This window comes from Mesoplodon mirus, assembly GCF_964341445.2.
Source record: "Mesoplodon mirus genome assembly, chromosome: 7".
Classification (NCBI taxonomy): domain Eukaryota; kingdom Metazoa; phylum Chordata; class Mammalia; order Artiodactyla; family Ziphiidae; genus Mesoplodon; species Mesoplodon mirus.
Genome location: NC_138983.1, coordinates 54,044,388 through 54,170,950, shown reverse-complemented (window position 1 = coordinate 54,170,950; position 126,563 = coordinate 54,044,388). Strand labels below are relative to the sequence as shown.

The following is a 126,563-nucleotide window of genomic DNA, read 5'->3' as shown; positions in this document are numbered from 1 at the left end:
GCAGGAAGCCAGGGGCACAAAGGGGAACATGCATGGCTTCCAATGAGTTGGGAAAATGGGGTTAGGTTTCGATTCAGATAGTTAATTTTTGTTTTCTGGGTCTGCATGGTCAATAAATTTTCAACGAGCAGTGATTCTGTTCCTCATCTTTCATTGCTTTATGGGACTTCAGGGAGTGAAAGCATAACATCCTGCTTTCCCATAAGTTCTCTGGCCGCTAGCCTGGCACCAATTAAAGACATGTCCATGCAATTAATCAAAACCAATTTGGAAGCTCTCCGGCACTGCTCCTCTGATGTGCTGCCTGCTCCACATACAGTAGTTCCTCAGCTGCAGCGATGGAGCCAGGCACATAGGAGCTTTTGATGAACTGGTTGTGCCAGCCCCAAGTGTTAACTATGTCATCTGACATGACTAATGAGGCTCCCAACTTGATCTGCGTGAGCGGAGCAGTCCTGCTGTCTGGAGGAGGCTCGGTTTCCAAAGCCAGCCTGGGAAGAGGCTGCAACGTGCAGGGTACACACTCCATCATGTCAGCTAGAGTCCTGGAGGCCTCTAGTGTTGGAGCTGAGAGTCGTCCATGGGGAGGGTGATGGAAACTGTTGGCCAGGCTCTGTGCTGGGCGCTGGTGGGAATGTGACCTGACTTAAACTTCTAGCTCAGCCTCCTCATTTTCTAGACATGGAAGCCAAGAGCCAGCAAAAGTGAGGTGCCTGCCAAAGGCCTAAGCTGTGGGGAGAGAAATAAAGGAGAAGGCATGGATCCTACCTTTGAGGAGCTAAACCCCTAGATGAACAAATAAACATGTGTGAGGATAACAAGTGGGGTCTGATGCAGGTACACCTCCTCAAGGGTTAAACTGTGGGTTTCCTTCCTTCATTCTGCAAACATTTATCAAGAGGAAGAGAGTCTGTGTTTTTGTCGCCTCTGCAATCCCAAGAGTGTGTGATTTGAAGTCAACAGGTCTGGGTCTGAGTCCCAGCTCTCCTTTGAGTTGATGTAATCTTGAGCAAATCACTTCATTTTTCTGAGCCTTGGGTTCCTCAGCTGTAACACTGGGACAAGCCAAATATTGCCTACCCAGCCTACATCCTACAGTCCCTGTGAGACCCAGCAGAGTTAATGGGTGTGAAAGTATAAGAGTCCCTGCACACGTTACTTATTATTCATATTACTACCCTCTCCAAGGACCCCTGGCTGAAATCTCTGCAATATGGATCCACAGATAGCTTTAACTCTCTTCCTCTTCCAGCCCCTTTCAAAATGCACAGGAAAGAAAGGGATATAAAACCAATTGATCATCTGCCTACAATCTCAACAGCTTTCCCAGAGAATCCATGACACAGGAAGACAAAGAACTCAGCCCTTGTAATTTAATGTCATTCCACACTTTGATTGAGCACCTACCATATACCAGGCATTGGCCACGCTGTGTGGGGAATCAGAGTTGGATAAGACATGCTCCTTGGCCACATTGAGAAGCTCGCCATTCAGTGGGAGAAACAGACATGGACACAATAACTATAACATACTGCAGAAAAATACAATTGCCATAGGAAAGATACAAATCAAGTTCTGTGTGAGTCAGAGGAGGGAATGATTCATTCCCCAAAAGGAGATTGGGAAAAGTTTCATCAAGGACGTGGTATTAAAGGATGAGCAGGAAGGAGATTGGGAAAAGTTTCATCAAGGACGTGGTATTAAAGGATGAGCAGGGTTTAGCTCTGTCAGAAGCACTGGAAAGGGAGCTCTAGACTGAAGGAACAGCGTGGGCAAGTGCATGGAATCATGAAAGGAATGGTGATCTAGAGGACAGAGTAAAACTGAGTGAGATAGGGAGTGTGAGCATGAACAAAAGAAGACTCGCTGGGCCCCAGCTCTGAAACCCAAGCATGGATGTTGCTATTTCACTGTTCTCTTTGCTGGCTGAGGTTACCTTGGCCTCTGTCCCTCAATCAGAGAGAATCCTGTACTGGCTCTCCCTCCAGCAAGGCCAAACTCAAGCCCCAGGTGGGAGAGCCAACAACAAAAATGAATGGGGAACAGCAACGACCATCAGATACAAAGTGGCCTAGACTGGGAAGCTCTGGTCACAACCATACATCCCTGGCCCAGATGAGACAGTCACATAGATTCAGCCATGACACAAACATGTGAAGCATGATGGCAAGGACCTGAGGCCTCTTGGCATGGGTCACACACTACATTTCTCTCCTTTCCTCCTTTGTTCAGAAGAAGCCAACTTCTTCTTTATGTGTGTTGCTGTCAGAATGGTTTTGGAAGGCCAGGAGCTGCAGCTGGGCTCAAGGCATGGCCATGGACCACCCCAGGGACTCATATTTTCTCCATGTTTCCATTTTTCATTGTAAATTGGTTTTTATGTTTTTTTTAAAATATTTATTTATTTATTTATTTATGGCTGCATTGGGTCCCGGTCGCTGTGCACGGGCTTTCTCTAGTTGTAGTGAGCGGGGGCTATTCTTCATTGCAGTGCACGGGCTTCTCATTGTGGTGGCTTCTCTTCTTGTGGAGCATGGGCTCTAGGCACGTGGGCTTCAGCAGCTGTGGCTCTCAGGCTCTAGAGCACAGGCTCAGTAGCCGTGGTGCACGGGCTCAGTAGTTGCGGTGCATGGGCCCAGCCGCTCCGCAGCATGTGTAACCCTCCCGGACCAGGGCTCAAACCCGCGTCCCCCGCATTAGCAGTCAGACTCCTAACCACTGCGCCACCAGGGAAGCCCCGTAAATTGGTTTTTTATTGTGCAAATACAGTGATAAGAACAGAAACCTCAAAAATAGGAGAAAGAGATAACCCATTCACACATTATCTGTTTCCATTTCTTTTTGCCCCTTCCTGCTGTTGACTGTGAGCACAATTTTGGGGGGCAGCTTTGATCATTGATACAATTACATATTCTTATTGCTCAGCTTTGTCAGCAATAAGAATATGTCATCATACAGCTTTTCCCATTTTGCTACTTGCTGCCAATCTCTGGTGTCCACACAGTCTTGGCCCTGTTACCCCAAGACTGAAGAAAGATGCCAGGGCCATGTAAAAAGGGATGCCCCATAGATAACGTGGTGGTTGTTGACACTTGCCATAACAGTGCAGAGGAAAGCACTGACTACTCTGCCATCACATAGACTTGGGTTGGAATCTACATCGAAGCTAGATAGCCCTGGGCAGATCTCTCCATTCCTTTGAGCTCAGGTCCTTGTCTGTAAAATCGGGTTGGTATTAGTACCACTCTCATAAGATTGCTATTGCTGTGAGGATTAAATGAGATACCAAAAGGCAAATGCCCCATAATGGTGGCTGCCCTGCCTGTGCCCTTGCTGGGACTGGCCTTGGGTCCACTCTGCTTCCACCCTTCTTCTCCTGCCCACATTGGAACTTCTCCTCTCCCGAGCCCAGCAGGCCTCCTGTGTGAGTTCACCTAAATTCTGACAAGCACTCCAGTTTGTGTATTTATTATTATTATTATTATTGTTTATTATTATTTTTTGGCTGTGTTGGGTCTTCGTTGCTGTGTGCGGGCTTTCTCTAGTTGCGGTGAGCGGGGGCTACTCTTCGTTGCGGTGCGCGGGCTTCTCACTGCAGTGTCTTCTCTTGTTGCGGAGCACGGGCTCTAGGCGTGTAGGCTCAGTAGTTGTGGCTCGCAGCCTCTAGAGCACAGGCTCAGTAGTTGTAGCGCACGGGCTTAGTTGCTCCGCGGCATGTGGGATCTTCCTGGACCAGGGCTCGAACCCGTATCCCTTGCATTGGCAGGCAGATTCTTAACCACTATGCCACCAGGGAAGCCCTGTATTTATTATTCATTGGATGAATGTGCCATCTTTTACTTAGGTATTCTCCTCTGATGGAAATGTTGGTTGTTTTCCAATTTTTTACTGTTTCCAATACTGATGTAATAAATATCTTAATGTATATTGCTTACTCCACCCTTTAAAAAAAGTATTCCTTAAGAACAATCCCCAGGAAAAGGATCACTAGAGGTTAGAAACATTTGAACAGCTTCTGGTATATATTTCCAAGTTGATTTTCCAGGTTTGTACCTGTTATTCCGCCACCAGCTCGAGAGAGAAGACCACTTGGACTACATTACAGGCTCTTGGATTCTGGCCACAAACTCTCGTTCCTGTTTATTTTTCACCATTTTCTTCCCCAACATCTTTCTTTCTTTCTCGCCTCCCAACTGCAGCCACACAGGACAACTCAATATCTTCCCTCCAAAATAATGCTTCCATGCTTTTATGCCTTTGTACTTCCTATTATTTCCCATCACCCTTGCCTGAGAATATCCTTCCCTTAACATACCCTCTCACCACAGAGCTCATCTTTTGTGGAACTGGGAACTTCTATACTATCTTTAAGACCCAGCTCAAATACCCCTTCTTTGTGAACTAGTTCCAATCCTCCTAAGTGGAGTTAGTCACTCTTGCCTTATGTGGTGACTGGAGGGACCCTTGGCATCCAAGTGCTCACCAAGAAACCGTCATCCTCTAATCCCAGCTTACACGCCCAAATCTGTGTGAGTCTCCTCCCTCTCTCCCTCTCTCCCTCTCTCACTCTTTGCACCAGGCAATTACAAAGTTATGCTAATTCATATCCTAATTATAATTTTGCATCCACTTATCTCTCTCATTGCCATCACCATTGACCATCACCTCTCATCAGAATTCCTGGAATAGTCTCCTAAAAGAAAAAAAAAGTAATATGTACATGGTTCAAAAGTCAGATTTTCTTTAAAGCCTATGATAGAAAACAGTAGATTCTTGTCTCATCTCTCCCCACACCAAGCCCTTCTCCTCAGAGACAACTAGACACTTTCAACTCTTCCAGCTGTTTCTTTTGGTATTTACTTCTGTTTTCCAAATAATATAGCTCTACTGTTATTTCTTGATTTTTAAGTTCAGACATTATATATTGACTTTGAACAATGGAAGATGTCTCTAACACCACTTCCCTGCCTATCTTCCAATATAATTATATCACAATTTTGGGTTACATCATTCTGTGGTATTTACACGTTATGACCAGGAGTACCATTAAACATATTTGTCATCTGAGATGCCAGCATTCCCTCCAGGACTGCTGTCTCTCGGGGGTGAGGTCTGAGCCTGCTGAGGGAAGACGGAACATTCAGGAATGGGGGTTGATAGGTGGGAGGGGGGGCAGGCTGGCCACTGGCTGGTAGCCAGGTGTCTCTGGATGGCTCCTATGCAGGGCTCCCTGGGCCCCGGTAGGTGTAACAAGCAGTGTTGAGTTAAGCCTTCTGGGGAAACCAAAGGCAGTGCCCAGGAGGGGCTGTAGGCTGCTGACTGACGCAGACACTTGACGGATCCAAAGAGATGCTGGCCTTTCCAGCAGGGTCTGGAGCCCCAGTCTGTGCCAGGTATTGTCTCTGTAGTTGTGGATCCTGAGAAGTTTCAAGGAGTTTTAAGATGGGGGGCAAGGGCAGCTGGAGCAGTGGCAGTGGGGTACTCAGGGAGCTTGGGGTAACTACTATTGATATTTACTAACCAGTATAGAAAAATGTCAAAACGTTAACAACTTATAAAGTCTAATATAAATAATACAGTTCTGTTGACCCTGATTACAGCTATGTAAATATTATTCATAGTCAAGCTGTGCAGGGCTGTGTGATAGCATTTCCATTTTTGCTAAGATTTTTCCTGGAGTTTTTCCAAGAGTTAATAATTGCCTTGTTTTCTTTTGCTTAGTTTCAATATACCCATCACTAATAAATCTTCTCCTAAACTCTTTGGTAGAACAATATGATTACCAAATCCATCAAGTAATTTCTCACTTTCAGCTATATCCCAGGCACTGTGCTAGGCACTGGGAACTCAACTGTGAACAAGAAAGACATGGTCCCTGCTTCATTGAGTTTAAGTCCAGCAAGGGATCAGATATAAGTAATTACAGTAATTTTAAGTGTCACAATGGGAGAAGTATGGGTTCCTCTTAGAACACATAGTAGAAATACCTCACCCAGCTAGAGAGATAGGAAAGATTTCAGACCTTAAGAATGGATGGAAACTATTCTTTTAGACAGTATATATTTACTGAGGGCCTCTTACATGCCAGCCACTGTTCTAAATGCTGAGAATACAGTACCAAACAAGACAGACAAAGCCCCTGCCTTCCTATAGCTTACATTCTAGTGAGAGGAGACATAGTAAACACAGAAGATAATTTTCAATTGAAACAAGGACTATAAAATAAACAGGATGACTTGATGGCTGGGGCAGGAGGTAGGGGAACTGAGGCTAGTTTAGACAGATTGGCAAGATCATGGAAAGTCTCTCTGAGGAGGTGACATCCGACCTAATACCTGAAGGATGAGAATAGCCAGCTATGTGAAGAGCAAGGGAGAGCATGTTCCAGGCAGAAGGAACAGTATATGCAAGATCTGAGGAGGAGCAATATCATAAGGTTTCAGGGCAGAACTGAAAGCAGTGCCATGTAGCTGGAACATAAAGGGCAGGGGGAAGTTGCTAGAGATAAGGGAATGGATGTGAGCTACAGGGTGGGATTCCTGGCGTCTCCTAATAATATTATTATTATTGATAAAACCCCTACTCTGCAGTTATTTGTCTGTTTGCTGTAAGATACATTTCCGCCCATCCTTTGCTCTCTTTAGTATTACAAGAAGTATAGGAACTCACAAATTACATTTTTTGTGAGTACCTTCCCTTGCCAGATGGAAGGTATTGGCAGGAGACTGAAAGTCATGAGGAAGGAAGAAGGCATCATTTTGTCCTGCTTTTTGGTGGTGCCCCCAGCAGCGACACCCCTAATAGATCAGTTACCTACTGTGGGCTGGCTTCTCCCAGGGTGGCGGCACCTTCTTCATGTCCCTTTTTCCTCTTCTAACCCTCCTAAGCCCTTTCTTCCTTGGTTTACTCCCATATGCTTAACAATTTCCTGTTTTAAATCCCTTTCTGCTTGTAATGATCTGGAGCAGTGCTGTCCCATAGAATGTTCTGTGATGATAGAAATGTCCTAATTGCGCTGACCAGTACAGTATCGACTAGGCATATGTAGCTACTTGAAATGCAGCTAGTGTGACTGAGGAACTAACTTTTTAATTACTTTTAATTTTAATAATTTAAATGTAAATAAAAACATGCAGTTAATGGCTACAGTACTGGACAGCACAGACCTAGAAGGATTTGTTTTTCTGACTGGAAAAACACTGGCTGATACAGTAGCTGATATGGAAAGTGGTTGGAAAACTGACCCTCAGAGATGGGACTCTGGGATTGTTATATGACCTGATTGGGCTTGAATTCAGCTATGAGGTCTTTGCCAGTGGAAAATGGGATACTGGTCAGGGAAGAACCCCAACCTCATGGAAGATGGCAAGCAGTAACAAGACTCCAAGCTGGCTTGCTACACTCCAGAGGTCCCCAAAGTAGACAAGTTCAGTGGATCAGAGAAAGACAGTGTATTTCACAGCACTGCAAAGAGCAGGAACAACAGCATGGTACAGCTGGTTTCCTTGCCCTCAATTCCCATGGGGCAATGCAATGGGCCCAGATGGCAGCTACACGTGCAATGGGGTTGCACTGTCACTGAGGAGCCCTGGACAAGGGCTCAGAACCTTTTACAACAAGCAATAAACAAGCCAGTCTCCTTCCCCAAGGGAGTGAGTGAATAGTTGTACAACAGTCATGCTGTGGTCACCTTGGTCTACTTAATTGCCTTTGAGACTAGTTACAGAAATGACCCAGGGTCCAAGCATGGTTAGGCCTTGCAGTTTGGCACACTCAATAAGGGTGTACAATGGGCTTCCCTGGTGGCGCAGTGGTTAAGAATCTGCCTGGCAATGCAGGGGTCACAGGTTCAAGCCCTGGTCCAGGAAGATCCCGCATGCTGCGGAGCAACTAAGCCCCGGCACCACAACTACTGAGCCTGCGCTCTATAGCCTGCGAGCCACAGCTACTGAGCCCGCAGGCCTAGAGCCCGTGCTCCGCAACAAGAGAAGCCAGTGCAATGAGAAGCCCGAGCACCGCAACGAAGAGTAGCCCTCGCTCGCCATAACTAGAGAAAGCCCGCGCACAGCAACGAAGACCCAACACAGCCAAAAATAAATAAATAAAAAACAAGGATGTAAGGGACCCTTGGGGCCCGTGGTGGACTGCCTCTTCCAGTAATTAGTAATCCATGACATGTAACAGCAAGAGTTAAACTATCACCAGTGAAATTTTTTAAAAAAATGAAAAAAAACTATCACCTGTGAATACCTGGGATGAAATGCCTATTCAAGGCCCGTCTTTGGGAGACCAAATTTCTGCTGAAATGACTATTGTGGTGGGAATTGTGACTACAAGGGTTTTGAGACAGGTTGGCTGCTTCTGACGGCGCCAGAAGGCTTATTGGAAGAAATTCACAAGCTCAGAGTTCTAAACTCTCAGTTCTAGGCACATTAAGAGAAATGGAGAGCTTCTACTATGGCTCTAAAATAATTTTTTTACCTATTACAGCTTCAGGACTAATATAATTGAAAATCAGACTCAAATTTTGATACTGTGGCTGCCCAATTATAATGTTAGTGAAGTCACAGGTTCCCTGAGTTTCTTTGATGAAAGTTAGGGCATGAATGAGAAGGAATGGAATCCTGAGACATGGAATGGAGACATTTGGTTTGATTCAGACAAATAGGAGAATCTAAAGTGCCTAAATCCTCCTGAGATCCAGAAAAATAAAAAAGCTATGGGTCTCTTTTCTATCTATCTAATTTCTTGGGTAAGTATGAGAAAGTGACCAAGTTTTTAAAAAAAATCAATCCTTACATATAGATATGTGTGTGTGTGTGTGTGTGCGTGTGTGTCATGAGAGAGAAAGAGAGGGAGAGCAGAGAGAGAGCACACGTGTGCATAAAGGCATCTGTACCCCCCCCAAGACCATTTAGGATCCCTGTGTTTGAAGATAGAATGTACAAACTCAAAGCTCTTTCCAAGTCAGAAGAATCTAGGTCTCCTCTCCTCAAATCACTTTCACTCCAGCCCTGCCTGTTAGCATAATAGAGGCAGGCAAGGTCCATGTGGAAACACAAAATTCCCAATCATAAATCTATCAGACTTAGAAGCATTCACAGCCTCTTGCCAAGTCTGATTTCAATCCTCCTCTTGAGGGCCTACATTTTCCCTCTCCCATTTGTTCTACGCTTTTATTGTTTATTTATTGAAATGCTCCACTTGCTGGAAGGCTCCCAAGGAAGTAAGTCATCATGCTATTTTTTTGCTGTTGGGATTCTGGGGGTGAAGAGGGAGGGAAGGTGAACGTGGTGCTATGTCGGGCTCCACACAACACCCATGGCAAGTTCATTGGAAACTGCAGAGCTCCCCTTCACTGATAAGACTTCAGTGCAGTGATAACACTTCAACGTGCTACTTATCAGAGGGTAGAGCAATGAATAAGTTGGGGAACCCTGCCCTCAACTAATGGTCTTACAATCTCGTGGTAAAGATTGAGAAGAAAAAGACAGTTACAAGTTATCAATCCAGGGAGATCAGTGCAATGATAGAAGTAAGTGCAAGGTGCTTCAGGATCACTTGAGTTGTGGGTAGGAGGTAGAGAAAGAGGGGGTGCTTTCCTGAACCTCATCCTGAAGGATGAGGAGGGGTTTTCCAGGCAAGCCTGAGAGTGGGGTCGGCATTGATCCCGGCAGAGGAAGTAGCATGTGCAAAGGCTTGGAGAGGAGAGGAGAGACAGTATGTCTGTTCAGGGACGGCAGGTCATCACAAGAGACCAGCGACCAGAATTTGAAGGGAAAGTGATGAAAGATGAGGCTGCACAGGTGAGCAGGGACACCTGTTCTGAAGGAGTTTTAGGTGTATGAGTGACACGGTCAGCTTTCTCTGTCAGAAATGTCATTCTGGAGAATGGCATGGGGGCAGAGAGACCAGTTAACAGGCTGCTGCATTACTCCAGGCCGCATCACTCAGAGAGATGTTGGAGGCTTGAAACAGGGTGGTGGTAGTGGGAAGAGAGAAGCATATAACGACCTCAGGGTTATTTAAAAGGTAGAATTGACAGACCTATTAGTATTACCTATTAGTACCTATTAGTACCTATTAGTAACCTATTAGACATGAAGAGTGAAAGAGAGGGAAGGATGGAGGGTGAGCCCAGGTTTATGGCCTGGCTAACTGGATGTACTCATAAGTGTGAACCAATGGAAGGTTCAAGCAAGTGCTCTCAGAACTCAGAGGCTAAAGAGACCGCTGTGGGGAAGGATGTGGAACATGTGGTTAGTGAGGGTCACTGCCTTCAAAGGAGCAGGGTAAGAGGGAAAGATGGGTCAGGGGAAGAGTATGGGGCTTTGGCATCAGAGATACATGGGTTCAAATCCCTGCTCTGCCATTAACTTGCTTTGAGATCCAGACTAAGTTCTTATTCTCTGAGCCTCAGTATCATCGTGTGTAAAAATTAGGCCAAGGCTAATTTCTACCTCTACTAGGAAAATTTAGTTTGTAAAATTATAAGCATTGGACTTGGGTTAATTATCACTGTCTTCTAGTGTATATGTGCACAAATTCACCTTCTGTAATCAATCAGCAAATAGTTATTGAGTACTTACAAGAACACAGGCACCATTTATTAAGCTTCACCCAATTTGACAAGCATTATGTATAGCTACCATCTAATTTAATCTTTACCATAACTCTAATGGATACTACATTATCATCCCCATTCTACAGATGAGGAAAATGATACTCAAAGAGAAATAAAGAGTTCTGCCTAAGGTCACACTGCTAGTAAGTGATAGAGCTGGGATGGGAATCTGGATCTGACAAAGCTATAGTCCTAAGTGCCGTGGAGAAGATGATTCTTGCCCATCAAGTTCCCCTCCTAAGCTGAGGACTCAAGGCCAAGAAGTGAGATCTACTCTTGGTGATAAATGGGTTGTTAGTCTTAGGCCATCAAACCCTTGAGTAGGGGAGGCCTCTAGTGCCCTCTAGGGGCAAGGGCACCAGCACAGTGGGTCACTTAGCAGGATCATTGTCTTACAGGGTCTCCTGACACAAAGGCATATGTAACTGTTCCTGAAGAATTAGGGCTGGCAAATTAACATGCACAATCACAACTATAGAACATTAAATTTGAACTGCTTCTAGTGCTCTAGTGAGGTCAATCCCAGGAAACTTTGTTGGAGATGTCAGCCTGCTGCCCAAGTCCTCTGGCAATAATTATGTACCACTACAATAAATAGCTACATTTATTAAGCACCTAAGACTTTACATATGCCATCTCATTTAATTTTATAATCATCCAAAAAACTAGAAACTTGGCACTCTAGGAGATATGTGACTTGAATAAGTTTGCACAGCTAATAAGAGTAAATAACAACAATAGCTAACATATATTTAATGCTTACCATGTGCCAGATTCCATGTGGTAACAGACACTGTTGGTTGTCTACATAACAACCATCCCTCTCCTTCTCTGCTCACAGAATCCTAGTTTGGTCCAGATATCCATCCCTAAGGAAAGGGGACTCTATCTCCAGTATGACTGGCCAAGCCAATCATGGTGATTTTTATCCCTTTTGTCAGTGATTGAATTAAAGGCAGGCTTGCGACCCAGCTCCAGCCAAAGATGTGAGAGGGGGCATCAGTGAGGAAGTAGCATATATAGACTTCGAGGAGAGAGACAGTGTGTTCTGTGATAACACCAGGGAAAGGTTTTCTTACTCTTAAAAAGAAAACCCAAAAGAGATAATCCTCTTCTACTTTTGCATATTGTAGTGTCAGGATGTGATGTCTGGAACTGTGGCAGTCATCTTATGTTCATGAGGAAGGCCAGCCTAGGAAAGCCTACAAGCTGAGGTTGGAAGAGCATAATGACGGAACAAATCTGAGTCCTTGAAGAATAAACCAATCCTGGAACTTCCCTACTTCTAGACTTCTTGTTTTGTGAGATAATAAATTTTCCTAATTGTTTCAGCAATTTTGAGTTTTTGTTACTTGCAGCTGAAGACGTTCTAGCTGATACACATGTACTTTATCCTTTGTCACCAAAAATCAATGAGGCTGATGTTATTGTCCCTATTTTACATATTAGAAAATGAAGGCTCAGAGAAGTTGGGTAATTTGTCCTTAGTCACAGAGATAGGAAATGGTAGAATAGTATCTGAACCTAGCTCTGCCTAACTCCAGAGCCAGAGTTCTTAACCACATCATTCTATGCAAGACAATGAAAACCCAACCTGATCTGGCTGGCTCCAAAGACCAGGATTGTTCCTCCACATTTCATTGTTTCCCAGTTTCTGGGATGAAATTCTCAGAAACTTGAACCCATGATGTGTGGTGCTTAAGATATGATGGCGTCCATTAGGAAGAGGAGGGGCAGCCACAGGATGCAAGGCAGGATGGTTGCAATTGAAAGGAACCCAGACACATGTATTGCTTTGGTCTGAGTCCCCCGTTACCAGCAGACTGGGCCTTTCCTGCCACTGTGGCTTGAGAACATCTGTTGTAAGGGATAGCCTGGCCTCCAATAAGACACAACTGGACTAACTCTAATGCTTTTGTATATAAAATTTCTCTCTTGCCCCAGGTTTAGTTCTACCTGGATGGACCTAACCACTTTCCAACTCCCCCAACAGGAAATTACCTTGCATCATCCCCTGGCAGTGAAGCCGGGATGTCACAAAGAGATTCTTATCATCAAATGCAGGATTAGACAAAATAACAGCTAAGGTCCATTCCTTTGCTGAAGAGTCTAGGGTTACCTGAGAGATACCAAGAAGCCTAGAAAAACATTTGGGGTCATCCTGAGAAAGTTCCAGCATGCCAGGGCAGATGACTTGGTTTGAATTTGGTAGGAAATGAGCCAATGAAGGCTTTTGATCAGAAACATAACATCCTCATGGGAATACCCTAGTGGTCCAGTGGTTAGGACTCCGTGCCCTCAGTGCCGAGGGCGAGGGTTCGATCCCTGGTCGGGGAACTAAGATCCCACAAGGCACGTTGCATGGCCAAACAAACAAACAAAACCACACACAAGCATGCTCAGCATTAGGCTTTAGTGTATGTTAATTCAGCAGGTACAAGCAGAATTGATGTGGGAAAAGATGGGGAATCGGGGGGATCAATTTGAAGATTTAAGGGATCCCTTCTCCCTTACCACCTAATGAAGGCACTCCTTTCCTACTAGCAGAGCCCAAGTGTCTTGCATACCATGGAAAGGCAGCTTCAATGGCCTGGGAAGAAACTCACACTTCGCTCTGAGGGTTCCCGCCCAGCTCAAGGCTCACACACGTCACGGTGCACTCAGCAGAGGTGCTGACAGAGCCAGAGGATGGGATCAGTTACACAGGGAGAGGAGGTAAGACTGCCAGAGCCAAGCTGCAGAGAATTATCACTGAAGACAGGAGGCCTCAAAGGAGCTCAAGGCAGCCTCTCAGCCAGCTGTGAGGAGCTCAGAGGAGGAGTTCCAGGCTCTGGGAAAGCTGGAGGCCTTAGATAGTACTTGGAAGTGCAGGGCCGTCAGTCCCAGAATGTGAGGACTAGGGGGGTTTCTGAAGGATCCAGTAACCCTTTTACTGAGAAGCTGGGCCAGTTCTGCATGATTACTGGGAGCAGCTTGGTCTTCTGGCCCTGGATCTGGAAGCAGGGGCTGCACAGCATTTCCTCCACGCTGTCACCAGCTGCAGAGAACCTCTGCCATTAGCTGCCTCTGGACCATGGACAAGCCCTTTTCTGAGCCCTCTCAATTTCTTCCTACTTGATTCATCACCTATTTGAGGCTCTGAAAGTCAGTGGTGGTTTCTCTTCGACAGGCTCTGGCTAGACATACACATGTCTCCTACACCTTCTTTAAGACTAGCACTCCTGGCACATTCCTTCTTGATGGCCTGTGAACATTGCAAAGTTTTATGAAAAGTAAGGCAGCCCCATGAAGTCATTGCTCCTTGTATAGCAAACCCTGCAGGTAACATAAATGAGTGAGGGACGTGGGTTTAAGAGAAAGTTGCAGTTCTCCAACAGATACACATTTCTTCACGTCCACAAAGAAACATGCTATTCCTCGTTTTGTTTTGTTTTGACTGCCTGCCTCTTGTGATCTAACCTCCATTTCCCCACTTTTCACAGACATGGGTACTAAGAAATATTTCTTCCCTTAAAGAAATACAAGAGTGCAAGTGTGATGATAAAAGGGTGTGGTGGAGACTTGCAAGTTATAAAACACCCCTGGCATCTAAGAAGGACAAACAATACTCAACTAACATGAGAATGAGAGCCTGGTGTGGCCAGATCTTCTGATTTTTCAACAGAAGCTGGAATCCAGGATTTTACGTGAAATCTCCAAATTTTAAAACATTGGCTCATTTCCCTCCACTTCCCAACTGTGTTTCCAAGCCTTTCCCACCACCAACCTGCCTGCAGCCCCCACCAGAACTTGATCTCTCCTGTCTTCACACCTCTGCAGTGCTGGTCTCAGTCTGCAATGCATGTCCTCCCTTTTCTCTGCCTGGAAATTTCTTAAGCAATTTCTTAAGACCCAGATCAAACTATACTTCCTTCTAACAGCTACCCTTCTCTTTGTAAGATTAGGTGCTCTTCATTCTCTCTCTGCTCCCACAGTACCCTGCACATACTTCAACCAGACCTCTTACTACACTGTCCTGGAATTGCTGGTTTCCTTGTCTTTTGTTCACCAGCCTGAGAACTCCTTGAGGGCAGGAACTTTTGTAGTCTTTGACCTGAGAATCTAGGGTTCGGAGGGTGAGAAATATGCCAAGAGAGTAGAAATAGTTTAATCAGAGGGGAAAACAAGATAGAGAGCCAAAGCCCTGAACATTTCAAGTAAAAGTCCAAGAGGTGATTGCAGGTAGTAAAGAGAAGACAAGCCCAGGAACCAGGAATCGGGATGATTAAAACAGGCTGGGAAGTGGAATGGTTTTAGAAGCTATGGATGAAGTAAGGGTATCTGGAGCCTGTTTTTACAGTGTGCTGAGAGCATGATAGGGACAGAGAAGGGTACACTTCCTTAATGTCTTTGTGCTGGACTCCACTATTAGCTTGATAGTCTGATGAGTTTCTCTTCTCCATTTCAAGGATTCATTCTCAGCAAGCATCTGTTGAGCATCTATTCTGTGCCAGGTTCTGTTAGGTACCATAACTATAGAGCAGAATCAGATATGATCCCCATGCTTGAGCTTGTGGTCTGGTGGAAGAAATGGATGCATAAATAGATAATGACAAGAAAATGAAGTAAATGCTACAACAGAGAGAAGCAGAGAGCTATGGTAGCACAGAGCAAGGGCTCCTGATCCATTAAGGTCCAGAAATGCAATTTACCTGAGAACATACAGCTAGGGAGGATTAGAACTCAGGTCCTGTTAGACTTAAAAGGACATTCTTTTTCCATTGTAGAAAATTGGGAAAAGACAGAAATGACTTTGTGATGATGGAGGCAATTTATGTGTCAGCTTGCTTAAGCTGCAACTGTATGATTCTAGGTTAAACTTGGTTTAAAAAGAATAGTTGCTTGAGATTTGGGAAGCAGAAGTGAATCAGCAGCCATTGCTCTCTGAAGTCATGGGTCTGACAGCAGACATGGAGGTGCTAGCAGGTTCCAGCTTGTCTTCACTCTCCTCCACTCCACATCCAGCTCCTCCCACTGCTGACCCATCATAGCTCCAAGCCCACCACCAGACACTTGGCTGCGCACCCACAGACTTCCCCCTTAGACTTCTCCAGCAGCTCCCCCAACACAGCCCCATTCTGCAGCTGGGTGTGCTTGGTTTCTTCTGGTTGGTGACTTCACTGGTCCCCGCCCCTCTCCACTTTCAGAGCTACATGGCCCCAGTTTCTCCCACAATTGTACAAGTTCCAATTCCTATAATAAATCCTTTATCCCATAATTCATAATAGTTCTGCTTCCTTAGGTGAACACTGACTGAAATACTGTGTTTTTTCCAAGGATGAAAATAATTGAGTGAATAGAAGAACAGACTAAGGTTAAAAGTCTATCTTTACCATTATCTCCATAAATCCAATGCCCCTGCACTTAGCAGTTCAGTAAATATTTGTTGAATTGGACTCAATTTTTAGGTTGCCTCCAGTTCACTGGTACAGATATCACTGCAAAGAATAGCTTCTGGGGAAGAGATTTTTAAATTTGTTTTGTTGCTTTTGCTTCTGTTTAATTCTTTTCCTAGGATCAATGCAAAGGTATGGAGTCCTTTATGGCTCAGGCCCTGAAGTTTTGACCCAGGACAGTATCTGATGTGTTGACTGTATGTGTTCATCTCCTGGGTTACAACAGATTTTCCTCTGGCTTCAATTTTCCTCTTTCTCCCTCACCTTCTATCCCTTGCGAAAAAGAAGAAAACCTCACTCTTGTGCATTTTCTCCAAAGAAAATATTTCACACTCTAATCAGATCAGCAAAAAAAAAAAAAAAAAAAAACCACCAACAACCATATATTGAGTTACGCTTATGGGAATGCTCCTCTGGCCGGGCTGAGTTGGAAGTGAGAGAACCAAAGACATCTGGAAGTGGAGGCTCTGCTCACTTGGGCTGGACGGACAGCAATCAACTCTGAACCACTTAATTGCAGGGGAATTTCCTCCTTGCTACTTAGACCGTTCAACGCTGGTTGAGAGAAGACATGTTACATGCTCACTTTGCCTCCTGGAAAGCTGGGTTAAATGTTGTTTCAATTAGATAACCATTTATGAAATGTCTGTCCTAAGCTAGTCCCTAATGTAGTTGCTGGAGATACTGCCCTTGAGGCATTTTCAGCCAAAGTGGGAGGGAAACACAATGAGTTACAGCACAAGTCAGTTTATACTAAGTGCTAGAAAACAGGCACAAACAAAGCACTACAGAACAGAGGAGGGAGCAGTTATTCTTGATGAGGGAGTTGGGGTTGGGGAGGGGGAAGAAGTCTAATGGAAACCTGAAGAATGTATAGGCAGAGGGAACTAACATTTTTAAAGAACTGAGCTGGGTTTCAGAGAGCTAACAGTTACTGATAATCTTTCCTGTGCTGGTCACTGACCCAGGCGCCGTGCATAAGTTATCACATTAAATCTTCCCCAAAGCCCATCTGGAGGAAACAGAGGCACAAGGACATAAGGTAACTTGTTCAAGAATTTGAATGAGGTAGAACTGGATTCAAACCCAAGTCTTTCTGACTTCCAAGAACATGCCCTGCTCCTATCTGTGCTTGGAGAATTATTTTCAAAAGACATTTTGAGATGGACTATAAAGAATAAGAGGGGGCTTCCCTGGTGGCACAGTGGTTGGGGGTCTGCCTGCCGATGCAGGGGACACGGGTTCGTGCCCCGGTCCAGGAGGATCCCGTGTGCCGCAGAGCGGCTGGGGCCGTGGGCCATGGCCACTGGGCCTGCGCATCCGGAGCCTGTGCTCCACAACGGGAGAGGCCGCAGCGGTGAGAGGCCCGAGTACCGAAAAAAAAAAAAAAAAAAAAAGAATAAGAAGAGGGGCTTCCCTGGTGGCGCCGTGGTTGAGAGTCCGCCTGCCGATGCAGGGGACATGGGTTCGTGCCCTGGTCCGGGAAGATCCCACATGCCACGGAGTGGCTGGGCCCATGAGCCATGACCGCTGAGCCTGCGCGTCCGGAGCCTGTGCTCCGCAATGGGAAAGGCCACAACAGTGAGAGGCCCGCCTACCGCAAAAAAAATAAATAAATAAGAAGGATTTTGATAGGCTTCAAAAGGCAAGCGGGTGGATGAAGGGACAGGGAAAAAGCATTCCAGGCAGAGGAAGAATGGAAGGAGAACAGCCCCAGGGCAGAGCATGAAAGTGTAAGGCCTGCCTGGGGAAACTTAGGCAGTCTGGGTGACTGTGGGAAGACATTGCCACATGCCCACACCACTGTCCTTTTGGGTTCAACACACCATTCAGTAATTCAGTCAACAGTGCTGGGGACTCAGAAGCCAAAAACCTCAGTCCTTGCTCTCAAGGAGTCTCCAATCTAATGAGAGTCTGGTGAGAAAACTGCTATCAGCACTGATTGCCTTGTACACTTCAGCTCAGGGTGCGTCTGTGTGTGTGTGGGTGTGTGTGTGTGCGCATGCGTGCGCACATGAGCACACTCACACAAGCGTTATTTGGACCATTTCCTTCCCACAATCATTTCTCAACACATATATTTCCCAGGCTCTCCATAAGCATGTGTTCCTTTATTATCTCTCTGCCTTTAACAAGGCTTGGATTTGAACTGCTGGCCTTGATGTGGTAAGTTTGGTTTTTTTTTTTCGTGTGATAAGTTTAAAGCCCATAGCATCTCAATAAATGCCCTTTCACCCATGAGAGACCTGACTTGGTCTTCCACTAGCTCACCTACAAAATAATGATCAATCCTAGGGTTACAGGAAAAAAACCTTCACTGGAACTGACAAGAAAGCAGACACTTTCTACCATTTCTCTGAAGACTTCACAAGTGCTCAACACTTTTTGAAAGAGACTATGGCTCCAAGGCTTTCATTCTGCTGGCTGGAGCAGAGTTTTAAAAAATGCATTTCATCTCTGGCAAATCACAGCAAATGTCATAAACAGCTGGAAGCTCTCTGAGGTGAAGACAAGTTGAATATTATGTTTGGATTTATAGCCCCCTCCCCCATGATAGCTGATTTCCATTTCCGACAGGGCTATTATTTCCATCTTCATGAAATATCTTGGATCTCACCTTGGATAATCACTGATTATAATCAGCTCCTCACCTGAGGCACCTTAGCACTTGGGTGAACCTGAATTTTTTTTTTTCAAAAATGAACTAGGGAAAACTTAATGTGTGAGATTATGTCTCTATTTTCATTTGCAATTCCCTTTGGCTTTCTAATGATCAAGTCATTAATCAATGTCAAATCACCGTCCAGAGCACAGACAATATTTTTGCCACTTGGGTTCCAACGAGGATTAAATGGCAATAACTTGTGTTATTAGGTCTGGTGCTCTCTTGTGAGGTACTGTGGTAATTATTTAGGGTACGGACAAGATTTCAGTGGCCACCTAAGGCTTTTAGCCAAGAGTGTACATCACAATCTTCTGAAATTTGATAGAGCTCCCCAAGTTGTTCTGACAGGTATTCCCAGTTGAGGACCACTAAGAATCCAACATCCCTCATTTCACTTGTGTCCTTTTATGCTTCCATGCCTTTGCTTCTCCTATTTTCTCTGCCGTGACACCCTTGATACCCTCTCCTTACTTCTCTGCCTGGTAAAATCCTGTTTCTTTGTGAGGCCCGGCTCAAATGCTACCTCTGCTAAGAAGCCTTCTGTGATGGAAACAATCCTTTTCTCCCTGATCCCATAGCACTCCTTAAATGCCTCTGTGAACGTTCTGTGTTACCACGTTCTCCTATGGTATATAGAGGTATCTGCATGTGTCTAACTTCCCCACTCAACTTTGAGCTCCAGGAGGATAACTGTTGTATCTTATTCATCTTCATAATTTCATGGCCTGACATTCATTGAATGAATAAGTGGATACCCAAAAGAAGTAAACATTGGCCCATTAAATTTAGCCAGATCTGGGCTTGCTTTGCATTTATTCACTAAGTTGTTTACAAAGAAAGAGTGCAAGGATGTGAAAGGGAAGGACCTAAAGGGCCATGATGTTAGTTTTTAATATTCTTTTAAGAACATCACTTTCCCAACAAACACGGTAACTGCTTTAATTTGAGTTAGTAATAGAAGGCTAGATATCAACTTGAACTTGAGGATGGGTTTTCAGAAAAGCAGACAACCTCACCAAAATCCAAATCTTAATTGATTGGTTCAATCTACCTCTCTGAGTCTCAGACACCTCTCCTGTAAAATGGGGGAGTTAAACTGAGTATCTCTGAGGTTTCTTCTAACTCTGAGGATCTATGACCTTAACCACAATCACTAGCCAACTGATGTGGCAGTTTGTTTATTCTGGCTCTACTTCATACTTAAGAGAAAGAAATATTCTTGGTAAGACACTAAGGAGTTTTACAAAACACATTAAATCATAACAGTAATATAAATACTAAAAGAAGACTTGGAAATACAGTGAAGGGAAAAGGATCATCCATGGTTCTACCACTCTAGTATGCTATTGTTTTGGCATGTTTTTCTTCCATTATTACTATTATTTTTTTGATGTTTACACGTACATGCTTTTACCACTTATCATAAGCATATTCCTTGATGTTAATTATTTGTAATTTTCATCTTAAATGACTACATACTGAAACAGATGTGTGGGGTATGTAAATACTCTCCTATTGTAAGACAATTAAGTTGTCAATTTTTTTAGATAGCATTGAAATTAAAATCTTTGTATATGTAAGTGTTCCCATATTTTGGATTATTCCCACAAATGGGAATCCTATATCTAAGGGTAGGAACATTTTTATGACTCTTATCACATTGCTATCATTTACTTTAGTAAGCATCTGTGATTTTGCTGTGCGGCATTCTTTAATTTTCCTCTGATTATAGTACCCTAACTTTCCTAAGGGAAACCAAGCCCACGCTCACACCCACTCCCTGTGCTTTGGGAATAACTGACTTTACCCACACCCTTCCTCCTTTCCCAGAGAGTAACATGTGGTTCAGGCCTGGCAAATCAGGGCATTACATTCCCCTGGCCACAGTTCAGGGATTGGCATGTGACTCAGATGGAGTCAACAGCAACAGAGCAAGAAGACTTTTGTTAAGACTGCTGGAAGAAATGACATGTACTCTTTTCTTCTGAGCCTATAAGCAGGGGGATCATATTAGCTTGGAACTGCTGGGAGCCAACACGTGTAGCCTGAGAATGAAGCCAACACAGTAGAAGACAGAGCTGAGGGATGGAGAGATACTAAGACTGGCCCTGTTAGAATCCTGGATTCAGTAATGCCTAAAGCCAGAACTACCCCAGCACTTACTTTTTTTTTTTTTTTTTTTTTTTTGCGGTACGCGGGCCTCTCACTGTTGTGGCCTCTCCCGTTGCGGAGCACAGGCTCCAGACGCGCAGGCTCAGCGGCCATGGCTCACAGACCCAGCCACTCCGCGGCATGTGGGATCTTCCCAGACGGGGGCACGAACCCGTGTCCCCTGCATCGGCAGGCGGACTCTCAACCACTGCGCCACCAGGGAAGCCCCCAGCACTTACTTTTCAGTGAACCAAAAATTTCCATTGTTCCTTAAATCATTTTACTCACTCACTCATTCACCCATCCAAATATTCATTCATCTATCATTTGTCTCATACACACACACACACACACACACACACACACACACGCGTGCGCGCGTCCCCTAACTGGCACAGATAGGTTTTTTTTCAATCCTTTTAACTTACGGCTTTTTTTTTTTTTTTAATTATTTTTTAGAGCAGTTTTATGTTCACAGCAAAATTGAGTGGAAAATTCTCATTTGCCTCCTATCCTCCCCCACTATCAACATCCCACACCAGAGTGGTACATTTGTTACAATCGATGAACCTACACATCGATTATGATATGATAATGACACATCATTATCACCCAAAGTCCACAGTTTACATTCGGGTTCACTCTTTGTGTTGTACATTCCACAGGCTTTGACAAATGTGTAACGGCTTGTATCTACCACTGTAGTGCCCTTTTACTTTTTATTGAGGTATAATCTACAGAAAGGACACAATTTACATGTGCACTTGGTAAACATGTACAGCTTACATGTACAGCTTGGTAACCGTTTACATGTGCATATCCATTTATATAATCCCTACCCAGATCAAGATATAGAACATTTATAGCACCCTGGTACACTCCTACAAGCTCCATTCAAGTAGTTGCTCCGCTAAAGGTATTTATTCTTCAGACTTCTGTAACTACAGATAATATTTTATTGCCTTTGAACTTTGTATCAATGGAATTTCACAGTATGACTGCAACCTCCTCGTCTCTGAACAGCCCAGGTCTGCTGTCCTGATGGGAAGAGACTTTCGGTTTTGTGGGGAAGGAACGAGTGTGTTTTGCATGTGAGAGGGATATGAATTGCTGTGGACAGAGGACATTTTCCAAAAATGGCCACAGCAACATTTCTGTTCCCACATGTTCTTTCAGAACTCTACCACTCTTCTATCTAGCAATGGAATCTATTTCCCTTCCCCTTGAACCCGGGTGGGCTTGACTGTTCCAATCAAGAGTATGGCAGAAATAACGCTATGACTTCCATAGCTTGATTATAAAGTAGATATAGTTTCCTTCTCTCCAGTCACTCACCCTTGGAATCTGGCCACATGTTGTAAGGAAGCCTAGGCCACATGGAGATGCCACATACAGATGTTCCTGTTGATAATCCCAGCAAAGATTCCAGGCAACAGCCAACATCAATTGCTAATCATATGAATGAATGAGCACTCAGATGATTCCAGCTCTTAGTCTTCAAGTTGCCCAGAGGAGTAGAGGTGAGCTGTTCCCACTAAACCCTACCCAAACTGGAGATTTGAGAGCAAAATAAATCGTTTAAGCCACAGCAATGATTTGTTATGCAACCATAGATAACTAGGACTCTGTAGTATCTGTGTGTTCTTGGGAAGTCTTCTGGTGATATCAGACTTTGGATAATTTCTTCTCTCTAGGCCTTGGTTTCCTCAGCTGTAAAATGGAACAATAATTACTACATCATGGGAATGTTGTGAGGTTTAAATGAGATAATACACACAAGGTGCTCTTTTTATAATGGGACTTAAACAAGTGCTACCTAATATTATTTCAACTTACTTCTGTCAAGTTGTTCTAGATTTACTGCTTTGTAGAAATTCCCTTTCATGGTATGTGTCACATACACACAAATATAAAACCTGATTTTGTATATACACACACAGGCACATCACAATACCGCAGTTTCTACATTGCTCTCTTGGAACACTTGTTCTGGGGGAAGCCAGCTACCATTTCATAAGGATGCTCAAGCCGCCTTATAAGGAGACCCATAGAGTGAGAAACAGACTTCTTGCCTCACTACCTTGTCAAACATGTGAGTGATCTACCTGGAAGCTGATCCTCTAGCTCTAGTCAGCCTTCAGATGACTGCAACCTTTTAGAGATCCCAAGCCAGAACCACCCTCCTAAGCCACTCCTGATTCCCATAGAAACTGCAAAAACTGTATGAAATTTTTAAAAAAATTATTGTTTTAAGTCACTAAGGTTTGGGATAACGTATTATGCACTAATAGTTAACTAATAGATCAATCATCATGAGGAGGGATGCAGGGAAGAAACTGATTCAAGGTTGAGGGCTGTTTCAGGGTCAATGTGGAAAGACAGAGATGGCTGAATGGACTTGAAAGTGTTGATGAGACGGAGTTTGCAATAAATCATCATGGAATCCAGGGTAGAAAGGGAAGAAAGCAAAACCAGATGAGGGAACAGATTTGGACCTGGGAGACTGTAAACTGCAGATTTCGCCGAAGCTGAAGAGCAGGTTTGGTGAGGGTAAAGGAGTAAGAATCTGCAAAAAAATAAAGTTTTGTTTTTTGAATGTGGAATACCTTGCTTACTGATTCAAAGGTGGAACAGGACTTCCCTGGTGGCGCAGTGGTTAAGAATCCACCTGCCAATGCAGGGGGCATTGGTTCGAGCCCTGGTCCAGGAAGATTCCACATGCTGTGAAGCAACTAAGCCCCTGCGTCACAACTACTAAGCCTGCCCTCTAGGGCCTGCGAGCCACAACTACTGAAGCCCACGCGCCTAGAGCCCGTGCTCTGCAACAAGAGAAGCTACTGAAATGAGAAGCCTGCGCAACGCAACCAAGAGCAGCCCCTGCCCACCACAACTAGAGAAAGCCCGCACATAGCAATGAAGACCCAATGCAGCCAAAATAAATATATTTAAAAAAAATCTTCTCCTTAAGATCCTTTCATCCCTAGAGTGATGGAATGAGGGTGAAATGGAGTTTGAATGGCTTAATGGTGAAAGCCTTAAAACAGGGGTAGTTGACCTTAATACAGATGTAGTGACAAGTTAGGAGAATGCCAGCCTTTATTTCTGGTTCAGGATATTGAAGATGGCGGGGAGAAGGAAGAACTCCATTTGAAAGGGCTTCAAGGGAAGCAGTGAACTTAAGGAAAACATTAGATTTTAGACTAGATTAAAAGGTGACAACAATGCTCTAGGAAAAGGTTAGACGTGTAAGGATGTTTCGTTGAATTAGCATGGGTTTGCTTACAAAACAGCTAGAACTTTATTCTGTTAGCATCTGGGAGCCTCCCAAGTTTTATGCAGGGGACTGACAAGTGCTTTGAAGTTCAGAAAACTCACCCTGACAGTAGTGGCAGTATGGTAGATGTACTGGCAAGGAATACAGAGAGGTTCCTTTGGAGAAAAAGTGTTGGTATAAAGGTCCATCTCACACAGGTGATGAGGCCTCATCATCAGCCTACTAAAACAATGGGGTCAGCTACCTAGGAAGCAGAGACTCTAGAATTGAATGGACAGTGGGGGAGAGTAAGGGACGCAGTGGACAAGGCAGTGGCCAGATCTTTTACCTTTCTGAACCTGTTCTAGATTGTTCCAAGCACTTCTAATCCTCTACCGAGCCTGGATATGTAATTGCCAGTTATCTCCAGTTTACTTTCCTTCTTTCTTTTCTGTCCCCCAAATCCACTTATTTTGATCTACTATTTGATATTCTACTTGTATATTTTAAAAAAATTTGGGGCTTGCTATTCCCCTTTAGTACACTTTCTGGCTATACCAGTGTGGTAATAAAACTTTCTGATGGTAAGAATCTAAGGGCAGTGTGACACAGTGGAAAGAGCAACAGCCTATAAGTCAAAAGGGCTGGTTCCCAGTCCCAATCCCGCCATGAAATTCTTGTATGACTTTGGTTAACTCATTTCTTCTTTGGACCTCAGTTTTTTTTAATTTAGAAAATGAATCTCTAAGGTCTTATCCATTTCAATTTGCCTACCTGTACAACACCATAGGAGCTATTTTCAGATATTTTCATGATAATGGTGAAATCCACCTTCTCCAACAGAGTACTACAAAATTAGAATGGTGGATGGTAGGCATCTTGAAGTTTGTTCCAAGAAACCTGCTTAATCTGCTTTGTGAATAGAGGAATAAAGTTTGAGATAGGTATTGTATTCCAATGCATTTTCCCAGACCAGAGGTAGAGGAGAGTGGTTCTCACTTTATTTACCATACATTTCCTGGAGTCAAAGTGCCTTCACTTGAATTCATGGCTCTGCTACTTACTAGCTTGTTACACTGGGCAAACTACTTGAAATCTCTGTGCCTTAGTTTCTTCATCCATAAAATGGGGGTAATAATATATCTCATAAGGCTATTGTGGAGATTAAACAAGTTTATTAGGTGTGTAACAGCACCTGGAACAGAGAAAGCCGTCGATAAGTATTAGCTATTATTCTTATGTGCTAGGCACAAGAATGTACAGACTCTTCTGCCTCCTTAAAGAGCTCACTGCCTGGTCAGAAATATTTTCAAACAAATGACCATAACTCAGTGTTCTGAGTTCTGTAACAAGATGTATAATAAGTGGTGTAGCAGCAGAGGCAAGAATGCCTGTCTCATCCTAGAGAGAAAGGAAGGGGCAGGACAATATTCTTGAGGGTAAAGTTTGAGTCTGATTCTTAAAGAAGAGAATTCAATGTTGGGAACATTTGGGAATATGGAGTAGTAACCGACAGCATGGGGAAGGCAGTTTCTTGCTGCAAAAGACAAATACGGTTCCAAGGAAAGGGAGGATGTGTGGTAGATCAGAGGTAGTTGACGCCAGAGCATCAGCAGTTGAAAGCTTGTTAGAAATATAGGTTCTTAGGCGCTACCCAGACCTACTCAATTAAAATTTGTATTTTAACAAGATACTCAGGTGATTCTTTGAACATTGAAATTTAAGAACCACTAGTCCAGAGCACACACTGGAGCCAAGCTGCTTAGGTTTAAATCCTGGCTTTACCATTTACTTATCATTATTATTATTATTATTATTATTATTTGGTTGTGCCACTGCAGCATGGGGGATCTTAGTTTCTCGACCAGGGATGGAACCCATGTCCCCTGCAGCGGAAGCGAGGAGTCTTAACCACTGGATCACCAGGGAAGTCCCACGATTTACTTATTTATTTATTTATTTAAACATTTTTATTGGAGTATAACCACCATTTACTTATAATGTGTAACTTTAGGCAAGCTATTTCACCTCCTTCCTATGCCTCAGTTTCCTCATTTGTAATTAGATAATAGTTTCTACCTCATAAAGTTGTTTTAAGGATGGAACAAATATTTTAAATGCTTAGAACAGTACTTGGCACCTACCAAGCCCAGGGATAAGCGGAAGGACTCTAAGATATTTGGGGGACTGCAAGAAGAGAATTCACCCAGATCTATAGGATTTGGGTGAATTCCAATCGAAGATCTGGAGTTATAAAGCCCAACTCCCTTCAATTGGGTGAGTTCTTGAATATCTGTGTTTTTCTCACTCCCAGTAGGTGGTAATCTTAATTATACCTGCCTCACTAAGATGCTCAAATCAAAAAATATATGTTCAACTACAAAATCTTCTATTAAAGTTTCATTTATCATCTTTCCAAGAGTTAAGTATCTGGCCAGAAAGCAGTGGTACCTCAATTCAGTAGGAAATAGATGGAAAAGAATGCATTGGAAGATCAGGGAGGGAATGGTGGGAAAGCCTGGAGACTGTTTGTCCCACTTCCTGACTTTCTGAAGGGGCAGACTTGGGTTTCAACAATAACAATTTTCCTGGGCCTCAGAGAGGATTTTTAGCTAATGGGCAAATAGTACACAAATGCCGTTATTTATTTTTTCTTCCTAACCTGACCTACGATGGAGATTCAAGAACATGAACAGTCTCACACGTTTGTATAGTGGTCCAAAATTTACAAATAACTTTTCTCTACTTTGTGTATCACAACATCCTTATAGGGTAATATTAACCTAACATTTTATAAGAAAACTTTGTTAATATCATAAAGCACATTAAAAACTCCTTTCCATTTGAGTATTTTTACCAGATCCGATGTCTCCCAAAGTACAAAATTTAAAAGGGAGAGCAGTCACAAAACTTGACTGGATCTTCAACAGTAGCAGATACTGGCTTCGATCTTATGGCCGCGATTATTTGTATATTGGGCCCCTTTTCTCATCCGTAAAACAGGGACAACAATACCCTCTTCACACAACTGTTCTGTGATTAAACACGAACAAAGGCTGAAGGGTGAACCTACCACGTCGCAGGGCCTCAAATAAACCCCTTCTCCTTCTTGCCTTTGACAGATATAGCACTATCATTCCCATTTCACACGCAGGGAAACCCAAAGTCGAGAACACTCGGGTTCCTCTTCTCTACTTGCAACTCCGCAACCCCCAGATCGGGTACGCGCAACTGCGATGTCTACTGTGTCAGGTGTCGTAGCGTGTATTCTCTCTCCTCGAGCTGCGTCTGGCGGGGCTGGAGGCCGCTGATAATTGCTCCCAAGACTCTTGAGGAATCCGATCCTAATCCTCAACGGCGCTTCGGGGACGAACGTGCTTTCCCACCGTCCCTCACCCCCCCCCCCTCCCAGAATAAAGATCGCAGAGAACCATCAGCTCCAGCTACCAACGCCATCTTGACCACTACGTGTGACGCCGCACGTAGCGGAGAGCGCAGCCCATTGGCTGGGAGACGGCAGGCGGAGGCGAGGCGCGCGAAGCCGGAGAGGAGGGTGTGGAGGACAAGCCAAGGAAACTACAATCCCAGCCTTCCTTGCGCGTGCACACCAAGAGCGAAAGAGGAGGGAGTTTGGGTTCGGACCACAACTCCCAGCACCCCTCGCGATGTCTCTCCTTTCCTTTCAAAACGTGTAGGAAAAGAGGGACAGAAGAATGGAGGCCTTCTGGTGTCCGTTCTCCGAAAGGCGGGAAAGGCGAACTACACCTCCCGACTGGCAGCGCGCGGCTGCGCCTGCGCCCTGATACCTGTCGCCATCTTGCCCCTTCTGAGGCACAGCAAACAAACCCAATTCCTGGTGTCCCCTAGTCTTGGCGGAGGAGCCTTTTAGATGAGCCCAGAAAGGCCGGGCAGGTGGGTGACTCTTAGACAGGGTGCTGGGAAGAACTGGCAGGATAGCCAGTCTGGAAGAGCGCCGGGCCAAGCATTCGGAGCCCGGCTTGGGGCGCCCAACCCCATCCTCCGTTGTCTCCTAACGGGATCGTGGGGCTCCCGAGGTGGGCTGAGGGGGGACTCTGGCAGGCCTGGTGCCGAAATTGCTCGGGTCCAGCTCTGGGGGCCTCCTGGTGAGTCTCGGTCGTCTGCCTGGCTGTCCGAGCGTCTACTCTTTCTCTCCGTTGTCCTCTCCGCTGAGGAGGGAGAGAGGCGCTGATGCCTGCCGGGGCCCCTGACTCCGGCTACTGGTCCTGAGAGGGCCTGGGTCGTGAGCTTGACATTGGGGTGAGCGCTGAGCGGCACCGGTGAGGAGGGTGGGCGGGCTGCTCTTGTTGTGGTGCTGCGAGAGAGTGCGTGTTTGGGGAGGGGGCGGGGCGGGCTTGCCTCCTTGACACTTGAGTGGGGGAAGGATTAGACAGGATTCCGGTTCTCGGAGCGGGCTCCGGCAACCTCTGCCCAGGTTTCCAGTGCGATGCGGCCCCGCAATGGGGTCCGCCGGCGGGGACGCGTCGGGATGCTGTGACGTGGTGCTTGATTCCGGCGGTCGCCGGCCGCCTCCAAGATCCTGTCGGGAGGCGGGGACTGGCTTGTGGAGGGAGCGGATTCCTTTGGCTCTGCCCCTTCTTCTTCCTCCCCACCCCTTTTCTTTATGTCATTCTGCCGGCTGGGGCGCGCACTCCAGTTCTCCTTGCTCTGGGTTGGTTCTTAGATGAGAGGACTATGGGAAGTAGGGGGAGGGGGGTCAACTTCAGGCGTGGAGTTGGAGTTAGCAGTCCCAGCTCTTGGAACGGGAGATAGCAGTTATTACGGGTCGATGCCTGACTTCTAGACGAGACACTGAGCTCGCTCATTCATACATTCACTCGCTCATTCATTCATTCATTCATTCATATTACTTGCTCTTCTCAGTCATTCATCTGTTTATTTAACAGATATTTGCAGCGGATCTGCTGTGTGCTAAGCAGGTATAGTGCAAGGGCCCAGCGCTGTTGTCTTTTTCTCTAGACCAGGGAATTCCCAGTACCAAGTTCCTGACATCTAAACTTTTGGTAAATGTTTTCTTGAGGACTGCTGGGTGTAAATTCATGTTTCATTGGTAAGACTCGAGGAGAAAGTACTATATTAAGTTCCATTAACCCACTTAACATCCTAGGAACTTTACTTATTTTATTTCATGTAGCTCATAGTGAGAAAGCCGGCAGAAGTCAAGTGACTTGCCCAGGTTACACAGGTAGTGGCACCTATTTATGAAATAATGTGTTAGCCACTAGGATAAGAACTTCACATACACTGTTATTTAATCCTCATAACAAGCTGAGTGATAAAATCTCTGTTTCACAGATGTGTAAAGTTTATGTTCAGATAGGCCAATTTACCCAGGATCACACAGCCAGTAAGTTGAAAGATTGAATTAGAACCTATATGTGTCCAATGCCTATGCTCTTTCCACTATGATAGGCTGGAATAGTAAGCTCACACATGGTTAAATTCTTCATTTGTCAGAAGTTGGAAAGCATGGAGGTGAAATAGGATTGTGAGATATTCTTACTGGTTTTGCTTCTTAGCGTGTGGATCTCCACGTGAGTGGGCTTTTGAATGTACTTTCGTAATTTGAGTTTTTGGTTTTTGTTTTGGTAGGGAAGACAAGCTCTTTGGGGCTACCAAAAAGAAGCAGCAATGCCTGTTGTGTGGCCAACACTTTTGGATCTCAGCAGGGATGAATGCAAAAGGATTCTTCGAAAATTGGGTATGATTTTCATTTTTGATGTTTCATGCCTCCGTATGATCCTTTTCCCTTTCTGTTTGGGTCGTGGCTGTTTGCATGGATATCATATTTCATGATGGTTAGAAATTCTTGAGGTATAGTTCTTGTCTTACTCTGTTATTTCCCTAGTGCTTTGTATAGTGCTTTGTACACAGTAGATGCATGAATCATATTAATAATAATAGCAGCTAAAAGTTCTTCAGGGCTACTGGGCTATTCTGAGTCCTTTACATTCAGCATCTCATTTAATCCTCATTCAAACCAAAAATATAGGTGTGTTTCTTCTTTTGTACCCATTTTACAGATGACAGACCTGAAGCTTAGAACCCGAAGTCATGCTGATAGTAAGTCATGGGGTCAGAATTTCAACCCAGGGAATAGGATTCCAGTCTCATGTTAACATACTTTTAACCTTCATGAATGTATGTGTGAATTACATACTGTTTCTGAATTCTAAGTTAATGTAAGCTATGCTGACTTTTCCAAATTATATTTTACTTTCAGTAATAAAACACCATTTATGCCTGTAATGAATTATTTAGTGCTTCTTTTCCTTTAGAGCAGCCTTTCTCAACTAACATTTAGGGAGAGAATTAAGCCCTAATACTAAGTTATCCATTGTATGTAATGAACTAACTTTTCTTCATGCATCTAGAATGGTATGTATTATCCTTGGGAAAATTGAGAAAAAAAGATTTACTCAAATCATTTTCTGTATTCTGTGGTTTACATGAGTATCCTTGGTTGAGAAATGCAGCCTTGGACTCTAAGGTCCAAGAAGGAACCTTTTTGTCTTATTTACCACTATAGTCTCAGGCCAGCACATAGTAGGGACTCAGTAAATGAAAAAATAATTTGAAAAAGAATATTAGATGTTTTGGCAGTGGATAGGAATTATTTAGATATCTATGACTTTGAAGGGGAAAGTGTGGACCTTGAATTCAGATAGACCTGGGGTCTTGGTCCTGTTACTAACGACCGACATGATCCAAGGACAAGTTGTTTAATCTCCCTAAATCTATTGACACTTTTGTAAATGAAGGACAATAATATCTGCCTCATAAGTTTATGTGGATTAAGTGTATATAAAAAGGGCCTGTCACAGTGCCTGACATCTGAGTATATAATGTTTTAAAGCAGTTGCTTTCAGACATTTATTTATTTGCAGGTGAATCTTTTCTTCAAAGGAAATCTTTGTTGGGAATTCCTATGCATAAATCTGAATCATAGCAAATCTGGCCCTGCCTGCTAATAACCTTTGCCCTTTTTATTTCCCCTTAGGCCACTATGAGGATTTCTATATTTTAAACTACTTCTTAGCATTGTATTTTAGCACCTCTAGAGAGGTTTTTTGTTTTGTTTTGGGGTGGGTTGGTTTTTTGGGGGGTCAGTTATTCCTTTTTTTTTTTTTAACCTTATATCCAAACTTTTAGTACTAATTCGAGGGTGATTTTCTACACACTTATATGCAATTGCTCTAACTTGCTAGCTACCAGTTATAAAGTTGGATTTTTATTTATTTCACAGCTGAAATAATTGCAGATCACAACTGAAGTTGATTGCATTAGAGTTTCTGGGCTTTTGGGACCTTGAATCAAGAGATTATGTTTGAATATAAAAATTGTAACCTTTAAGTGTAAATTTATCCTTAATTTTAGTCAGAGTTGTGTGGGTAATATTGCTGAAGAGCGGCTTCTATACAAAAGAAAACAGCCTTCCTAGAGGGTAACGTCATCTTCAATGACCCTTCTTTTGGGAGGTGAGCCTAGACAGTGATTTTCGGAAAGACTTCCTCCCCACCCGTTGGCTCATTATCATAACAGTGAAACCTTTGAATTGCTTTCAAACACTAGCTCTAGGTCCAAAGTTTAGAGAAGGTACTGTATTTAAAAATTAGTTTAAAATATTTTAAGAATTAGCTTTAAGGGGCTTCCTTGGTGGCGCAGTGGTTGAGAGTCCACCTGCCGATGCAGGGGACACGGGTTTGTGCCCGGTCCAGGAAGATCCCACATGCTGCGGAGCGACTGGGCCCGTGAGCCATGGCCGCTGAGCCTGCGCGTCCGGAACCTGTGCTCCGCAGCAGGAGAGGTCACAACAGTGAGAGGACCGCGTACCGCAAAAAAAAAAAAAAAAAAAAAGAATTAGCTTTAAAAAAATTCTTTTTAAAAATGTTATAAATTATTTTAACAGATGCTAAACATTACATTTTACTTAAATGTAGAGAAATTGGGATAGAGAATTTCTTTATGACACACTGAACATACCAGTGATAGATAAATGCTTCCTTCCCTCTATCCTGCCTCTCCCCTGCCCTATTTTTTTATGACCATTCCTGCACTGTAACTCTTACATGAGGCTTTATGAACTATAGTATAATTGAATGGCTGGTTTGTTTAAATGGAACGGGTTGAGGGCTTTATAAAAATAGTTTGGCAAATCTTCTGTTTTCTGTGTTTTTTCGTGTGTTATTTCGTTATACTTACGCGTCATTAGAGTTAACACTGTAATAGAATGGTACCAAAAATAATACCAGAAATTCAACTGAGTTTGATATTTGTCAGAATCTTAGGATTCTCATCAAATGAAATCCACAAATGTGAATGAGGTTGGGAAGCTAGTAAAAGTTCTTTACAATGAGTGAGTTTCTCATTGAATGAAGGGGGGAGGTATGCATTGGATTGTGTAGCTATGAGAACTGTGTTCTGAGTTAACAGTTTTGTGTGAGGTTGCCACCTCTTACTTTTTTTTTTTTTTTTTTTTTGCTGTACGCGGGCCTCTCACTGCTGTGGCCTCTCCTGCTGCAGAGCACAGGCCCCGGACGCGCAGGCTCAGCGGCCATGGCTCACGGGCCCAGCCGCTCCGCGGCATGTGGGATCCTCCGGGACCGGGGCCCGAACCCGCGTCCCCTGCATCGGCAGGCGGAGTCAACCACTGCGCCACCAGGGAAGCCCAACCACCTCTTACTTCTGTGCATGACTTTTTAGTTGGACTTGGAATGAGACTTGAGATGTCAAGAATTTTTGTCTTTCTTTAGTTAATTTCACTTTTTTTGAAATATTGTGAAATAGTGAAATTTTGATCACCATAAATTCGACAGGCCAAAAGTGAAGTTTTTCCTCAAACCACTTCCTCTCTCTGACCTCTCCATTTCTTTTTATGGTATTGCCATTCTACTAAATATCTTGGAAACTGAAAAACCTGATTCTTTTCCTTCTGCCATTCCTTCCACATTTAATCAATCACTGAGTTCTATCAAAAACTTTTTAGACTGGAAATGGTGGCTTTTCTTAGTCTGGCCCCAAACAGTTTTTCCTTTTTTTTTTTTTTTTTTGAGGTACGCGGGCCTCTCACTGTTGTGGCCTCTTCCGTCGCGGAGACAGGCTCCGGACGTGCAGGCTCAGTGGCCGTGGCTCACGGGCCCAGCTGCTCCGCGGCATGTGGGATCTTCCCGGACCGGGGCATGAACCCGTGTCCCCTGCATCGGCAGGCGGACTCTCAACCACTGCGCCACCAAGGAAGCCCAGTTTTTCCATTTTTATCCTTGTTGGATTTTAATCACCTTGAGGATAAGGACTTTGTTTTGTTCATATAAGGATTCTCCATGGTACCTTGTAGTAGTAGTGTTCAATTAGTAGTTTGGTTTGAATTAGCAACTAACCAAGTACGGACATATTTCCCTAGTGTAAAACTCTCAAAATAGCCTCTGACTATTACTGGAAGTTTAATGTCTCTGTGAAACATTATGTGCTCTTTTACTCTCTCTGTTCCTTTTGCACATTTGCATTTCACCCCCTGCCTGCCTAGAGCACAGTTCTCTTTCTGATTAAAACTTATGCTTCCAGACTAGATGATGTGTTTTTCTTCTGTGCCTTTATCACTGTATTGTAAATGTATCAGAATTGTCTGATGACTTGTTTCACTGTAGCTTTATTCTAGAGTTAACTTCTTAAGGGCAGGATTTAGCATACTATCTGGTATATATAATAGGACTCAATACTGATTTGTTGAATAAAATATTCCATAAATGGGGCATAAACATTTAGATATAGTGGTTTCTTAGTTATCCCCAGTGTCTTTCTGAACTCTACTTTAGGTTCTGATAAAAGGTGAAATATATGTTTCCTGGAACAAAGTATTTCCTTCACTACTCCAGAGAAGCAGAGTTTGTCCTTCCAGAGAGACCACATGAAACATCTACATAATATCCAGCCTAGATTGAACATGCAGGATGTTTACATATGGGATAATTCAGTTGGACCAGACATTTCTATTTAAGCTCACTCTTCTATATAAAGTCTTTTCTTTTGATAGAACTGTGAATAATATGAACTGAATGAGGCTACTGTTTTATTGTTGGTTTAGTACCTTGGATGCAGGTATGCATGCCTTAATTATTTGGCTAATATTCAGTATCTGTTGTATGTAAGGCATTGGCAAATACTGGTAGCAACTTGAATTGAGTAAGAAGATAACTGTAGTCTGGACACTTATTTCCCATCATTTTGTTTTGCTCAGGTATACTTGTCTCATAGTGTTAATAGTTTGAAACAACTATTTTATTATTTCTCATGATTCTATGGGTTTTTTGTCTTGCCTGAGCTCTCTCATGTGGCTCTATTCAGCTGGTAGCTTAGCTGGTTAATTGGGCTCAGCTGAGGTGGCTGGGCCTCTCTCTCCATGGGACCTTTCATCCTGGGCTTCTTCATAGCTTGGTGATCTCAAGCTTCCAAGAGGGCAAGGTCCTGTGTCCAAGGCTGCTATTTGCATCATGTATACTGATGTTCCATTGGCCAAAGTAAGTCACATGCCAAGCCCAGAGTCAGTGTGGGAGGGACTATTGGAAGGTAGTACACGAGGAAGTACACTGAGAGGCAGGCATGGTTCATTGGGAGCCATTGAGGGCTTTTTGGTTTTATATTTTAACCACTACTAGGGACTGACAGTTTCATTAAATAAGAGTTGCTGCTGTGGAAAGTTAGTGAAATGAAACTGTCTGGCATTAGGGTTCAGTGTATTATGTCCTGATTGCTGTAAGAGCAATTCATGTATGCTAATCTGCCTTAGTCATTTTGCTGGTGGTTTTTATAGATGCAGAGGATCATAGAAATGGATGGTACCTTCAAAGTGTCTTCTAGATAAAGAAACTGAGGATCAGAGATGAGAAAGGACTTGTCCAAGGTCACACAACTAGTGTCAGTACTGGAGCCAGAATCTGGTCATTTGACTCTTGATCCAGTAGTTTTTCACTTGCGCACTATTCACAGATAGAATATAGGTCAAATTCTTAGGCAAGCCTAAGGAATTATTTCAAAGTTTGGCCAGTAAAGGTACCTATCAATAATGCTAAAAACTTCTCTTATCAGCCTTTTTATATCACTTGGAACCTGCTCCCAAGTGTTGGTAGCATCTGAGTTGAATGTTCTTCAGGATGATGCGTAAGACGAAATATTTACCATTAGATTTTTCTTTTTTTTTTTTTGCGGTACGCGGGCCTCTCACTGTTGTGGCGTCTCCCGTTGCGGAGCACAGGCTCCGGACGCGCAGGCTCAGCGGCCATGGCTCACGGGCCCAGCCGCTCTGCGGCATGTGGGATCTTCCCGGACCAGGGCATGAACCCGTGTCCCCTGCATCGGCAGGCAGACTCTCAACCACTGCACCACCAGGGAAACCCACCATTAGATTTTTCTACCTAAACTTTTTATATACATGACTTCTGTGAGGCAGTAAAAAAGAAAATAAGATTATAAAAGCCACATTTTATTTTTATTATTATTTTATTTTTTTATAAGGAATTTTTTTTATTAGTTTCTGCTTTATAACAAAGTGAATCAGTCATACATATACATCTGTTCCCACATCCCTTCCCTCATGCATCTCCCTCCCTCCCACCCTCCCCATCCCACCCCTCCAGGCGGTCACAAAGCACCGAGCTGATCTCCCTGTGCTCTGCGGCTGCTTCCCACTAGCTATCTACCTTACGTTTGGTAGTGTATATATGTCCATGCCTCTCTTTCGTAAAAGCCACATTTTAACCTATGGTTTTAGATAAAATTTTTGAGAGGACCTTAATGAAATATTCGCATATTGATTTTTAGGTTTCCTGCCCTGAAGTTTCACTCTATGTAGCCATAGTACTTAAATATTGATGGCCTATCTTGATAAAATAATTTTCTTCTTCTAGAATTGGAGGCATATGCTGGAGTTATCAGTGCACTTCGGGCACAGGGAGATCTCACCAAGGAAAAGAAAGATCTTCTTGGAGAACTCTCAAAAGTTCTTAGGTAAATTATCATAAAAGTTTGTGAGAGATGAGTCTAGAAATATCATTTTGAGGTGTTTCAATACTTTTCACTCTTAAGCTGAAGACAGAGGTGTTCAAGTTGTTGGTGTTTAGAGATCCCATCCCAGTTGTGTGCTTTGTTATGGAAAATTATGTAATTTACCATTTATTCTGTAATCTAATCAGAAAAGGTTTAAGGCAGGTTATCTTAGGTTTGGGCTGCTTGGAAAAGGGAGGTATTTTTGACCTGGGTGAAGGAAAGAAGAGCTGGCAGCGACTGGATAGGAAGATCTAGAGTGGCCCAGTGGCATTTGTTAGGGGGTAGAAGGAGACACTAGGAAGTTGTTGTCTTAATTTACAGAAATGGGTGGTGATTAATAGTCATAGCCTTAGGGATAGTTTATCCCTTCAGCTTCCCACTAGAGTTAAAAAAATTCATTAAAAAAATTCTGGTGAAAGGGATTCTTTGATACTTTGCCTTGATCCATTCTTAACATCTTGAGCTTTCTCAGAAAATTCAGTTCTGTTTTAACTGAAATTTCCTTTCTACATTTAAGACCATTTTGTCCTATTCTTTTTTTAAGTGAAAATAGGGAAGAGATTTTTTTCCCTGCATTTAATTAACATTAAAATAGGGATGTTATTAAGCCAAATTGTCAGTCTTATTGCCTCCATACTTAACAGTTTATATTTTTTGTTTGTTTGTTGTTTATATTGCCTCATAAATTCTGCTTTCCAGCCCCTTAAATATTTTAGTCCGTGGTATAGATTTAACTTAGCAATAAAGATTACACTTTTAAGAGTGCTATTCACTTTATTGAGTATTTATGAATGGAATGGGTATAGCCTTTTTTCAGTTGTTTAGATTTAACTTTACATGTATTTAATCAGGATCAACATAAGTACATTTTTACTATAGTGGTAACATTATACAATGTAGAAGACATACAGCTCAAGTGTTGAGTAATAAAGGAATAATATCCTGGTGTCAAGTTTCATAGCATATAGCTATAGGAAACATTATCTTGCCACTTTCATTTCTTTATTATATTCACTAAACATAAAATTATAGACTCTTAAGCTTTAGAAAGGACTTTAGAAGACTTTCTTCCAAGTGCCAAAATCCTCTTCTCAGTAACCATGATTAGGGGTCATTCAGTGGCTGTTTACATTTAGATAACAGGAACCTCTGCTAATCTTGAACATGGTCTGATATTTCTGAGTTTTGGACGTAATGACTTGATATCAAGCTGAATTTGTCTTCCTGTGATTTCTAATTTGTAACTAATTCTCTCTGCAGTTACACAGAATCAGTCTGAATCCTTTTCTATGACTTTAATTAAAGCATTTGAAGATATATATTAGGCCCCTGTCTATATCTTTTTACAAATCAATTTTGCCCCCCCACCCCCAAGCAAAATGTTGACTTAAACATTAATAAAAGTATAGAAAAGAGCTGCCTGCTTGGCAGAGTTCTATAATGGCTATTTTTTTTCATAGCATCTCAACAGAGCGCCACCGTGCTGAAGTTCGGAGAGCAGTAAACGATGAACGGTTAACAACAATTGCACATAAGTAAGCCATTAGTCATACCACCCCTGATTTTTCATGACGTAGTATACCGTAGTTTTGAAAGTCTTCCTATTGTGTAGCAGATTCCTGAGTCTTTTATCTTGATAGTAATACCTCTGTACTCAGGGATCCTGACCATAGCTGTGTTAACTATTTATTCAATTGGTTATGTTTTTGCATTTGGTTAGGCAAGCTTTAAGTACTCAGGTCAAATCCTGTTGCAATGTAACCTCTGTATAACTAAAGGCCTCCACAGTTTAGCAGATGATTCCTTTACTTGAAGCAAAATTCAATAAGAAAGTAGTGTGCTCCCCAAATTTGACAGCCCCTTAGAGTTACTTTGTAATAGTATTTGATATGTATATTGCTTTATAAATAGGCATTATAAAATTTTTGATAACTGACTAATATTTCATGTATTTTGAGATTCAGCAAAAAGATTGTAAAATATATGTTCTGCTTTTAAGAAATATGACTACAGTATACCTTAATTTACTTTGAAAAGCCAACAAAATAAAATTGTAAAGGATTCTTAAACTGTTTTCAGATCATTATAACTATTTGATAGATGGGGTGGAGGGTGGTGGAAGACACAGACTGAGCATTAACAGAGTATGTATGGAGACAGTGCCTCCTGAAAAACGGAAAAGAACAGAAATTATCCTTTAAATGTTAATGCAAGATGGTAGGAACATTTTATAAAATAAGGTATGTTATAGAATATTCATCTGTTTTTTATTTTTATGTTTTAATGTGAAATAAAACTAAAGGAAAAAATTCAGTACATTTCCATAATGTAATGAATAATGCTTTTAACCCAATTGGCAGTATTGTATTGACCCTGAAGATCCATTAGCTTCGTGTGGTGCTTTAATGTTACTGATTTTACTTGACTGATAAAATGGGGTGCTACCTTTTTAACTGTGTAGTTTGAAAGTTAAGCTGTTTGAATTTGGAGATTTTTCAGTGGTTGGTATGTATGCACTGTAGAAATTTGAAAATTTTCCTCTAGCATCATTAAGTATTTACTTGTTAGGCCAACATGGCTAAAACATTCACATATTGTGTTCCTTCTTTAAATTGCTCTAAACTTTTAAATTTGGATACTCTAAAAATAGTAACTGAGCCTAGATTCTAATTTGAGAACTTGTAATAGGAACTTATGTGCTAGGTAATAAAGTAGTAAATAATAGTTTGCATTCAGAGGCACTTAGAGACAAAATTAGTACCTTAAAAGCATTGGAACAGTATTGTGGGGCAATTAGTTGTAAGTTGATGCATCAGTTTCATACTTAAAGATAACATTTATTTAGTCTCCTTTTCCTTTTTTCCCCTTTAAAGAATGAATTTATCCTTATATTTGGGTGAAAGACCAAGTTACAGGTATGCAAATAGGTTATTGTTATTTCAGGCTTTTTCTTGTATTTATTTCAAAATTGAAGCTCTCAATTATTCAGGGGCACATATTCCATTTATGAATTAACCGTGCCCCTTGCTTTTACTTCTCTTCCCCTCCTCCTCTTCCTAATACTGCCCACCCTTTAGCTATTTTGCTGCTTGAAAGTACCTCTAGTCAGAGGGTGGGAAGGGAGAGGAGGTGAAAATTTTAACTACTCATTTTACTACTTGTTAGTTGTCCTGGGAGAGGTTGATGGAAGAATTTACAAGTATTTGCCAAAGTATTTTTGGATAATATGTCAGCTTCTTTGATCTGTTTGACCTCTCCCTTTCCCTCCTCTCTCTGTTAGCATGGATAATTGAGAGTTGGCTTCTATCTACCTGTTTCCTCTTTTTTTCCTCTCCTTTCTGATTTCTTTAACACATAAATTTAATTTTTTGAAAACCGTTTACTTCAGTGTATAATTTTAAGCTACTTAGGTCTTTCCATACTCCTGTTTTAATATTTTATATTGTGGTTTTAGTTTGACCAGACGTCGTATTTACTTGTTGAGCCCAAGGGTCTATGAGTGGGGAATGGTGAGGAAGACATAGATCCCTCATTCTGTCTGTCTCCTCTGCCCTCTTTCCCTCAGAAGTAGTAACAGAACCTACTTCTAAAGATTATCTATAGGAGGCCTTCAAACTGTGAGCCTGAAAAAAGTAATTTGAGCCAAGGAGGAATGCATCTGAACTGACTGCATTCCCTTTCTCCACTCCCTTCCCTCCCCCACTCAAAACAGCAGCTTAGGCCAGAAGGAATGTGGTTGAAAGGTAAAGAGAAAGCCAAGAAGATTGAGCACAAAGGAGATGGAAACAAAAGGACTGGAGTGTCTAGTATCGAAGAAAAGCCTTGCTTGAACCATAACACGTGTTTATTATTTGCACGAGACCATTTATTAAGTTTGATACTCTAATTCAGTTTCGAAACGTGTCAGAATATTATAGTATTAAAGCCTGGAATGTCAAGGGGCTTCACAGTTTTTAATTGGGCCACTCTTGCCAGCATTGTATCTAAATAAAGTGGCTATCCAGAATTACTGTTCCCTTAACTCCTTCTCCATCAGCCAGACATTCATGGGATACTGTTTGAGTTTCTATGTGAGGATGAGGATTTCATGCTGGTGCGCTGCATACCAAGGGATGAGAGGGCCAAGGTAGTTCCACTAGTATCTTGTTAGACTTCTCAGAAAAGGGGCTGGAGCCAGGTTTCCACCCTCCCTTGCTATATGTAGTATAAATAGAGAGGAGTTCTTTGGAACTTAGGAATCTCAGGAAAACCCTGGAATAAGATGTTTACAGAAACCTGTAAAATTCTATCTAGATGATTTGTGCAACGAATGCATATATACACCCTCATTAGTAAGCAAAATAGGAAGTTTGATCTAATTCTAACATGATATTTAATTTTTCATTCACTTAAAAAATGTTTGAGCATGTTTGCCTGAGTAGAAATTTGGAAGATTTATAGATCTTTCTAAAAGTTGCAGTTGTATCTTTTGCACTGCAAATTCTGTCTTTTCAATAGCATATATATTCATGTATTTTAAATTATTAATCTTCCATAATTTCTGCCACCATTTAACAATGTACCAGGTAAGTGTAGACATCACTTTATTTGTATGGTAAACTCTCACCAAGCAAATTTATTAGTGATATTCTAATAAAATGATAGCAAAATAGGAGTAAGCCAAGAAAATGCTGAATAGCTTTTAGAATTTTTTCCTTTGACAATTAGCAATAGGTCTATTTCTGTCTCTCTTTCTTGTTTGTATGAATTTTCTGTTTCAGAACTAGCATCAACTTGGAGATTATGTGATAACAAATTTGTGAAGGTTATTGGGGTCTTAAGAATCCCTCTTTCCCATGTCTTAGGTAGGACTATGTTATACCATGAAGGAATTTGCAGATTTCCCACTGTAACTCAACTGAATTCATCAACTCCTAGAAATTCCTTTCTTGACTGAGTGTAAATTCTTCTCAAGTTGTAAAGTAATTTATTTGTTCCATTCAGTGAAAGTTACTAGTGATTAGACATCAGTGCCCACTTAGTATAAATCAAAGGCAGAAGTTAGACAAAACACATTTGAAAATTTTTATACCTTCCACTTGTGATGTGGCAGTTAATTTCAGTAGCATGATGTATGCTTGTTGAAGGAGACATTTAGTAGCTGTGTGACCATAAGCAAGTTATTTAACTTCTTGGTAATTCAGTTTTCCCATCTTAAAAATGGAGATAATAATATTACCAATTTCATAAGATTGAAAGAACTGTATGAGTTAATACATGTAAAATGTTTAGAACAATGCCTCACATATACTAAGTGCTAATTGATGTTAATTATCATCATTATCATCATCATCATTATTCCACTATCCACCAACAAGGGCTTTTGTGTACTCTATCTAAATTTGAAGAATCAGTGGACCTACAGAATCTTAAACTCTAGGTTGGGTTGTAGAATCTTTGGTTTTGAAAAAGGTGCAGAAATATTTCTGACTTATTGAAGAGGATGATTGATTGACTCTGGGTGAATTTTAAACCTCGACACTAATCATTAGTCAGGAAAAATGATACCACTACCTTTTGTGGAGCCAAGCCAAGGGAAGTGAACAACTGTCTTTTCATATTTCAACCTCTGTTTGGATTCCTAGGATAAAATTTGCTCAAGAAATTGAGTAAAACTGATAATAATGTCTGCTTAGGGGTAGAATTCAATTGCCTCAAACATTCCTTAAAGTGAAGAATGCTATAAATAAGTAAAATTCAAGTAGTGGCAGGTTTCTTGCAGTGTCCTCACATCTAGTATACTTTTTTTAACAGGAAGGATAATAATATAACACATTGTCAGTGACACGTGCAGTGATATATACAGCTCCTTTCTATCCCCCAGTACCTAGTCTCCCTCGTTTACTGCCTCAGTTTCCCTTGTTTAAAAGCCTTAGAACCTCTGGCCATGCAGGCAGTTAGGATAATTTTGCAAAAGTTCAATGAATTCCATCCTTAATTATTCAGGAAAATCTGATTTTTGAAATAATGAGTACTTTTTACCTTTTTAGCTTAATTATAACATTAAGTTCTGAAAGTTAGTAGAAATACTAGTTTTCATTAGCAATACCAGATTTAAACTAATGAAAATAATGTTGATATTTATTTAAAAGGCATGGGACAGTTTTTGATAGTTTCAATTTTGTTCATTATAAGATTCAGATTATGGAATAAAGTGTGTAAAAATCTAAGTGTGTGTGAAATTCCTTGAATTCTGATTATTATTCATAATTTTGATCTTGCTTGCTCAAAATAACTCCTCTCCTGTTCACTCAGGGCACTTTTTATAATTTAAAAAGTTATATTTGAGTGTATATATTTGCTTCATTTTTAGCAATTGAGAACTCTTGTAGCAGTGTTTTCTTTTTTGTTTAGTATGTCTGGACCTAATAGCTCTTCAGAATGGTCCATTGAAGGTCGTCGATTGGTACCCCTGATGCCTCGGCTGGTTCCCCAAACTGCCTTCACTGTAACAGCTAATGCTGTTGCCAATGCAGCTATCCAGCACAATGCATCTCTTCCAGTGCCTGCAGAAACAGGAAGCAAGGAAGGTGAGTAGAGAAATAGTTCTGTGTGTAGAAATGACTTTTCTCACATTCTTCAAGAAAAGTTGTCTTATTTTTCATCTGTTTTTGTCCAGTGTTTAAAAGTTGTGAAACATAATGAGCAACACTTGTTCTGAAACGAGAAACTGCCAAGTTTTTAGTCTCAACCAAAATTAAATATCCCTTTTGTTCAAAGTGTGAATTATATTTATCACAAAATTGCAAAAAGCCTTCTTGGATTGAATTTTTGAAATGAGCGTGTCTTGTTAGAAGTGGATAAAAGGCCTTAACAGGTGACATGGAAAATTAATAAGATGATAGAAGTCATTTATCTGCTGAAGAAAGATGCTGAACTGATACTTTAGAAAATAAAGCTCTGTTTTTGTCTTCTGGAATCAGTGGTATATGCTGCTTCTCTGTTCCAGTCAATGTGCTGAATCTGTTAGCGGTTACGTGGCCGATGGGGATGGCTTTCTTATTGTTATTTAATCTAATAATTGATACATGCTTTAAAAATCCTTGGAGTCTCCTGAGGTCACCAAGAGTAATATTAAATTTGAGAGCGCATGTTTGGGTTGACTTCAGTAGCTTAGTTTGGTGTTACATGAAAGTGACCCTGAAAATAATGCAGTTGTCAGATTACTTTGCAGAATTGTTCTTTCCTTGACTAGCAATGGGTTGTGGAGCAGAATGAGACACTCCTTTCATACATGCCAGACTCTGTTTTACACGGAAGGAAGCTATATTTAGGGAGAGACAGTTATCAGTGTGCAAACTTGGCCTCCATTGAGTTCCTGATTTCTTTGTTGCAGGAGAGCTATCTTTCTTCTCTTCCCACTTCTGTCTTTTTTATTTACCACCTCTCTGGTTCACTGGAAAGAATATAGAATTTTCAATAGTCTAATCTATGTTTGAATCCTAGTTTGCCATTTCTTTGCTTTGTGACCTCCAGCAAGTCTTTTTAGCTTCTGTGAGCCTTGGGTTCCTCATCTTTAAAATGAGGATGTGGTGTTGTGAGAATTAGTGATAATATATGGAAAGGATTTAGCATAATGTATGGTACTCAGTGCCTGTAAATAGTGCCTGTGAGCTACTCCTGCTTCTTGTGGTTGTTATTCAAGAAATTGAAATATGAAGTTGTCATTACCTTAGTTATTATTGCACTGCTTAGATGGCAAGTGACTATTAAGTTGTTTATGATAAAAGGAACTTACCTTGTTTCTCTCCAGGAGCCAAGTTGGAAATTGCTATGGTTAGGGAAAAATTATCCATCACTCCATCATTGATGCTGCTATTAGTATTAAAAAAGAATACAAGTATATGCTCTTTGTCCAACTCCTGCCATGAAGGAAAAATGATTTTCATTTTTCTCAGTTTTAAACTTGTTTTCTTTGTAACTGTGCTCTTCTCCATTGTCAGTGTCACCTGTACACATCTGCTAAATACTTGGGGGAAACCTAGTTAAGTGATGATTTTCAGGAAAGCTTATTAATTTGTTTTAACCTAGTACTGGCCTCTAACTTCTGATTATATAAAAATGTTAAAATTGGCCTGCAGAAAAAACAATAATTTTACTGTATGCATGGACAGTTTTGGTGAAAGTTAACAGCAGACTTTTTTATCGTTCCTTCAGTAGTGGTTTGCTATTCCTACACAAGTACCACGTCAACCCCAACCTCTACCCCTGTTCCAAGTGGCAGCATAGCAACGGTTAAGTCTCCAAGACCTGCCAGTCCTGCCTCCAATGTAGTTGTCTTGCCAAGTGGAAGTACTGTTTATGTCAAAAGTAAGTGATACTCTCAGTGTTATCAGGGCCATCTTGACTAAAAGCTGCAGCATAGGCTCTGATTAGATCTGCCTTCCTGATAATTCATTGGTCCACTGGCTATTAGCAGTGGTTAGTTTTTGAAGGTTGTAAAGAATTCCTTTCTTTACATGTGACTAGGTATATATTGCTTTTTAATCAGTTCTGGGGGTTGAGAAATTACTTCTTTTTTGTTTTCTATGGGGAATCTGCCTTGAACAGTGCTATACTCTTAAAATTCACTTGTTTTGGTTTTCATGGAATAGAAATGTGAATAGAAACTAAAGGAATGTGCTTATGTCATTTATTTAGTGTTTACTCCTATAATGTAATCTTTGTAGTGTTTTAAAAAATTATTTAGGTACCATATCATTTAACTGTTAAATTCAGTGAAGCATTCTAGAGATTCCTTTCATATTTCTAGTTGACTGTAATTTTTTTAAGTTTATTTGCAGTTTTTAACCCCTTTGATTCTACGCTGTGAAGCAGTTTAATGTCCAGTTCATTTTTTGTTTTTAATGTCTGTTATGTCAGTATTGATTTGCTTTTGGTATCAACTGGAGATCATTGATATTTGACTTTCATTTTTCTCAGTATAGTTATAAACTTGATTTCTTTGTAGCTTTTAGAGGTGGACTTAGTTGTTTTAGACAAATGATTTTAGGTCATTGTCAGTCTTGTTTAGGGTTTAAAAATTGAGGGTATAAGGAGTTATGTTTTATTACCAATTCCATGAGTCATGCTGTATGCTTTTTAAATGTCTGCTTTATAGAGATTTCCTATGTATATTGCAAGGTTTTATGTTTCTCACTTGATTTTTTTAAAAAGTACAAAAACAGTTGAGGCTTTAGTGCATTAAGAAAAAACTAAGAATCTGGGAGTATTAGTTTATATCAGATTTCTGTGGATTTAGCCAAGATGATCTTTTAAAATAACCATAGAGGTCTATTTTTAAATTTTTTAAAAAATGTTGAAAGTGAATCCCAGACATGAAGAAACCATTTCACACAATATATAGTTTGAAGTAACAGGAAGTTTATTGTTTCATTCTCAGAAGTCACACAGGCAACATTAGTTTGAGATATAATTATTCATTCACCTAACTTCATATGTGCAAGACACTATACCAGGGAAACAAACCGATAAGACTTAGTTGTTGTCCTTTGGGAGCCCCTTAATAAAAGGAGATGTGCAGACTGACAGCCACATTACCATGGGGTAAGTGATACAGAAGAGAATGTACAAAGTGCTTTCTAAGCTCAGAGGAGACATGAATTCGCTTTGCTTAGAGGAGTAAGGGAAAGCTTCACCGAGGAGATGGCTTGCAGGATGATGATTGCTGGATGATGAAGAGGTCATTGAATGTATGTGGTGTTCCCCAAAGAACAGTAGTATATAGAGACTCCAGATGGATAGAATATGTGATAAGGTGGCTTTGGGGAATGGTGAGCAGTTTAGTGTGTCAGGATTATAAGGTGGGTGGAATAGGGTATTGTGTTCTTAGAAAGATATGGGACCTTGAATGATAAAGTAATGATTTTTGTGCCTCATCTTGTAGGGAGATAAAAACTACTAAAGGATTTGAGGCAGGGCATTGGCTTTATTAGATGTGTGAGATTTTTATAGCTGGTAGTAGGATGAAGGGTAGAATGGAAGTGGAGAGATTAGAAGCATGTACACCTTTTAGGAGGTTGTCGCTAAAATACAGGCAGGAGATAAGAAGGCCTGACATGGCTATAGGGTTAAAGAAGAAAGGGAAGGCATTCAGAGACAGCTTCTCTGAGGGAGGATTGATAGAACTTACTGTCTGATTGGGCATGAGGCAAAGGGAGAGGTCAAGGATGACTGATGATGCAATGATTTAAAAATAAAGTATAAAATACAAGGTTATATTGCTATAAATGTAGCAATATTGTCACTGCCTTACAGGTGTTAGCTGTTCAGATGAAGACGAAAAACCCAGAAAACGAAGGCGAACAAACTCTTCTAGCTCTTCCCCCGTTGTCCTAAAGGAAGTTCCCAAGGCTGTTGTTCCAGTCTCAAAGACGATCACTGTACCTGTGAGTGGCAGTCCTAAGATGAGCAACATCATGCAGAGCATTGCCAACTCCTTACCACCCCATATGTCTCCTGTGAAAATAACCTTCACCAAACCATCAACACAGACAACAAACACAACAACACAGAAGGTACGTGGTGAAGGGAGTCTGTCTGCCAATTGCTGTTTTTATCTCTTTCAGTCAATATGGTTCAGATTTAACAAACATGCACTGAGTGCTTACTATGTGCTTGGCATTATGGTGGGAATGTTCACATCTCTTTCTTTAATTCTGCACATAAAGCTTTGGGTTAGGTATTATTATTTCACGTTTCGTATATATTTTTGTATATGAGGCTCAGAGATGCTAAATGACTTGCCTAATATGACACAGCTAGCAGATCTTCTAAGACTTTCATTATATTTTACTATTGTGACTCCATTTGGGAAAAAAAATTAAAATATAAAGGATTCTTTCAGCCTGTATTTGGATAACTTTACCTTTAGGAACTTAGTTCTTATATTGCCAGAGTAGTGAAGTTGCCATAGTTAGGTGTTTCATAGACGAAGGATATGATTAAGTGAATAATTGTTATCATCTTCTTTTTTAATTCTTAAATGCTATCATTAATTCATTTCTAAACTCCTCTCAGTATGTTCAAATCATCAGTATTCTGTCAGTTTTGTTGTTAGAACCCTCTAGTTGCCACATTGATCTGGATGCTGATGGTACCCTAGGCTTGTTACATACCTCTGTGTCGGAGATCTCCCTTCACTATATCATTCTGATCTTCCTCTTTCTTGGTTTATTTACTGATTTGCTGGAGCATATCCTCCAGTAGCTTCTTGGTATATGGGTGGGATGGAAAGTAAAGTTTTTGAGACCTTGCATGGTAGACTGAAAATTTCTTTATTCTACCCTCCTACCGTCTTGATGTAAGTTTAACTAGGTAAGTATTCTAGGTGAGAGGTCATTTTCCTTGAGAATTTTGAAGATATTGCTTCATGGGCTGTTGGCTTCCAGTATTGCTTTTGAGAAGCCCAATAATGCCATTCTAATTCCAGATCCTCTTTTTCTCTTGGAAAAAGTCAGAGTTCTGAAAGTTCAAGGTAATTTTCCTTGTTGTGGGTCTTTATATTATCCATTGGGTTACATATTCAGTGGCTCCTGTTATTCTAGACACTCATATCCTTGCATTCTGGGAAATTTCTTGAATTATTTCTTTGATTTTTCTCTGTCCTGTCTTTTTGGATCGCCTGTTATTCTGGATGTTGAATGCCTAGATTGATCCTTTAATTTTTCAGTCTTTCTCACCCCCAATTTCCATTTGTTTGCTTTTTCTACTGTAGTATAGCAGTTAAAAGCCTGGATTTTAGAACTAGACTTCCTGAATTTGAATCCCATTTTATGCTACTTACTAACTATGTGACTTTGGGAAAACTAAACTCTAGACCTAAGTTTTTCTCTTGTAAAATAGGGAAAATAATATATCTATTTTATAGGGTTTTGGGGTGTAAATAAATGAGATAATAAATACAAACCAGTAGAACAGAGCCTAGCACATAGTAAATGCTCTGTAAGTATTATTTTCTTTATCTTTTAACTTTATCCTTCATTACTTCTCTGGAATTTTCCATTTTTGCTATCCTATTTTAAATTTCTAGTAACTCTGTCTGGTTTTCTGAAAGTTTCTTTATTTTTTTTTCAAATAGCATCCTGCTCTTTCATAGTCACTATTTTCTCTTTTCTGATGATATTCATGATCATTTTTTTTGATGTTTTCTTCTTTCATGTTTTCTCTCTTACCTGTAAATTTCTTTTATCTTTTCATTTTGATCTCTTCCATTTCAGTTTCCTTAAATGCTGGTTGTGGAAACGGACACTAAAAGGTGACAGGAGGCTCTGTGTGTAGGGTGGGACATGCTGGCTGGTGACTTTCATTGTAGGTTGACCTAGCTGGGCTGTTTTGTTGATGAACACCCACTACCCCTTTACCTCCACCAGTTGTCATTCTCATTAGGGATTTTTCATGGACTGGACAGTTTCCTCAGAGAAGAATCTTCCAGTCTTTTGCCTACAGTAGTAAGCCTGTCTGCTAGTATTTTGGGAGTAAAGGCAGGGAGTGGGCTGGATAGTCTCATCATTCAGTATATAGACTTTACCTAGCCTCTCTGTTTTCAGCATAGCACCTACCTGCCTCAGCCTGGTATCATCAAATTCCCTTGGATTCAATCTCTCCCTCAAGAGAATAAGTTTTAAGTCTTCCTTGAGGATAAGAGAGGATAGCTGGGGATCTTAATGCTGCTTAAACAGATTTTCAACTAATTTACATCTTTTTAGTCCCTCTTTTATCCCCACTTCAGAAGTATCTGATGTTCTCAAATTACTGAGTCTTTCTGCGGTTCTCTGAAAGCTGTCTTGTTTTTTCTTCTGTTTGCTGTCTTAGGTTTCCACTTTCTTGAGTATGCTTGATCAGTTACTACTTGTCTGTTTGTTTTCCACTTTCCAGAAGTTGATAGCTATTGTCTCCTTTCCATTTTGACCTTATGGGTTTATGTGCCTCTTCTAAAAAATCCCTTCATACTGTTTTAGAGGGATTTTGGGGAAGGAGTAGAGATGAATTCTTGTTTTCAATAGACGGTCTTTCCTACTTTAAAAACTTGAGGTCCATGATAATTTTCATTTAAAGAACCTCCTTGAGTTTCTTGGAAATATGTCATTATATAATATATAAAAAATTATAATTTTCTCAACAAACTAGAAATGACAGTGAGTTGATCTGTGTAATATAATTCTAGCTTCAGTCTTAGGATGAGGCATTATAGTTGAGTGTTAAAATCAAATAAGAATTTTTGTAGTCAAAGAGGCCTGGGTTAGAACCCCAGGTCTTCCAGTATGACCTGAGATAAATTAGTCTTTCTAAATCTGTTTACCCATCTGTGAGATGAGAATAATGCCAATTTTATAAGGCTATTGTGAGGATTAAATGGGATTGGGTATTTTAAAGTACAGCATAGTGTATGTACTCAGAAAATGTTAGGTCCCTTCCCTTGCAGGTATTTTATGGAAAGCAGTGTTACCTAACTTTATTAACTTTCCAGTCTTCTTTGGTAGACCTATATAAAAATATTTTAATAGAAGGGGTAAACCTATAAGTGAAGTCAGTGAACTTAAAAAAAAAAGTAATTGCAGTGTTGAGAATGCGCTGTTCCAAATAATGAATTTATCAGTTCACTGAAGCTTACCCCTTAATATATAGAAATTGACTATTTTTGGTGATTTCTTAAATGTTACACTGAACATAATTTTTGTATTTAATGACTCCAAGGTAATCTTTCTGAATATCAATTTTTATATATTATTATAATATTGCTTTCTGGGCAAGCTGTATATTAGGTGTCTTCAGCCTGCTATACTCTAAGAATTTTTAAATCTACTTTTGTAATTTTTTACTACCTTCTTTGCTGGATCTATTTTATCAGTAATTCTTCTCCTCCCCCTTCTCATCTGCTCTTTTAATTTGATATTTGAGAAATAATGTAGCAAAGTTATAGCTAAAAGAACACCCATCTCAAATCCATGTCCTTTTATTTCCTTATTCTGTTTTGCTTATAGCTAGTTGACATTATATTTATTTATTTCCTATTTCTCCCATAGAGTATAAGTTGCTGAAGGTAGAGACTTTGTCTTATTCATCACTATTCCATAGTGTTTAGAACAGTGCCTGACATGCAGTAGGTGTTGACTAATATTTGTTGAATGAATGAATGAATAAATGAATAAGTATATCTGGTTCTAGTACTGGCTCTCCACCTCTCTTGAGCCTCAGCTTCCTTATAAAACAAAGATAATAATAGTGCTTACTAGATAATTAAATGAGATGATTCATGGAAAGTACTTAACATAGTGCATATGATGAGTGTTCAGTAAATGTCACCTAACATTATTAACTTTCCAATCTTCTTAGTTGACCTATGTAAAAATACTTGTAGTAGATGGGGGCTCACCTGTAAGTGAAATTGGTGAACTTTTTTTTTTGATTCACTGACATTACCATATTTTAATTTTTTCTTTTCTTCTGAATTGTCAGTTGAGAGTGGATAGTTGAGATTGTCAGACTTGCAATGCTCATAAGAGGACATATTTATTTCCAAAGTCATACATGAGTCATACCATGAGATTCCAGGCTCAGAACCTTAGATTTGTCCTACTGTGTTTAAAAAATAAACATTTAAAACAAATTAAATTAAAAATAAGACTCATTCATTCCACAAATATTTGCTAAGTATCTACTATGTTCTAGATGTAAAACTGTACTCTTACTTCATGTGTACTCAGTGCCATTACTTTTGTTATTTCTTGGACAAGCTGAGTGTGGGTAGGACTAATAGATATTCTTCGGGATTTTTCGTATGTTTTTTGTTTTCCTTTTGCTGGATAATTGGATTTTTTTTGAAATCTCTGTAAGGCTGTTGCCATTATTGCATTCACCTTGGATTTCTCACAAATCATTTGGAAGTCAACTTAGGAAATTACTTTAGTTAAAAGTTATTTTTACATTAAGTATAATTACTTCTGCATTTGTGGACTTGATTCAAATTCAAATAGGTCATATATTTTCAGGGTAGACAAATTTCCACCTGTGTTAATGTGGTGCCTTCATTTTGAGTATAACGTTGGTACAACACTTAAATAAACAGAGCAACAGAATATAGCTTTCTGCTTTCACACGCTTGATTGATATTTTTCATTTTATCCTTAGGGTGCAAGTCCCAGCACTCTTAAGGAGTTTTTGTGAGTTCTAGAAGGTCAGTAATTTGAATTATGGCCTGAATAAACACTGTTTGGTTCACTTGCTTTCAAAATCCCTTTGTTTCCCTTGTTGTAACATGTAACTAAAGTGCAAGTAAATTTTCTTCAAGGTGGATCTCTAATTTTGGATAACCCCTTTTCAGATCAGAAATTAGCTTGTAGACTGAAATCTCAAAATATGTTTTATCATTTGTACTTGTAACCTAATAACATGCTCTCAAAGAAAGACTCTAGATTTATCTTGCTGAAGTTATTGTCTTAATGTTAGAAGTCTACATGCATAGTCTAGTTCTAAAATTGCAAAGATTTGACCCAAGTGTGAACGCTTCCCCTTCCCTACCCATGACAGAGATTGTTTATTAACTGTGGCCTACTTTCCTGCCGAGCCTTGGTGAGTCCTCATCTGTGTCACAGAGTCCTTACAAAAACTGTACTCTAGGAAGGCACTACTATTAGTTCAGAATTGGCAAATATGAAACCTAATTGCTATTACTACTGTTAATTGGCTTGGCTGTGCTGGTAACTGTGAGCTCTTTGGATTCTCGAGGGTATCAGAATTTGGGAAAAAGATATATAAAATTTTTTAATGAAACAAAAATAGAGTACATTAAAATAAATTTCCAGTTTGATTTGATCTTTAACACCGTTACTGATATCCTTCTAACATTTATTAAGTAGTAATAACAAGATACTCATAAGTACCGTTTGTGAACTGCCAAGTACTGACCACCTGCTATGTGCCTAGCACTATGTTAGATGCTTCACGTCATTATCTCATTTAATCCTTATAACGATTTGCAAGGTAGGTATTATTATCCCTATTTTATAGATGAACCTTGGAACCCAGAGATTTTCACATGTCCAGGGCCCTGCCAGTTGTTCGTGGCAGAGGCAGGATTCAGCTCAGGTTCATTTGACCCTTAACTCCGGGTCTTTCTGCCATGTTAGTCTACTTCTCGGTTTACCTGATGGCTGATGGTTGTGTTTGTAGTGGTGCTATATATGTGTTTACTGGTTGAGTCCATGTAGAAGTATGCTGGTCAACTCTGTAGAGGTGTTTGCTGGTCAAGACTTGTATGTCTCTCTTCACTCCTCAGATAAGCAACAAACTCCTTAAAGTAATGGATACATACTTAGAATTCTCTAACACTGAAATATATAATAATAATGATATAATCAAAGCTTCTTTGAGATGTCAGTACTGAGTACAGACATACTCAGTAAGTTTGACTGACTGATTTAATTTCAGAACTTCTTTAGGACTGATACAAAAATGAAAAAGAATTTCTCCCTTAAATTCTTCGGGTTTTTCAAAACAGTTTTCTCTCCTAGGTAGGTGAAAGTAATTTTGGTGAAAGAGGAAGAAGACACTCTGTGTTGTTTGGGGTATCATTAAACTACCATTATACTTGCCCAGAATAAAACGGATACTACAGATTTATAAGTACTTTTTGTGTTCTCAGCTGTAAAATGGGGATAATAATAGTATCTCTGTCATAGGATTGTTGGGAGATTTAAATAGGCCAATGTGTATTAGCTCTAGGAGCTAATCTTGTTTCTGTTCTTTTCCTCAACCCTGCCATTTCCATACATCAAGTCCTGTTGACTCTACCTCTTAAAATAATCTGAATCTGATCACTTCTCTTTATTTTGACTACTAACACCCCAGTCCAAGCAGCCTCTACCATTTCTTGCCTAGTCTACTGCAGTGGCTTCTTTACTAGTTTCACTGCTTCTGCTCTTACCTCTTACCACATAGCAGCTAGAATGATCTTTTAAAATATAAATCAAGTTTTGTTGTTTCCTTACTTAAAATCCTCTCATGGCTTCCTATTATACTTAGTATAAAACTTAGATTCTTTACTCTGGTTTACAAATTTGATCTGGACTCTGCTTACTTTTGCAACCCCTCCTTACCCTATATGCTTTTGCTACACTGGTTCTCTTTTCTGTTTTTAAATACATCACGCTAATTCCTACCTTAGGTCCTTTGCTCCATCCCGTTCTCTCCGTCTGAAATGCTTTGTCCCGTATCATCTACACTTTTCTAGTCATACTGGCTAACCTTGAAGTCTCTTTCCTGCCGCTATTTTCCTCCATTCTGTGTATCTATGAGCAAATCCTGTTGGTTTTACCTTTAAATATATTCAGAATCTGTTCACTTTTCATCAGTTCTACCACAAACATTTTGGTCCTTGAAAGAGCCTCCTAATTTGTCTGCCTGTTTCTGCTGTCTCTGCCCTGCTGTACTTTTCACCTAGCAGATCGAGTAATGCTTTTTAAAAAGTACTTTATTTTTTAGAACAGTTTTGGATTTATAGGAAAATTGAAAAGATAGTACAGAGAGTTCTCATATACCCTGTATTCAGTGTCCCCTATTCTTAACAATTTATATTAGTATGGTACATTTGTTACAATTAATGAACCGATGTTGATGCATTAATATTAACTAAAGTCCATGGTTTATTCAGATTTGTTTAGTTTTTACCTATTGTCTTTCTCTGTTCCAGGATACCACATTTTATTTTCTCGTCATGTCTCCTTAGGCTCCTCTTGGCTGTGAAAGTTTCTCAAACTTCTTGTGTTTGATGACCTTGACAGTTTTGAGGATTACTAGTCAAGTATTTTGTAGGATGCCCCACTACTGCAATTTATCTCATGTTTTTCTCATGATTAGACTAAGGTTATGGGTTTTTGGAAGACCACAGAGATAAAGTGCCATTTTCGTCATAACATGTTGATATGCTATCAACAAGATCTTACATCACCTAATCCCCCATTACTTTGCTAAATCTGTCTCCTACTGCTGTCTACCTTATAAATTTCAGTCTCGTTCACTAGGGTCCTTGAGGTTTCTTGAACATACCAAGCTTGCTTCTGCCTCAGGGGCTTTGTGTTTGCTACTCCCTCTTCCATTGGATGCTCTTCCTCTAGGTAGCAACATGGATCAACCCCTACTTCTAGTTTCTGCTTAGTTGTCACCTTATCAGAGAGATCTTCATTGAACGTTTTATAAAAAATCATGCACCACTTCCATTTTCTTTTATTTCCTACCCTGCTTTATTGTCTCTTCCATTTATCTCTACATGACATATATTTACTTTTTTATTTGTTTATTGTTTTTCTCCCCTTACTGGAATGTAGCTCCATGAAAGTAAGAACTTTGTCTGTTTTGTTCATTCCACTATCCTCAGCCTCTAGAACCATGCCTGGCACATAGTAGATGCTCAACAAATATTTATAAATGAATGACTATCCAAATTATTTTCTAGAAAAATTGTGCCAATTTATACTCCCTAAGAAGTATATTGAAATGCTTACTTTACTGGGTCTTGTACAGCATTGAATATTGTCTTTTAAAATGTTTGGTTGGTAAAAATTGTTTCTTTTAAATACATTTTGATGATTACTAGTAAAGGAGAGCTTTTGTATATTTTTAGTTATAAATTTCTTTTTCTTGAATTGCTTCATCATGTTTCATAAGCTATTTTTAAATTGTATATAACTGTGAGTCTGGATACATTAGTAGTATGGTAGGTACATGAAAATAACTTATTTTATCTTCCTTAGGTTATTATAGTGACCACATCACCAAGTTCAACCTTCGTGCCCAACATTCTCTCCAAATCCCATAACTATGCAGCAGTCACTAAGCTTGTACCAACATCAGTCATTGCTTCCACAACTCAGAAGCCACCAGTGGTTATAACTGCTTCACAGTCCTCCCTGGTCAGTAGTAGCAGCAGTGGCAGCAGCAGTTCTACACCATCACCTATTCCTAATACAGTTGCAGTGACAGCTGTGGTTTCTTCCACACCGTCTGTGGTCATGTCGACAGTAGCACAAGGTAAGTGGTAATTCATCAGGTAATTCTGTCCCTGTGTTTATGGGAAGTTCTTTCTTTTTAAATATTTTAATTTTATTGGATTATAATTGATTTATAGTGTGTTAGTTTCAGGTGTAGAGCAAAGTGATTCAGTTATACATATGCATATATTCATTCATTTTTAGATTCTTTTCTCATATAGGTTATCACAGAATATCACAGAGGTCCCTGTGCTGTACAGTAGGTCCTTGTTGGTTATCTATCTTATATATAGTAGTGTGTGTATGTTCATCCCAAGCTCCTGATTTATCCCTCCCTGCAACGTTTCACCTTTGGTAACCATAAGTTTGTTTTCGGTATCTGTAAGTCTTTTTCTGTTTTGTAAATAAGTTTGTTTGTATTTTTTTAAAAAATTAGATTCCACATGAGTGATATCATATGATATTTGTCTTTCTCTGCCTGACTTTACTCAGTATGAAAATCTCTAGATCCATCCATGTTGCTGCAAATGGCATTATTTCATTCTTCTTTATGGCTGAGTAATATTCCATTGTATATATGTACCACATCTTCTTTATCTATTCCTCTGTTGACGAATTTAGGTTGCATTTAGGTTGCTTCCATGTCTTGGCTCTTGTAAACAATGCTGCAGTGAACATTAGGGTGTGGGAATTTTGAAGAAGACTTCGTGGGTGTGTTTGTATGCTTTGGGTGTGAGGGTACCATCTGTTATATCAGAGATTACCACTTTCCCTCCCCTAGTTTGAGAATGTCAAGATAGTGGGTTACTCAGTTTCCTTATATTAATATCCTTACTCTGAGTTTTTTTTTTTTTTTCAAATGCACAGTACCTAGTCACCTAGACAATTATGTAGGTTAAATCTTGTCACCACAGATTTCAAAGGCATATACAAAGGCATATACAAATATCTGTAATATAATGAAATTTTTAAGTGAGGAACTTGAAATTATTTTACTGTAGGTTTTTTCAGAAGAAACATTAAATATACTGTCTACAACCTCTTCAAAGTAAGTTACCCAATGATAAGAAGTAGGGGGAAGAGGATGATTTCAAGGACATGCCATGCACCTTTTCTTCAGGCTTCTAAATTTTTCTCTATGGGAGGATGATGGAAAGTATTGAGAGGAACTGAGGCGGAACTGAAGGACGATTGCTGCTTCATAGCAGAGGAAAGGAAATGTGGAAACCTCAGTTCCATGTTAGCTTCAATCACTTGAGCTCTCTTCCGTATCTTTGTGTTCCTCTCACGTAAAGAGCGGATAGCACACTGTCGGAATTTTCTGTTTATGGTGTTGGTAAGTCTTAAGATGGGAACCAGAGGGAGCCATGTATGATACAGAAGTAATAGCCATGGTGTAGTCTTTCACAGGGAGCACAGGAGCAGTATAGAACAGTGTTTAGTATTCGTTTTCATTGAAGTTTACTTGCACAATATATAGCTTAAGATAGGCTGAGACTTGGACATATCCTAGTTTAGGAACTAGCGGTGATGCAGGTGCTCAAATAGGAAAACAGTGGTTTTCATAATTGCTTTAGTAATTTTAGTGTGTTCCATATAACTGTTAGCAAGGAAGAGGTTACATAGATGCAGATGCAGTCAGTATTCATTCATTCTGCAGGTCTAACTGGTAAGATGTGAGAGTATCTGTCCTTTTCTGCCTCCAATACCCATTTAATGTCTCAGTCAATGATAGGAAATAGTAGGCTTGAAATTTTCTTTTATTTGGTACCTTAAGTAATTTAAATAAACCATTCCAATCTTTCTGTTTGTGCAGCAGTAAACTACAACATAGTATTATTAAAAATAGAAATAATTTTTATATAGAAAATCTATATAAATGTTGGTTGCAAACATGATCCAAATTCACCATTTCAAAATTTCAAGGTGATGAGAGAAGGAAAGACCACCTGTTTCCTCACCTGACTGACCCCTGTATCAAAGTTACCATCCATTGATAGTTGTCGTTCCCTTCTAGTGCTCATCACACAGTTTGCCAAAGTGTTGCTGTACTAGAAGGATTACTGTTCTTCCAAGGAAATTGTTATTATTTGAGATAAGAGGGGTATTTCTCTTAGTTACTATTGAAATATTTTTAAGCAAAATGAATATTCCATGCTTCTGTTTTTCATTCTTATGTTTCTCCAACTATCTTCTGAATCTCTTGGGAACTTATGACTTCCCTATTTTCTCTTTGCTTCTTAGCATCCTATATCTCTTTGAGTCCTACGTCATTTTAGGGGAGCTAGACATCTCAAAATTTCTCATAAATTCAATACAGCATGAAAGATGTAAAAGTAAACTATCCGAATGTAGATACTCAAGGAAACTATATGATTATTTTGGGTTTTTGTTTGAGATATTTAATTTAGATATAAGTGCTAAGGAAATTAAGGCATTTTCTTTTAAAAAGGTAAATGTTAGTGGAAGTGCTAATATATAAACTGCAGTTGTGATTCTGACTGCAGGGCTTCTTTAGCAGCTCTTGTGTGGGTGCCTAGGGGACAAGGACATTCAGTGTCTGCTTCTGTTGGGGACTAGAGACAGACTGTTTTAGATCTGATGTATCTGTCTCTGGTTAGTCTTATAGGGGCAGCTGGTCATAGAGGGGGAAGAGTCTTAGTAGCAATAACTTCGTGGCTGACTCCATGTTTGTAAGTCTAGAGATGGTTCCAGAGGTAGGGAGTAGGGGGATTGTGTATGGTTGGCTCATACAGGAAGTCTTAAATTCTACCAATTAGAATGTTTATTCTGAATTGGTCATCCACGAAACAGGATAACTGAAATTTTCTTTATTATGGAAAATGCCAAACACATAAGTGGATAGAATAGTAAAATGAACCCTCATTGTACCCATTACCCAGCTTGAAGGATGAGCAACACATCGTCAGTCTTGTTTCATCTGTACCTGCTGTTTTCCTCTACACATGATGTGTAGAAGCAAATCCCAAATATCATATAATTTCAGTTATAAATACTTCAGTATGTATCACAACTCACAATACCACTATCACATCTAGAATTTTAAACAATTTCTTCATATAATAAAATATTTAGTTAGTATCCAAATTTCCTTGATCATGTCAAAAAAAATTTTTTAAAGTAAGATCTAAATAAGGTCCACACATTGATTGATACGGTTATATCTTTTTTAACTCATGGGTCCCTCTTCTGTTTTTTTCTTTTCTTTTCAAATTATTTGTTGAAGAAATCAGTCATTTTTCCTGAGAGTTTCCCGTAGTCTGGGTTTTGCTGATTTTAATTCCCATGGTTTAACAAGTTCTCCTATTTATTATTTTTTATTAAATTTATTTATTTTATTTTTGGCTGCATTGGGTCTTTGTTGCTGCGCACGGGCTTTTCTCTGGTTGTGGCGAGTGGGGGCTACTCTTCCTTGAGGTGCACAGGCTTCTCTTGTTGTGGAGCACGGGCTCTAGGCATGGGGCTTCAGTAGTTGTGGCTCACGGGCTCTAGAGCGCAGGCTCAGTAGTTGTGGCACACGGGCTTAGTTGCGCCAAGGCATGTGGGATCTTCCCGGGCCAGGGCTCGAACCCATGTCCCCTCTATTGGCAGGCGGATTCTTAACCGCTGTGCCACCAGGGAAGCCCCTCTCCTGTTTATATTTCCATAAAACTGGTAGTTAAATCAAGAAACTTGATCAGATTCAAGTCTGATTGTTTTTGGAGATATGGGGAATGAACGTTCGATAAGTGGTATTCCTGATGTATACCTATAAGTGTATTTAAGTGTACTTCCTGTGCATCATTTTAGGAGGCACATGTCTGGTCTCTAATGATATTAACATTAATCGGTAGATATAAGTATTACCAAGTGTTTTTATAGCTATTGGTAATCTTTCCCTAGCTCATGATTTTATTGGTAGTTGCAAAATGAATTTTATCTTCATTTTCTTCATTTATTAGCTGGAGTTCTTAAAGAACTTTAACTTACTACCATGGGTTATCCTGAGGTACAGTTCATATAGGAATTATTTCCGCTTATTTATATGTTTTCAGATAATAAGATGGTTCAGTGACCAATAAGATTTTTGTTCCCCATATCATTAAGATTTCTGATGTCTGTCAATCCATCACAAATATTCTTTTGGTGCTCAAGTTGTCCAATCTGTTGCAGTGGGAGCCTCTTCAAGTTGGCTTCTAAATTCTTTTGACACAATCACAAAAGACAAATTGATCAAATTTTCCTTTTTTGGGCGGTGTCTATTTGTAGTATCAGTTATTGAGAGGAGTGTAAAAACCTCCAGCTGTAATTGTGGGTTTGTACATTCTTCACTTTGTCAGTTGTTGTCACACGTATTTTGAGCTCTGTTATTAGGTGCATGCATGTTTAGGATTGTTGTATATTCTTGATGAATTGACTTCCTTTTTATTATAAAACATTGCTCTTTTTCTCTGGCAGTACTCCTTATTTTGGTGTTTACCTTTTCTGATATTAATGTAGCTACTCCAACTTTCTTATAATTAGGGTTTGCATCATATTTTTCATCTGTTTACTTTTACCCCATCTGTGCCTTTGTATTTAAAATACATCTCTTATGAACATTGTATAGTCAGGGCTTACTTTTTTATCCATTCTGACCATCTTTGCCTTTTAATTGAAGTGTTTATTAGTCCATTTATATTCGACATAATTATCAATATGATTGAGTTTATGTCTACTATCTTAATAATTGTTTTTTATTTGTTTTCTGTATTCTTTGCTTTCTTTTCTCCCATTTTACTGTCTTCGTTTGGATTTATTGAGTTTTTTAAGAAAAAGGATTCTATTTTATCTCTTACATTGGCTTATTAGCTCTACTTTTTTTTTTTCTTTTTTAATAATTGCTTAGGGTAGGGTTCTCCTCCTCCACATATGGACATTTTGGACCAGATAATTTTTTGTTGTGAGGGGCTGACTTGTGCATTATAGGATGTTCAGCAGCATTCCTGGCTTTTACCTACTAGGTACCAGTAGCACGCCCTCCTGTCATGACAATAAAAAATGTCTAGTGATTGCCAAATATCCAGGGGCAAAGGGGAGAGCACAATTGCCCTGGTTAAGAACTCAGCTCTAGAGCTTACATTATACATTGTAAATTGTAACAGTCTGTCTTCAACTTCCCATATTGTGTTAGAATCTTTGAATAATACACTTCTATTTCTATTTCCGCTCTCTCATCTTTGCACTCCAGTTATCATACATTTTAATTATATATATCATAAACCCCACATTGTATTGTTACTGCTTTTGCTTTAAGCAGTCAATTTTCTTTTAAAGAAATTACAGAAAGGTGGGGGGGAATCTTTTATATTTACCAACCTCATGTACTTTTCCTACTCTAGTCCTTGGTGTAGCCATTTCTCTAAGGAGCCCTGATTCATTTTAGTGGAAAGTGATAATTAGAAGAAAATTTGGGTGCTAGATACGCTCATTGCTAGTGTGTGTGTGTGTGTGTTTGTGTGTGTCTGCATGTAGATTTATACACACACTCATGTATATACATCTATATTTATTTCTATATGTTGAAAACTTTTGGGTCCATACTGATATGTCCAATTTCAAACTCTGCTTGTTAATTCTAGTTTTCTCCCTTCTTCTTCAAAAACCTAGCTTCCATTATCTTTCATATACTTACTTATTTTATCAGTTCCCCGCTCTATAACCAATCTGTCATTGTTGCTGCTGTTGCCTCTACCTTCAAGCAGATACCTTCCTCATTCCACTCAGGTTCTGACATTTTGCAGACTTCTACTTCACTCCACCTGAGTTCTGACACTTTACCCATGTCACCCTTTTGCATGATGTCTTTCTCACCCTGCTCAATTCTGACACCTGTGCCAGGCCACCCTCCTACCCAGAAGTCTTCTTCACCCAGTTTGGACTCTGATCCCACCCCTTCCTGTGGACATCCTGTTCAAGCTTTGAGACCCTGTGCTAGGTGGCTCACATTCATGGAACCCCTCTTTATCCTACTTGAGTTCTAACTCTATATGTGGGACTGTACCCTGAGCTCCCACAGCATGTACTCCCTCCTCAGCCTACTTGGACTCTGACTCCCATGCTCAGTCAGTCTCTGCAGTGGGTTCCAACACCCCATGCTTAGCCATTATTCTGCTTAGCCATCTAGTTGTCCATTGTGCTTTGCAGCATCTGATGGCTTTAGCGCTAAATTTTTGTGAATCGAAGAGCAAAAGGAAGAAGAAGGGGGCTTTTTATTTGTTAAAACAAAAATAACATTTATTACAATTTGTAATGATAGATTTGTGTGATCATTTGATTGTCTTCTCTAACCTTCCTGAAGGTAGGGACTGTTTCATGGATATAAGAGTTTCCCAAGGATACAGCATAAAGTATATGCTCAGTAAGTTTTTATTGAATGAATAAATATCTGAAGGAATTAAGTACTTTAATAAGATCACGCAGCTATTATGAGTTTATGTGTTGAAGACATAATTTTTTTTTTTCTTTCGGTACGCGGGCCTCTCACTGTTGTGGCCTCTCCTGTTGCGGAGCACAGGCTCCGGACACGCAGGCTCAGTGGCCATGGCTCATGGGCCTAGCCGCTCCGCGGCATGTGGGATCTTCCCAGACCGGGGCACGAACCCGTGTCCCCTGCATCGGCAGGTGGACTCTCAACCACTGTGCCACCAGGGAAGCCCTGAAGACATAATTTGAACACAGTTCTCTGATTCTGAAGTCACCCTGACTGCCTTTACATTAGATACTTTTCCTATATAAAAGGATATAGAAAACGTAGATTAGTTAGGGAGTTACTCATGTGCACAGTTTACCTCAATTAATACAAGAGTTCATTATGAATGCAATATAAAGGTTAAAGTTTTCAAATAGTTTAAAAATAGTGTCTTTTACTTGAGTAGCACTTTATATTCATTAAGTTATAAAATGTTGGTACTGAAAAGGGTTCCAGAGATAATCTAGTTCAGTACAACTAAGCAGTATAACATACACATGTCACCAAGATCCTAGCATTCAGGGAGGGATGGGAGTGGGCAAGGCAGGAGAATGTGTAAGTAATGTGAGTAAGCCCTCCAGGTGATTCTGACTACATGTTTCTTTTGTCTTCTCTCAAATTAACTATTCCTCAATTTATGATTTTACCTGATACATATAGCAACCCTTAGAGAATTATAGGGCAAGGAAAATTCAACATATGGGGAACCTGAGAGAGTCAGGGTGACTTCTCAAGTCTTCTTCTTCATTTTATTCTCCAGAAACATTTTACATAAAAATGTGATATTATTTAAAATTTTTTCTGTAATACAATGTAAATGTCATAGTGGGGCTGTGGTGGAGGAAGGAGTGAAATAGCCTATTTGATAATTGGAACTTGGTAATTAGGCCATCAAATTATCAGTTTCTTTTCATTGTTTTATCAGTGCTCAAAAAGTTGATACGGAGAGTTATATTCTAGGTTCTTTCTGTGAGGAGTATTAATTTAGTTACAGATAATAGTCCTATTGTGTTGTTGATGAATTATAAGATTACTGATGAAAAATCTTGGAGAGGGAAGAATTTCTGTCAGACTTACACATCTTTACTGAAAATTATTGGTATTTGCTACCTACACATGCTTGCTAATATTAGTATTGCATTGAAAAGAAGTGTCTTAAAACCTTGTATCACGAGAATTTTTTTGCTGTGGATATATTGAGTAGTATGCCCACTTGTAACTTTTCACATGATTATTTAATGACCCAGTTCTCAAGAAATGATTTTATTTATAGATTACTGGAAATGAGACATAGAAAAGCTGTTGTTCTTTGCCATGCTGAATAATTCAAAAGGTGAATGTTTCAGTGTGAATTATTTTGTCTAATGCTATGTTTAAATTGACTCATTAGAACCTGAAAAGTAATATTCGAAAAACTGTATTACAAATAAGATTCAAAACCTAGTTTGCTTTGTTCTTTTTTTTTTTTAAACATCTTTATTGGAGTATAATTGCTTTACATTGTTGTTAGTTGCTGCTGTATAACAAAGTGAATCAGCTATACGTATACATATATCCCCATATCCCCTCCTTCTTGCGTCTCCCTCCCACCCTCCCTATCCCACCCATGTTCTTTTATTCACATTGAGAACCTATGTTTTTAAAGAGAAAAACCTATTGAGAGACATGTGTGAGAACATCCTGCCTGATACTTTGTTTCTTTTGTTTTGACTCTTCACCAAGGGAAAATCAGTTAGTTTTTTGAGTGTTAGAGCAATGATGCCTCCCTTGCAAAGTTTGAGGACTAAATATAAAATATGTAAAATACCATAGACATTATATCTGACACTAGGTGCTTAATAATCATTATTTTTGTTGACTTACCTAGTTTTAAACTATTACTTACTACAATAACCAGAAGTAGCTTTAATTATGTTTTACTATTAAATGTTCTAATCCTTACTCTTCTATAGGTGTATCTACATCAGCAATCAAAATGGCATCAACCAGACTTCCTTCTCCCAAAAGCTTAGTGGGTGCCCCAACTCAGATTCTTGCACAGTTTCCTAAACAGCATCAACAGTCTCCTAAGCAGCAGTTACATCAAGTACAGCAACAGACACAGCAACAGGTGGCCCAGCCTTCTCCAGTATCTCATCAGCAACAGCCTCAGCAGTCTCCTTTGCCACCTGGTATCAAGCCTACCATTCAAATCAAACAGGAGTCAGGTAAATGGAAAATGTTTCAGGAGATGGTAATTCTTCCCCAGTCACCAGTTCTCTGAAGATTGTGATATATATTTGGATTCACTTCCACATACAGTTTCCTCAAGCATTAGAGTTTTAATTCCAAAATATATTTTGAGACCCTCCTGTTGGAAATACTTACATAGAGAGAACTGGTTCTTGGGAATAGAGAAGGGAGAAAAAGCTGTTTGCACAGCAGGAAGAGGTTTTTTTCAGTGAACTCTCAGAAGAGATAAAGGAAACAAACCCAGACTTTAGAACTATACTTTGGAGCCCATTGGGGTTATGGGAAGTGAGCAGTGGAAAAATTAGTCTGGGGAGTCTTGTGTTAGAGGCCATATTGTGAATCTGGCATAAATTTGTCATGGGCAGAGGTGCTAAGGTTAAAAGACATTGTGTACAGTGAAGAAGTTTGTGGTATAACAATTTAACAGTTTATTGAAAGCATCTCTAGCACAGTGGGAACACAGGGGTAGGAGGCAATTACTCTTAAGTTATCGAATCATAAAAGTATTGAATAGAAAGGCAGGTAGGATGGAGGCTTAGATACAGGGAGACGAAGAAGCCTCTTAACGTACTTAATATCTTTAAGAAAAGAAAATGGATTTTTTTCCTCCACTGAAGCTGGATTTTATTTGGTGATAGAAAAGGACGTTGGGAGATGCTGACATTTTCAGTTTTTTGTTTGTTTTATTTTATTTTATTTATTTGTTTGTTTATTTATTTATGGCTGTGTTGAATCTTTGTTGCCGTGCGCAGGCTTTCTCTAGTTGCGTCGAGTGGGGGCTACTCTTTGTTGTGGTGTGTGGGCTTCTCATTGCGGTGGCTACTTTTTGTTGTGGAGCATGGGCTCTAGGTGCACAGGCTTCAGTAGTTGTGGCATGTGGGCTCAGTAGTTGTGGTGCACAGGCTTAGTTGCTCCACGGAATGTGGGAGCTTCCTGGACCAGGGATCGAACCCATGTCCCCTGCGTTGGTAGGTGGATTCTTAACCACTGCACCACCAGGGAAGTCCCTTGTTTTATTTTTATTTTATTTTATTTTATTTTTTTGTGGTACGCGGGCCTCTCACTGTTGTGGCCTCTCCCGTTGCGGAGCACAGGCTCCGGATGCGCAGGCTCAGCGGCCACGGCTCACGGGCCCAGCCGCTCTGCGGCATGTGCGATCCTCCTGGACCGGGGCGCAAACCCGTGTTCCCTGCATCGGCAGGCGGACTCTCAACCACTGCGCCACCAGGGAAGACCTGTTTTATTTTTTGATAGGAACATTTTATTATTATTTTTTGAGATGTAATTGACACATAACCTTGGATTAGTTTTAGGTGTAACATAATGATTTGATATATGTATCTATTGCAAAATAATTACCACAATAAGTTAGCATCTATTACCACAACAGTTACAATTTTTTTTCTTGTGATGAGAACTTTTAAGATTTACTCTCTTAGCAACTTTCAAATATACAATGCAGTATTGTTAACTATAGTCATCATGCTGGACATTATTACATCCCCAGCACTTATTTATCTTATAACTGGAAGTTTGTACCATTTCACCACTGCCTCATACCTAGTATGAGGTATGGATAGTAATGAATTGATAGACATAGGGAAATTGGTCTATAGTTTTCTCTTTTTTTTTTGCGTTACGGGGGCCTCTCACTGTTGTGGCCTCTCCCGTTGCGGGGCACAGGCTCCGGACGCGCAGGCCCAGCGGCCATGGCTCACGGGCCCAGCTGCTCCGCGGCATGTGGGATCCTCCCAGACCGGGGCTCGAACCCGTGTTCCCTGCATTGGCAGGCGGACTCTCAACCACTGCGCCACCAGGGAAGCCCCTATAGTTTTCTCTTTGCCTGTAGTCTCTGTCAGGCTTTAGTTTCAATGGTATGTGTGCTTCCAAGAAAGAACTGTAAAGTTTTCCTTTTTAAAACACTCTGGAATTTTTTCTATTAAAGGACAGCTTTATTGAGATATAATTCACGTACCATTCAATTAACTGATTTAAAGTGTATAGTTCAGTGGTAGGTAGTATATTCACAGATATGTGCAACCATCACTACAGTTGATTTTAGAACATTTTCATCAATTCCAAAAGAAACCCTGTACCATTTAGCTATCACTCCCTACTCACCATGACAACCTCTCCAGCCCTAAGCAACCACTAATCTACTTTCTGTCTATAGATTTCTATATTCTGGATTTTTATGTGAATGGAATCATATAATATGTGATCTTTTGTGACTGGCTTCTTTTACTTAACAATGTTTAAGGTTCATCCATGAAGTAGCATGTATTAGTACTTCATTCCTCCTTATGGCCAAATAATAATTCACATTTTGTTTATCCACCTGTCCATTGATAACACTTGCTAGTCTCTGACATTTTGATTCTAGCCATCCCAGTTTGTGTGAAGTGGCATTTCATTGTGGTTTTGATTTGCATTTCTCTGATGACTAATGATGTTGACCATCTTTTCATATGCTTATTGGCCCTTTATATATCTTCCTTGGAGAAATATCTATTTATATCCTTTGCCACTTTTAAATTATTTGTCTTTTTATCATTGAATTGTATGAGGTTTTTTTTTTTTTACTATACATATTTTAGATATTAAACCTTTATCAGGTACATAAATTACAAATATTTCCTCCCATTCTGTGGGTTGTCTTTTCACTTTCTTGATGATGTCCTTTGAAACACAAACATGTTTAATTTTGGTAATGTACAATTTATTTTTTCTTTTGTTGCTTGTGCTTTTGGTATTGTATTTAAGAATCTTTTGCCAAATCCCAGGTTATAAAGATTTATCCTTATTTTTTCCCTAAGAGATTGATAATTTTGCCTCTTAAATTTAGGTCTTTGAACTATTTTGATTAATTTTGTTATGGTGTGAAATAAGGATCCCACTTCATTCTTTCACACATGGCTCTTCAATTGTCCCAATACCATTTGTTAAAAAGACTGTCTTCCCCCCTCATTGAATGGTCTTGACACCCTTGTTGAAAATCCACTGAGCACATGTATGACTTTATTTCTGGATTCTCAATTCTGTTCCATTATATGTCTATTTGTATGCTGATTTGATTACCATTGATTTACATTGTTTTGATCAGGAAGTGTGAGTATTCCTGTTTTGTTCTTTTTCAAAAGATAGTTTTGGCTATTCTGGGTCCCTTGCAATTCTGTATGAATTTTGGAATCAGCTTGTCAATTTCTACAAAGAAATCAGCTGAGAATCTCATGGGGTTTGCATTGAATCTGTAGATCAGTTGAGGAGTATTACCATCTTTATGATGTTAAATATTCTGATCCATGAACATGGGATTTTTTGTGTTTATTTAGATCTTTAATTTCTTTCAACAGTGTTGAAATGTGTGGTTCTTAGTGTATAAATTTTACACTTTTTTTGTTAATTTATTTCTAAGTATTTTATTTTTGTAGCTGTTGTAAGTGGAACTGTTAATTTCATATTTTGGATTACTCATTGCTAATGTATAGAGATGCAAGTGACTTTTTGTTGATTTTGTACCTGCAATTTAGCTGAACTCACTTTTTAGTTCTAATAGTTTATAGTGAATTCCTTAGGATTTTCTATATAAAAGATCAAATCATCTGCAAAGAGAGATAATTTCTGTTACAGTCTGGATGCCTTGTATTTCTTTTCTTGCCTAATTTCCCTGACTAGAACCTCTGGTAAAATGTTGAATATAACTGGCAAGAGTGGATATCATTGTTTTGTTTCTTGTTCCTTCTATTCATAGAACTTCTTTGAGTGTCTGTTGTAAGGTGGTCTGCTAGCAACAAACTCTCTCCGTTTTTGTTTATCTGGTAAAGACTATTTCATCTGCATTTTTTGAAAGATAGCCTTGCTGGATATCGAATTCTTGGTTGACAGGTTTTCTTTGAGCACTTTGAATTCGTTATTCTACTGCCCGCTGGTCTCCATTGTTTCCATTGAAAAGTCAGTTGCTAACCTTAGTGAAATCCCCTTGTAAATGGAAATTTTGTTCTCTCGATGGTCTCAGGATTTTCTCCTTGTCTTTGACTTTCAGCATTTTTAGTATGATGTGCCTGTTTGTGGTTCTCTTTATATTTATCTTCTTCAGTGTTTGTCTAGCTTCCTGGATGTGTAAGTTATTGCTTTTCAATACATATGGAACATTTTTGGCCATTACTTCTTTGAATACTTCTTTTTCTCTTTTCTCTCTGTTCCTTTTTGTAGTTACATTGCATATGTTGTGTACTTAATAGTGTTCCACATTTCTGTTCATTTTCTTCATTCTTTTTTCTTTCCATTCTTCAGCTTGCATAATCTCTAATTGATCTGTCTTTAAATTTGCTAATTCTTTCTTCTGCCAGTTCAAATCTGTTCTTGAGCCCTTCTGGTGAATTTTTTATTTCAGTTATTGTACTTTTCAACTCTGCATTTTCCATTTGGTTCTTTTTTCTCATTTCTATTGCTTAATTAATATTCTCTATTTGATGCAACTTTGTCATCATACCCTCTTTTACTTCTGTAATCATGCTTCCCTCTAGTTCTGTGAACATATGTGTAATGGCTATTTTGAAGTGCTTTTCTTGTTGTTAAGTCTGACATCTGGTTGCTCTCACAGTTTCCATTGCCTGCTTTTTTTCCACTGTGTGGGTCATATTTTCATGTTTCTTTGCAAGTTTTTGTTGGAAACTGGACATTTTAGATATTTACATTGATGTTTTAGATATTAGATATATAGATATTAGACATTATATATTGTAGCTGGGTACTGATCTTCTTGTACCCCCACCCCTGATTTGTTATTGCTACTGACATGATTCTTTGTTGTTTAGTGACTAGATCAATTATTTTGCTGAAGTTAAGCCTCTGCTGTTGTTCCTCAGGGAGGTACAGCTCTGGGTATGCCCAGGCCTTCTGAGGTGACAGTGATATTGGTATGGCTTTTTCCTCTTTTCCTGACCACACCCAGCTGTTAAACTCCACTAACTGATTGCTCTGTTTTTTTCAACAATTCTTGGAGCATAAGTTGCTCTATGAACTCATCCAAATTGTGGCTTCTTTGAAGGAATAATCTCAAAGGTCCATTTTTGATATTTGTTCTGACCAAAGGAATGTTCCTCTCAGCTTCCTTACTATTCAGTTCTGTCCTGCAAACTATCTGGCCTATAGTCTAGAAGGTATCTTAATTAAATCCATGATTCTCCTTCTAGTTGCCTTTCATCACATCCTCCACTGTTTTTGAGAGCACCCTTAGGCTTGAACTTCTCCATGCTCTGTTACATATGAAGTCAGTTCCTCTGGGAAGAGGCTAAGAGCTATCTGTTTCAGGACATGTTTTTATCTCCAGGCGGCTCTGGAGCTCTGGGGGTAGGGTCAATGGCAGACTTCTCTCTGAATGATACCCCTGCTCTAGGAGCTGAGCACTCAGTAAAGGCAAGTGTGGGAGGTTGGGCAAGCAGCCTGAAATCCTCTCAGCTTGCTTCCCCTGGTTGGTGGAGCCACTCCCTCACAAGCCAGGGCAGTGGTGGTCAGGACCCCAGTATTCTCAGAGGCTCTGTGCCCAAGGTAGAGCCTTTGTTCCATGAACTGGGGGCTGGGCAGAAGAAGGGAGTACCCACCTATTGACTGCAGTTGCCTGGGACTTAAAACAGGTGCCTGGGAGCAGAAAGAGATAAGCTGAAGTTCTTCTGCTCCTCAGAAGAAAGCCCTCCAACTGGGAGCTGGAGTAGGAGGAAACCCTGTGTTCTTGACTGCAGCAGCAGTCTGGAGAGCAGTCCTTACTTCACCTGTAGGGAGGGAGGAGGAACAGGTGTTAGTTTAAATGTCATAGATGTCACTGTTATTAGCAAATATTTCTGTGTGTTCTTTTTTTTTTTAAATTAATTAATTAATTTATTTGTGTTTGGCTGTGTTGGGTCTTCATTTCTGTGTGTGGGCTTTCTCTAGTTGCAGCGAGCGGGGGCCACTCTTCATCGCGGTGCGTGGGCCTCTCACTGTTGCGGCCTCTCTTGTTGCGGAGCACAAGCTCCAGACACGCAGGCTCAGTAGTTGTGGCTCACGGGCCTAGTTGCTCCGCGGCATGTGGGATCCTCCCAGACCAGGGCTCAAACCCACGTGCCCCGCATCGGCAGGCAGACCCTCAACCACTGCGCCACCAGGGAAGCCCTCTGTGTATTCTTGAATAGATGTTTCTTCATTTGGTGTTAGGACCATTTCCAGAGCTTTTCATTGGTTGTTTTTTTAAATCATTTTTGCCAGTTTCATTGGGTTAGCAGGTTAGCAGAGCTCCTTATGCTCTCTTGTCAGAAATCAATCTCTGGAATGGTTTTTGTTGTTGGTTTATTTTAAGTGGAGGTATAATTCACATATAACATTGTATTAGTTTGAGGTGTACAACATAATGATTTGATATATGCATATATTATGAAATGATTACCCCAATAAGTTTAATTAATGTCCATCACCACATAGTTACATTTTTTTTTTCTTGTGATGAGAGGAATGATTTTAAATACATTGGAGTTATTTTCTTTTTAAAGGACCGTAGAATTGTCCTGTGAAACTATCTGGGCCTGCTCTGTTGTGGGGGGAAGGGGGAGGATCTCTTAAAATTTTGTTTCAAGGAAACTTGTCTATTTATATATCTTTTTTGAGGTCAATTTTTGATAAATACTGTTGTTTTTTTTTTATGTTGGGGGTAGGAGTTTATTAATTAATTAATTTATTTTTGCTGTATTGGGTCTTCGCCTCTGTGCAAGGGCTTTCTCCAGTTGTGGCAAGTGGGGGCCACTCTTCATCGCGTTGCACGGGCCTCTCACCACCGCGGCCTCTCTTTTTGCAGAGCACAGGCTCCAGACGCGCAGGCTCAGTAGTTGTGGCTCACGGGCCCAGTTGCTCCGTGGCATGTGGGATCGTCCGAGACCAGGACTCGAACCCGTGTCCCCTGCATTAGCAGGCAGATTCTCAACCACTGCACCACCAGGGAAGCCCTAAATACTGTTTTTCTAGAAAATTATCCATTTGATCCAAATTTTCAACTTGTTTGTGTAGCACTAAGCAAAGTAGTGTCTTATGATTTCCTTAATTTTTTTCTCTGTGGTTATTTCTTCGGGGGTTTCTTTTTATGTACCTTAAGCATTATTGTAATTCATTAATAGATAATATTAGAAATCATTTTTTCCCTACAACTTCACAGTTTATGATTTATTGTAATCAGAATTTATTTATACAATAATAATACTTTATTTATTGAACTCTTGCTATGTATTAGGCACTTCACAACTGTGATGTAATTAATCTTCACATAGCCCTAGAAGGTATATACTAATAATATCTTTATTTTATAGATGAGAAAACTGAGTCATAGAGATTATTAAGTAATTTGCCTGGATGTCATAATCTTAACTTCTTTGTTGGCTACAAGTATTTTAAAATTATTTAAGGCTATTAAATAAATAAATTTGTTTGCTTCCTAATGTCTTAACCTAAATCACCATCCAAAAAAGTAATAAAAATTTTAGTTGTCTGCTGAAATGTATTCTATCCCATGAATTATTTCATTGAAGTTTAGTGGGGAAAAAGTGTTACCAAAAATTTCCTTCCTTAATTAACAATTATTAGTACTTAAATTTGTAGTTAACATGAGAGATTTCTTTTAAATGGACATCTTACATTTGAAAAGACAGTGTAACACTTATAACATTTAAATTAAAAATTTGAAAAATGTAAAAAATATCATAACATCACCACCCTAACATTTTAATTTTATTTTTATATACTGCCTTCAAGTTCTTGTCCACATATTTTATGTAGGTGCAATAATAGTGCATTCTTTACTTTTGACAAAGTGAGCTATTTAAATACTTTTAAAAGAAGCCAATTTAAAAATAAATGTTCAAAAAGAAAATGTTCTTGCTCTTTATAGTCTTAAGAGGTTAGAGAAATCTTTGGTAGAGTAGAGAATATATAAAAGCTACATTAATTTTTTTTATTGGAGTATAATTGCTTCATAATATTGTGTTAGTTTCTGCTATACAACGAAGTGAATCAGCTATATATATACATATATCCCCTCCCTTTTGGACCTCCTTCCCACCCCTCACCCCCACCCCCCAATCCTGCCCATCTAGGTCATCACAGAGCACCGAGCTGAGCTCCCTGTGCTATACAGCAGGTTCCCACCGGCTATCTATTTTACACATGGTAGTGTATATTTGTCAATCCTAATCTCCCAGTTCATCCCACCCTCCCCTTCCCACCCTGTGTCCACACACCTGTGTTCTCTACGTCTGCATCACTATTCCTGCCCTGCATTTATTTTTGACTTCTTATCCTAATCCTTTCATCCCAAGTATTTGCATGGAACACAGGTTATTTGTCTGTAAAAGTTCAGATCAATGGCTAATTTGGTTTGAAAGCTCTTATATGATGTGATCATAGACAAAAGAAAAATTGTTTTTCACTAAAACTTGTTAATAGCTTTTGTGGTATTTTAATTATATTTCTGAATGAGAGGAATTTGGGAAGATAGGAATTTGAGGAATAAAAGTTAAAAGAATATCTTTCATCAGTATGAACAAAAGCCTCTTTTTAGGCAAGACTCAGTAAATGTGTGTAACTGCTGCCCTCTTGGGTTGATACAAAGCACATGTTATTAAAAATAACTTGTACTGAGATTTATCTTTCTTCTTTCAAAGGTGTTAAAATCATCACACAACAAGTTCAACCAAGTAAAATCTTACCCAAACCAGTGACAGCAACTCTGCCCACCAGTAGCAATTCTCCTATTATGGTGGTTAGCAGTAATGGTGCAATTATGACAACTAAACTTGTAACCACTCCTACTGGTAAGTTTTCTTGAGCGTCAGTCCATTCATTCATCATACTTATTGAGTAATTTCTCTGTACTAGCAATATACTTGACATTGGGAATATAGAAATTAACGAGACAGTTCTTCAAAGAGGTCTTTCTTGACTCTTCCCTCCTCCCAACTGAAATTAGCTCTCTGCTATTATCATGGTCCTCTTCTTTTCCTTTATAACACATACTATAATTTCTAATTACTTAGCTACTTTTTGTCGATTTGTTTAATGTTATTCACCTTATTAGACCATGAGCTCCATGAGGATAAGGGACCTTGTCTGTTTTATTCACCATATATATGTAGAGCGAGTCTGTAAGTAGGTGTTTAGTCAGGATTTGTTGAGTGAATGAAAACACAGTCCCAGCCCGCAAGGATCTCACTCTGATGAGGTTGAGAATCTATATTACATTACAGTGTAGTAAGCATTACTCAGACTGAGAAAAGCATAGGATGCCATTTTATCCAGTTATGACAGCATCCAGGCTATGTCCAAGGAAGTGACAGTATAGAACATTTTAAATAGTACCCTTTGTGACCTTGAGCAATTTACTTTAATTCCTCTTAGTCTTTTCCATTGTCTATTTCAATGTGATCATAAAGTTATTGTAAGTGTTAAATCAGGTATGTAAAGTCCCCAACAGAGTGCTTAATAGCCATTACTATTAATTAATGTTAGAATTAGCCAGTACCATTATTTTAAATTTGTATAACTCTTACAAAACTTTTTGAAGAGGGCCAGATTTAGATAATAGAATCTAGAGTGTAAAATGATTCCTTTCTCAAGTTTATAAGCTATCATCTATTGGCCACTATATAGAAGTATATATAAGCATTACCCTTAATCTCCCTTAGGCTTTAATATCTTCATTTTCAGAGACAAAACAGAGGCTTATGTTAAGTAATATGCACAAGGCCACACAGCCAATAGAAGACAGGACTGGGATTTGAATCCAGATCTGTTTGACTCCCAAAACTGCTTTAAAAAAAAAACTGTGGTAAAACATAGATAACATGAAATTTACCATTTTCACCATTTTTAAGTGTACAGTTCATTGGCATTAAGTACATTTACATTGTTTTACAACCATTACAACCATCTAGCTCCAGAACTTTTTTTTTTTTTTTGTGGTACGCGGGCCTCTCACTGTTGTGGCCTCTCCCGTTGAGGAGCGCAGGCTCAGCGGCCATGGCTCACGGGCCTAGCCGCTTTGCAGCATGTGGGATCTTCCCGGACTGGGGCACAAACCCCTGTCCCCTGCACCGGCAGGCGGGCTCTCAACCACTGCGCCACCAGGGAAGCCCACTCCAGAACTTTTTACATCTTCCCAAACTGAAACTCTGTGCCCATTAAACAATAGCTCTGCATTCCCACCTTCCCCCAGTCCCTGGTAACTGCCATTCTACTTTCTGTCTTTTTGCAAAGCCTATGCTTTAAAAACACTGTTATTCTTGCATTAAATCTATCATTCTTCACCCAGAGCTTTTCTCCATTTAGTACAAAGATAGTAGTGTTATGTAGATATGATTCCTCATGTTAGGGAAAGGTAGTGAAAAATAATATTGTGTCTGTGCTTATGTATATATATTAGAATAAGTGTTTCTAATTTTAAAACAAAAGCTTAAGTTGGAATATTTTCCAGCTATTATTAACTAATTCAAACTATGTATCTTCATAGCATATTTATTTTGCACTAGATTTTTTTCTGATTTAGATGTATGTTTGTAATCAATTTAAAGTAATTCTACTTAATGTTCTTCCACTTCTCCCTTTTTTGGGTAGTGATTATATTTTAAAACGGTAAATACTAACTGGGTAAAACCATTTTGGGGAGGGGGTTGTTGAAATAGTTATCACAGTGACCCCTGAATCTAATTATCTTGAAAAAATTTTTTTTAGTTGAAGAAGGTGTTACCTGAGTTATCTTCATTCTCCCCAAAACTAACGGCTCTTAGGAACAGTGTTAGGAATTTAGGAACAGTGCTTAGGAATAGTGTTTCTGAGTTACCAGATCTGTGACAAACTGCAACAGGCTTATCTGGTTAATTTTTAATTCCTGTTTGGGAAAAGGAAAAAGTTCTAGAAGTAGTGGGGAAGAATGGAAAGTCCTTTGAGAGATATGAAGAAAAATATTCTAATGGGTCAGTTAAGAGGAAATATGTAAATAGTGAACTTTTTAGGCTAAGAAGAAATATTCCTGGTAACTCTTGGCAGCTTCAATTTTAATCTCTAGTAAAACGATGGAATAACTCTTTAAAAGATGGAAATATATTTAGAGGGTAGCAGAGTACAAAACAGTAAAAATTTATAAAATTTTAGGCAAACAATATCCTGCCTTATTTGCTGAGTGCTGCCGTTGGGTTTGGCACTGAGACGGCATTAAAACAGATGCAGAGACCTTGAAATCTATAACAGAAATATCTAAAATGCTCTGGCAGGAAAGATGATTAAATTTAAGTTTCTTTTGGCATCAAACTAGTGGAAGAAGGGAACAGACTTGGTTATACTTTTTCTTGGGGTTAGTAATTTGATGCAACACACCACAAAATTTTACGTGTAAAATTAATTCAAATTGAGTTGGCTATAGTTCTTGCTATGTGCATTGAAAACTGGCTATAAATTGTTACTTAATGGCTTGACACCTTGAAATTCCATTTTCAAGTTAAAGCAATGTAGATTATGTTGAATTTTAGTTAAACTGTATAAATCATCATTCTTCTAAAAGTTATGACAAGATTTTCTCTTGGCTTTTCCCTTTTATAGGCACACAGGCAACCTATACTCGGCCAACAGTGAGCCCATCTATAGGTCGGATGGCTGCAACCCCTGGAGCTGCAACCTACGTGAAAACTACCAGTGGTAGCATTATTACAGTAGTACCCAAATCATTAGCTACCTTGGGGGGCAAGATAATTAGCAGTAATATAGTTTCTGGTAGGTATATCTGAAATACGTTAAAGGTATAGGTGACCAATAAGAGGAAAAAACATTTCACTGTTGAAGGATTCTGTTTGATCGCAGTTTTATGCTTAGAAATCTAGAGCTTTGTTTTTAGTCCTGATGTTTTAGTGATTAAGTATAGTTCTTTAGTTCTAGTATTAAATCTTCATATGTTAAGCTTTTGAGAGTTTTAGAACATTTAGTTGCATTTAATCAGAATGGAAGGATTATGGTTTACATTTGCGTAGAGATTTTTCATTTACAGAGTATTGCCCCATTTATCAATTCATTCATACCTCATAACTCTGAAATAGTTGGTATCAGCCCCAGTCTACAGACATATTTAAGTTTAGAGGATGAACTTGACCTGTCCAAAACCAGACAAGCTAGATAGAGGAAGAACTAGTATTTATTAGTCTAAATATGTTTGAGGGATCGTATCTCATAATTTCAATTACTAATGTCACTTTAGCATATTAAAAATAAAAATACTTGAATATTTTTATTTGCTTTTCACCATTTATATTAGCTATTTACTTTTTTAAAATGTTTTACTCAGATAGTGAAGGCTAATATTTATTGGTATTTTGGAACCTTACCTGGTTTTTATTGGCTCATTTATTCCTGCGATATTTGCCTTGTGTACCCTGAAGTGGAATGTTAATTAACATGGTATCCATTTTCACTGATTATTATTTTTTAATTAAAATGATGTGAATAATCTCTGACCAAGCAAGCCCTGTGGACTTTGTCTACCATTTTTGTAGACTAGCCATATTTTGTATGCCCCAGGTGAATTGTTCTAACATTTTAAAGTGAAGGGATTGAAGTTCCTGGCAGTAATATGATATTGCTGATAACTCAAGGAGTGAAAAAAAAAAACAAAGCAGGGCATGGTATTGGCATAAAGCACTATATTTAAAGCTGCTCATTTTGGCTCTACTTTTTAAGTGTAAGTTTCAATGTTTGCCAAACTGAGGAGGGTGAAACCAGTAGGGAAAGAATCATCATACTCCAGCTTTTAAGAGGACATTTTAAATAACACAGTTAAAACTCAAATTATAATTTATTACCTGACAATATCTTTAAATAGTATAGAGCACATACTTAAACATTTTTCAAAAAGTAATCATGTTTTTTATTAGTGTATAGCTTTTTATGACCATAAGGGTTTTTCTTTACTTACATATGAATTCTTAATACCATATAGCTTGAAGAAATGTCTACATATCATGAAGCCTCTGTTTTCAAACCTTATTTATGATTTAGCTGCTTTGTATGAGGTTAGAGCAATACAGGCAAGCACATTGCCCTGGAAGCAAAGAGGCGGTGAGATATATACCCTACACGTGTATACATTTCATCCACCTTTGTTTTTAAATATGAAGTAACTCATGGTTAGTCGCTATTTCAAGTGTATGGGTATACAGAGGAAGAGTTCTGAAACTTTTTCAGCACTATAGGATGTACTGGGCTCATAGCTGAAATAGCTTTATTCATTGCATGGAGCTCATTTTGCCTCAACCTTTGTTTGCTTCACTATTTGACACTTTAATTCTAAAGAACTTCTCTCATTTCTGACTGCTTTAAACTGATCCTTATGTTACATATCAATATTCTTTATAAAGATAGTTTTCTTATTTTATAATACTCTTGTTGCTCCATGATACTGGGATTATCGGTTAGTTTATTAGTAGTTTTCAATCCCTGTCTTTTTACAGTATACTGATAAGCCTGGTTGGATGAATTTAGATAGTTTTCTGCCTTCATCCAGGATCAGATGCTGGATACTAGAGTCCATGCCCCCACCACCCCACAACCAAAAAGAAATGCTTTTCTTAAAATATACTCAAACACCTAGCTGTAAGAATAGAAGGCTTTAAAAAAAATGATATTTTCCCCTTTATTGTGGGGAATTTGGAAAATACAGAAAGGTATACAAAGAAAATTAAAAACCTGTAATTTTCGCCATCTAGAGAAATATGTTAAAATTTAAGTGTATATATTTCTGTTATTCCTTTTTCTATTTAGATTTTTGTATAAATGTTTTTGTGTATATATGTATATTTTTAAAATTAAATTTAGATCTAATACAATCAGTTTTAATCTTTTTTCATATAATATCATTTTCCCATTCCATTAAATGTATTTTGACACCCCACCCCCGCCCCAGATTAATTACTATACAGTGTTCTCTCATACGATGCACCATGATTTAACTGTTTATTCATTGTTGAATGTTTTAGGTTACTTAACAATTTTTTTGTCATAAATAATCCTGTGACGAACATCATTATACATAAATTATTAGGTGAAGTTCTTATTTTCTTTGTATAATATCTTGGAAGGCAAGTTCATGCTTTCAAATTGCTCTCTAGAAAGGTCAAGTTTTTATTAGAATAAGCAATTAAGTGGAAGGCATGACTATTTTTGCAGTTATTTAATTCATATCTTATGGAATCAAATATTTACTTATATGTGTATATATAGAGAGAACTATTAGATACGTAAGTCTTTTGGAGAGCTTTGTTGAAGGTTGGTTGAAAAATCATGCCTATTTTATGCAGAAGATGCGTTCCTTCAGAGATAAACTCATTATCTTGACTCTAAAGACATTATGAGAACCTTTGACAATGGCAGGACTTGATTTTCATTCCCTTGATCTTTAGTACAATGTCCAGGCAAGGCTTGCATCTATATACTTGTCCATTTGTTCATTCGTTTGCTCATTCTTTGAGCAAAGTAACACATAAAACATTATCCAAAAAACCAAGATTGTCAGAGTGATTTAAGAATCTGTGAATAGTAAAATCTGGGCCAATAAATTTGTGTTCTTTAAGCCTACCTACCATAATGCTCAAACTTTTACAGGCATCTTATTTTTGAATAGGAATCTCTGGAATGCATCAGTATCATGGCCCATGATCCAAATGTGATTCACATTTACTTGCACCCATTGTATCTTGACTCTTTATAAGTAAAGACTATGTATAGGTGAGTTCTCTAATACGCTATGAACTAGATATGGGGTCGGATGCTGTGATACACCATGATGTACATGAGGTGCATTCTCTGCCCTAAAGAATGCTAAACAGGTGAACTTGTATAGTCTCTTGTAACATGAGAACTATACACTGAATACTATGAAAACATAGAGGAAGATTTTATTTATTTATTTGTTTGTTTATTTTTGGCTGTGTTGGGTCTTTGTTGCTGCGTGTGGGCTTTCTTTAGTTGGGGTGAGCAGGGGCTACTCTTCGTTGCAGTGCGCAGGCTTCTCATTGCAGTGGCTCCTCTTGTTGTGGAGCGCGGGCTCTAGGCATGTGGGCTTCAGTAGTTGTGGCACGTGGGCTCAGTAGTTGTGGCTTACGGCGTCTAGAGCACAGGCTCAGTAGTTGTGGTGCACGGGCTCAGGTGCTCCGTGGCATGTAGGATCCTCCTGGACCAGGGATTGAACCCGTGTCCCCTGCATTGGTAGGCTGATTCTTAACCACTGCGCCACCAGGGAAGTCCAGGGAAGACATTTTTTTAAATGAGTAATACTTCTTTCTTCAATATAATGTAGATGTCACCTGAGATATAGAAACATGCTGTTGAAATTTTAAACTTTTATAATTTGATAATTCTAGTCATAAATTGTATTCTTAGTTTATTCATAATTGTAATATAATGCTGTACTTGCTTTTCCTTATGCTATGCCTTTTTCTTCTATTTTCTAACATTGCCCCCACCTCCCATTTTGTTAAGCTGGTGAACTTGGTTTGCAACTGTCTCATAAACTGACACACCTGTAATGGAAAGGATTTGACATTTTCATAGTTATAAATATAATTTATTTGTTAAGCAAGTTTTGTCAAAAAAGTGATCCTTGTACTTTGGTATGGAGTTAAATCTTGGTTCACATTTCCTTGAGATAGTTTTTAATGCTTACTTTCTAAGAACACTTTTTTATTAACCAATTATTTGGTGAGGGAGCATTGTCAGAGGAGGCATCATAATCACATATGAGGGGCTGGAGTTAATTAAGAGTTAAAGTTGATGTAAGTGGATAAGAGGCAGCTTGGTTTTTGTGGCTCTTAACAGTTCACTATTCAGAGACTGCAGGTAAAGGGAAAAACATTTGTGAAACTGGCCCATGGATAAAAGTGCCTTTTTATGTTACCTGAGCATGTTACCTTGGACTGATGAGGCATTAGATGATGGCAAGTGTGTTATAAAGATATTGTAACAAGATGGCCAAAAACTGACATATAACTAGAATATTCTTATTCTTGTGCAATCTTATTTCTAAAACTAGTAAGGAATGCTAAGGTTTCCCAGTAGAAGAGATTAAATTTTAACTTTTATTCTTGAGAGTATATTAATCAGTTGTGTTTTTAATGTGTACCCATTCTGTGCTTAGTCATTTGATAAATGATACACAAGCCTATAGCAGAAAAATATGACTTGCCTGTTTTCATAGGCAGAGAAAATTATAGGTGCAGAAGTAGCACTGGGATTGGTGTGCTCAAGGACCAGTGTGGAAACCAGCACATTGAAGGAGAGGTATATATTGGATAATCCTGAAAATTAAGGTCTGATGGAACCTGGAGGGCTAAGCAGAGGAGTTTGGTCTTTGTGTGGTAGGTAATAGGAAGCCATAGTAAAAGGAGTTACTTGTTAAACTAGAGTTTATGGTGTGTATTTTGGAGTAGGAACAAATAAGATCTAATTGGTGGACTTAAGGCCAGATTATAAAGGATTCTGAAACACAAGACAGGAAGTTGGGACTAAATACAATGGGGATTTGGAAGGTTTTTGACCAATTTCACATGTTGTTGGTTCTTGATATGGTGAAATGAGGGTTTTTTTTGTTTTTTTGTTTTTTTAGGATGTTCGCTATGGCAGGATGCATCAGAGCTATTTGAATGATAGAGAAACTTGAAATAGGGAGAAAATATGGGAAGCCAAAAGTGATGTGGGCCTGTCTATTGAGCTGGCATTGATAACATTTTGAAAGAAGACATATGTTGGTGACAAATTTAGTTCATTCACATACTCGTTGAACGATTACTTGAGTAATTGCCGTATGGTGTGTGCTAAGCACTGAGGAGTCAGTGGCGTGAAAAGATACAGTGTGGAGCTAAGGGGCTTTCATGGAGTGAAGACAAGGCAAGAAGCAAAGATTGACACCAGGATTTCCAAGTTGAACAATTAGAAGAATATAGGATATAAATTTGATAGGTAGATAGATTTGATAGGTGGAAGAGCAGCAGTTTGTGGAAGGATGTGGGGGAGAGGGTAAGATAATAATATGTTTGGATCAGTAGATATAGACCTACTACATAGATGTTAATGATGGAAAATATAAGTTTATATATATAAGTATATAAATTAGGGTTTCATCTTCAGACTTTTCAGAGTGTTGCAGGTGATGAGTATACGTTTCATCTGACTTGGTCTGTGAGTGTGTTTATTTTGTCTTTTTCTTGTCACATAAAAATAAATGACATTTCATCAATTTTCTCTATAGTCTAGTGTTATATGAGAATTTTGATACATATTTACCTCTTTTTTATGTTATTTTTTGAAGAGTTTTCCTATCACACTAGTCACATAGGTAATACCATTGAGTTTGGGAGAAATGTTTGTCATGGCATAGAGCTTCTAATTTGTTTCAGTTAACTAGTCAGGAGGGGAATATTGATGGGGAAGCAGATAGTGATATTTTTAGATTCTGAGTTTGGTGTGTAGGCCCTCAGATTCCAAAAAGATGAATGCTGTAAGAGTCAATTCTTAATATTCTCTCATTCTAGGACAACTTGTAACTTATTATTCCAGGCCTTCATTTTCATCCTCATGACAGGTTTCACGTCATCTAGGGATGACATCAACTACACGTATTAATTGTATACAACATAAACAGAAGTAACCAAATATCACTAGTCCTTAACTCGGGCCTCCTTTTCTCCCCCCTTCTCTAAGGAACGACTACCAAAATCACTACAATCCCAATGACTTCCAAGCCCAATGTGATTGTTGTGCAAAAGACTACAGGAAAAGGAACCACCATTCAAGGCCTCCCGGGCAAAAACGTTGTCACAACATTGCTAAATGCTGGAGTAAGTAAGAGCTTGAACTGCAGACTCAGCAGTCCACTAAGGATTTTAAAGACCAGCTATACAAATATTTGTCTAAGGACTTCAGAACCCACAATGGCCAGAATGGCTTGATTTACCCCTGCTGTGATGTAATAACTGTTAAAAAACACCACCTACTGATGCCATTTTTTATAGTAATTTCTAAAACATGTTGTTCATAGCTAAGTTGCTTATGACCATGATTTAGATACTTAGCTTAGTCCAGATGGAAGATTCCACTGGGTTAACTACAGAGGGACCTCTGTCAGAGGACAGTTTATTCCTGCTTTTGGCCAATAGATACCAATCTAGTATTTCACCTAGGTTAGGCAAAGAGAAATATTTGGGACTAAGACTAAATTAATGACAACAATTTGTTACTTTCATTTTTACTTCTTTGAGCTAGTGAAAAAAAATCAAATAAATAACAGATTCATTTATAGTTCTGAAGGCATTTGTTAAGAGGTTAAGAGATTTGGAGTTAGCCAAACCTAGGCTTTGTCTCTGGGTATCATAATTGTTTGACTTTGGCTAACTTATTTGACTTCTCTCATCCTTAATTTCCTCATTTGTACGTTGGGGATGATGATCTCTACCAGTGAATTTGTTGAGTAACTAACTGGTAGCTGTTGAAAGTGCTTAGAACAGTGCCTGGCACATAGGAAGTCCTCCATAATTTTTTTTTCTTACTGTTATTACTCTTTGTACTTAACTGTCTAGGTTTGGTAGTGTCCCTACTTGCTAGAAAAAAAAATGCTATACTTCATTGTAGTTGATCTCTAGTAGCTTCCTAGGCATCACAGTCTTTACAATGTTGGTAGGGGTCTAGTAGATTTTTCATCACGTGGGAAAACATAGATTGTTCCTAGCCTTAGTTCACATAGTAAGCCAAAAGTAAAGCCAGGATTAGGATTCAGATTTTCAGAATGCTTTATCTTTTGGTTTGTAATTTCATGGAACTTGATATTAAAAGAGGGGAGTGCCATGTACTCTAGGTCCTCTGGTCACATAGATTTAAGAATAGTGTGTGTGAGTACTAGCTGCTATATACATCTAATAGTAACAGTTTGACACAGGAAATGATAGTCAAACAAGCAGATCAGAGTATAAGACCATCCGCTTAACCACATACGTACATGTACCTGTACTCATAACTTGCTTACCTGTACATGTGTAAACACACACACACACCAGAAGAGCTTTTTCAAAAAAATAGCCTCCTAGTTGGTTTTGATTGGTTTTGAATGGTCTTTAATTATACTTGGACAGGGCCCATTGGGCTACTTAATAGAAGGGCAAGCCCACTTGCAAACTAGCAGCTCTTGGCAAATGAACTAGAGCTCTTTCCAGAGATGCTGCTGTGAAGGGTGGACATGTATTAAAATAAGTAATCACATGATTGGCAGACACTCCATGTTTCCCTTAGATAACTGCGGCAGATATTTAAACGTGAATTTTGTAATCATTTAGCTCTAAATTCACAGAGTGATTAGCTTTTTGCCAGCTCACCTGGGTGCTTTGTTTTTACTGGCTGCTAAGTTTAGATGTCCACACATTTAGGTGATGATGACTAAAAAGAAAAACTGATAAGGTGAAAAAATTTCAGATCCTTTGCTTTTTAATTTTATGGATCTTAATTTTTAAAATTTTAATAGTTTAGTAAAATGACTATATTTGAATTTAATTTAGTTTAGCTCAAGTATTGACTCCATAAATGACCAGAAATGGTACTTAAGAATAAAGCAGATGAAAATGGTGAAAAGTTAATGGGCTTAAACTATCTAGTTAATAGACTAAAGTGATATTAGTAACATGCTGATGTGGGAAAAGTCCTAAGTTTTTTCTTTGTATTTTCCCATGTAACCTCAGAAAGAATGTTAATATCTCTGCTGATTTCATCTCTTGCCCATACTGTTTCACATAGGCATTCTGCTATATATCCTTATAATTTCATGTTTGGGGAACTGAGGCAGTTTATTTTGTATGTGAACATTTAGCTATTGGTAAAATGCACAGTAATTTTTTTATTACACATAATGTTCATTTCAGATAAACTGTCAATAAAGATGAATGTTGGGGGCACAAGACCTATAGTCCCAGCACTTAGAGATAACCATTGTTAGCATTTTAGTATATATTCTTCTATAATTTTTAACTCTATTTTATATACATATTCTGTGAATGAGACAGTATAATAAGTATTCTTACATAAGGTGATTTTTTAAATTCACTCACCAAGAAGTATTTAATGCCTTCATAGGACAGAAGGTTGGTCAGAGAACTTCTGAGATCATTTCAACTAGGTCTAAGATTATTGATCACCTGGAAACATTGTACTTTGTTGCAGAGTTTACAGCCCTCTGCCCATCATCCTGGTAAAACCTTTCTGTGATTTTCAGTGAAAAAATGCATATAAATCTCATATATTTACTGACTTCAATTTAGGGAGAAAAGACTATTCAGACGGTACCAACAGGAGCAAAGCCAGCTATTATCACTGCTACAAGACCCATCACCAAAATGATTGTAACTCAGCCAAAAGGAATAGGTTCCACAGTTCAACCAGCAGCTAAAATCATCCCAACAAAAATTGTTTATGGGCAGCAAGGGAAAACACAGGTATGCTAAGATATGGTGATTTTTCTTGACTCTGGTATATTTCAAATTCCTAGAAAAGATCAGTAATATTTAAAGAATCAGATTATTAAAAGTTATGATTGAATGTGTATGATCATCTGTTTTCAAAATAGTACTTTTCAGTACTTAAAAATATATATATCTTAAATATTTGTGTCATGTCATGAGCAAAGGTTAGAGAACAGAATTCCCTTGGAGGACTTCCTTGGTGGCACGGTGGATAAGAATCCGCCTGCCAATGCAGGGGAAATGGGTTTGATCCCTGGTCTGGGAAGATCCCACAGGCCGCGGAGCAGCTAAGCCCGTGCGCCACAACTACTGAGCCTGTGCTCTAGAGCCCATGCACCACAGCTACTGAGCCTGCGCTCTAGACCCGTGAGCCACAACTACTGAAGCCTGTGCCCCACAACAAGAGAAGCCATTGTAAGGAGAAGCCCACGCACCATAACGAAGAGTGGCCCCCGCTCGCCGCAACTTGAGAAAGCCTGCGCACAGCAACCAAGACGCAACATAGCCAAAAAAATAAATAAAATTAAATCTTTGAAAAAAAAAAAAAAAGAATCCCCTTGGAATAAAATTTGCTGAAGGTATATATTGTTTTTTGAGAAGAAGATGGTTGAGGGATGATGGTTATTCATAATCTCTCAAAGAAAAGTATTTTTTATAAGCTTATATGGCCTTTGAAAGCACTTTGGTTATTATAAAATTTGATTTACTTGAAACCTAAATATTGGAGAAGCTGGAGATCTGTTCATTTTTCGACAAGTAAATGATAAGGGAGCTTTTCTGGAGATTTGTCTGGGAAATTGAGGCTCAGGATTTAATCCTGTGTTGCTGGGCTACTGTTTATTTTGCAGATACTTTACTTTTCTGAGAATATCAAAGGAATCGATGTCAGCTTTGGTTGAGAAATGCTAGAATTTTTGTAAAAGATACTAATTTACCTATAAACTAATAATTTGCCTTTAGAATCAGTTCCCTCAGTATTATAGCCAAATAGTTTACATATCTAAACAATAAGTTTTGTGATTTTCTAATAAGTTCAAATTGCCTTTAAATTTCAACTGTAACAGTTCCATTTACTCTATCATCTAAGTCATAACCTATGTTTTCATTCTTGAAGTTTTAGAAATGGTGACTTAAAGAGTCTGAAAAGGTTTAGAAACTTATATATGGGAGAAATAAAAAATAATTGTGGTGAAGTAATACTTTTATTCCATGCACCCAATTGAAGTTAACTCCCAGAGTCCAAATTTTGAAGTGGAATGGTTCACTGTGAAACTTTTCTCCCATTTCACTTGTTGTAGTGTCTGTGGTTTTTGACCTTTGCCAAGAGTTGATCTATCACATGTTCCTTATGGATTCTAATAGTTGTCTAAATTAGTGTTCCTCTGGGGATTTCTTCAAAGATGACTTAAGTCCTTAGCAATTTTACTTTGTGCAGTTGTGTTAATTAGGAATTTCATTTGGTTGCTAAAGAAAAGAAACCTGAAGAACAGTGGCTTAAACAAATTAGGGTTTTATTTTTATTATGTTGATAAATATTCAGAGGGAGGAAATCCTGGGACTGTTATTGTGACTCAAAAATTCCCCTGGGAATCTGGGCTCCTTGTGTCTTTCTGTTCTGCCATCCTTAGTTTGTGACTATCATTCTACTGTATAGCCTACAGACTGTAAAATGACTCCTGAAGTCATTACAGGCAAGAAAAAACAGGGTCAAAGGCTCTTGTTAGAATCATAGCTGTTGTAATGTAGCACGTACCGCTTGAAATTTTGTATGTGGCCTGCTATAATTTGTTCATAGATTGAATTCGTCTTTGATGAACAGTGCTGTGCCCAAAGTATAATAAATGTACAGAGTACCGTTTTCTGTGTCAGGAAAATATTTGTTTCATTGTGACCTAGAAGTTAAGCATTTTTTAAATGCTCTAAATTTATACTGGTTGTATTTTTGCTTGTGTTCTAGGTTCTTATTAAACCTAAACCAGTGACGTTTCAAGCTACAGTTGTTAGTGAACAAACAAGGCAGCTGGTCACGGAAACATTACAGCAAGCATCCAGGGTGGCAGAGGCTGGTAATTCATCTATTCAGGAGGGAAAAGAAGAACCACAGAGTTATACAGATAGTAGTTCCTCTTCTACGGAGTCCTCCCAAAGTTCCCAAGGTAAGATCCATTTTAATTCTGATTTATGTAATTACTGCTGACATAGTGCCCTAGTTCTAAAATAGTTGAACCTAGGGATCTCAAACAAACATGTATGCTTTGACTTGTTAGTTCTTTTGATTTTATTGTCTTTTGTTTGATATGTAATCAGTGAGCTGAAGTTTTGTTTTTGGTAAGGCTTATTACCATTCTTTCCTGCCTGGTATATGTTCATCAAGTAATTGGTAAATTTTAGATGATGATTTTGGCAGGTAGGTATTATCAAACTGGATAGAGCTGTGATTCCTTCTGTTTGCTTTGAGTAAGTAGGAGAAGTATGCAAGAAAGTGAACATACCTTTTGAAATGGTTGTTGCTGAATCTTGAGAAAGGATCAAGGTGGTCAGAGATGGGGCCATAAGTGGGCTGTAAGTGGGTGATCATACATTGCAGTTTGCATGGGACAAGTCTTAGTTTATTTCTGTTCTAGAATAATTATTAATAGCATTCGCTTTCTCTCTCAAAAGTGTTCCAGTTTAGATGATAATTATACGGTTGTCCTAACTATAAGGAAGGTGCTATGAAGCCAGACTCCATAATAGGGAAAATCATTATCCTTAGTGCTATTTTAATTATGTTTTTCTAGGAAGTCACTTGAAATAGACTCATGATCATAAGCTTTGAGACTTTCTACAAATCTAGTACCCATGTTTGTCAGTTACCTTAACCACCCATATTGTCAGGTAGCATAGTTATGCCTGTACTTAGAAGCTCTGATATATCCAAACAAAACTGTTTATCTTCTTGATCATTCCTCACTTACTCCATTTCCTCTCCTCACCTCTCCATTATTGTCTCTGGAATGCTTTCTTAGCACCTTCACCTTCAATACAGCTTCTTCATATTGTACAGGAATTATTATTTTAACTCTTCAGTGGAATCTTCCTAGATTAGTCTTACTAATGGTTCAAATTGCTGATTATTCCATTAATTCAATTTGACATTTATTTATTAGTTTATACTATATATTAAACTTCATGAGAAAACTTCATGAAGGAGGTAGCATTTGAAATGGTCTTTGAAAACTCATCAATTAAAAATTAAAATGTTGATTTTAACAAACAATATGGCACTCATTTTAGAAAATGGATAATTTTCTTCTGCATATTATCAATAATAGTAATATTTTCTGAATCAATTTGCTAAGATTTAATTTGTCATTCTGTATTGATTATGAATCAGTTTATGTCTAATTATAGTAAGATGATGCTTATTCTGTTATTTCTTTTAGACCTTCTGCTTTGATATGTATAGATTCCATTCTTAGCTTAACTCATCAGATTTTTTTTTCCTCTTTTATTTTTAAGTCTGTAGTTATTTGAATAATACCAGCCTTTTTTTTTTTTCCCTTGAGAAATATTTTCATAGTGGGCTGGTAAAATGTTTAGGTTATGAATTGGTGCTGAAATGGGGACCCGAACAGTAGATGTCTGTGTATACATAATCTCAGGTTATCTTCTGAAATTGCTAGTTTTTTCCTAAGAGAGCTATAAGCCAATCATTACTTCCCTAACATGCCATTTCATTAGTGAGCCTTCAATTTTCATTCTAAGAAAGGGACAAAAATTTGGCTATTTTTGGAACTGATTGAGTGTAAAGTTTTCTGCTCTTTGATCTGTTATTATACATGGCATCATTTATTTTTGTTGTTTATCTTTCATTGCATATTACTTCTTTTTAAGATATTCTGTAATACAGAAAAAATTCACCATTCAAAGTAGGTATATGTAATATAGTTGCCTATAAAGCCAGTTTTTATAATCCGTATTTACTCCTCTCACCATACCCTTGTATAGTTCCTTAGTACAAGGGACTGGGAATATATATGCTATGATTTAAGAGAAAGGGATAAAAAAAAAAAGAGAGGGCCTCCCTGGTGGCGCAGTGGTTGAGAGTCCGCCTGCCGATGCAGGGGATACGGGTTCATGCCCCGGTCTGGGAGGATCCCATATGCCGCGGAGCGGCTGGGCCCGTGAGCCATGGCCGCTGGGCCTGCGCATCTGGAGCCTGTGCTCCGCAACGGGGGAGGCCACAACAGTGAGAGGCCCGCATACCGCAAAAAAAAAAAAAAAAAAAAGAGAGAGAGAGAAAAGGGCTTTTTTTGGGTTTTTGGGGTTTTTTTTGGCCACACCTCAGGGCATGTGGGATCTTAGCTCCTCAACCAGGGATCAAACCCACGCCCCCTGCAGTGGAAATACAGAATCTTAACCACTGGACCGCCAGGGAAAGGGATAAAGGTTTTGATCAGTCTAAGACTCATGTTTGGTTTTCAAGGTATAAGAGGGTCATACTTAACGGGGAATAGAAGCACTATATAAGAGTCCATTCTTTCTTTATATTGCTTTTGTAGTTTTTAGCGCACCTCTTTTTAGTAACTTTTAATGTAATTTCAAACTTACAAAAAGTTGCAAGAAGATTAAAAAGAACTCCTGTGTATATTCTTTACCTAGATTCACCACTTATTTATATTTTGCCCTATTTGCTTTGTTGTTGATTCTCTTTCGGTCCCCCATGTGTCTATAATTTTTAAATTTTTTAACCAGTTGAGAGCAAGTTGTAGATATTATGTCCTTTACCTCTAAATACTTACATTTGTAGGTTTATATTTCTTAAGGGTTAGTCTGTTCATAACTAAAATACAGTTATCAAAATCAAGACATATGAAGTTACAGTTCTGTAATCTACAATCCACTCAAATGTCATCAGCTGTCCAGTCATGTTCTTTGTAGTTTTACCACCACCCGCCCCCCCCACCAGTCCACAATCCAAATTAGGATCATGCATTACATTTAGTTCCATTTAATTGTCATGGCTCTTTATTTTCCTTAAATTTGGATAATCCTCTAGCCTTTCTTTGTGTTTCTTGATCTTGACATTTTTGAAGGAAATAATCAGTTACTTTGTAGAATAGTCTTCAATTTGGTATTGTCTGATGTTTCTTTATCATTTGATTCAGCAGGAATTCCACAGATGTGATATATCCTTAGCTTTGTCTTATCAGGAGCCACTGATGTCAGTTTGTCCCAATATTGATGATGTTAATGTCGATCTCTTGGTTAATTAAGGTGATGTCTTCCTGGTTTTTTTTGCATTATGAAGTTACCATATTTCCCTCTGAGATTAATGGTAATTTATGGGAGATGCTTTGAGACTATATAAATATCATATTCCTCATAAAACATTTATCTACTAGTTTAAGCATCCATTGATAATTTTCTAAAGCCCATTATTTGTTATATAGTTGATAGTTGGCATTCTACTGTAATAATGAATCAACTTTGCTTGACTTCATATCCTTTTTCTGGTGACTTCCTTTACACAAGTCTTAGAATAAGGATGTCTTTTATGCCAAGGAATTTCTTGATTCTACTTGTGGTTTCAAAACTTTCCCCACCATTTCCCACCCACAAGGAGGAGCAGTTTAGGCCTTATACCTTATTTCTGAACTATCTCCTCACAGGCTAGAATAGAGACCTTCATCTTCACCTTGTTGTGGCACTTTCCTTGATCACCCTAGGAGGGTTCATCCCTCCTTCTATATACTATGCTTCCGAAGTTGCTTTGTACTACCAGCTATTTTATCATTGATCATTTTATTTTGTACTTTTTTTGTTTGTTTAATATAATTATTTTCCTTTCCACTAGGCTACTAGCTTCTCAAAGGCAAGGATCATATTCATCTCTATATATTCAATATTTAGCGAAGAGGTTAGCTGGCTCTAAGTAGACACCAGTAAAAGTCCCTGAATGAACAAACAGCAGAATAGCAACCATAATAACTGTGGTACAGAGTTAAACTTCAGCCTTATAAACTAATTTTTGTTGCCTGAGTCCAAAACATTTTTTCCTTTTTGGCGTTTCCCCTAACCTAGTGGGGGGCCTTTTAAGCTGTATACCCCTGAAGTATTTTTACATACTGATAGCTAGATGACCAACCCTAATAGTTCAAGGTCATACTTGCCTAGATCACTTACTGAAGATTGGGCCGTATGCCTTCCATAGCTCCTGAGCTTTCCTTCCTATTTGGATCTTCTTATTTTCCCTTTCTCACTTGGGAATAGGGTTATTGGGCTTATTGGGTTATAGATTTTTTTTAAAAAAGAAAGAAAAAATGTTAAAAGTTTTCTTTATTTATATTCTCTTTATTTCCAAAAGGTTTTAAGGTAGATTAGCTAGAATATAAGATTATGTGAAGTAAAATGGAAGAGAAAAAGGAGACAAAACCAAGGGTAAGGATTTAAGATGGAACATGGCATGAGGCAAATATAAAAATGCATCCTGTAAAGACATTGCTTTAAGTAGGCCACAACTTGGTTTCTAGGATGATTTTTCCAGAAGCTTCATGATCTTGGTAGGTCACGGTGAGGGTGAGGAATAAATCGAGATTAAGCAAAACATACTTGTTGCAGAACTTTTCAGAGCCATTATATGCTAATATATGTTGGGAAAGATGAAGGATATAATGTAAAATGCCCCCAACTTTTTTGACCATGGAGCCCTTCTTTTGCAGAACATCTTTTTAAAAAAAATTTATTTATTTACTTTTGGCTGTGTTGGGTCTTCGTTGCTGCGCACGGGCTTTCTCTAGTTGCGGCGAGTGGGAGCTACTCTTCATTGTGGTGCACACGCTTCTCATCGTAGTGGCTTTTCTTGTTGCGAAGTATGGGCTGTAGGCATGCGGGCTCAGTAGTTGTGGCTCGTGGGCTCAAGAGTGCAGGCTCAGTAGTTGTGGTGCACAGGCTTAGTTGCTCTGCGGCATGTGGGATCTTCCCGGACCAGGGCTCGAACCCGTGTCCCCTGCATTGGCAGGCGGATTCTTAACCACTGCACCACCAGGGAAGTCCCTTTTGCAGAACATCTTGAGGAATTAATGTTCTCTGGAACATGTGGGGCAAAGCTGTATAAGCAGTTAAATACTGTGAAGGCCTTGGGCTTTATGACAGTACTTCAGAGGGAAGGTACCTATTACATCATGGAAGGGATATAGACATCTTGGGTTTAGTTTAGAAAAGATGGTTTAGATGCATAAGGCATCTGGGAACCATTTTATATGAAGAATTGGTAGGTCGAGAAAGGACATTTATCATGGAGAAGAGAAGATGAAAATTGGGTGGGGTTGTGGGGGACACAGAACTGTTGTCAGTTATCTTGAGGACTGTGACATGGAAGAGGGAAAAGAATTGGTCTTTGGTAGGTGCATGGACAGAACTAGAACCATTGAGTAGCAATCAGAAGACCTGCGTCCACTCTATATAAGAAAATTTTCTAATTGTCCTAACAGTGCAAAGATGGAAAGAAACTGTCTTAGAAAACAGTGAGTTCTGTGGTGCTGGATTCCTAGATTTTTAGGGATATTTTGAAGATTTTAGCATAGGATTGATGATAGTGTTACTTGATGATAGTTGATGATATCATCATCTATCAATGATCATACTATCATTGATGATAGTATACTCTTCGATTGTCTTTTCTAGCTGAGAGATCTTATGATTCTTTGCAAATGTGATATAGGCTTTTTATTGTACAGACATAGGAGACATTCTTCCACAGAGATGCCTGAATCTGCCTTTGGCTATAGCAATACAGTACCTAACATGTAGTAGATGCCCGATAAATATTTGTTAAATGACCTGTGGGGAAAGATATCTGAGGGTCAGTAGGCCATCATCCTCAAGAGACATAGGAAAGTCTAGATGGATGCACACTGCATAATCAAATGGAACTGTTAGATCAGGCTCCTGGTGTCTCAGTCATTGCACTCTGACCCCAGCATCAGACTTGGTAGGCAGTAGATTTATCTAGTCTAAGCATAAGCCAAAAGTAGAGAGGAAAATCACTCAAGGAATGTTTTTCACATTTAGGTTCACACCCTCATTCTGTGTCACAGCAGTTGGGGTTGCTGCATTGGTGCTTTGTATGGTCAGCTACACTTTCTGAGTATGGGCAGAAAGAGAAAGACCAATCTCCCCAGTCCCTATGGGATGATGTTATGTGGGGTGATGTCTCTGACAGGTGGTCCCATGTGGAAATTTGTTCTCCTTTTCCAGTCTTATTCTACCTTATCTCTCTACCAGTGCAGTTTTTGCTTTCTTCTGGGTATTCAGTATGTGTATTTTACAGAGTTGGGTTGCAAAGTCATTCTTTGCCTATAGGTCCTCTCACCTAGCCAGGGGTACTTATAGCATCACGAGAAATTCTTAAAATTGAGAACTTAGTTTATATAAAACTAAGGATTCCCTAATATAATCAGTTCTCTTACGTTTAAATTCTATATATCAAACTTAGAATGAGTAAAGAAAAACTGTTATATGCCTCATGTGGCATTTGATATTACTACAGGATATTGTCCTTCAAACATCTAGATTTTTTTTTGAAAGTTTAATGGAAATTATACATCCCTGGTGTAGCATATACTCTACCTAGTGTTGAGAGGCTAGGGTGAGGAGCGGAAATACAATTTGTTAATGGTAAATAAAAATTCCAGATATTTTGTATATTGATTTTGTTTTCTTTGGGAAGACAGTTTTTTTGTTTTTGTTTTTTTAACAGTCATTCCCCCCCGCTTCACCTTTTTGGACAACTTTGTGGTTTTCAAAAATACAAAGTTCATAGAAGGTTGAACTTAAGTTGTATTTATTCTTGGTTTTAGGGCTGCATGAATTCTTTTCTGTGATGCTTTCACTGATCATTCCAATTCACAGTAGTCTTTTTCTTTCTATATAGTTGCCCTGTTTGCCCTAATCATTTGACTTTATCCCAAAATACAAAGCTATATGTATATCTTTATTTTATGTCTCCTCCATTATAATCTAAATTTGGGAGTAAGAGTCATGCTTTTATAGCCTGTATAATTTCCTGTGTGGTATCTTGGACCAAGGAGTTTAGGAACTTAACAATAGTCTAATACAACCTACTTATTCTGTAGATGGAAAACTCAATAAATAATTTGTTGTTTGATTTGATGTGTATTTAGTATTTACATGCATACTTATATAGCATGAATATAATAAGCCTTGAGTTAGGGCTATAATTTATTTGGAAACTAACAAAAAGGCTTAGAACTTTTCAGCCCACAACCAGAACAACAACAACAAAATAAAACACTTCTATTGTCCTTCATAGTTTATAGGGCTCTTTTATGTACATCATTTCATTATATCCTCAGAAATCCTGTGAGGTAGAGAGGTAATTTTAGTGTTGCCATTTTAGGAATAATGATACTAAGACCCAGAGAATTAACTTGCTGATAATTGGTAGAGCTAGGACTGTAACATAAGCCTTTGAACTCCAAATGTTATACGTGCCATATCATGCTGCTTCTAGGTCATTTATCCATTCTTGTTGTCAATGGACAGGATTTCCTTTCAGTAACTCAGCCATCCAATAAGTGTTCACTGAATGCTCAGGTTATAATACAGAACACATTTTTAGGTGCATTGGGGAAAACAAGACTCATACAGCGTTTTGTTCTTACTGTACACAAACATGCACCCACCCACACAAACGCACACCTATTTATTATAGCAATCATAACATTGAATTGTAATTTGTCTCTTTACATGTCTGTCTCTCCAACCAGATTGTGTGCTTCTCGAGCATCCTTTGATTATTCTGTGAGCTCCTTTATATCCTCGGTGCCAAACGTCGACTCAGGCACATAGGTGCCTAGTCCATTGAATCAGTGAATGAATGAATAAGTGAATACAGACATGAAAGACATTATGCCCTCTGGGGGCTTACAGTCTTCTTGGGGAGATAAAGCATGAAGTTTATAGTAAAACAAAGATTAAAAAAAAAAACAAATTGTTTTTTTTAAGAGAAACTTTGTTTATAGGGTTTTTTTTTTTTAACTAATATAAAACAGATTCCCAGCCTGTAGTTCATGTAATTGCTTCCCGGCGTCAGGATTGGTCAGAACATGAGATTGCAATGGAGACTAGCCCCACCATAATTTATCAGGATGTATCCAGTGAATCACAATCAGCTACTTCAACAATCAAAGCTCTGTTAGAACTCCAACAGACAACAGGTATGAATTCACATGCTCAACTGAATGAAGCATGTTTTCTCTAGAGATGGGTTGTGCTAAAATACTACTACTGTTATATTTTCTTTGTTATTATTTGAGCACATTTCCCCCCTCTGGACTTGTCTATAATCATTGGTGCAGTCTGTTTACTTGTCAGTTCATTAAGATGTTCACAGGAGTACTGAAGGATAGACAGACTATAGTCAGTAGAAAGAAGAAAAAAATGGCAGAGCTCTTTCTTCTCTGTTTCCTGCTTAAAATGGACAATCCTGTTGCCTTTTGTCACCAGAAAAGAGTAGGTCTATCAATTCTAAGCACGAAGATAAATGCAGTACAGTTGCCAGTTCTATTCAAGAATAGTAGGAGGCAGATTGGAGGGCCCCTGCCATCCTCCTTGATATTGGTGGGGCAGTTTTGTGGTCCTAAAACACCATTAATGGTCTTGCTAGCATTCTAATTTGTTTTTTTATCTTCATACTTCTTTGTGTAATTTAACAACTTGAGCTTCCATGCAAAGCTATTCTTATTTAACAAGATCCAATCAGTATTTCTAGTTACTAAATATCTTTGATAAACTCTAGGCAAAACTGTGTTAGTTATACTGACTTTTCTATTATAATAGGTCAAATATTGTCAGAGTATTTAAGGGACCTTAGCGATGATCTCATCCAACCCTTTCATTATGGATAAACAAACCGAGACCTAGAGAGGTTACCCAGTTGGTTAGTGGCAGAGTGAGAGTCCATGTCTTTTGATTCCTAGTTCAATGTCCTCTCTATTTGTGGGGTGACTTTTGTATTCCTTTGGTTTTGTTTTGCTTTCTTTGTTTAAATGATTATCTTGATTTTGTTACATTATATGCTTGGTGCGAATAATCTGAATGATCATTCAGTGTACTTAGTTACTGGTTACTATTTGTTTGTAACATCCACTCTATACTACCCAAAGAATACTAGCTTTTATTGTAAGTCTTTGGTTAATGTTTCTATTGGTGTTATTTTTGGCTTTAGGCATTTCCTCAGCTCCTTATCTTTTACATACTCAGCTATTTCCATTAAAGCCTTATAGAGGGTGGAAACCAAATGATTTTGTAGAAAAAGTGATAATATAGAAAGTTATTCTATCCATGGAAACCATTCTTGACTCTAGACCATTCCATTGACATTTTTGCAGGAACAGAGAGGCCATATTTTCCTGACACTGAAAATTTTTATTCTTTAAGAGTCACTAAAAAATATTGTAACATTTCTTTGGAGATTATCTTGAATTTTTAATAGATCAAATTATACTGGTGTGCCCTAGAGCAAATCATGCTGTGTACTGCTTACTCACCCTTTGTTTTCAGGTTGGTGAACTCCACAATACCAGGTACTGCCTTGAAGAAGGGTAAAGGAAATGTTCTAAGGGGAGTATGTACGGGGGAAACAGATGCAATTGTTTGGCCTAGTGATAAAAGGGGGGATTTTAGTCTGATTGCATATGAGTTCTTGCTAGGCTGCTGGGTATGGTTGCACAAGTTGTGCACTCTACAGCCATACATAGCAGTCTGCTCTTTTGTTTTCAATTCACTGACTCCTTAGTCACTGCCCATGTGGCACCCCAGAGGTCTTGTTCAGTTTTCCTGAGGACAACTCTGGTTTTAGTACTTGTTTGTAATAAAAGTTAATTTTTCCCCTGACTTTTTTATACAGTAAAGGAAAAATTGGAATCTAAACCAAGACAACCCACTATTGACTTGAGTCAAATGGCAGTGCCTATTCAGATGACCCAGGAAAAGAGACATTCTCCTGAGAGTCCATCAATTGCTGTGGTAGAGTCCGAACTAGTTGCTGAATACATCACTACTGGTAGGTGTCCTCTTAAAAAGCAGTATTAAGGTAGGAGAGCTACATTTCTGGATTTCATGAGATGGTTGTTTTGGGGAGAATATATTTTTTATATTTCTAGATCTCTTCCAGTTTTCTCTGAGAGCAAATTCACATTGTCCTTGGGATTTACCCTGTCTTTAATGACTAGTGGGAAGAAAAATCAATAGGTTGTTAGAAAGTTTGCTAGTAATATAAAACTGCAAGTTGGCCATAAATAACATCTGTGAACATAGGGCAATAGTTGCAGTGAGAGGATAGAATATCTTTTATATAAGGATAAATATTCATATGCATCTGGATTTTTTAGTTTTGGGGAAGGGGAGGTAGGTCAAGGGAGAAAGAAGGTATAAAAGCCAACCCTTTTTTTAAAATGTAAAGAAAAAAATGTGGAAAATTTTAAATCCCTGTAAATACTTAGGAGTTCTGGTGGAAAGCACATTAGGTATTTGTTTAAAATGTGGCCTGGCAGCAAAACACTAATGAGGTTTTTGGATGGCATATGTAGAGAAGTGGCGCAGGAAGGATAATAGATTCTTTCATATTCTGGTGAGACCACACCTGGAATACTGCCTTCTGTTTTCGACACTTCATTACCTTGAGATTTGAAATAGTTCAGAGAGTAGTAATGTGAATAATTAGGGGTTAGGAGAGATAATTTATGGGGCAGCATGTAAAGAATACCTGTCTTACGTTTTCTTTAGCAGTGATTAAAAAAGAACATAAAGTTACAAATATTTGATATTTGAAAGATGTAAATAACAAAGTGGAAAAGGAATTCTTTGGCATCATTTTAGGAGATATTGTTAAGACTAATGGGTTAAAATTGCCTAAAGGGAAAAATCCAATTAAAGATTATGGAAAGCCATCTAGTATCTTTCTTTAGAGCTATTTAGCAAAAAGCAGAGCGTAGTATGTTGGGGAAATAAATAATAACCTCTGGGGATAGACTAGATTATCAAACAGTAAATAGATGAAAAGACCTATGATTTCTTCCCTTACTTATCCTTTTCAGAACGCACTGATGAGGGGACAGAGGTTGCTTTTCCCCTTCTAGGTAAGTGGTGTGCATCCATTTGTAGTATAACCTAAGGTAAAATATGATTGTTTGAGGGGGAACCACTTAAATGGATGCGCTCTACTCTGATCTGGTAGAGGAAAGGTAAGCTCTACTCAGTGAAAGGGAGAGAGACTTTCCTTTTGCAGAATACTAGGATTCTTTCTCAGAAATGAGCAGTTTGACATTGGAAAAATGAGTTGTTTAAAGAAATAAGTGACTGTTTTATGGTGTTTACATGGCCCAGTTAAGGTCACTTCAGCTGTTTTCCAAATATGCACTCTGTGACCTCCCTTCCATAATCTCCTCCCATCATATCCTCAGCCTCATTGAGTTTTTTCTTTGACTTCAAAGCCAGCTTCCTGGCCCTGGCCTCTTGTATCATCCTGCAGTGGATATTATTTTTCTCTAACTTTTCTGCACTCTGGGGAATTACTACGAAGCGATTTATAGTATCTTGAATGAGGATTATTTTTAAATGGTTTTAGTTGGTCATCTATTAAATCCATTTCATTTCTTACTAAATTTAATGTAATAATTATGAAAATTAGTGTGGGCAACAGAAATCTGCCGTATAATCTGATAATTTCATCAGAAATTATATTTATGTACTATTTATTTTTCAAATGTCATTCATTTCTGATGATGCTTACATCGGTAAAAAACTTCATTCATTTGCTTGCTCAGTTTTAATATTATTAGTATGATTTGTTTTTTCTCCTTTTCAGTTATAAACGATTCAGTACTTATTTTAATATAAACCTTTTTTTCAGTTTGGTTGAGCACGCAGGAAAGATTTTATTAACACATATAATTTAAAGTGTACGTATAAAGCATATTGTGGAATACAGTAAGATGCTGTAGCACCTTTATAAAAGAGCACTGCTGGCGCTACCTGTAACCTCATACCACACGTCGGCCAGTGTATAACAACAGTAGAAGAACTGCATTTGTGAATTGAGATAGAACGTGTTATAAAAATAAAGCTTGTTTTTACTTCACTGGCTAGTTTTAAAGTTCTGTACTATAACGCATAAATGGCACTTTTACACTGATTTCTGTAGTGTTCATCTTACCCTTGGGCACCCCACTATGACTTTTCTAAGTATGGAACCACCACTACTTGAAACTGTAGATCAGGATGTATGAGAATTAGAACCACGGGTTATTGAGAGAGTTTTGATATTCTCAAAATCCTTAGCTAATTTTACAGATTCGTTTTAATCTGTTCCTGATTCAGAAAGTTGGCTTCCTAGTGACCATAAGCATTTTTAAAGGTCTGTAGAATAAGAAGTGATGATTGTTTATACTGTTTAAAAAGTTGAAATTGAGAAGACTTCCCTGGTGGCACAGTGGTTGAGAATCCGCCTGCCAATGCAAGGGACACGGGTTTGAGCCCTGGACCAGGAAGATCCCACGTCGTGGAGCAACTAAGCCCGTGTGCCAGAACTACTGAGCCCACATGCCACAACTACTGAAGCCTGCGCGCCTAGAGCCCGTGCTCCGTAACAAGAGAAGCCACTACAATGAGAAGCCCACGCACTTCAACAGAGTAGCCCCCGCTCGCCACAACTAGAGAAAGCCTGCACATAGCAACCAAGACCCAACGCAGCCAAAAATAAATAAATACATTTAAAAAAGAAAAAAAAAGTTGAAATTGAGGCTGATGAAAAATGGTAGTTTGGCATCAATGTAGATGTATAGTTTTGCATCTGTATATAAATGTAAATATAAATGTATAGTTTACTCCATGGGACCTTGTAGCAAGAGACTAAGAGGTGGGGTTGTTTCCTAAACTATACTCTCACTCATTTGTGTCAGATGAGCTAAATTTGAATAGATGCAAGAAAGAACACTGACTTTTCTGTTATTTTGTTAACTTTATATTTTAGTACTTAACAATTCAAGGACCATTTTCAATTCAATACTTCATTTGGTCCTCTTCTAAGAAATAAGTTTTTATCCCAATAAAAAAACAAAAATAAAACAAACAAAATAAAACCTCTAAATTTTAGAGGTTAATAACATAGAGTTTAAGTGACCTCTTCAAATTCACATAGCTGGTTGGTGGCAGAGCGGGACAGAATCCAGTTGTGACTCTTGGTCCAGTTCTCTTTCTGCAGTATCACCTTGACCTCTTACATCTTTAGGATATGAGACAGTGTCACTTTGTATATAAAGGAGTGAATGCTTCTGGTTTTTGTATTGTGTCTGGAACCGGGACCAAGAGATTAAAGAACTTGTACTGTCTCACTGTCCTTAAAGATATTAGTCTGGGATTTGATTGCAGAAACTGATTGTTACAGTTTTGTTACCTTAATGGGGTAAAGGTCACTGGAGAAAGAGTACAACTCACAAGAGGATATAACTTTAAGGGATTTGTTCCTCCTTTGTGATAATAGTTTTCACAGTGCTTCCACATACATTTCTCATCTCATCCTTCTAATAGCTCTGTTATTCCCGCTTTACAGATGAGGACACAGAGTCTCAGAGAAGATAAGTGACTTTTTCAGAGTCACACAGCTCATAAGTGGGCAGACTCTGGTCTTCTGCCTCCTAGTACCACACTTTCTCTCTGTGATGCAATCTCACAGACGTTTGTTTCAAATGACTACTGGTTACAGATGCTGTGGTGATTTCTGGAGAAATATCATCACCTCCTCTATTTTCAGTCAGCCATCGCTCCCAGCCCCAACAGCCCTCCCAGCCTCAGCGGACCCTCCTCCAGCACGTGGCTCAGTCACAGACCGCAACACAGACTTCGGTGGTGGTGAAGTCCATCCCAGCATCTTCCCCTGGAGCAATCACCCACATCATGCAGCAGGTTGTATCTCTTCTTTTTCCTCCTACCTTCTGTAACTGCCTCCTTCCTGAAATAAGGTTTAGTTTCATCTCCTTTTATAAGAGGGGAAATAACTGAGTTGAGGAGTGTTTATATAGTTCTTTCATCTGTGAGGAGTGAGTAAGGGAAAGGAACTGAGTCTTAACACCAGAAAGTAATTAAGAAATAGTATTCTTGGATCTTCTGTGAACTCTTAACATTTCAGAAGGGTGAGGCTATCTAGATAAATCTATGACATCAGAATTGGTCACTGTTTCTATGTATTTTATTGTTATGGAAGGATTTATCACTGAGGTAAGATTTTCAGATGAAACAGAAGTTGGCTTGTTTAGCTGTTTGTTGCTGTTGCTGGGTTTTTCATTTGTTTTACTCTTTGCTTTTATAATGAATCCTTATGGAAACATTAAGAATAAGTAGGTAAATAAATATTTGACTTCGTTCTTTTTTTAACATATTTATTGAATATTTTACTTCTTTTACTGTATGTGATCAATTGAGGAAGAGACTCACAGGAAGGAGAATGAATTAATATGAAACAGAAAATCTGGTACCAAGGGTATAATGGGGAAAAGGAAAAAATATATTGATGACATTGATTTTGTGCCAGATACTGTGCTTTGAGCTTTAAATACTTTAACTTGTTTAATTCTTGCTATGATCCTGCAAGGTGGGTGAATTATCTCTCTTACAAATGAGGAAACTCATGCTCATAGAAATTAAATAACCTATTCTGGGTGGCAGAGCCAGGATTTAAACCCAAAGCATCCTGCCTCTATTATAAAGTTATGTCATAAATATCAGATTTAAGCATGACTTATTATTAGTAGCCACATAAATTATCATTACTCAGCTGGTAAAGGTTGACCCTAATTACAGGCAAACTACTGGAAAGGCAGTGAAGAAATTGTTGAATTAAAAACCTATATGCGTAAGGTCATTATGAGATAGGGGAGGGTTTCAGTTGAATCTCAAAGTTTTAAAGTTTAGAGTAGATGTGTAGCCTTTGACAAGGCAGTGGGAAGGATGGGGTTGGGGTGGATCTTCTGTCACTGAGGGAAGCCAGATGGCCAGAGGTTTTGCTGGGTGTCCGCTCTCAGCCTGGAGTCTGGCCCTTATCTGGCTGTCCTGACATTGACCTTTCTCAAGACACCCAGGGAGGTCGGACAGCTGGCCCTAACCATGTCACTCAAGATCGCTGCCTCCTCCCAACACTATTATAACTGACACCAGGCCATCTCCCTTTCTACTGACAGGAGCACTCTTGTCCCCTCCCCAGTCTCCTTCCCTCCTGGGAGCCAGGTCTCTGGGGAGCCATTGCCTGGTGGGCCTGGAACCCAAGCAAAGAGCGAGGAGGGCTGGGGCAGAGGGCAGTTCACGCAGACCTTGGTGTGAAGCCTGACGAACCGTCTCCACTCGGAGCCGAGAGGCCCTCTGTGGGGACTGGGATGGGCACGGCCTTCAGATAACGCCCACCTTCTGGACCGTGCTGGATGGATGGGCGCACGGCCAAAGTGGGCTTCTCTGAACCTTGGCTTTTCTCTGGATGCCTCACTCCTGGGTTGCTGCGTTCTTCCTTTGGACAGGTGAAGAGCTCTGATGACCAGGCCGGAGAGCTGTGTCCTGAACCAGGGAGCCTTTTCTTTTTCTGTGTCGTGCTGTGCTTGCAGGGCATCCTTATTTCTCTTACCTATAAGTTCTGGGCCCTCTAGGACGTTGCTTATTGCAGTGAGTTGGCCAGTTTTTGCAGTACTTAATGTTGAAGTACTAAGAGTTGAAATTATAAGAGTCAATCTAAGGCCCCCTTTAGGTTTAGAAACCTTGAGGTTTTTTGGTCTTTTTAGGTTCTCCCTTGTGAAATTTTTTTGAATGATTCTTGTAATCAAGTCTTTTCCAATTTGAGGAAAATGTAGCAATATAGGTGTCTTTCTTATTTCATTCTTACTTTGTGCCTTTTTTACTTAGGCATTAAGCAGTCACACTGCTTTTACCAAACACAGCGAGGAACTTGGAACTGAGGAGGGCGAGGTTGAAGAGATGGACACTTTAGACCCTCAGACAGGTCTGTTTTATCGATCTGCCCTGACTCAGTCACAGTCAGCTAAACAGCAGAAACTTAGCCAGCCACAGCTGGAACAGACTCAGCTGCAAGTGAAAACTCTGCAGTGCTTCCAGACTAAACAGAAGCAGACCATCCACCTGCAGGCAGACCAGCTCCAGCACAAACTCCCGCAAATGCCCCAGCTTTCCATCAGGCATCAAAAGCTCACCCCTCTCCAGCAAGAACAAGCCCAGCCCAAGCCAGATGTACAGCACACACAGCATCCCATGATGGCCAAAGACAGGCAGCTTCCTACCTTAATGGCGCAGCCCCCACAAACTGTAGTACAGGTGCTTGCAGTGAAAACCACGCAGCAGCTCCCCAAACTGCAGCAGGCTCCGAACCAACCAAAAATCTACGTGCAGCCCCAAACCCCCCAGAGCCAAATGCCGCTCCCAGCCTCGTCAGAGAAACAGCCGGCAAGCCAGGTAACGGAATATTGATAGCATGCAAAGTTAAACTTCTCTGTTCACGGAAAAAGTGAGAACATCACGGCCCTATCGTGATTAGCAATGCATTCTCCTGGCAAGAGGAAGCTCAAAAGCCTCATTACACTGGTATTACTTTACCCCATCAGAAGGTTGACATTAGGGAAGAAATGCACGCGTTAATATAGGAAGAAAAAAAAGCATAGCGCTCAGAACTTGATTTTCCAGGCAGTTTTTAATGAAATAACTTCAGCATTGATCAACAGTGCCTAGAAGCGATATCCCTAAATTATTTTTATTTTTTAGGTATAAAATATTTATTTCCATGCCTGTAAACTCTATTTCTGTGGCAATAATGCTAAGTAAAATATAGTCTTTTAAGGAGCTTCATTGACCGTCTTCCTTTGTAGTTTTACATCATCACCATTTGGTTAATAAATTTATCTTCTAGATTTATCTTCTAGATTTTGGAGGAATTATCTGTGAATATTGAAAAAAAATTATATTACGGAAAATCAGTGGCTTTGAAGTGATGTATGTGTGTATTATAAATACATATATATAGAATATGTTTGTATAAATGTATTTTGAAGCAGAAGATTGGAAAAAAACCCTACTTTTTATTTTAAAAAGCTGAAGATTATATGAAATAATTTGAGATCGGTTGAAGGTATACTGTGTGGGGATGTAAATCCCAAAGGAAAACAAGGCTGCTGTGACTTTTTTTTCCTTTACCGTTATGAACCTTGGCTGGCTGAACAAAGGTTCTTTTGACCCCTCCTCTTTTACTAGGTTTCTGACAAGTAATCAGATACTTTCCCATCAGCCCTCTTTTTAAAACACTGAGCTTCAAAATATCTTCCTAGTATACCGCACGAATGTTTCTTTTGCCATATTGTCTGGGGTGTTTGATAGGTTTTCTCAAAGATATGTAGCTGTAACACACACAACCCCAATTTGTTTTCAGGTGGAGCAGCCAGTTATAACCCAAGGATCCTCTGTTACAAAGATAACTTTTGAGGGGCGCCAGCCTCCCACAGTTACAAAGATAACTGGTGGCAGTTCTGTGCCTAAGTTGACATCACCAGTTACAAGCATAACTCCCATTCAGGCCTCTGAGAAGACAGCAGTGTCAGACATTTTGAAAATGTCTTTGATGGAAGCTCAGATTGATACAAATGTAGAGCATATGGTAGTGGATCCCCCAAAGAAGGCTCTTGCCACTAGTATGCTCACTGGTGAAGCAGGATCATTACCCTCCACCCATGTGGTGGTGGCAGGGATGGCGAATTCCACTCCCCAGCAACAGAAATGTAGAGAGTCCTGTTCAAGTCCATCTGCTGTTGGCCCTCCCCTAACGACAAGGAAAATCGATGCACCAGGAGTGCCTACGACAGGCCAGTTCATGCGTATTCAGAATGTAGTCCAAAAGAAAGCTGAAGAGAGCCCAGCAGAAATTATCATCCAGGTAAGAATCGGAAGGAACACCAGAAATCTTGAGCATATTGGGGGTTGTGGGTTTGGTGTGTTTTGGGATGTCACAGGAAAAGTCAAGCCAAAACGGGAAAGAGATTTATCTTTGAGATGGCATATGACAAACTTGGTTTACTACCTGTTACAAATTTACAAATTTATACTTATTTTCTGAAACAAAGTCCTAGAAAATTGATAGATATTGTCACAACAGCACACCTTAGAGGCAGTCAAGGGCCCTGAGCCCATGTGTCTGCTTGATTCATAGATGCAAGCCACACTTGCCAGTGTTGCCTCAGCAAGTCAGCCTACAAGATCAGCAACTTCCCAGGTCAAACTTTGGGCTCCCCAGTCTTTGCCCAAAGAATATAAGTAGTTTGTACTTCTGGGATATAACTGGATGGTACTCCTATTTCAAGTTAGTTTCAGGGACCCTTTCCTTGCAGAAACACAGTTCTTGATCCAAATTTATGGTTTTCAGGACAATAAAACCTTAATTAACTGAAATGTCTGGAGAAACATGTTGTAAGAGAATGTTTCTTAGTAATTTAATTTTATGTCTAACTTGGGATTAACCATAAAGCTTTGCTTTTTATTTCAATCACTGTGTTATTGAAAAATCTTATTATGGTTACTGTCCTGCCCTGGTAAGTACAGGCTAGTGAACATGATGGATTATTCATTGACAGTAGATCTAACTATACCTCACATTCCCTTCATTTTAAAACTCATCTATCATCTTGTATAACAGATCCAGACTGAAAAGTTACACTGGCTCCAGAGTAGCTTTTAGAAATTGTGTTTCATTTCCCTCTCTCCTTGCAAGGTATCAGGTTGTTCTCTTGACATTTATCATTTTTGCTTGGAAGGTGTCAGAGCAGCACATTTTAGTTAATTGAGAATTTGGATTTATTGAAACGTGGATAGTCTAGTATTTACCGTAGACTCACTATTGTGTGACTTAGGTGTTCCTATAGTAAATTTTGCCTTTCCTGCGATGCCAAGCCATGAGAGAATGCAAATTGACCAATATTAATCCAAATATGATTTAACTTAATATGGGGGAAATGCTTAAGTGCAAATAGATCTGGCCATTAAATTATTCAAATAATTTGTTCCTTCCTGTCAGAACAAATATTAGTGAACTAAATAATCCTTGACCGAAGGATTTGTTACGTTTTCTTTCCACCTGAAGAGGTAAGGTTTGGTGGAAAAGGAAGTTTCCTGGCTTTGCCATTCACTGTGTGACTTTGGGCAAGACTACTTAACCTCACTGTGCCTTCGTTTCCTCATCAGTAAACTGGGAGTAAGGAATGCCTACTTTACACGATTGACATAAGGATTACACAAAATTGAGATGAAGCACCTAGCACAGTACCTGGCTTGTAGTGATTGCCCAATAAATGGTAGCTATTACTATTTTTACTAAAATTTACTGTGGCTCCTGGGAGTTTAAGTTGGTATACTCACTAAATTGAAAATAATTTTGAATAACTTATTTAGAAATTATTTTCTGTACTTTGTGAAAAGGGGTGAAAATGTAATTTGCTTCAAGTATCAAGGATGATTGCTAATGAGTGGGTTCTCTACAAGAATATCAACTAACTTTTAGCATATACCATATGCTGGGTTGCTGTGCCAGAGGGAAGAGCAGCATAGTGATTAGGAACCAAGCTTTTGGAGTCAGAAATGCCTAGATTTGAATCTCACCTGTACTCCTTAACCACATTGTGGCTTGGAGCAACAGAGTTAACCTCTGTCCCTGTGATGTAATGGAAACAATAACACTTAACTCACAGGGTTGTTTTGAGGATTGAGAAAATGTATATAAAGCAGCTGGTTAAGTGTCTGATATAGAGTAATACTCAATAAGGATAGCTTCTGTTATTGTAATCATCACTAATATACTGTTAGAACATTTTCAGGTCTCACTAGTTATGCTTAGCTTTGACCCAAAGTATTGATTTTTACTGATTTAGTAAAGTACCTATTGACATGAGTGAAGGAAGTCTGCAGAAGTTCTTTGATTCCTTAAAAACTATTCTGTAATACTTCAGCATGTTTAATATTAAATGCTTTGTAGACAGATAATCTGTATTTCATTTATTCATTCATTCATTCATTCCACATGTATTATTTAACCTCTGTCTTTCCAGGCACTGTGCTAGGTGTGAGGATAGAGGAGTAAACAAAATGAATGTATCTTCTGTTCTGAAGGAGTCTATATATGTGGAATTGATAGAATTTTAGAACTGCAATGATCTTTAGAGCATATCTTCTCTAATTATCTTATTTTACACAAGATTAAACTAAAGCTCAAGGAAGTGAAGTGACTTTTTCAGAGGTCCACAGCAAGTCAGAGCCAGAGCTGAACTAAGATTCTGACCCTACCTGAGACTTTTTCACAATGATTAGCTATATGGAATAGGGGCAGGAGGGTGAGGGAAGACAAACAAAAAGAACTTCAGCACTCTAGAATCAATGCCTAGGCATCTTACACTATTTTCTTGATAGTATTAAAATTAAATTTGCATCTTCCCTCAGAAGAAGGTTGTTTTGGTTAGGTATATTTTCAAAGTGCTGATATTCAGCTTTGCTCTGGGGTTTTTTATGTTAAAGATACATTATTCATTTGGAAAGTATTTATTGAGCATCTAGTGTGTGCCAGGCCCTGTTTAAAGTTATGGGCATCTAACATTGAAAAAGATAGTCGAGTTCTGTGCTCTGGTCCATACTGTCTTGGATCTTACATTCTAAGGGTGAGAAGAAAACAAAGAGATGATAAATACAATGAAGAAAATGTAACAGAACATAATAGGAGTGGGGGGTGGGATCGAGCCAGTACTCTGGTTTCCTTTCATAGAAGGAAGGCTTTTCAAAGCCTTTTACTCTTAAGCATTTGAGCTAAGATGCAGATGACAAGATGGAACCAGCCGTGTAAAGATTTGGAGGAGGAGTATTCCAGGAAGAAGGGAAGAGCTAGTGCAAACACCCTATGGTACAAGTGAGTTTGGCATAAGGCTGGAGCCATCCATGGTAAGGCTTTTGATTTCATAGCAAGTACAATAGGAAACAGTTGTAGAGTTTTAAGTAGGGGTATGATATGAACTGATATACCTTTTAAGAAGGTATATAATAAAGTTGAGAAAAAAGAATCTGACAAGGCAATATGGCCTAATATGTGTTTATCTATTGGTATTTTTATTGTTCAAAAGACAGTTTTGTCCTCCCTAGTCTTATTTTCAATAAAGATTGTTATTATGTGACCCAAACAAATAACTTCCCCTTTGAACTACCAAAGGGCTTAAAATATATCGTGGTATCAGCAGATTAATCATTCATCTTACAGATAATAATAAGCAAAATCTGATTACATTTACATTTAAAATATGCTTAATGACCAAATAAAAATGTCCTTTAAAGTCTGTCTCTTGAATTAGGCCCAGACTTCAGCCTCCTTTGTTAGAAGAGGCACCATCAAGGAGTGGAAAGATCACTTTGAGTTGTAGAGGACTTGGATTTGAATCCTGGCATCCTGGCATTAACGCTGACCAACTGTGTGACCTTGATTAAGTCGCTTACTATCTTAGTTTCCTCATTTGTAAAATGGGAATAATATTAAGCGTCTAGCACAGTGCCTGGCATCTAGTAGTTGTCCAATTAATGTCAGTTTCCTTTTTTCCTTCCTTATTGTTGTTGAGGAAATCCTTCTGTCACCTTTTTTTTTTTTTTTTTTTTTTTTTTTAAACCGTAAAGCTCTCCTGTGTCTTCTCTTTCAGGCCATTCCCCAGTATGCTATTCCTTGCCACTCCAGCTCCAATGTGGTAGTAGAGCCCAGCGGGCTCCTTGAGCTAAACAACTTCACCAGTCAGCAGTTGGATGACGATGAGACGGCAATGGAGCAGGACATAGACAGTAGCACAGAAGAGGGACCCGAACCCAGCCCCTCTCAGAGTTCTGCTGAACGGTCCTAGTGTTTTGGACACAGGAGTGCACTTTAAAACCTACTTGGTTACCAAGTGTCCAGGGAAGCCCTTGTATTTTGATGTCTAAAGAGAGCACTTTGCCCATGCTTAGGCTGTGGACCCTGAAACAGCAGTGTTTGAACAAGAATTGCTGCAGGAGTAGCATTTTAAAACAAGATAAAACTCACAGGGGAATGTACTTTTTTTTGAAAAAAGAAAAAGATGCACATCTACAGTGACGTGAGACATGATATCTTTCTCTGTTGGACCATGGCTAATGGAAAAGTTTGTCTTGCAGTGGAAAGAGACTTCCTGTGAATGTTCCTCAGCTGGTTTCTACTGAGCAAAGCACCATCAAAAAAGGAGAATGTGAATAGTTTGTATTTTGAAACAGTGTGTCAGGAACAGTTTTTTTTTTAAATCTTGTATGTTTTTGCAAATCCCTGCAAGTGCTGAATTGGTTAACATTTTACATCTGCTCAGTTCATATTTTATAAAATAACTAGTTCTTTAATACTGGCATTAAAGAATCCTTGTTAGATGGTAAATATCAGGTCCCTAACCCGTGGGAAATACTTTTTGGGTGGCTTGTACATTCTCACCAATTGTATGCTAATTTATTGTGTTGTTGTTCCTTTGTGCTCTAGGCAGCACACTTGCCTTCTATTTATTTAAATGTAAACATTTCAAAGCAGGCCATATTCCTTCTGACAAATTTCCTGTAAGCCGGGATTGCCTACCTTTTCCATCTCCAAACCTCCCCCTTCTCCTTTAAGAAAACTTAATGAGAAAATGTTTCATTGTGAAACAGAGGGAAAAAAACATTTTCTGATCCAAAGGAAATGTTCAGTTATGTTCAGGAAAACAAATTATTCATATGATGCTATCTTAACATTGAAATTGCACATTCATGTTGGACTGAGACTTTGAAAATAACTTTTACATACTTTTGTTTAACCCCCTTTGAAATGTATAAAAAGTTCATTTACAGTTCTAAATGTAATGGTTTTAAACATTCTACCTTTTTAGGACACGATTTGTTAAAGCAATATGTTTGGGTCTTGTGATCACTGTCTGTCACAAGTAGAGTGAGGGGTAAGAGGGTGGGAGGGTAAGAGTCAGTTTTGACAAGTTGTGGCAAAGGAAACTATACTTTTCATTTTTAAAAAATGTAAATAGAAAAATTTTTAACGGTTTTATATAGATTTCACTATAAATAAGCATTTTAAGACTGACAAATGTTGAACTGTACATACATATATCAGCATAACTGCCCAATTTTTTGGTGCTGAAGTACTGTAAGTAGAATTCATCAATGGTCTCCTAATTTTTACATCTATATCTGGAAAAAAAAAAACTGTGATCCTGTAGTTAATAAATTCCCACTGGAGTGACACTGAAGATTTAAACACAAGCATTCACAAGATGCACTGATCTCTGGTAGTTGTCATTATTTCTACTACGCGATAATGACTTATACCCATAGATGGAGCTGTTGGTTATTATTTTGTTGTACAAATTCACGTTGAAAAGACTTTGTGACTGTTTCTAGTTAAGTAATTTTTTTTAACCTCTTGGGTCATAGACTTCTTTGAAAATCTAATTATACTATGAACTCTCTCACCAAAAAGATACACATGCCAATATACATGTTAGGTTTTGCATACATTTTTAGGGGTTCATGGGCCCCTAAGCCTATCCATGTATTCCAGGTTAAGCCCTCTGTTATGGTCAGTCCATTACTTACAGATGTAAGTTTTTATAAAATAAAATATCTTTTAAATATTCATGCATCAGGTAACAAGAGCAAACTTGAATAAAGTCATTATGTTCTACTTCTACATACTCTGGCACCATAGCATACCTGTGTCCCTTTGAGAATTTAGCCTTAATATGTTTCAGCAACTGAAATGGCAAATGAAATTTCCATGGTCTTCATTTTTAAAAATTAGTATATATTTTAACAAACTATCAAGTGTGGGATATAATCTTTTTTCTTTTAAAATTGTTAATTTCAAGGAGAGCATGAATTTCAGTTTATTCGACAAATATTAATTAAGCATCTTCTGTGTGCCAGGTGCCATTCTAAGCACCAGGAATATACCGTAGTGAATAAACAGAAAATCCTACCCTAATGGAGTTGATAAACAAGGTTACCTGCTGATGAAATGGATACGAAGGCTAAAGGAAAGAGGTAACAAGAGTGGCTCTTAGATTTCTTGATTAAGTAGATGGATGGTGATGCCATACATGGATCTCCAGGCATACTTTTATTGAAAGTCTTAGCATTAGATCTATTAGTATTTCATATGTTTAAGTCCATAAGTTAAATGTAAATTTAAGTCATCCACGTGAAAGATATTTAGAGATTACAATGCAAATGCTACAAAATTAATAAACCCTAACTGTTAAAGACAGTGATAAGAAAAATCCATTTGGTTTAAAGTAAACATTGATAAATACTTCGTACTGCAGATGCAGTTTATGGTGAACTTAGAGAACTTAAAAAAAACATAGCAGCTTTATTGAGATTAATTCACATGTCATACAATTCACCCATTTAAAGTCTACAGTTCAGTGGTTTTTTAGTATATTCACAGAGTTCGGCAGTCATCACAACAGTCAATTTTAGAGCATTTGCATAACCCCAAAAGAAACCCTGTACCCCTGAAACCACCACCACCCTAGCCCTAGGCATCCACTAAACTAATTTCTGTCTCTGTGGATTTGCCTATTCTGGACATTTCATATAAATGGAATCATACAATATGTGGTCTCTTGTGACTGGCTTTCACTTAGTATAGTGTTTTCAAGGTTCATGTTGTAGCATGTATCAGTGCTCCCTTACTTTTTATGGCTCAGTAATAGTCCATTGTGTGGATATACCACATTTTATCCATTCATCAGTTGATGGGCATTTGGGTTGTTTCCACTTTTGTGCTCTTATGAATAATGCTATTACGAACATTGTGTACAAGTTTTACATAAATTTTCAATACTCTTGGGTAAATATCTAGGAGTGCAATTGCTGGGTCATATGGTAAGTATTTTTAACAATGTGAGGAACTGCCAAACTCTTCCACAGTGACTACACATTTTACCTCCTTGCCAGCAGTGTAAGAGAGTTCCAATTTCTCTGCATCTTAACCAACACTTGCTATAATTCGCCTTTTTAATTATAGCCATGCTAGTGTATGAAGTGGTACCTCACTGTGGTTCTGATTTACATTTCCCTGATGGCTAATGATGAGCATTTTTTTTTCATGTGCTTATTGGCTGTTCATCTATGGGGAAATGTCCTTTGCCAATTTCTCAATTGAATTATTTTCTATTTTATTATTTAAATTGAGAACTTTGAGATCTCAATTATTTAAATTGAGGGGTACAGAAATAATACTACTCTTAAGAGAAAAGTAAGCTGTTTTCTGGAAATTAATTCATCACCCTTAAAATCTTAATCAGGTTTTCGTTCTTCCTCTCTAATGTAACAAATTGCTTAACATCCTTAAAACTGTACAGAGCTTTATAGTTGAAAATGCTTTTAAATACATTTCTTTGTGAGGTTCTGTCAATAGCCTGCTGGGCTAGGAGACCTCAGTAGCACCTGGGATAGTGCAAAGGAAATAGTGGTCAGGTGGTCTGGGTCTGAGTCCCAGGCTCCTCTGTTTATTGGTCATATGAACTTGAGGAAGTCATATTCCCCATAATACAAAGTGAATATTCCTGACCCCATAGGGTTATTGTGAAGACTAAATGAAATAGTTTATGTAAAAATGTCAGGCATTTTTTAAAAAGCAGATTCATCTCAAAAAAGTGCCAGGCACAGAGTTACGTGCTGTATTTTTTTAAGTCTAGTATTTATACCACTCCTACTCTATAAATAGAAAACTGAGGGCTCGGAGAAAAATGATGTACCAAAACTCACAAATTAGGCGCTAATAGGTATCATGCCAAGTCACACAAGTTGCTGCTTTCTCTAGAGGAGTGTGTGCCACCAGACACAGGACTGGCCTTTGGAAGGACAGAGGAACTTGGTGTTGGTCTATAACGTGATCTTTTTGCCAGCCTTATTTGCCTTCACACAGAAGGACAGAGGAAGGACAGAAGCCTTTGGAGGGACAGAGGAACTTGGCGTTTGTCTGTAACACTATCTTTTCACCAGCCTTACGTGCCTCACACAGAGGTGCTCAATTCAGTTTGAGTTTAATTATGTGTCACAAGCTCCTGACAAGAGGAAGTGGAGTAAAAAAGCACCATACAAGCAAGGCCTTTCCAAGAAAGGATAGTGAAAAAACAGTCTTCTGCCTCTGCTTGCAGGTTTGTAAGCCTTTAAGTAAGCGAGGTTTGACGACCTATATATAGAAAAAAGAAACACTGTAGGTTTTGTACTTGTGAGAAGGCTCACTCTGCCTTTTCCTCTCTTCCTTGCTTATGTATACACTGTAACTGAAAACATGTGCTTGCTTTGAAAACAAAAAACCCAACAAGCCTTGGTTTGAACCCTACAAGCCATGTGAGTTTGGACAAGCTCTAAGAGGCTTAAAACAGCAGAAGATGGAATGAATTATAATTCCTACTTTTAAAAAAGACATAGATGAGTAATATTCCTCCCAAGTGGTTCTTTCTGACTTTTCTTTCTCTTCCTTCAAATAAGTAGTTACTGGGTACTTTCTTTGGGCTGACATCGGGGATACAATTGTTAGCCAGGGGGAGAAGCCCCTGTCCTCATGGAGCTTCAGCCTAGCAAAGGAGATATGTTCATCAGAGATCACACCTAAATGTATTCAATGCTAAATGCCACGACAGAGAAATAGTGCCATGATAGCATATAAATGAGAAGTTGGGGAGTTTCCCTCAGGAAGGATTGTTTAATCTGAAGGAAGAGGATTGAACTAGGCATAGAGGAGGGTGACAGCTGTCCGGTAGATGGACAGCAGATAAAACACCTTGTGGTGGAAGAGGAACTTCGGCCAGTGTGACAGCAGCGTGGAGAGCAAGGGCAGTGAGCATGGTGGGAGCAGAAGGTGGAGACCAAACTACATGGATCTTGCAGCTTATTATAAAGGTTTGGGTCTTTTTTCTAAGAACGATGAGAAGTCATTAAAAGGTTTTAAGCCATTAGAGCTGGTAAAATGAATTAATACATTTACAAAATATTTGGAGTTACGTTGGTCCATTGGAACAGAAAAATATATTTAACATTTATTTTTTGATGCTAGTCTCATCTCCTATGTCCTTTTTCTCTAACATCTTCAGTGGTTCCCCGGCACTGTAGTATGAATCTGGCATTCAAGGGTCTTAGCCAAAGCTTCAACCTACATTTCTAGATTCATAACTCATTACACGACCCTGGCCTACTGCCTGTCTCCCCCACCGCACACACATTATGCTCTGCATTAGAAAGTCTCACTCGTTTCTCAAAGCCCAGCTTGAATTTCACCTCCTTCACTAGGACTGTCCAGATCTCTTCAAGGAGGATTCATCCCCCCCCCCACCCACTGCTAGGTTCCTCTAGCATTTTGGGAGAAACATGTTTACTAAGTACTTATTATTAGTTACCTACTGTGAGCTATTTGTATTGCATAAGGATCTTCTTTATAGGTTGTTGTTTTTTTTTTTTGTCAGTACTTAACGCGTTGCCAGTTTTCTCTTCCAATAACTGACTTTTGGCTTCATTGATTCTATTGTTTTTCTGTTCTGTCTAATTTATCTCCATTCTATTCTTTATTATTTCCTTTCTTTTGTTAGCTTTGGTCTTAGCTTTTCTTCTTTTTCTAGTCCCTCAAGATGTAAAGTTAGGTTATTGATTTGAGATGTTTCTTTTTAATGTAGGCATTTACAGCTATAAATTTCCCTGCACATTGCTTTTGCTATTTTCCCTACACTTTGGTATGTTGGGTTATTTATTTTTTTCATTCATCTCAGATATTTTCTAGTTTCTCTTGTGATTTCTTCGACTGTTATTTAATTTCTACATATTTGTGAATTTTTCAGTTTTACTTCTTTTATTGACTTCTATCTTCATTCCCATAGATGTTCTATCCAGGATTGAAAGTGGTGTACTGAAGTCTCCACAAGTCTCTATTGTGGAACTATTTCTCCCTTCAGTTTTATTAATATTTGCCTCATGTATTCTGGAGCTCTGTTTGGTGTATATATCCTTATAATTGTTTTGTGTTTTTGATGAATCAACCCTTTTATCAGTGTACATTGTGCTTCTTTGTCTCTTAACAGTTTTTACTTAAAGTCTATTTTGTCTGATATTTAGTTTAGTCACCTCAGCTCTCTTTTGGTCACCATTTGCATGGAGTATATTTTTCTATCCTTTCACTTACAATCTATTTGTGTCTTTGGATCTAAAATGAGTCTCTTGTGTATAGCAGATTTGATCTTTTTTTAATTCAATCTGCCAGTATTTTTGAATGGAGACTTTAATCCATTTACATTTAATGTAATTATTAATAAGGAAGGATTTACTTCTGCCATATGGTGTTTGTTTTCCATATGTCTTATACCTTTTTTATCCTCCATTACAGCCTTCTTTTGTGTTTAGTTCATTATTTGTAGTGAAATGTTTTGATTCCCTTCTCAATTCCTTTGAGTATATTTTTTAGATATTATTTCCTTTGTGGTTACCATGGGGATTACATTGAATATCCTAAAATTATAGCAATCTAGTTTGAATTGATACTGATTTAACTTTGATAGCATACAAAACTCTGCCCCTATAAAGCTTCATCCCTTCTTTATGTTGTAATCACAAATTACATCTTTATACATTGTTTGCTCAATAACATTTATAATTTTTTAATGCATTTGTCTTTTATGTAAGAAGTAAAAAGTAGAGTTGCAAACCAAAATTATAATAATAATAGCTTTTGTATTTGCCTATGTAGTTACTGGATATCTTTATTTCTTCATATGGCTTCAAGTTACTGTTGAGAGGCCTTTTGTTTTAACCCAAAGGACTCCCTTTAGCATTTCTTTTAGGGAAGAACTAGTGGTAATTAAGTCCCTCAGCTTTTGTTTGTCTGGAAATGTCTTAATTTCTCCCTTATTTTTGACAGCTTTGCCAGATATTGAATTCTTGATTGACAGTTTTTTTTTTTTTTTTTCTTTCAGCACTTTAAATATGTCATCCCACTGCCTTTCTGGGCTCCACGGTTTCTGGTGAGAAATTGGCTGGTAATCTTATTGAAGAGTCTTTGTACATGACAAGTTGCTGCCCTCTCGCTTCTTTCAAGATTGTCTCTTTGTCTTTTGACAGTTTGATTATGATGTGTCTTAGTGTGGATCTGTAACTTTATCTACTTGGAGTTCATTGAGCTTCTTGAATGTGTAGATTCATGTGTTTGTCATTAGACTTGGGGAATTTTCAGTTATTATTTATTCAAATATTCTTTCTGCCCTTTCCTCTCTTTCTTCTCCTTCTGGGACTCCCATAATGCATATATTGATCTATTTGCTAGTATTCCACTGGCCTTTTAGGCTCTGTTCATTTTTCTTCATTCTTTTCTCTTTCTGCTCCTCAGACTGGATAATTTCAGTTGTCTTACCTTCAAGTTCACTGATTCCCTCTCTGCATTCTCAAATTCGCTGTTGAGCCCCTCTAGTGAAGTTTTTAAAAAACTTATTTACCAACATCTCCCCCATTTTCCTAGCCCCTGGCAACCACCATTCTACTCTCTGCTTTTATGAGTTCTACTTTTTTAGATTCCACATATAAGTGAGATCGTGCAATGTTTGTCTTTCTGTGTCTTACTTATTTCACTTAGTATAACATCCTCCAGATTCAACCATGTTGTTGAAAATGACAGAATTTCCTTATTTTTAAAAGCTGAATAATATTCCATTGTATATATATACAACACACACACACACACACATTTTCTTTATCCATTCATCTGTTGATGGACAAATGTCTTAGCTATTGGGAATAATGCTGCAATGAACATGGAGTGCAAATATCTCTTAGAGATACTGATTTTATTCCCTTTGGATATATACCCAGAAGTGGGATTGCTGGACCATATGGTAGCTTTATTTTTAATGTTTTAGGAACCTTTATACTTTTTCCATGATGTTTTCATTTTAATAATTGTATATTTCATCTCCAGAATTTCTGTTTGGTTCCTTTTTATAATTTATCTTTATTGTTATTCTCATTTTGTTTAGACATCACTTTCCTTAGTTCTTTGTCCATGTTATCCTTTAGCTCTTTGAGCATATTTAAGACCGTTATTTTAAAGGCTTTGTGTAGTAAGTCCAATGTCTGAGCTTTCTGGGTGGCTTTCAGTTAACTAATTTTGTTCCTCTGAATGGGTTGTACTCTGTTTTTTATTTGTATCCTTTGTGATTTTTTTTGTTGAAAAGTGAAGATCTGAATATTATGATGTGGTAACTCTGGACATCAGATTTTCCCTTTCCCCCTGAGGTTTGCAGGATTTTTTGTTTGTTTGTTTTGTTTTGTTTTTTTGTTTTGCAGTACGCGGGCCTCTCACTGTTGTGGCCTCTCCCGTTGCGGAGCACAGGCTCCAGACGCACAGGCCCAGCGGCCATGGCTCATGGGCCCAGCCATTCTGCGGCATGTGGGATCCTCCCGGACCGGGGCACGAACCCATGTCCCCTGCGTCGGCAGGCGGACTCTCAACCACTGTGCCACCAAGGAAGCCCCTGTTTTTGTTTTTTATTTTGATTGTTAAAAGCTATCGTTCACTTGTCTAGTGACTTCTCCTAACTATTTTTTTTTTTCAGAAACTGTTTTCCTTTTCATGTGTGGTCACTGAAGTCTCTATTCCTCAGCATGTATTCAACTAGTGTTTGACAGATTTCCTTGAACCCCAGGAGCTAAGCAAACACACACACCTCCTTGTATTTGCAGATTGGCTTTGTCCTGTGGCCCTTCAACACTTACCCAGACTTCCACTGAGCTTAGAGACCATCCTGAGGTGAAAGCTTGAGGTCTTCTCAGTTTTTTTTCCTAAGTATATGCATGGCTTTCAAAATATCTCCTTATATACAGGCGCTTTTGAATGCCTTAATTTCAAAAATACAAAACAAGACAACAACAACAAAAAACCACACCCCCAAAAAAACACTCCCCTAGCTTTTCTTCCCAGTCCTTAGGTGGTTTATTGATGTCTCAACCATAATCTTTTGCTTCAGGTTTCTACAGGTTGTCAGTCAGCCTTACCATGTTTTCAACCAATGTATGCTGCTTTTTCAGCCTGAGTGAGTTCTGATTTAAGTGAAACAGCAACGAGTGCCTTGCATCAGTCCTTCAAATAGCCCTGAGGCAGGTTAGAACAGATGTACACAATAATTTGCAAATAAGATTTGCTGTGCTCCTTCCAGAACCAAGAATCAGGGTCCTACACTGATAACATGGACATCTTTAAGACTACTGCCAAGCCTGGGAGAGGATAGGCTGAAGGCTAGTAAAATGTGATAAAGCTTTCCTATGTTTTTTTCTGTCTCATTTTTTTATTGTGGTAAAATATACATAACATAAAATTTACCATTTTAACCATTTTAAGTGCATAGTTCATTGGCATTATGTACACTCAGATTGTTGTGCAACCATTACCACTATCTGTCTCCAGAACTTCTTCCTCATCCCCAACTGAAACTCAGTACCCATTATATAATAACTTGTATTCCTGCCCTGCCCCCCCAGCCCCTAGTGACCATCCTACACTTTTCAAGTTGCCTTTTGCTTGATTCAGCATTTGGTTATTGCTGTAAACCTTTGACTATATTCCAGAGTCTGACAAAGTTGGTTCTGACAGTTTCTGCTTGTTTTTCAGTGTTTCTGTGGGACGATGGGAGCTTGGAGCTGACTACTCCACCATTTTGCTGGCATCATCATCAACACAAGATTTTGTCACGAGCTATTTGGAAGAGTAGAATAGCCATTAACTGAAGTAGGAAAGACTGTGGGAAGATCTAATTTTTTAAAAATTAAGTTTTATTGGAGTATAGTTGCTTTAAAATGTTGTGAAGATCTAATTTTGAAGGAGAATATCAAAGGCTCAGTTTAGGATAAATTAAATTCAAGATACCTGCTAGACGTGAAGTGGAAAAGTCAAGTAGATAGGTAGGGAAGAAAAGAGGTCCAAGGGCTGATCCCTGGGCAGTCCAACACACAGGGGTCAGGAAGATGAGGCAGAACCAGAAAAGAGACTGAGAAGGAGTGGCCAGAAGGATGGGAGGTAAAGCTGGAGATTGAGGTGGTAGTATCTCGGAAACAGCTAAAGAAAGCTGCTAAGTCATAAAATGAGAACTCACAGAGTTAGCCATGTGAAGTCATTGGTGACTTTGGGAAGAGCAGTTATGGTGGAGATAGGGACAAAAGCTAGAGGAGAATGTGAGTAGGAAACTGGTGACTGAGAATATAGATAATGAGTTGCTGTAAAGAGCAATTTCTAGAAAGGCAAGTGGGGGTTTTTTATTTTAGTTTTGTAACTTAAGGAAATGGGATTCCTGATGGGATTGATCCGATGGAGAGGAGAAAGTTTACAGTTCAGGAGAGGAGAATTGCTCGTGCACTGTTCTTTATTGTTTTTTAATAATATAAATTTATTTGTTTATTTATTTTTGGCTGCGTTGGGTCTAAGTTGCTGTGCGTGGGCTTTCTTATTTGCGGAGAGCGGGGGCTACCTTTCATTGCGGTGCGCGGGCTTCACGTTGCGGTGAGCGGGCTTCACATTGCAGTGGCTTCTCTTGTTGCGGAGCACGGGCTCTAGGCGCGTGGGTTTCAGTAGTTGTGACTCGCGGACTCTAGAGTGCAGGCTCAGTAGTTGTGGTGCAGAGGCTTAGTTGCTCCGTGGCATGTGGGATCTTCCCAGACCAGGGCTCGAACCTGTGTCCCCAGCATTGGCAGGCAGATTCTTAACCTCTGCACCACGATGGAAGCCCTCGTGCACTGTTCTTGAATAGTGGGAAGGGAAGGGATTTGCGGACGTGCTGGGTTCATCCATTACAACAGAAGAGAAAGAAGATATTCAGGAACAGAAGCAGGTAGGTGGGTGGGTAACATTTGCTTCAATTTTCTGTTGAGTCTCAACAGAAATCTGTATCTACAACATTATCTCTTCCCTGAGCCAAAACCAAACTGCCTTGAGACATCCCCAACTGGATTTCCTATAAGTACTTCAGCCTCAAGTTGTCCCAAACCAAGAAAAATCAACTCCTTTTCTTCTAATTCTTGGTTTCATTAGCGACACCAGAGCTGATGCTGGAAGGAGGGTAGACATCTTCCATGGGCAAGAGGGTAAGAGAATGGAATAGGCAGGTAACCCAAAGGTGGGATGGGAAATTGGGCTTGAGTGTGGAGTGACTAGGGAGCAGTGAGCTCAGAGCGGTCCCCTGGAGGCTGTTACACACCCAGAGGCCAACAAAGCATTCTGTCAGTGTCTTATGGAGTTATCCATGGTTTGTTACATGATCGAAAGGGCTATTTATCTTCAGTTTTTCTCCATAGCATTAGATTGTTATCCTGCTGGAAAAAGAACCCTGACAAGCTCTTTCACCTCCTGGGCCTTGTGTTCCTACTACACTGCACTTATCCCTGATTACTGACCAAATCACTTCTCACCCTGCATCTCCAAGGTCACTTCCAGAGATACTTACCTGAACCTTTTCCCCCTGAGCCTCTCATCTATATCTCCATTATAGCTCTTCTATATTTTCATTATGGCTCCCAATTTTTGCTCCATGAAAGTTTTGCTCTGAGAGTCGGATTCTTCTTCATGTCCCTAGAATAGGACCTGGCGTAGACGAGGCATCAACAAATTTGTTGATTGGCTGTATAAAAAAAACTCAGACCATTCTGGTCCTGGGGCTCTGCGCACAGTTGCACAAATGCTTATTAACATTAAAATGCACAAGCAAATCCCAGAAATAACATCCTTATTGCAGGCTGTTTTTGGATGAGGATGTTATTGTTGTGAAATATTTGTATATCAGCCACTCTGGACTAAGAGCACAGTGCCCATCTCTGCTGTCATTTGTTCTGTCACTTCAAAGTGCAGGAAAACCATGGGTGGTGATTTTAGAATCTTATTCAGAACCCTCAGGGAATGAGTCACTTCATAGTGACGACTTTTCCGGATTGCCACAGTTCAAATAAATTAAGCAACAGGACATTGTTGTTGTTGTTGTTAATTTTAACCTCTTTAGAAGGTAAATTTCAGAAATACATTATCCTACCATCCTGAACATGATTCTGCCATCTCTTGTTTCTTCAGAATCATTATTATGAACATAGTTATAATTTTTCAGCTCCGCAATGAGAATACACAGCCTTGCTAAAGGAGTAAGAGGGGGGCATAATTCAGGTTCAGTCTCTCCCTGGAGCAGATCCAGACCAGAGCCCAGAATCTAAGGTGGAGGCAGCTGAGCTGCCCCAGAAGTCAGAGGGGTAAGTGAGGGAACAGAGGCAGGCCCTGACCCAACCACAGGACCAGTGAGTCTCCTGCTTCTTTGTGCATTTGAACTACATGGGGATTTGTTAAAAAGCAGATTCTGATACAATAGATTTGGGTTCAGTTCTGGGCTGGTATCTGAATTCTGCATTTTAAACAAGATCTCAGATGATGCCAGTGCTGCTGAACCACAGACCACACTTTCAATATCAAGTCTTTTGTTGACCTACCAGAGGTTTGCTTGTGATTTTGTGTGGTTTTCTTTAGCGAGTCTTTCTGTGGGGCGTCTTACAAGTACCAGGTGGCCTCTGGCAGTATGCACACAGTGCTCTAAGTTTATGGAGTGCTCTCACGTGCCCTGTTTCCCTTCTTTCTCACAATAGTCCTGGGAGGTAAGTTAGTGCCATTTTACTGACTGGGAAACCAGTTCCTGGCATCTCACAGATCACTAAAGGGAAGAACCAGGGCTCATGGCTCCACGTTTAGTGCTCTTTCCACTGCTTCTTGCTCCCTCCGCCACATCTGTGCTGTGTGCCTTGCACAGCCCTATGGACTCAGCGCCGTGGGGATGCTCTGAGGAAGATGGCTGCATGTGCACACACACGTGTGTGCCTGTATTAAAATCAAGGGCTGATCAACAGCTGTAGCACCCGGGCCTGTGCAATCTCACTTAGGACACCCCAACTGAGAGTGACATTTCCTCATCCCTCAAATCTCCCCCTCAGACAATGACCTTGCCTCATATTGTATAGACTAAACCCTGGACTCACAAGCGGCAGTGACCGTCTGCAGCGTACGCTGAGATGCTGTTGGCGCCCCACTCATCGCCCCTTTAAGCGTTTCCATTTCAGGGCCGGCTGGCTGGGCTCCATCTCCCAGCTTTGGCCTCTCTGTCCGCCCAAGGACTTTCTCTGGCACAGGGACCTGTTGTGCCCCATGCAGGTGCTGAAATGCTGGGAAATTTATGGCCCTCCAGTAAACCAGGGACCAATGGGAGCTGATAACAAAATAACCCAGCTCTCTCACCTCTTAATTTGGGATAACTCAGAGGCATTTTCCCCACACTAAGCTCCATTTACCCACAGTGGTAACTTGCTTGGTTATGTTGCCTTTATTTGCTGCTTTCCCCTCCCTGCCTCACTTCCCCACTCCTGTAATAGTGTTTCCAGGGATCCCCTCCTAAAGAATGACTTACACGCAACTCTTTGTCTCATGGTTCGCTGGGGGAACCCAAATTAAGACACTTCTCCCAACCACTATTCCTACTGATCTATTTACAGCTGGACCCACATGCCTGCCTTCCCTCTAGTCATAATGGAGAAAGTATTCCAGTTCCTTAGTAAGATCACACCCTCTCCCAGGGATCTGGATGACATCCTCCTGCTTCTTAAGGATTTCCCTCCTTCAATTATCTCCTTTCTCTGCAGCACCATCTCTCTCTCTCTCCCTCTCTCCCTTTCCTAGATCATTCCAACCTACAAACATGCCTCAATAGGACGCCTCAGGCCACGGTCTTCTGATTCTGGCCAAAATGGAAAAACAGGGACTAGATTTCTCTTCTGCCTGAAAAAACAACAACCAAACAAAATATATGAAACAATGGTTTTCAAGACGCTAGACAGCAAACACCAAAGGACAGTGATTCTTGAGAGGTGGGAACCAAACACAGGAGAGAGTTTCCAGACCCTAGAACAGGAGAACCCAGGAAGAGCTGGTGCTTGAGAAGAGAGAACTAAGAGTCCAGAGAGACTAAGGGAGATTGACTGTGCAGGACAAAGTACAGGGAAGGAGCGCATCACAGAGAAACTCCTGAGATCTGCAGAGGGACACCTCATGTGTTCAGCAGAATGCTGATGGGACATGTATGAAGACACTATCAAAGGACTGGGGAAAGAACCACCTGGAAGGATTAGAGGAAATAGTAGCTGGCACCCATACAGGGCCAGGAATAGTGTTGGTTCCCACCAGCCAGACTGAAAAGCTACGTATTTCACAAGGCTTCAGGTAGAGTGCTCAAAAGAGTTTTGCCTTAGTCGTGGGGAATAATAAGCCCTGGATGAATTGCTGTTCTCATCCTGCCCAACAAACCTTAAAAGAAATACCCCAAGAGGATCAAACTGTTTCAAACTAATTTAAGTGCACCCCAGAACAAAGTTCAAGAATATTTATAGAAATATAAAAATATCCAACACTCAACAAGGTAATATTCACAATTACTTGCATCGAATAAAAATGATCAGAAATGCAAATAAGCAGGAAAATACAACCTACAATAAGAAAAATCAAATAATCAAAACAGGCCCAGAATTACCACAGATGTAAAAACTAACAGAGGAGAGCATTTTAAAATGTTTTCATAACTACATATATGTATTGAAATTTTAAATGGAGACATAGAAGATATAAAGAGCCAAGTGAAACTTTTAGAGATGAAAACTGTAATATCTGAGATATATGGTGAATGAGATTAGCAGCAGATTAGGCATTTCAGAAGAAAAATTAGGGTACTTAATGACAATAATAGAAATTATTCAAAGTGAAACACAGGGAGTAAGAAGAAAACTTTTAAAAATGAACAAGAGCATCAGTTAACTGTGAGACAACTTCAAGCAGTCTAATATGTGTGTAATTTGGTACCCTGGGGAAACAAAAGGGAGTGGGGGACAGAAAAATACCTGAAAATAATGACCAACATTCCCCCAAATTTGATGAAGCTTCCCATATATTCAGGAAGCTCAATGAACTGCAAGTACAAGAAACGTGGAAGACTGTACCTAGACACTTCACAGTCAACTGCTCAAAATCAATGATGAAGAGAAAACCTTAGCACCAGCACGAGGAAAAAGACATACTGCAACACGAAGGAACAAAAATAAGGATAATAACAGGTTTCTCTTCAGAAACAAGAAGAGAGTGAGACAATATTTTAAAGTACTGAAGGAACTATCAACCTAAAATTCTGTACCCACTGAAAATGTCTCAAAAATGAAAGTGATGATTTTTGACAACCCACTATGGTTATGTGGGATGTTGTCCTTAAGGGAAACTTGGTGAGCATACATGGGAACAAAGAGATAGATCTAATGGCAAGATGATAGATTTCACCCTAACCATATAAATAATCACATTAAATGTAAATTATATACCTTCAACTAAAAGGTATAAAGCATTAGATTAAATATAAAACCAAGACTCAACGTCGTGCTTCCTCCAAGAAACTCACTTGAAAAATAAAGTCATAAGTAGGTTAAAAGTAAATAGACTGATGTGCAAACTGCTATATATAAAATAATACAAGATTATAGGATCGATTCTACAGAACAGGGAATATAGCCAATATTTTATAATAACTTTAAATGGAGTATAATCTATAAAAAATATTGAATCACTATGTTGTACACCTGAAATTAATATAATGTAAATCAACTATACTTCAATTTTAAGGATTGAAAAATATATACCATACTATCAATAGTACAAAGAGAGTTGGAGTAACTATATTAATGTCAGATAAAGTAGATTTCAGAGCAAAGAATATAATCAGGGATAAAGGATATCATTTCCTAATGAGAAAGGAGTGAATTCATCAAAAGGACATAATTCTAAAAGCATTTGCACCTAATAATTTCAAAGTATATTATAGAAAAACTGCTAGCATTGCAAGGAAAAATAGACAAAATCACAATTATGTTCAGAGACTTCAACATCTCTTTCTTATTAATTAATAGACAGAAAAGAAGTAAAGGGAAAAAAAGTTTTTACACTAAGAAAGCCAAAAAAAAAGAAAAAAGGACCCAAAACAAAAATATTATGCCAAGTGAAAGAAGCCAGTCACAAAACTCCACATATTGTATAATTCCATGTATATGAAATGTACAGAATAGGCAAATCCATACAGAAAGTAGATCATCCTTTGCCTAGAGCTTGGGTTTCAGAGTGAGAAGAAGTGACTGCTAATAGGTATGTGGTTTTCATCTTTTTTTTTCATGTTGATATGATGCAAATGTTCTAAAGTTGTTTGTGGAGATGATTGTCCAACTGTGAATACAGTAAAAACCATTGAATTTTCACTTTAAAAAGGGGAATTCTGTGGCTTGTGAATTATACCTCAGTTAAGCTGTTGTTAAAGAGTTGTTTTAAATTTTGTAACTAACCCTTGGGTTAAATATCAAACAAACAAACACCCGATGGCTTCTCACTGCACTTAGGATGACATCCCTTCCCCTAACCCTGGTGCGACTGACCCTTGCCTACCTCTCCAGCCTCATCTCATCCTTCTCCTCATTCATATGCTCTAGCCATAGCAGCCTTCTCTCTGTTCCTAGACATGGCAAACTGATTCCTGTCTCAGGACCTTTGCACTTGCTGTTACTTTTGTCTTGAAGTCTTTTCTACAGAACTGCTTCCTTCTCGTCAGTCATGTTTCCTCTCAAGTATTATCTTTTCCAAAAGGCCTTCCCACATTGTCCTGGCAAAAGCCTACTTCTGACTCCATGTTACCCTATTTTATCTATTCCATGGAACTTAGTACCTGAAACCACCTTCTTGGTTTATTGACATATGTGTCTGCCTGCACTAGAATATAATGTAAATTTGTTGAGGAAAAGTTTTCTTTCTTGTTCCCTGCTATATCCACAGTTCATAGAACAGTACCTGGCACATAGTTGTTAACTGCATAAGAGCTACCCAGGCCAAAGAGAATTGCCAGAAGTGTGCGCTGGTGGTAGAAATAGTAGCACTAGGGAGCAAGGCATGAAGTGTAGCAGGAGTGGGTGAAGGTCATGCCTAAGTGATACCAACCTTGCCTCTACCGGTGGCAGGGCCTGAGGGGGTAGCTTGACTGCTCTCTGCAAGTTAGCAGGCTAAAGTGCTAGCACTAGAAAGAGGCTAATGCAGTAGGAATAGATGGTTCTATACTCTTCATTAATAATTTTTAAAATTAGAAATATATAATCTATACAGAAGAGTATATAACATTTTTATACAGGTTAAAGGATAATTATAAATCAAACATTCATGTAGAAGCCAACCAAGTTAAGAAATAGGACACTGCCAGCCACCCTCCAAGTCTGTGATTCTTCTTGTCACATTTCCTTTTTTCTTCTCATGACAAAACCACTCTCCTGATTTTTATTATAGTCATGTCCTTGATTTTGTTTTTTTTAATAGTTTATCATCTACTTGTACATGACTAAATAATACATTTTTCAGTTTTTGAACTTTATATAAGTGAAGTTATACTGAATTTATCCTTCTATGATTTACTCCTTTCACTCGACATTATGTTTGTAAGTTATTTCTTTGTTGATGGATGTGGCTCTTCATTGTTACTGTTGTATAGTATACCATTGAATGCACATCCCACTATTTATTTTCCAGTCTAACAAAGGTGGATGGTTCTTAGTTTTTGCTATGCTAGAAATATTTTTGTATATGTACAAGTTTTTCCAGGCCTAGTATGTGTGTGTGTGTGTATATATATACATTTTTTTTTCACTCCCACCAGCAGTGAATGAGAGTTCGGTTACTTCACATCTTCATCAGCATTTGGTATTGTCCAGTTTTTGGATTTTAGCCATTTTAATAATTGTGTAGTAGAATGTCATTGTTTTAATTTGTGTTTCTCTAATGACAAGTTATTTTGAGTGTAATCATATTTTT

General features: G+C 39.0%; 1 protein-coding gene across 9 annotated transcripts; it reads left to right on the top strand.

The window, feature by feature from the left end:
* The first annotated feature begins 25,895 nt into the window (after positions 1-25,895).
* EMSY (EMSY transcriptional repressor, BRCA2 interacting) lies at positions 25,896-109,891 on the top strand. 9 transcript variants are annotated; one of them, XM_082626459.1, is made up of 22 exons: positions 25,896-28,040; positions 29,760-29,868; positions 36,068-36,167; positions 37,667-37,741; positions 39,080-39,121; positions 42,600-42,775; positions 44,406-44,555; positions 46,503-46,762; positions 54,995-55,271; positions 63,695-63,949; positions 72,656-72,805; positions 75,585-75,755; positions 81,726-81,862; positions 84,326-84,499; positions 86,484-86,682; positions 94,585-94,749; positions 96,441-96,596; positions 97,630-97,671; positions 100,344-100,495; positions 102,476-103,039; positions 104,007-104,507; positions 108,292-109,891. In XM_082626459.1, the coding sequence occupies exons 2-22, from the start codon at positions 29,799-29,801 to the stop codon at positions 108,484-108,486; spliced, it is 4,011 nt and encodes a 1,336-aa protein (XP_082482585.1). In that variant the 5' UTR covers positions 25,896-28,040; positions 29,760-29,798; the 3' UTR covers positions 108,487-109,891. The 9 variants fall into 9 exon arrangements, with proteins under 9 accessions (XP_082482585.1, XP_082482583.1, XP_082482588.1 ...); XM_082626457.1 differs by having other exon boundaries at positions 44,403-44,555; XM_082626458.1 differs by lacking the exon at positions 25,896-28,040 and adding an exon at positions 28,050-28,406 and having other exon boundaries at positions 44,403-44,555.
* The last annotated feature ends 16,672 nt before the right edge of the window (positions 109,892-126,563 follow it).

Excerpts from the sequence above, each read along its gene's own strand:
- EMSY (XM_082626457.1), top strand. The coding sequence starts at position 29,799 with ATGCCTGTTGTGTGGCCAACACTTTTGGATCTCAGCAGGGATGAATGC. Across the intron at positions 36,168-37,666 it reads GAACTCTCAAAAGTTCTTAG|CATCTCAACAGAGCGCCACC; the intron begins GTAAATTATCAT and ends TTTTTTTCATAG. Across the intron at positions 96,597-97,629 it reads TGCTGAATACATCACTACTG|AACGCACTGATGAGGGGACA; the intron begins GTAGGTGTCCTC and ends TATCCTTTTCAG.